The sequence below is a fragment of the Podarcis muralis genome, chromosome 9 (assembly GCF_964188315.1).
Source record: "Podarcis muralis chromosome 9, rPodMur119.hap1.1, whole genome shotgun sequence".
Taxonomy (NCBI): Eukaryota; Metazoa; Chordata; class Lepidosauria; order Squamata; family Lacertidae; genus Podarcis; species Podarcis muralis.
Window position 1 is genome coordinate 76,738,022 of NC_135663.1, and position 137,031 is coordinate 76,875,052.

Sequence of the window (137,031 nt, forward strand, 5' to 3'; positions counted from 1 at the left end):
TTTTTGGGGAGTAAGCACTGAGTTCAATGGGACTTATTCCTAGAGAAGTGCATAACCCACGGGTAGGCAAACTTTTTTTTTTTAATAAGATATTTATTAAGCATTTTTCAAAAAAAGAGGGGGGAAAACATAGATTTGCAAATTAAGAAAGTTGCAAACAAAAAATTACAAAATTAAAAAAAATACATACAGAATGTAGATACATAAAACAAAAAAAAGAAAAAATAGCTAAAAAAGAAAAAAGTTTAAGAACAAATTCAGTTTTCAAAATTATTAAACTCATTTGCTTATTTTCTTGACTTCCTCACACCTCCCCTTTTTGTATTCCCATTTATATAATTGCTTCAGCAAATCCTTGCCTTCTTTCATTTATCTTAACTTCTGGTCTTAACCTATTATAACAATATATTTTCATCCATTGTCAATCCATATTTACATATTCTTATTACTCTTATTGCCAACACCACTTATTTTCAGTCCAACATCATTCTAACATTCATCAATTTTACAGTATTTCTGCAGATAGTCTTTAAATTTCTTCCAATCTTCCTCCACCAACTCTTCTCCCAGGTCTCGGATTCTGCCAGTCATTTCTGCCAATTCCATGTAGTCTATCACCTTGGTCTGCCACTCTTCCAGTGTGGGTAGTTCTTGTGTCTTCCAATACTTTGCAATCAATATCCTTGCTGCTGTTGGCAAACTAAAGCCCAGGGGCCAGATGTGGCCCCATCGCCTTCTAAATCCAGCCCGCAGACGGTCCAGGAATCAGCATGTTTTTACATGAGTACAATGTGTCCTTTTATTGAAAATGCATCTCTGGGTTATTTGTGGGGCCTGCCTGGTGTTTTTACATGAGGAGAATGTGTCCTTTTATTTAAAATGGCATCTCTGAGTTATTTGTGGGGCATAGGAATTCGTTCATATTTTTTCCCCAAAATATAGTCCGTCCGAGGGACGGTGGACCAGCCCATGGCTGAAAAAGGTTGCTGACCCCTGATCTATACTCTGCCTCTTAATTGGCAAAGCTATTTCCAAAGAGCCAGTTTCCAATGTTTGATTTCCATCCACGTTCAACTGTGAAATCTTCTTGTTACATTTATTTACAAATTCCAATGCCTTGCTGCGAACGTTATCAAATGTTCTTGTCTTTTCCTTCAACTTTGTTATAGCTGAATTTACTAAACTCCATGCAGTAAACATATCTAAATGACTTGTCTGCAAATAACTTGATAACGGGCTGTAGTTTCTAATATATACAAGTAAATAAATGCTGTCAATGTTTTTTCAAACTTTGTAAGACCTTGACGTAAAACATTTGCTTCTTGTTCTGTTTGTGCATCAAACTTGTCTGAATCTTGTATCATTAATTATAAGCACGTCAATAGATTTACGAATGTACTAACAGCAGCAGCAGCAAAACATCCAAATAAAGTTATTGCTGCATTGGATTTTCCTGACCTTCTTGTCTCACCAATTAACTTAATCATTTCATTTTTTCTTGTCCTATATGTTTTCCAACAACTTCAATCTGTACAGCCATTCTCTTGTATGGTGTTTTCACAAAAGTTGCTAAATTCTGGAGCAAATTAAAAAAGAAACCGCAGGCGCGAAACATTTTGCTGTTTCAGTTATCACCAAATTCAAGACATGGGCATAGCACCGTATGGGAACATGTTGATCAGCCACATCAATAATCTTACTTTGTCAACCATTATGTGGCACTGTGGGTTAAACCACAGAGCCTAGGATTTGCCGATCCAACGGTTGCTGATTCGAATCCCCGTGACGGGGTGAGCTCCCATTGCTCAGTCCCTGCTCCTGCCAACCTAGCTGTTCGAAAGCACGTCAAAGTGCAAGTAGATAAATAGGTACCACTCCGGCGGGAAGGTAAACAGTGTTTCCATGCGCTGCTCTGGTTCGCCAAAAGCGGCTTAGTCATGCTGGCCACATGACTCGGAAGCTGTACGCCAACTCCCTTGGCCAATAAAGTGAGATGAGCGCCACAACCCCAGGGTCGGCCACGACTGGACCTAATGGTCAGGGGTCCCTTTACCTTTTATACTGGCCATGGTAGCTTGCAGCTCCCTCTGTACTATCAGACAAACATTTTGGGGGATCAATTTTAAGTGTTTCAACAGATCAAAAAGTCCCTGTCCTATACCATCATTACATGGCACAACTGAAAGCAGTTGCTCACAGATAACCCCTTTAAGTACATACCAGATAATAATGTCAAACTGATGGATGGATGAATTATCTTGTCTTGAATCAACTTGAATAGAATAATATTCTGCTTGAGAAACTTCATGACTAATTCTTTCTTGTATCATAATCTTAATAATTTGGATTAACATGTTAATAGTTGTTTCATAGTTGATTGTATTATCTTGGAATTTGTATTTTCAAGCTGCTCAAAGGTTGTTGTTGTTTAGTCGTTTAGTCGTGTCCTGCTCTTCGTGACCCCATGGACCAGAGCACACCAGGCACTCCTGTCTTCCACTGCCTCCCGCAGTTTGGTCAAACTCATGTTAGCAGCTTTGAGAACACTGTCCAACCATCTCGTCCTCTGCCGTCCCCTTCTCCTTGTGCCCTCCATCTTTCCCAACATCAGGGTCTTTTCCAGGGAGTCTTCTCTTCTCATGAGGTGGCCCAAGTATTGGAGCCTCAGCTTCACGATCTGTCCTTCCAGTGAGCACTCAGGGCTGATTTCCTTCAGAATGGATAGGTTTGATCTTTTTGCAGTCAAGAGTATGCCTGTTGTTTTTGTCCATGGAGTTTTCTTGGCAGGGATACTGGAGTGGCTTGCTGGTTCCTACTCCAGGTGGATCACGTTTAGTCCAAACTCTCCACTATGACCTGTCTGTCTTGGGTAGCCCTGCATGGCATAGCTCATAGCTTCTCTGAGTTATTCAAGCCCCTTGGCCACAACAAGGCAGTGATCCATGAAGAAGGCTCAAAGGCAATTAACCTTTTAAACTTATTGTCTAATATTTAAGATGGCCTACTTGCCATTGGGCAAGCTGACACCCTGGCCAGTCCGCCAGTGGCTGGGTTCTCCGCTCCTCCTGGGATGGCCAAAGCCTCTTTTCAGAAGTGCTCTTCGTGACGATGTAAACAAAATCTGCTCCTTTTCCCTTATGGGGTATCCAAGAGTCCTTACGTGGGTTCCCTATCGGTAGGAGAAAATAACAGACGCCAACCAGAGAATATTGAGAAGCAAAGCAGCTAGTAAGCCTTATCTTTATTAAATTGTTGCAAGAGGGTCTCACACACACCCCCAGGCAGGAGGGAGGAGGAACCCAGAACAATGGTGTGCAAGCCCTTATATAGACTTTTGAAATTGCCCATCTTGTAGCTCAAGTTGTTGTTGTTTAGTCGTTTAGTCGTGTCTGACTCTTCGTGACCCCATGGACCATAGCACGCCAGGCACTCTTGTCTTCCACTGCCTCCCACAGTTTGGTCAAACTCATGTTAGTAGCTTTGAGAACACTGTCCAACCATCTCGTCCTCTGTCATCCCCTTCTCCTTGTGCCCTCCATCTTTCCAAACATCAGGGTCTTTTCCAGGGAGTCTTCTCTTCTCATGAGGTGGCCAAAGTATTGGAGCCTCAGCTTCATGATCTGTCCTTCCAGTGAGCACTCAGGGCTGATTTCCTTCAGAATGGAGAGGTTTGATCTTCTTGCAGTCCATGGGACTCTCAAGAGTCTCCTCCAACACCATAATTCAAAAGCATCAATTCTTCGGTGATCAGCCTTCTTTATGGTCCAGCTCTCACTTCCATACATCACTACTGGGAAAACCAGAGCTTTCACTATATGGTAGCTCAAGACCACCTCCAAAAACATCATACATACATCACAGAAGGAGGCGGTCTACAACAGAAATCCTGTCTGCCAGGGTACCTGACAGTGGCCAATGATTGCTTACTTGGGCAGCCTGGCTATTCTTTTGTGATGGTAAATACTTTAATTCCTGAATCCAGGTCACACGCTCACCCTATTCTTACAAAGATGCCCTAAAGACAGGTAAGCAAAAGACAATGGAGAGGTTTTCCCATTTCATTCCTCCTTGCAGAGAAACATTTGAGGTTAATTTGGGAGTCAAAATGGTTTCAGGATTGTTCTCCTGTACCATTTGAGACATGTGGTTTACATACTTATGTATGTGTTTGCCTTGTAAATTCCTGAACATTTAATTTATATATTTGAGACCTTAAATTCTTATAACAGTGATAAAAATAGCTTGTGGCGTTTAAGAATTCCCTTTGCAAGGTGGGGGGGGGCAGCAACTGTGTTATTATTATTGATTCTTGAGCCACTCTAGGGATTTTCTTGCTGAAGGGTAGGATATAAATTATTATTAATTATATTTATTTATGTCCCACCTTTCCACCCGACAGGGACTCAAATAGCAACAGCTAAAACATAGATTAAAACATGCATATAATTACAATAAAAACAGCACCAGCCCTTTTCTTAAAAACAGCCGGTTCATATTGGGAGGATATGGTCCTTCAGATAGCCTGGACCAGGGGTCAGCAAACTTTTTCAGCAGGGGGCCCGTCCACTGTCCCTCAGACCTTGTGGGGGGCCGGACTATATTATTTTGGGGGGATGGACTTAATCCTATGCCCTACAAATAACCCAGGGGTGCATTTTAAATAAAAGGACACATTCTACTCATGTAAAAACACACTGATTCCTGGACCGTCTGCGGGCTGGATTTAGAAGGCGATTGGGCTGCATCCAGCCCCCGGGCCTTAGGTTGCCTACCCATGGCTTGGATCTAAGCCAAGCAACTCTTTCTAGGTCATAACCAGCCCTCTGAATTGTGCCCAGAGGTGCTTTGACAAGAGAGAGACAAGGAGAGAATGCAATTTTCCACAGTTGTCTGGCACATAGCAATATTTTGACAGGTGAGCTTCTACCTACATGTAGGTTTCATCCTCACAAGCCTGTGGAGAAGTGAAGTGCCTTCCACAAAGGAGCCCAGATTTCCCTGAGATAAAATGGTCAGCTCTGCCTCATGGATATACTCAGCTTTGCCAGCAAGGCTCATTGTTTCAGAACCACCTAGGGGAGCACCTTTATATTTTAGATAGCAGCTTGTTCACTACCATCTGAACACCTCTAAATATATCATAACCCAGTGGTTCCCAGTTAGCTAATTACAGAGGACCCCCTATTTTTCAAAAGCCAAGCCACGGACCCTCTACTTCTGAAAATTTTGATAGCTCTATCGTAGTAACCTCTGCAATTTTTTTGAATAAAATGTGGGGTAGCCCCAAATAAGCAAATAATTTTAGCTATACCCTAAAATCCCCAGACCCGTAATTGGGAACCACTATTGTAACCAATTTCTGCATGATGGTTCCTAAATTCGAGGAGCAGGTTTCCTCTCTGTGTTTGGGTACAATCAGGTGCCATTTTGAATCGAGGTGGTGGACTGGGCCTTTCAAAACTGCCCTGATTATAACCACTGATTTCAAAACTGCACCAACATTTAAGGTGTTTTGCGGGTCCCACCTCTTTTGCTACATTTGGAACACTTTTACTTGTTTTCACAAATGTACTGTTTTTATTACTTTTACAGCTAAATTTTATTGTCGTAACCCGCCCTGACAATTTCTGGTGAAGGACAAGGAAGAAATCCTACAAATCAAATCAAATAAATTTACCACTAGATGGCAGACTCCACCCACAGCATGAGAAATCGCCAGCAGTTCATTTAATCCACAGGAGACCAAGTCAGGAATATCTAGCAACTGCCTTGACACAATATAGAACCACAGGTTTCCTTATCATATGTGCTGCATAAATCCATCTGAAATTCAGATCTGTGATGGAGGGCAATGGCGTTGCATCCCCAATCGTATACTGGACTCAAGCTGAGCCCATAACTCCTGCCAGGGCTGTCTTTAGCAGATACGGCGCCGGGGTGCAAATATCCGCCCAGCACCCCCAAATTACCACGGATAGTGGGGGGGGCGCGAAGCTGCGCACTGCCAGCCATAGGGGGAGACTCTCCCCCATGCCGCGGCTGGAAAGCAATCCCCACAGAGGCTTGGGAGGGAAGCTGTGCGCCAACCAGCCATATGGTTGATGGGGCGCAGCTGGCGGGCATGCAAGAAAAGGGGAAGCCGCCGGCAAAGCCATGCAGCTCCCCCACTCCCTTGGGCGCCCCTGAGAGGCCGGCGCCGTGGCGCATCGCACCACTAAGCCCTATGGGAAAGACGGCTCTGACTCCTGCCCCAACCCTAGGCAAAAGATTATTGGCAAGTCTCAGGGGCAAAGGAGAAATTTGCTGAGTTTCCATTTTAGTGCAAACCTTGAGCTCCCGATGCTCAGTCCCTGCTCCTGCCAACCTAGCAGTTCGAAAGCACATCAAAGTGCAAGTAGATAAATAGGTACCGCTCTGGCGGGAAGGTAAACGGCGTTTCCATGTGCTGCTCTGGTTTGCCAGAAGCGGCTTAGTCCTGCTGGCCACATGACCCGGAGCTGTACACCGGCTCTCTCGGCCAATAAAGCGAGATGAGCGCCGCAACCCCAGAGTCGGTCACGACTGGACCTAATGGTCAGGGGTCCCTTTACCTTTACCTAAGGGCTGCATCCAGTGTAAATGCTGAGCAGAGTTGTTGACATCTCTCTATCTCACTAGACGTTGGAGTGCACCTAAGTAAGTGAAGTCAAACTGGTATGTGAGCAGCATCAAAGTGACCTCCCCAGGGAGCAAGCCTGGTCAGTGTGTATAGAGGTCCTAGGCTGCCCAGATGATGGGACCTCCCTCTTGGCCTCACTGATGTGGTCCAAAGGAAGCAGACCAATATGTTTGGCACTGGCTTGGCTGCAGGAGTTGCTGAAAGGAGGTGTACAAGGTGTACAAGGCACCATATTGGGGACTCCACTCCAGATTTGTGTAGGGTTTACTCCTGAGCCTTTTCTTTTCCTGAAGATATTCCACAAGGTAGCAGAATTTAGCACCAGAATTTTCCTTCTCCTAGATCTTCTCCCATCTGCCCCCCACTTCCCTCTACAGCACATGCAGAAACTGCCTTCTTGACCGTTGGACCCACTCTTGGTCTCATCTGCTCTGTCCGCCGGAGTCTTGTCTTCACATGCAGGGCAGGTCCCTAACTCATTGAAGATTTGAGACCCATTGGCGGCCCTCACCTGGTTTAGCTGGCCAGTCGAAGTTGTTCCCCGGTGTGTGACCGCTGTCGCCTGCTGACAACTTCTAGGAGCCACAGGGGAGAGCTGAGTGCAGGGTGGGGACCAAGGTGGACAATTACCTCAGAAGGAGCACAACGTGTCCCCCACCAGAGGTACTACCCCCTCTTTGAAAATAATACACATGCCAAACTAATTTCTTTTTTTGATAGTGTTACAAGTCTGGTGGATCAGGGGAATGCTGTGGACATAGTGTATCTTGATTTCAGTAAGACTTTTGACAAAGTCCCCCATGGTATTTTTGTGGAGAAGCTGATGAAATGTGGCCTGGATGAGGTAACTGTGAGGTACATTTGTAACTGGTTGCCTCACTGACAATTTCATTTTCCCAGAAGTTTGAAGAAGCAACAAAGGGATCATCTGTCTTTGACTTGGTCCTCACCAACAGGGAGGAACTGGTTGATGAAGTAATGGGAAACTTGGGAGGAAGTGATGGCAAGGGAAAGCTAAATGTAGTCAGACATGCACTCTAGACTTTAAGAAGACCAACTTCAAAAAGCTTCAGGAGCTGAGATCCCATGGTCTGAAATACTCAAAGAAAAAGGAGTCCAAGTTGGACTGGAGTTTCTTAAAGGTGAAATATTGGAGGCACAAATGCAGACAGTTTCAACAAGAAAGAAAAGTAGGAGACATCTAAAGAAACCATTGTGGCTGCATAAGGAGCTTACAGATGAGCTGAAATTTAAGAATGGTGTGTATAAGAAATGGAAGAAAGTGGAAATCACAATGGAGGAGTCTACACGAATAGCCAACAGTTTCAGGGTGAATGTCAGGCGGGCTAAAACTAAGAATCAGCTCAGGCTTGCAAGAGAGGTCAACAATAAATTTAAAAAATGTTTATTCGGGTATGTTTGAAAAAAGAGGAAGAACAAGCTAGTTGTAGGTTCTCTGCATGGAGAAGATGGGGAAATGCTATTAGGGAACAGAGAGAAGGCAGAACTGCATTATTATTATTATTATTATTATTATTATTATTATTATTATTATTATGAGATTGTATACCACCCTATACCCACAGGTCTCAGGGCAGTTCACAGAATAAAATCACAATTAAAAAACACAAAATGCGTAACATAAAAACTACCCTTAACACTCCCCAAAAAACGTTTTAAAAGGACGTTGAATGTCAGTGAACCAAAAGCCTGGTTAAAGAGGAATGTTTTTGCCTGGAGCCTAAAGGTGTGCAATGAAGGTGCCAGGTGAACCTCCCTGGGGAGAGCATCCCACACCTGCTTTGTCTCCGTCTTCACCCAAAAGGAAAACAACACCCTACCTGGTGATGACAGAATAAATGATGTTAGGAGGGAACTGCAGCCCAAGATAGGAAAAGAGGTGGTAAGGGAACACCAGGCTACTTTAAATGAATTCATATCTCCAGGGCCTGGTGAGCTGCACCCAAGGGTACTAAAGGAGCTTGTGGATGTAATCTCAGAGCCTCTGATGATAATCTTTGAGAATTCTTGGAGAACAGGTGAGGTCCCTACAGACTGGAAGTGGGCAAATATTGTCCCCATCTTCAAAAAGTGGGGGAAAGAAGACCCAGGTAGCTACCGACCAGCAAGCTTGACACCGATACCAGGGGAAATCCTAGAACAAATAATTCAACAGTTGGTCTGTGAGCACTTAGAAAAGGACGCTGTGATTACCAAGACCCAGCGTGAGCTTCTCAAAAACAAGTAATGCCAGATAAGTCTCATTTCTTTTTTTGATAGAGCTTGGTAGATATGGGAAATGCTGTGGACATAATGTATCTTGATTTTACCAAGGCTTTGACAAAGTCCCCCATGGTATTCTTGCAGAGAAGCTGGTAAAATGTGGCCTCGATGAGGTAACTGTGAGATGGATCAGTAGCTGGTTGACTGACCAAACCCAAAGAGTGTTCACTAATGGATCCTCATCATCCTGGAAACGAGGGACAAGTGGGCGCCACAGGGTTCTGTCAGGGGTTCGTTGTTGTTCTGTGTCTTTATAAATGAAGGTGAAGGAATTGAGGGGATGCTCATCCAATTTGCAGATGACACTAAACTGGGAGGGGTAGCCAATGCCTCTAAAGACAGAATTGGGATTCAAGATGACCTGAACAGATTGGAGAATTGGGCCTTAACTAACAGAATGAAATTCTATAAAGACAAACATAAGATTCTTCACTTAGGCAGGAAGAACCAGATGCACCAATATAAGATGGGAGACACCTACCTTACTAGTAGTACATGTGAAAACGATCTTGGGGTCTTAGTGGAGTCAACAGTGTTATACGACAGCAAAGAGAGAAAGAAAGCGCTAATGGTGCATCAACAGACATATAGTGTCCAAATCAAGGGAAGTCATTGTGCCACTCTATTCTTGGTCAGACCACAGCTGGAGTACAGTGTCCAGTTTTGAACTCCACAATTTAAGAAGAATATTGACTGCTTCTCTGTCAAAGGGAGCACTGCTGCCACCTGGTGGCTTTTCTCATTGAGTTTGTGTATGCCCAGCCCTCACCATTATGTTGTTGTGGGTGCCTAAGCAGCCACGAGGGACGTGGTGCTGTGGGTTAAACCACAGAGCCTAGGACTTGCCAATCAGAAGGTCGGCGGTTCAAATCCCCGTGACAGGGTGAGCTCCCGTTGCTCAGTCCCTGCTCCTGCCAACCTAGCAGTTCAAAAGCATGTCAAAATGCAAGTAGATAAATAGGTACTGCTCCAGTGGGAAGGTAAACGGCGTTTCTGTGCGCTGCTCTGGTTCACCAGAAGTGGCTTAGTCATGCTGGCCACATGACCTGGAAGCTGTACGCCGGCTCCCTTGGCCAATAAAGCGAGATGAGCACCGCAACCCCAGAGTCGGTCACAACTGGACCTAATGGTCAGGGGTCCCTTTACCTTTAAGCAGCCACGGCCTCCTGGAGTTGGCTGCCATGCTGCCAAAAATTCCCAGATTTCCCTAGGAAGGTTGTTTGATTGTTAAACCCCTTTGGGAACTGTAGTTTTGTGAGCTCTCAGCCCCCTTACAAGATACATTTCCCAGGAGTCTTTGGGGGAGTTTATGACTGTTTAAAGTGGTATGATCCTGTTTTTAGTGTGTAGTGCAGATGGAGCCAGAGACAGATGTACAACCTCACATTTTGAACCCACAATAAATTGCAGCCTTATGACAGAATATAGACATTTATCGGTCCTTTTTATATGATTTTGTATTTTGATTTTTGGTACATGAAAGGAGACTATAAATACCATGAATAAAATGAATAGGTAAATAACCTTCCATGTGTTTCCGCTAATGGGAAGTGACCTTCGTCATTCCCAGGAAAAGGAGGAAGCAATTGAAAGAATGTGGCATTGTACCTCCAAGGGCTTTGGGGGTGGGGGTTATTTCTTTAATTATTTTTAGCCCCGTGATCTCAATCAGGAAGGAGACACTCGAGTCTGAATTGGTTTGTCTGGAGGGAAGAAGAAACCAATAAATGAGAAGTGAGGACTTTGCTTCTGTCCGGTGCTTTTCCTTAAAAAAAAAAGAAAAAACATGGTACTCACCATGAAGTTGTTACAGTAAGTATACACAAAATGTATCAGGTGTTATAACAATAATTGAACAACAAACCAACAACACCAGAACTGGCTTATGAATATAAAGAACAATTTTAATGGAATAAATATATACCCTCATAAACCAACTAGACAATGAGTACAGTGGTACCTCGGGTTAAGTACTTAATTCGTTCCGGAGGTCCGTTCTTAACCTGAAACTGTTCTTAACCTGAAGCACCACTTTAGCTAATGGGGCCTCCCGCTGCCGCCACACCACCACCACGGTGTTCTCATCCTGAAGCAAAGTTCTTAACCCGAGGTACTATTTCTGGATTAGCAGAGTCTGTAACCTGAAGCGTTTGTAACCCAAGGTACCACTGTAATCTGAAGCCACTGGCTCAAGTCCTACCCTCCAGAGCAGGAAAAAACAATCTTTCATGTGACAAACTAAAATGCAATGTGCATAACCAAGCCCAGAGATACTCATGAACATAGAATGTACCAGTGTCTCTCTCGTTGCTGTACTGGTTATGTATGCGATAAATATATCACAACAAAGCTGGAACAAATAGTCGTTCACTGGAAGCACAAAGCAATAAACGTAGGAGCGGTTGCCTGAAAGCCTTCTTCAAGTGGTCGTTAGCTGGAAGCACAAAGCCAAATGATCAGTTGAAGCCAAACAGATGAGACCTGTTCTCCGGATATTATCCAGGTTTCGCAGCAAGCTTCATCAGTCCATGATGCTAATCACTCAACACGGTTCGCTCATTGCTGTGCCTGTGCATACCTTTTGTCTTGAGCAAACTGTGTTGAGTGATGAGCATCATGGACTGATGAAGAGGAAAATAGAAGAGTCAAATAGGTTTTGTGGAGAGGTGGACGGATGCCAGAATAGCCTTCTCTTCCAATTTTTCTACAGTGGTACCTCTAGTTACGAACTTCATTCGTTCCGGAGGTCCGTTCTTAACCTGAAACTGTTCTTAACTAGAGGCGTGCTTTCGTTAATGAGGCCTCTTGCTGCCACTGCGCCGCCGGCACACGATTTTCGTTCTCACCCTGGGGCAAAGTTCTCAACTTGAGGTAACTCTTCCAGGTTAGCGGAGTTTGTAACCCAAAGCGTTTGTAACCTGAGGCGTTTGTAACTCAGGGTACCACTGAATTTATGTATGTCATGAAATGTACGCACTGCCTGGTTGAAATAAAGAAGGAAAAGCCTCAAAAGCTAAAACAATAAAACAAGGAAAATACTACAAGACTTTAAAACATACAGAAAGTTAAAATACTAAACAGGTTAAAATTCACAGCAGCTTTCTAAATTTCTGGGTAGGCTTGTCTAAACAAGGATGTTTTTAGAAGCCGGTGGAAAGAATACTGGGAAGGGGCCTACTTGATCTGGAAGGGAGGGTACAGCTGCCACACTAAACGACTGTGGAGCGGAGATTGTGTGGGCCCTGGAAACTGGCCCAAGTGATTGGGTGGGCACCAGTGGGGCAAGGCAATTTCATAGGTAAACTGGTCCCAAGGCTTTACATATGCCAATAGTAACACCTTGAACTCGATGCAAAGCCTCATGCAAATGATGCAAAACATGGCAAAGAAGGGAGGCCAGTTGGATCAAGTCCCCTCCATACTTTGCAAGTTACTCCAATTATTCCAAAGTTGACCCACTGCAACAAGCATCCATCCACACAAAGCTTCCTGCATTTCTGATGCAAGGCCAAGAACAGTCGATTTCCTATGCAGGCAAAGGACCAGACAAGATAACCTTTACGAACTTAATTCGTTCCAGAGGTCCGTTCTTAACCTGAAACTGTTCTTAGCTAGAGGTGTGCTTTCGCTAATGGGGCCTCTTGCTGCCGCTGCACCACTGGCACACAATTTCCGTTCTCATCCTGGGGCAAAGTTCTCAACTCGAGGTAACTCTTCCAGGTCAGCGGAGTTTGTAAGCTGAAGAGTTTGTAACTCGCGGTACCACTGTATTCCATATGCATAACTTTTAGACTTCATGAAGTGTTACTGATACACACAGAACTTTGCAGCAGGGGTGGGGGGTCGTTGGGCCTGGGGGGCCGAATGCTTCTCGATGTGGGCCTCGGGACTGTCCCCAGGCCCCACTGGCTGTGCTTCACACCCTCCTTGAGTTTGAATTCTGATGGGGTTTCTTGCTTACTTGGGTGGAGAACAAAGGTGTGTGTGTGTGTGTGTGTGTGTGAGAGAGAGAGAGAGAGAGAGAGAGAGAGAGAGAGAGAGAGAGAGCGAGAGCAGAAACTAGTCTACTGCATATTCATAACTTTACCCCTTTTTGGTCCCCGCCCACAACTGGTATGTGCCCCCCCCCACAAGACAGCTGCCCAGAAAGGGGTGCATCCCTCCCGCTGAAAATGATTCCCTACTCCTGCTTTAGAGAGTCACAAAATGATGACTCCCCGTCTTTCTGTTGTAGCCCTCAGTAGATACGGTAATCTGAGACGAGAGTAATAAAGGGAGAGTAAGTCTCCATCTGGGATGCGGGTGGCACTGTGGGTTAAACCACAGAGCCTAGGACTTGCCGATCAGAAGGTTGGTGGTTCGAATCCCCGTGACAGGGTGAGCTCCCATTGCTCGGTCCCAGCTCCTGCCAACCTAGCAGTTCGAAAGCACTTCAGAGTGCAAGTAGATAAATAGGTACTGCTCTGGCGGGAAGGTAAACGGCGTTTCTGTGCACTGCTGTGGTTCTCCAGAAGTGGCTTAGAAATGCTGGCCATGACCTGGAAGCTGTACGCCGGCTCCCTCGGCCAATAAAGTGAGATGAGCGCCGCAACCCCAGAATCGGCCATGACTGGACCTAATGGTCAAGGGTCCCTTTACCTTTAAGTCTCCATCTGCACTTTACACTTTAAACAGTCATGGCTTCCCCCAAAGAATCCTGGGAACTGTAGTTTGTTAACGTCACTGAGAGCTGTTAGAAGACTCCTCTTTCCCCCAAAAGAGCTGCAATTCCCACACTTCTATGCAAATAAACTCTTTGGGAATTGACTTTAAGATTGGAAACTTTGAGAAAGGAACAGAAACCAAGACTGATAAACCAATAGACTGATGCTCTTGTTTCTTTGTTATGGGTTACATACTTTTGGACTGGAGTGAAGTTTGTATAGCCAAAATGAAATAAAGGCCATCCTTGCACCTGATGAGGACCTTTGAGGGAGAACAATGGGCAAAATATGAGCATGGACTTAGTCAGACAGTTGGCAAGGCACACGCAGTCATAGATCCTGTAGCCCGAAAGGGAGACTCACCTCTGACTTGGCACAATTACGTACAAGCCCATCCTTCCCTTGTCCCATTTCAGGATGTCCCAGGTAACCTCTGCTTTGCATTCCTGCAGCCTTCCTGTTGACAGAGGGTGAGGCCTGCTTGCCTCAGACCCTGAAATAGAAACTCACTCTACGTGACACAAAAGGGACATTTCCTGAATGTCCAAAAGCTGCCATAGTTTTTCGTGAAACTGAAAGGCAAATGGGGAACGAGTGGGCGAAAAATTATGGCATTTTCTTTCCTGTATGCTGCCAGTCAAGCGGAAGCAGACCACGGTGCCAGAGACATCAGCATTACCTGGCTTGGTCCGAGTCGCCTTTAGCATGCCAGATCATCATCGGATTTCATGTCCCAGTTAAGCAATCGAAACCCTGTGCTCAGGCCTCCTGCCTTTGATTTCTCTTGCCACTAGAGACTTCAGTGTTTGGCGAAGAGAAAAGACAAGCACTTTCATTGGAATAGGTAAGGGGGCAGAGGGGTCAAATGGAGTGCCCCCCCCGAATGTTGCCAGACCCTCAGTGATCAATGGTCACGGATGAGTCTGCTTCATCAGATGCCTTGAAGAAAGACGATCAGGCCATTCAAACTCATTGCTGTTCCGTAAAACAACAAACAGGCGGCTCCCTTTATAGGTGGTACATGACACCAGTCAAGCTTGCAAAAATATACCATTTGCCCAACAATAAATGTTGGAAATGTAATGAGACTGAAGGTACATTTTTCCACCTTTGGTGGACATGCCCAAGGATTAAGACATTCTGGGAGATGATTTATAACGAAATGAAAAAGATATTTAAATATACTTTTTTGAAGAAACCAGAGGCCTTTCTCCTGGGCATGGTAGGCCAATTGGTGTTAAAGAAAGATAGAACTTTTTTTATGTATGCAACAACAGCAGCAAGAATACTTATCGCGAAGTATTGGAAGACACAAGATTTACCCACACAGGAAGAATGGCAGATGAAGTTGATGGACTACATGGAATTGGCGGAAATGACTGGCAGAATCCGAGACCAGGGAGAAGAATCGGTGGAAGAAGATTGGAAAAAGTTTAAAGACTACTTACAGAAATACTGTAAAATTAATGAATGTTAGAAAAATGTTGGAATGAAGTTATATGGCTTTAGTAGAAATGTTATAAGGAATTAGGTATAGATAGATTAATAGGGCATTAAAGGGAAAAATAAGGTTAGAATGTGTTAAGATAATTATAGGATAGAAAATAGAGGAAGATGGAGAGGAATTGCTGAAACAATTAATAGAAGTGGAAGACAAAAAGGGAGGTGTGAGGAGGTCGTGGAAACATGTGAATGAAAGATAAGATATTGAAATTGGATTGTGTTTTGAATGGTTTTTGTTTTGTTTTGTTAATTGTTTGTGTTAGTGTTGTGTAGTGTGTTTTTTTTGTACGGTATTGTATTGTTATATTGTTTTTCTTTGGTTTTTTGTAGTGTTGTGTTTAAATTGTTGAAAATTAATAAATATTATTTTAAAAAACAAACAAACAAACAAACAAACAAACAGGCGGCTCCCAGTTGACAACTCCCTCGGAAGGTGGAGGAGTTCTTAAGCAGAGGTTGGATGAGCATCTGTCAGGGATTATTAAACTGTGATTCCTGCATTGCAGGGGTTAGACTAGATGACCCCAGGATCCTTTCCAACCCTACGGTTCTATAGATCTCTAGTTCCACTGTGATCATTGTAAGTAGAGTTGGAGAGCAATGCTGAGATGAGGCCCAGTACCACCAGCCAAGGGCCTCCAAAACCTGGCACCAGCGCTTCTCAGGGCCCACTGAGGCCTGGAGCCAGCCAGCCCTCAGAGACACACCAGACTCATGAAATAGGTGCACTCTGAAGGTTTGTTGAGTTCCTCGTTCTATTAAAAGGAGGACAGAGGCAGCATGATGTTCTGCTTGATAGCTGGAGAATAGCCTTCAAAGAGCATCCCGTGAAGAACAAGGAGCACTTCTGCATGGATTGCAATTCTCATTGTCTCACACCCACAGAGTTTCAGTTTGTGGGGGCGGCCTGTGGAAGGAGAAGGAAGCCATTGCTTAGGGAAACCAGACCTCTTCGCTGATTCATCCAGACCACTAAGTGAGTCAGGGGCCATCCACACCTCCAGCTTTATAGCTGCACTGCAAGAACAAAGTCCCACAGAACGGTGGGTGAATCAATTTCAATTTCTCTTTTTTGCTTTTCCCTGTCTTACGTTGGGGGCTTCACTGTTCCATATCAGCTTGTGGTTTTTCTTTTTAAAAAAATCACCAGCACTTCAGCGTGGGTTTCTCCTGATACAAACCTTTGCACGCAACACAGCCAAATCTTTTGTGAGCAATTTCTCGAAGAGAATCCATCTTCAAGCTTTCATTCTTGCCTTGATATTCATTTTTTTATGCATAGTGAATGCAGTTTGGGGACATGTTCTTTGAGCGGGTCAAATACCAACAAATATAAATTAACTGTAACAAACCTACATGAACAAATTACATTGACATTAACAGACCTTAACAGACTGGAGAACTGGGCGCAAGCTAGCAAAATGAATTTCAGCAGGGACAAATGTAAAGGTTTTGCACTTAGGCAGGAAGAATGAGATGCACAAATATAAGATGGGCAACACCTGGCTTACTAGCAGCACATGTGAAAAGGATCTAGGGGTTTTGGTGGACCACAAGCTTAACATGAGTCAACAGTGTGATGCAGCAGCAAAAAAAAGCTAATGCTATTCTAGGCTGCATCAACAGAAGTATAGTGTCCAGATCAAGGGAGGTAATGGTCCCACTCTATTCTGCCTTGGTCAGACCACACCTGGAATACTGTGTCCAATTCTGGGCACCACAATTTAAGAAGGATGTTGACAAGCTGGAACACGTACAGAGGAAGGCAACCAAGATGATCCAGGGTCTGGAAACCAAGCCTTATTAGGAGTGGTTGAAGGAGCTGGGTATGTTTAGTCTGGAAAAGACTAGAGGAGACTCAGTGGACCAGTCTCTCTTGGGAGGTTGAGGACTCTCCTTCGTTTGAGGTTTTATTAAAGAGAGAGAGAGAGAGAGAGAGAGAGAGAGAGAGAGAGAGAGAGAGTACATTCCAGTGATATCCTATGCTTTTTTAAAAAACTTTGAAGTACATCCTTTTGATACTGTCTGGATGTAGGGCTGGGAGTGGGGGGGTGGGATAGAAAACCACTGACTTCTGTGTGGCTCAGGTGTAAGTACTGCACACAACTTTTACTCCATCTACTTCGATTTATTTTTATTTATTTCATAAAATTTATACACTGCTTGATTGTGAGAAACGAACCTGAAAGCAGTTTACAGCAATATAAAACTGGGATAGCTCAGTTGATAGAGAACAACTCCTAATCTCTGGGTCACGGGTTGCACAAAAGATTCCTGCATCGCAGGCAGTTGGACTAGATTACTCTTGTGGTCCCTTCCAACTCTAGAGTTCAATGATTCAATAAAATTATAATGTAAAAATGGCAATAGCTGAAAACATACAAAAAGTTAAAATGCTAAAAGGTTCAAATGCACACCAGCTTTCTAAACACTTGGGTTTGCTTGTCTAAACAAGAATGATTTTAGCAGGTGCCAAAAATAATGCAGGGAAGGCACCCGCTTGGTATCAATAGGCAGGGAGTTCCAGAGTGTAGGTGGCACCTGTAGTTGTGCCAGTTCCACCAGCTGAGTGGGCACATGTTGGGTGAGGTGATCTCGTGGGTAAACCGATCCCAAGTTGTTAAGGGATTTACATCAGGGGTCGGCAACCCACAGGGGCCATTTTACCGGCCTACGAGCTGCCCCGAACTGAACCACCCGCTCGGCGAGTCCCCATGCACTGCACTAAACTGGCACATCACGGTGTGGAGACTCGCCAAGCAGCGCTGGAAATTGCGTCTGCTCATGCGCAGATGCCAGAAATCGCGGGCATGCATACTCACACATGCCTTGATCTGGCCCATGGAGGGGGCTCTGTGGCAGTGAACCAGCCCAGGCAAGGTAAGCCTTACCCACCTCTGATTTACATGTTAGTAGTAACACCTTGGGGACATGGGTGGTGCTGTGGGTTAAACCACTGAGCCTAGGACTTGCCAATCAGAAGGTTGGTGGTTCAAATCCCCGGGACGGGGTGAGCTCCTGTTGCTTGGTCCCTGCTTCTGCCAACCTAGCAGTTCGAAAGCACATCAAAGTGCAAGTAGATGAAGAGGTACTGCTCTGGCAGGAAGGTAAACGGCGTTTCCATGCGCTGCTCTGGTTCGCCAGCAGCGGCTTAGTCATGCTGGTCACATGACCCGGAAGCTGTCTGTGGACAAACGCCGGCTCCCTCAGCCAATAAAGTGAGATGAGCGTCGCAACCCCAGAGTCGGTCACGACTGGACCTAATGGTCAGGGGTCCCTTTACCTTTACCTTAGTAACACCTTGGGGATGCGGGTGGCACTGTGGGTTAAACCACAGAGCCTAGGACTTGCCAATCAGAAGGTCAGCGGTTCGAATCCCTGTGATGGGGTGAGCTCCCGTTGCTTGGTCCCTGCTCCTGCCAACCTAGCAGTTCGAAAGCACGTCAAAGTGCAAGTAGATAAATAGGAGCCCTATCTGGCGGCAAGGTAAACGGCGTTTCCGTGCGCTGCTCTGGTTTGCCAGAAGCGGCTTAGTCATGCTGGCCACAATGACCCGGAAGCTGTACGCTGGCTCCCTCGGCCAATAAAGCGAGATGAGCGCCACAACCCAGAGTCGTCCACGACTGGGCCTAATGGTCAGGGGTGCCTTTACCATTACCTTTTAGTAACACCTTGAACTTGACCTGGTTGCAAAGGAGGAGCAGAGGTCTTATGTTCTGACATGGCCTCAGTCCTGTCAGCAATTGTGCTGCAGCAGACAGTTCCATCTACAGCTTCTGGGTCAAGCACAAGAGAAGTCCCACTTTTGCCTCCCACTCCCACCCTGCACACGGCCCCTGAGGAAGGACAGCCCTTGAACCGGAGCACGTTCCTCGCCACGGGTCGGCAGAGACATGTTTTGCTCCTTACTGTGTTTGGGCAAAAAGGAAGCCTTTCCAAACAATGCTGAGGTTATTTTTGCCAGTTCTCATTTTAGTCGCTTATCATAACAGGAACCGCAACACAATATCAACAGATGCCAGTTGTGGAACAATAGTTTGGGGAAGGCTTATTCTTTCCAAGTAAGGAACCCGCTCCCACCTCAAATGGAAATTCTTCCCCAAAAGAAGTTGAAAGCGAAACATCCAAGCTATAGAGCTGCACCCAGTGACTCAGAGCACAAAGGGCATCAGTCATGGGGGGTGCTGAACCCCTCAGAGTTGGAGGGACCTGAAGGGTCATCTGGCCCAGAAGCCCCAGCCCTGGACTGCTGCAACTTCTGAAGAGCATCTTGGTCTGGGATGAGGGATGCAGCATCATAAAAGGGGCCCCAAATCTGGCAGTGGTGGCTTTCCACATTTTGAAGGAAGCGCAAAAGCGTGTTTATGGCCACAAATGGCCTCACTCTGCGGGTCTTGGCTGTAGGTTTCCCACAATCCCCTTATTTGGCTCTGCGAGAAACAGGATGCTAGATGAGGTGGTTCAATCCTGCGGGACTCTTCTTACTCACTTTAGCCTTGAGAAAACCACTGGATGAGCAAAACACTTTGTGGCGCTTGCCTGAGGAGCGGCTTCCCTGCCAAGCCCAGCATGAGGCAGCTCCCATTAGCAGCAGGTGCTTCTGTCAATGAGTCACCGGGGAATCTTGCCGGGTCTCCGTCACTCAGCCACGGGCCTCATTGTCTGATGACTTTTCCTGCCAACTGGTTGGGCGGCTCCAGCGCGGCAGCTCTCTGGCTTTGTGTCATAGCTCACGTTTCCACGCACTTGCTCACCTTGGACACGGCCCAGAGTGAGTCAGAGACATAGCTGTCAACTTTCGGATTTGAAAATAAGGGATCAGCAGCCTTACCTGTCCCGGAGACAGTCTACGGGATATCTAACAATCCAGGATAGCAGCGGGAAACGGCGCTGAAATAAGGGAATTTCCTGCAAAAAAAGGGAAGATTGACAGCTATGGACAGAGAGCTTAAAGCCTTGGGCACATTCCCCCGTGGAACCTGCACGTCTGATGGGGGGGGCTGTGAGCTGAGGGCAGGATGCGGCCTGCATCCCTGGGGAGTTACAGTCAAAGGTCTAGGTCAGTGGTGCTCAGACCTTTGGGGGCAACTTCCCCCTTGGTTTCATAGACTCCTCCCCAGTGCTCCCTCCCTTATAGAAAGCATTATTCAGAAAAGCAGCTTGCACTAAGATAACAATTCAAAACAGCAACACTTAATCACATATTTCTTCAAAATCCATTAAAAAAACTATCTAGTTTAATTAATCCAGCAAAACTGATGGACTTGATCTGATCCAGGGATAGTGGCTTTTCAAAGCCATTTCTACCTCCAGCACCTCCTGCTGCCACCCCTTCCCTCTTAGAGCCCCCCCCCCCCAAAGTATTCCCACAGCTTCCCTCCCCAAGGACCACTAGTGGGCACCACTGGTATAGGGGATACATCTGGGGGTGGGGAACCCCCTCTCTGACTGACCCATGAGACTCTCCCCAGGACACAGCCTCCCTCCAGGAAGGGGGGAGAAATTCAGTTCACATTTAACAGCAAAAGTTATCAAATTTGCACCTTCCAAATAGGTATGATGACTGCAACACAGCAGTTCTTCAAAAGCCACCTTTCTCCCGGCAGTCAACATTTTAAAAAATGCCTATACTGGGGAAACATGTGCATAAAAATGAGTATTTTAGTAGAAATGACATACAAAAGGGCAAGTCACCTGCTGTCATTGTTAGAGGTTCAGCTCTTGCTTAGGGTGCTTAAGGCGCCCTAAAGTCGTTAAAGCAAAGATTATGGGATAATGCACACAGTGACTTGCAATCCTGATCACACGCAGTCTGTAATCTGTTGGCAGTAGGAGTACAAAAAGGGGGTTGTCTTTAAGTTAACATCTTACATTAAAAGCCTGACAGTACCAAATTATCAAAGGTTATTCACCAAAGCCAGACTAAACGTCTTTCCTTCTGCAGTGTTGGATGGCAGTTTGAGAGGAGTTCCCTACCAGGACAGACTTTGCTCGGGTGCTCAAGACATCGATTCCATAAAACATATTTTGCTGCACTGTGCAAAATATGAGCAAGCCAGGTCTGAACTGATGTTACCCTTGCTGGTACCTTTCCTGGGAAAATCAGAGGCTCAGTATGTCAGGCTCCTATTGGAAGACCGGACAAATGCTAGAACATTAGCAGTGGCAAAGTTTTTATCGGTGTTTGCAAGAAACAATGATCCCAATCTTTAAGTCTGAACAAAATGCTTGTTTAACCTGGAGGTAGGCTGTCTGAATTGTGCATTGCTTTGTAACGATTTGTTGGGTCTCTGGACCGTAATAAAGATTGATTGATTGATTGATTGATTATCAAATTTGCACCTTCCAAATAGGTATGATGACTGCAACACAGCAGTTCTTCAAAAGCCACCTTTCTCCAGGCAGTCAACATTTTAAAAAATGCCTATGCTGGGGAAACATGTCCATAAAAATGAGTATTTTAGTGAAAATGACATACAAAAGGGCAAGTCGCCTGCTGTCATTGTTAGGGGTACAACTCTTGCTTAGGGTGCAAGACGGAATGCCAGCCAAGCTGCTGAGAATCCTGGATTTGGGGAGGAGATGGCTGTTGCTCAGGGGCACAGCCCAGACTTCATATGCAGAAGGTCCCCTTGGCTGCTTGCCAGATTAGGAGGCAATCGCAGCCATGCGGCTCAGTGGTCTGACTGAGTTCAAGGCAGCTTGATATATTTGTGTGTTGGAACATGGAGCCCAGGAAAATTAGGACAGGGATCATCCGTCTGGCACATATGAAGTGTGGGGCATTTTCCATCCCAACAGTTTCAGATAATTTCCATGCAGGGAAAGCCCACCACAAAAGCATTTATCAGCATTTAAACTCCACCTTGAAGTAAAATGGGATCGCTGGAGCTCTTTCACCCCCTGATCCTTCTGGGGGAAATCTGCATGGATGTGCTTGGAGCAAAATAGGCTTCGCGGGGGAAATGATGCAAGACAACATTACCCAAGGCCCTTTTTCATGTGCTCCACCCCACAAGGGGACTGGGAGGGGTGGCAACATGAGAACAGGCCTTTTCTGCAGTGGCTCCCCTGCGGAATGTTCTCCCCAGTGAAGCCCACCTGGCTGCTTCCTTACATTTATTCAGGCGCCAAGTTAAAATGTCTCTCTCCAACCAGGCCTTTGGCTAACAATCTATAGCCTCCCTCTGGCAGGGGAGGGTTATTGTTTTGGCTGTTATTATCTTGTGTATTTTTGTGTTTTTATAGTATAAACTGCCCTGTGTTTCTCAGATGAAGTGTGATACAGAAAGAAAGAAAGAAAGAAAGAAAGAAAGAAAGAAAGAAAGAAAGAAAGAAAGAAAGAAAGAAAGAAAGAAAGAAAGAAAGAAAACCTTTCAAACACAGAGAGAGAAAAATTAACCAAAGAGAAATGAGTTGTCCAAGCCCACAGCCAATAATAGACCCCAATCCAAAGCAGCAGCTCCCAAGCTTCTAGTCCCTATGGAATTGGCTTTGAGCTTTTAAAGAAAGGAAGGCAGGAAATCTAAAGGATGGCAGTCTTGAGAAACTGGAGGAGGAGAGAGTAAATCCCTCCATCTCACTCAGATGGAAACTCCCCAAGACTTTACAGAAATGTATTGTTCTCCAACAATACCCATGTTCCGCACTCCCCAGGGATGGGAAGTCCAATGATCTGTGCAACAGAATTCTGCTTCCTCTGTATGTGGAAACCCCCGCAATAGGGCTGGGTGGCGCCTGGTGGAGCTGGCCAGGATTCTTGCAGGGGAGAAGGACCACGGCCGTTAAAGTGGTTTCTGGGTGCTTCAAACGTATGGCATGGATATGACCATTGTGTCAGAGCAAGTGTTTCCCCAGTTTCTGGTGCATTGCTCCCATCGCTTTCTTTTGGGGGAACACAAGAACGTAACAGCCTGCTGGATCAGACCAAAGATGGCCCCAGTGGCGGAGGAAACCTCTCCGGTATCCGGGGAGGGGTGGGGCAAACCACTCAGTGACACACACGCAACATCCATACGAAGTGTGCATGTGCGGCAGCCCACCACGCATGCACACTCCGTACAGGATGCCGCTGGCACAGCAACCATATGGACTGCCGTGCAAGTGGCATCCCATATGGAGTGTGCACACGCAGCATCCCATATGGATCCCTCGGCCGCTCTACAGCTGGGGGGGAGGCAGGGGCCATCTTATCACCACCACCCCAGAGTGGCACCCGGGGCGGCCCACTCCCTCCGCCCCCCACTTCGTACGCCCCTGGGTGGCCCCTCTAGTCCATCATCCTATTTTCACAGTAGCCAACCAGAAGTCCCTTGTGAGAAACCCCCAAGCAGAATTTGAGCCCAAGATTCCTCTCCTCTCCTGTGGTTTCCAGCAGCAGGTAACCAGAAGCATTGCCACCTCGAACTGTTGGGAAAGGGCATAGCCGTGAGGGTAGCAGTCATCGATAGCCCTCTGCTCCATGAAAGTGGGTTTGTTGCGCAAGACCTCCCCATCAGCTACAACGGCGAAACCTTAATTTGTGAAAAGGTGACTTAAAAGCACCCCCAGACAGCTAAGAAGCAACACTTTTTCTCCAGTTGATTTTGACAAAGCTTTATTTATATATAAAAAAATACATTACTTTTGCTACAATGCAGCTGCAATGCAAAATACAAATAGTAATGTTAATATGTTAATAACTCCTACTACTTTAAAGTGCATGGGTGGGGAGAAAATTCATTGCAATTAAGAGGAATGGAGCTTAAAGGCATTTTTTAAAATTGTAGTGCAATGGAGTGTTGTCTCCTTGGCCTGAAAGCAAAGTTACGGAACCATCCCTTGCTAAGCCAAAAAGGAACACTCTTAAATTTCACAGTTTACGCTTGAGGGGACTCATTCTGGTGACTCAACAGTGGCGCAAAGCAAAGGCAAGCAGGCAGAGCACACAGATTAGACCTCATCCAGAAACTGGCCTCCTTGCTCCAGGTGACAAGGGAGTCACCAAAAGCCATTTGCTATGCAGAGGGGGCTTTGGGGTGCTTTTGCATTTCTCAGTTTCATTTTTTCCTGCATTCCTAAATTTTTCAGTCTTAAAGTTCAGTTTGCTACATTTCTACATCACTTTGCAATTTATTTTTTTTAAGTCTGCATGAAAATTTATCAACTTTTTAGCCTGCATTTCATAGAACTTTCACTGGAAGTGACCCAAATGCTCATCTATGGCAGTCCGGAACATTGCAAACATCTACATTCCTCCACAGATTGACATTTTTTGCAAGCTAATTTCCCTAGCATAACAGAGTTTTTGGGTATGCCATCTTCACCACGCTTTCCCCCCAAAGAGACACTGTCTTTGGTTGGAGAACTGCGCTGCAAAATTTGGAGAAGTGCAAACTTCCAAGGACAGCTGTTTGGGGAAGTGTGAACGAGGTAGGTTTGCGTTTAAGGCAAAGCGAATCAAACGTCCTCCGCTAACGCTCCCCCGGCAAAGTTGCTGCTCTCAAAACTACCGTAATCTGGTGGGGAAGGTTTTCCCAACCTGTCAGGATGCTGCTGCCTGCACCTGTGGCAGAGGCGGCCAGCAGCCTCGCTTGGCAGCTGCTGCCCATGCAATAACCTTCCTTGTTTAGCTACAACCCAACTGCAAAACCCTTCAGTCGGTAGCTTTCAAGTCTCATTGGTTATGACATCAAGGAAAGCATACTTGGAATATAGATGAAAGGTGTTAGATACAGATTAAATATTTTGGGTTTTTTGCTGATGTAACTGAAGGCACAAAACAGGAATAAGGAATCTGTGCCCCCCCCCCCCATTTTTTGTTTATTCCTTTTATCATTTACACCCCACCTTTCATTTAAGGGGCCGTACACAGTTCCCCTCCACCCTGTTCTATCCTCACAGCAACCCTGTGAGGCAGGTTAGTGACAGAGATACCGTGACTGTCTCAAGATCACACCAGCGAGAGCTTCATGGCGGAGCAGGGAATTCAAACCCTGGTCTCTCCCAGGTCCTTAGTTTGACAGTATAACCACAACACCACACTGGTTCTGGTTTGGAAGAGAGAGAGAATATATGAAGTAGTTTGTATTTAGATACACACATAAATGTGGATTCCCCCTCCCCAAAACTGGCTAGAACAGAGATAAGGGGGACTCACGTGGGGGTTGAAATGAAATAGACTCATTTGCCAATCTCTTGGAGGTGCTGGTGGCAGCTAACCAGCCAGCCAGCCAGCAGAGAAGACCAAGACAGGAAACAGACGTCTGCCTTACTCTGTAATCAGCCACCAAACCACGTTGCTCAGCATCATCTCAGCCACCGGCTGCAGCTCTCTAAGGTTTCAGAAGGCAGGAGCCTATTTTGTTTTTAATGCCAGCAATTGCAGCTTTTGCATGCAGAGCCTGAGCTCCCCCAGCCATGACGCTGCTTCCTCACAAGGAAGAAGAAAAACAGACCCACATCCAGATTGCTGGTCTACTCAGAAGCACATGTACACAATATAAGAGGTAGAGCTCAGCCTTGTGAACACCCTGGGATCTCCCTCTTTCTTCTCTATATGAACTGACTTCCAGAAATTAAGACACACAAAAAATCACCTTCAAAGGCTTTCCAACATATTTGCCTACAAGTGGCCCTGAGGCTTGTTAATTTTGTTCCCCACAAAAAGAGGATCTGATTTTTTAGAAAAATATAATAAATAAAAATAAATATCCTTCATCCAGTGAAATCATACAAAGGATTTCCAAACATCTGTGAGTTAACCAGCCAGGAAACTTCCCCTGTCTCAGTTCCTGCTCTGATGCAGGATCAGAAGATCAGAAGGGCAGGAAACTGCATCCCACAGTTTGAGGCAGGAAACTGCGTCCCTGACACCCCACAGCCCAGGCAATTGCGCCAACCCATTCTCCACCCTTGCCAGATGGACAAGCAGAGAAGCAGGCAAATCTGGGACTAGGCAGGACAGACCAGGTGGTGGCCTCTTGACAGGCCAGTGGTCAATTGCCAGTTGACCACCTACTGCTAATGGAGAATCTTCCAAATGCTAGACTAGGTGGCTCTTCAATCTGAACCTACAGGATGTTTCTTTGATCTTGGTGCATATTGGGGATGCCTTGATATACATTAATTATGCCTTATAACTGTTCAGAGATCCTGAGCATGTATCGTTGCTTGGAAAATGTCAGAAACATCAAAAGAACATTCAGAACGCCAGTTATTTAAAAAAGATGCAGAAGACCGTCAAGTCTTATAAACCTTGGGGCTGAAAGTTTGCTCTCCAATCTGAGGAAACTTTTACTTAGCACGTGAGCTCTGTGTTGGGTCCTGATGCCTGCCTTTGAAGAAGCCTGACATGGACCTTCACAAGCCCTTCTGGGCCACCTCAGCCATACCCTCTGCCCCATTAGCTGCCCCATGCCTTGTTGTTTGCACTGGTTCTGCTTCTTCACCCAGATGTTCATATCATCATGTTCATTTTGGCAGGACCCATCCTGCTCAAGATTTCAGGATCTTGGTGCTTCTGCAGGCAGAACAGCCACCAACCTCTCCTTCATTCTGCTATCAACTATGCACCACCAGGTTGCCACTTCTCAAAGCAAGTGGAGAATGGATGGCTTCTAAGCCCAAGCGAAGAATTATATCTATTGAGGGAACCACTTCTGAGATGGAACAAGACACACTAGAAAGAGGTACAGTTTGGTCACTTGTGCTGGTAGGCAGTCAGAAGGTCAAGTCCTCAATGGGTGAGCAAGACGACTGCCGCCATATGCAACAGTCCTAGCCAGAGGGACAAAGATGTTTGGGTGGCCCAGTCCTTTGCCATCTTATTCCTAGGCTCCTCAAGCAGCATCTTCACATTGGAGGGCTTTGTCAGGCATTCTGTCACAAGGGTCTGGTTAAACCAATCTTCCTGGGAAATGCAGGAATAAGTGCCATAGAGCTCATCCGTCATATTGTCTATGAAGTGGATGCAGTGCCGATGGCCAGGTCCACAATGCGCAACCGTTTGGTTGTCACGGAGCCAAGTGTAAGTGGCATGGTGGGATTTGATAGAGCAGTTGAGGTAATAGCGGGCGCCTGGTGCCACGGTCACAATCTCACAGTGCTGGTTGTCATCACCTGGACAGGAAGGAAAAGCAGTGAGAGAGTGAATGAGAGAGAGATTGAAAAGATCACCCCTTGCACACCCCGGTGTGGAACAGCAACCGTCAGGAGGCCTTTGTGGTGGCTGTGGTGTCATGATGGGACCAAGTTTGACTGAAAATCCCTAGCTACTGAATCACAGTGCATTATTCCTGCTCAAGAGATCCATCTCCTTGCTCGCCAGCTGTTGGTGAACGTAAGAGCGCTGCTAGATGTTGTGCTGATGGCCTTTGGGTCCCTAAATCAGCCTCCTGCAACCTGATGGACTACAACTCCCACCAGACTCAGCCAGCATGCTCAATGGTCAAGGATCAGGGACCACCGCTAGCCCAACGGGCAGGTTGCTATTGTTTAGGCAAGGCCAACGCTGATCAAAACAGGCATCATCCATGCTTGGACTAGCTGGCCAACTGGTTTCCCTCCAAATCTAAAGCAGGACTGGGAGAAGCTGTGGCCCTCCAAAAGCTGCTGGACTCCAGCTCCCATCTGCCCCAGCCAGAACGGCCAATGGTCGAGGTGATGGGAGCTGAGGTCCAGCAGCATCTGGAGGGCTGCATGGCTCCACGTTCCTGATCTTCAAGAAGGGCAAGAAAATGCTTTATTTGCAAACATTACCTTTAGCGTGGCTTGGAGATGAGCAAATATCCGTAACAGGATTGTGTGTTAGAGCCTGTAGCAATGTGCTAAAAGAGAGAGAGAGAATTAGAATGTAAGGAGAGCCCAAGAACTCACAAGGTGTCAGTGTTGACACTTTATTCAAAGAAACAAAGAGAGCTCAGGTTTAGTGAGCACAGCAACTCTTCCCCGTAGGTTTTGATCCATGCAGGCACTTGCATAAAATGGGGAGGAAGAGGGTCATGGACACCACCTTGAGCTTTTTGGAGGAAAAAGTGGTACATAAATGTATTTAAGTACCAAATACATTTTTAATGCTTCGCCAAGGGTTCCCTGCAAGCAGAAAGCTAGCTCAGCAGCAACAAGGTGGGGCTAGAACGTCTCGTCCTGAGATGATCACTTTCTGCATGCATGCAGGAAGGTGTCATCCAGAAGTGTACTCAAATGCTTTGTCACCTTGCTCTGCCACAAGTCTGTATGCACCAGAGAACATGTAGATATAGAACGTGCAACTGTCAACAGTAGAAGTGAAGGGGGAGGAGGGTCCTACCCATTTCCATGCTGGTCATGGTCATAAACAGAAGTGCATCTCCCGTTGATCCATCCGCAGTCAGGATCCCTCGCCAGGATGCAGCTCTCACAGCTGTCCTTATACGCCCCACACATAGCCATGGGCAGCTGAACCACCTCACTCTCAGAGGCTACAAACAGCTCCTTCTGCAAGATAAAATAAAGCAACAGCTGCACCGAGCTCTTTCCAAACAGCAGGACAAAGAGATGACTCATGCATATTCTTGAAGGGCATCATGGACCAGCCTATCTGTACCCAGTGAATGGGTAACATCAGTCTAACAGGAAAAGCAACAGCCACTGAGTGACGCACAGGAATTGCTCCTACTTTTGCAGAGGAACAGGGGACTGAAGGGGATCCCTTTTGCAGGCCAGTGTATTCAAGGAGCAGAGGGTTGTCAATGGCTCCTAGTCAGGATGGCTCTGCTCTGCCACCACAGCTGGGAGGGGCTCTGGGGCTCAAGTCCCACTTGTCAAGGGCTTCCCATAATGGGCACCTGCTTGGCCACTGCAAGAAGAGGAGTCTGGACTAGGTGGGCCATTGGCCTGATTCAGCAGGACTCCTCTTATGTCACCCCTAGAACAGATTCTCCCCGTGTTCAAAAAAAAAGAGCATGAGACAGTCTCAAGGTTGTGGGTTTGAGCCCCACACTGGGCAAAAAGATTCCTGCATTGCAGAGTGTTGGCCTAGACAATCCCTGTGGTCCCTTCCAACACTAGCATTCAAGAAGAAGAAGAAGAAGAAGAAGAAGAAGAAGAAGAAGAAGAAGAAGAAGAAGAAGAAGAAGAAGAAGAAGAAGAAGAAGTTATTATTTATACCCCGCCCATCTGGCTGGGTTTCCCCAGCCACTCTGGGCAGCTTCCAACCAAATATCGGAAACAATACAGCGTCAGACATTAAAAACGTCCCTAAACAGGGCCGCCTTCACTTGTCTTGTAAAAGTAAAATAGTTGCTTATTGCCTTGACATCTTCTGGGAGCGCGTTCCACAGGGCAGGCGCCACTATCGAGAAGGCCCTCTGCCTGGTTCCCTGTAACCTCGCTTCTTGCAGTGAGGGAACCACCAGAAGGCCCTCGGCGCTGGACCTCAGTGTCCGGGCTGGATGATGGGGGTGGAGACGCTCCTTCAGGTATACAGGACCAAGGTTGTTTAGGGCTTTAAAGGTCAGCACCAACACTTTGAATTGTGCTCGGAAACGTACTGGGAGCCAATGCAGATCTCTCAGGACTGGTGTTACGTGTTTCTGGAGGCCACTCCCAGTCATCAGTCTAGCTGCCGCATTCTGGATTAATTGCAGTTTCTGAGTCACCTTCAAAGGTAGTCCCACATAGAGCGCATTGCTGTAATCTAAGCGGGAGATAACCAGAGCATGCACTACTCTGACAAGACAGTCTGCGGGCAGGTAGGGTCTAAGCCTGCGTACCAGATGGAGCTGGTAAACAGCTGCCCTGGACACAGAATCAACCTGTGCCTCCATGGACAGCTGTGAGTCCAAAATGACTCCCAGGCTGCGCACCTGGTCCTTCAGGGGCACAGTTACCCCATTCATAACCAGGGAGTCCCCCACACCAGCCCGCCCCCTGTCCCCCAAAAACAGTACTTCTGTTTTGTCAGGATTCAACCTCAATCCAATCTATGATATCTGCATGTGCATTCTGAGATGAGGCCCTTCCAGGCCATAGAGAAAAAGCGGGATGGCACTTTTCAGATCCTTTGCACATTTTTTGATCCAGCCACTGCTGTTCTGCCATGGCCTGGTGGGTCAGCATCATTGCAGCAACCCAGTATGGAACAAGTCAGGGAGGCCTGTAGTTTGCAATCAAACGGTCTAGAACTTTGATGAAATAAAGCCTGGAGCAGGCGAAGGGAAAAGATGGGAGGTTCTTCCTTACTCTCTCACTGTCCAGAGTCATCGTCCGAACGCCAGCAGGAGAGAGGAAAGGCTGGATCTCCAGGATGCTGTTGGCCCCCGTGGGCAAGACAGCAACTTTGTGGACGGTTCCTCTGTCTGCGTAAAAGGGCAGAAGAAAAGGTTGGGAAGCTGGAAGGAGGTAACAGGAATGTGGGAAATGATGCTGGTTGGACAGAGCAGGGATGAAGGCTGTAAGGTAAGACCTGTAGTCCTCCGGATGTGGCTGGTGCGGCCCAAGGAGACCCAGGTTCAAATCCTGACCCAGTACTGCTTTGGGCTGGTTGCTCCTCAGCCTGAGCGGAGGGAGACCTGTGGTCCCCAGATGTCACTGGGCCCTAATTCTCATCCGCCGACAGCCAACATGGCCCATACAGCCGGGAGTGATGGGTATTGTAGTCAAGATCTGGAGGGCTGCAGGTTCCCTCCCATGGCTTCAAAGAAAGGGGCAGTAACTTGCCCAGCAATGCCAAAGGGTAGCGATGCCAAGCAAGGGGCAGCTTTGACCATACCTGTGGCCAAGTACAGGATGCTGTAGGCGCCTCCATCAGCTGCTGGAGCTCTGTGGACACCAATCTGCTGGTAGCGGTGCTTGCTGTAAAACAAGATGTCTTCCTGCTTCACCCTGCGTGCCACCTCAGGGTGGCTGTCGGCCACTTTGAAGGTCTCGTGGGGGGTCTGCTGTTCTCCTTCTAGACACTGTTGGGAGGGACAGATAAGGCCACCAGATTAGGGGTGACAAGAAGGAACTGCAGCCTGCTTGCACCAGCCCTGGATCCTACGAGGCAGAGATGGAGAACCAGTGGCCTCCTCTGGACCACCAGCCACGGCCACCACAGGTCCCAGTCAGGGATGGTGGGAACTGGAGCTCCACAGATGGCCCACCCCTGGCTCTAAGGACCTTTCTGGCTTCTGCCCTGGCAACAGGCACTTCTGCAAGCTTCTCTGAGCCTTGAGCACTAGAAACTTGCTTTCCTTTAAAAAAAAGCTTGCACTGTGTGAGATGCCAGTGATATGGAATTTTTGCCCCAGAAAGCTTGCAAGTTTCTCTTCCCAACCTTTGCTACATAGTGCATAACAGGATTGTACAGTTCTTTTCAAAACTCCCCACCTCCAGATTTAAAGGTCGCCACTACCCATTGTCAGTTACGGGCAAAACTGCAGCAAAAACGGTGCAGTCACCAGCTCTCAGCCTCCTTTCAGTTTTGCACGTCTAGTCACCCTTTGACTAGAGCAGGGCTCCCCAAAGTGGCAAGCAGTGATCCCTGCAGGGGAGGCGGGATTCCCTCGCAGGGCGCTAAGAGGCACGGGGGCGGCAGGAGCTGGGGATTCAAGACTCCTGCTAAGTGACTTTAAACCAGACATTGGGAAACCACATTAAGAACAGTGAAGTTGTGACTAAATGTGGTATCGAAGACTCAATGACTCAATGCTCAATGACTATCAGACTTTGAAAAGTTGGTATACCTGGACCAAGGTCATTCATTTCGTTCAATTAATTGTTTTTGTTGGATTCTGAATAAATGTGCAATTAACTGTGACTGTTCTTAACTGGGTTATTATCTTCTTTAGTGGCCCATGCAAACTGCTGTGCTGAATAATGCTTTTTGGAGGGGAGAGGGGGTAATGGGGAGGAGTTCGTGGAATCAAGGGGGCAGTGGCCCCAAAAACTTTGAGAACCACTTAGTTAGAGGATAAATCTAACAGGAGAAGCAAATTTGCATTCCTTACCTGCCCAGGCCTCACCGGGGGGAGTTTCTCGTGGTAGTCTTTGAGAGGCGAAGTTCGGAAGACCTTACTGATGTCACCAACAGAATAGACACAGACTGCGGAATATTCCCTGGGGATAATCATAAGAAGCAAGGGATCAGATTTATTTTTCTATTGCTCTGCTTTTCTGTCAGCACAACTACCAAAGCAGCTTATGGGAAGAAAAATGACCGTGTTAAAAACACACTAGTGAAAACACAAGTGTTTCACCAGTGACTATGATAATCTCTTAATACATCAGATCAAGCTGGTTGAAATGTTCACAAGTTTTCAGAAGCCACTTTTTAAAAGGAGGGACGCAGGTGGCGCTGTGGTCTAAACCACTGAGCTTGCCAATCAGAAGGTAGGCGGTTCGAATCCCTGCGACGGGGTGAGCTCCTGTTCCTCGGTCCCTGCTCCTGCCAACCTAGCAGTTCAAAAGCACGAAGTGCAAGTAGATAAATAGGTACCGCTCTGGCGGGAAGGTAAACGGCGTTTCCGTGCGCTGCTCTGGTTTGCCAGAAGCGGCTTAGTCATGCTGGCCACATGACCCAGAAAAAGCTCACCCCGTCGCAGGGATTCGAACCGCCGACCTTTTGATCGGCAAGCCCTAGGCTCTGTGGTTTAACCCACAGCGCCACCTGCGTCCCCAGGGCTAAGAGAAAGAAACAAACAAAAAACCCTCCACCAAGTGTAAATGTGACCTTAGCGTTCATTTGCCCCTCACCACGGAGCAAGGCACTCACCACTCGTTCCAGAAGAGCCCGTAGATTCTCGTCTCCGACCAGTTGGCAGACTCCAGGATGAAGACGTCCTGCAGCTGGTTAAAGTGCCGGTCGTTGTCTGAGTCGACGCAGAGCAAGGTGGATTTCAGGAAGGTGGTCCACTTGGCAGCCGAGAGGGAGCCGGTGCCTCCTCTGTCTCCCTGTAGAGACAGGAACGGTGGTCAGGGATTGGCAGTTGGCCAAATGCATGGCAGCACAGTTTCACAGAACCATAGAATAGTGGAGTCGGAAGGGACCTCAAGGGTCATCTAGCCCAACCCCCTGCTCTGCAGGAATGTCAACTAAAGCAGCCAGGACAGGTGACTGTCCAACCTCTGCTTAAAATCCTCCTAGGAAGGAGAGCCCACCACCTCCCAAGGGAGACCGTTCTACTGTCAAATGGCCCTTGCTATCAGAAAGTTCTTCCTGATGTTTCGTCGGAATTTCCTTTCCTATACAGTGGTACCTCTGGTTAAGAACTTGATTCGTTCCAGAGGTCCGTTCTTAACCTGAAACTGTTCTTAACCTGAGGTACCACTTTAGCTAATGGGGCCTCCCGCTGCCGCAGTACCGCCACCGCGCCATTTCTGTTCTTATCCTGAGGTAAAGTTCTTAACCCAAGGTACTGCTTCCGGGTTAGCGGAGTCTGTAACCTGAAGCGTTTGTAACCCGAGGTACCACTGCAATTTGAAGCCACTGGTTCAAGTCCTACCCTCCAGAGCAGGAAAAAACAATCTTTGATGTGAAAGCCCTTCAGATATTTGAAGATAGCTCTCAGGTCTTCTGTTCTCCAACCCCCTCATCTGTTCCTCATAGGGCTTGGCTTCCACACCCTCATTTGTGTGTGTAGACACGTACTTGCACATTTTGCCTCATATCTTAGGTTCTACAAATGCTAGAAACTTAACACTTTTTGAAAAAGATGAAAGCTGGTGTAATGAGTATGGGGTTGCTCGTGCATAAGCTGCCGCCTCTCCAGGCCAAATTGCCTTGTTAAACCTTTCTGTCTGGACAGCCCTTCTCTTCGTGGCTGCCTCAGTCGCTAGCAGAATCTGTCAGTGGGCGTTTCTTAAACCTTTTCCAACATAAAAGTTGTTTGACGCCCAGTCTCCTCCTACTCTCCCTGCGCGGAAGTCTTCTGCGCAGGGAGGGCGTGGGTAGCGGAGGACCTGTGCTCTCCCCGCTGGTGTCCAGTGAAGAGTCCTGGAGCCCTCTCGCCGATTCCCCCATCTGCCCCCCTTTATCCCTGGTGTTGCGCTGATTTGCTTCCCCCTCTGCTAAGCTGCCTCTCTCCCTGCTGGGCCCTTCTCCAGCATCATTTGAGAGCCTTCCCTCCGCCTCTAGATCCGATGTCAGTTCCCTGACAGCTGGGAATCTGGGGGTTATGGTTCAAGGGGAAGAAAATATTCCCTTTGCCACCCACCATGGGCAACTGTGTGTGTGTGTGTGTGTGTGTGTGTGTGTGTGTGTGTGTGTTCTCAGCTGGATGTGTGTGAATGGCTGAATATAGCCTACCATGCAAAGGTAAGCATTGCGATCCCCCCTCTGGTTGCTGCTCACCCCCCACCTCCACCTCTGGCACACACAAACACAGGATGTTGCCCATGAGAGGATTGGGCCCTCAGGCTAAAAACGGCCCTAAAGTAACCACAGCTACTTCTTCCCAAACCACTAGTATTTAGTGCGAGACCCAATGACATGACTTAGCCCAAGGGAGTCCTGCTCATTAACACCAATGAGTCTACTCTGAGTAAGTGGCCCCTGGGGCTGATCTTCAGCTGATCCCACAGCTTCTCATGCAGCACCCAGAGACCCCGGCACAGCCTCCCAGACACACCCCCCCCACACACACACCTTGCACAGCTGAGCCACCCTGGAGACGTTCCTTGGGGCGGCTGCGTTCTTCGGCCAGTCTGGGTTTTCTTCTCGGAAGAAGTAGTAGATCTTGTCGTTGTAAGCCTCCTCTTGTTTTATGATGGCAGCCTTCACAAACTTCGGATCTGCAGGCAGACAAGACAGAGAGACCGTGAGGCGGGACTAAGCAGAACGTTCAACTAGGGCAGTCTGGGCAGAGGAGACATCTTAAGAGCATAGGAGTCACCTTCTGGATCAGGCCCATGGCTCATTCAATTTCCGTACATTCTGTACGTTTCCGAGCACAATTCAAAGTGTTGGTGCTGACCTTGAAAGCGCTAACCGGCCTCAGCCCAGTATACCTGAAGGAGCGTCTCCACCTCCATCGTTCTGCCCGGACACTGAGGTCCAGCACTGAGGGCCTTCTGGCGGTTCCCTCACTGCGAGAAGCCAAGTTACAGGGAACCAAGCAGAGGGCCTTCTCGGTAGTGGCACCCGCCCTGTGGAACGCCCTCCCACCAGATGTCAAAGAGAAGAACAATTACCAGACTTTTAGAAGACATCTGAAGGCAGCCCTGTTTAGGGAAGCTTTTAATGTTTAATAGACTACTGTATTTTAATACTTTGTTGGAAGCTGCCCAGAGTGGCTGGGGAAACCCAGCCAGATGGGCGGGGTATAAATAAATTAATAATAATAATAATAATAATAATAATAATAATAATAATAATAATATAGCATCGCTGCCTCCAATTGTGGAAGCAGAGAAGAGCCATTGTGGATGGTAGCCATGGACAGCCTTCTCCTCCGGCTCCATAAAGCTGTCCAGTCCTCTTTCAAAGCCATCCAAGCTGGGGGCCACCACTTCCTCCTGTGTAAGGGAGTTCCATAGTTTAACTCTGTGCTGGGGGAAGAAGCCCTTTCTGAATCTCCCAACATCCGGCTTCACTGGATGCCAGTGAGTTCTAGTGTTACGAAAAGAGGGGTGAAAGCTTTTCTGTGCACACTTTCCCCATGACGGGCATAATGTTACAAACTTCTATCGTGTCGCCTTTTCCTCTCCTTTTCTCCAACCTAAAAAGTCCCAAACGCTGCAACTTTTCTTCATGGGGAGTCGCGCCACCATTTTGGCCGCCCTTTTCTGAATGTTTCGTTTCATGGCTCCCCCCAAAGAGTCCTGGGAACTGTAGTTTGCTAAAGGTGCTGAGAGAGTTGTTCGGAGGCCCCTCACAGAGCTCAGCACCGATGAACACATGCAGTTCTCAGATAAGCAAGGGCACCCACCTTAACAACGAACAGAGGGTGCGGAGAAATGGCAATATCTCACTACAGTGAGACTGAGGCGACTATTTCTCACAAGTTAATGATCAAGGCCAGTGTGGCCTAGTGGATAAGAGTGTCGGACTGGGACCTGGGAGACCAGGGTTCAAATCTCTACTTGGCCATGAAGCTAACGGGGTGTCACCTTCGGCCAGTCACTCACTCTCAGCCTAACCTACCTCACAGGGCTGCTGTGAGGATAAAATGGGAAGGAGGAAAACAGCGTAAGCCACCTGGAGCTCCTTAGAGGAGAGGTGAGATACAAATGTGAGGGAGGAGGATGAGGCGAAGGAGGCGGCATACACGACCCAAAAAGATGGAACCAGTGGAAGCTGCAACAAAATGTTGCTGCGTGGAGTGTCCATGAGGTGCCGTTCCATGCTGCCTCCTACACATGCAGGGCCGTCTTAAGCATATCTGGCGCTGTGGTGCAAAGATCCCTCCTGCGCTCCCTGCCCTGGCAACTACAAAACAAGGGAGGGGGAGGGGGGAAATCTCCTTTGCCTCCCCCACTGCCCCAATCCCTGGCGTGGTGGTGGTGATTAAGCAGGAAAACGTGCTGGTGGACATGCTCTCTGGCGTTGGGGCGCCCGAGAAGGCGGGAGGAGGACAACAACCCCATCTTTAGCAGATGTAGTTGGCGGGGCGCAGGTGGCAGGCGTGCAGGGAAAGGGGAGGCTGCCGGCAAAGCCACGCAGCCCCCCCCCCCCACTCGCTAGGATGCCCCTGAGAGGCCGGCGCCCTGGCACAACGAACCACTAAGACCAATGGAAAAAACGGCTCTGGTCCTACCCAACCTAGCTAGCCAATCAGCACTCTTTTGCCTCTGAGCATTCTCAGTCCTCATCAGGCTCGTTTTGGGGGAGAAGGGTGTTTCCCTCTCCCTCAGAGTTGCCCCCCCCCAAAAGATATGTTGTGCTTCTGCAACTCCCAGAATTCCCCAGGCCTGCAAACTTCTCCCTGTCATGGGTGGATGTGGCTACCTAACAACCCACCTGGGGGAACTGAGATCACTCTTTTTGCTGCCATGACGCAGGTGTCCCCACAGAGGAGAAAGCCTCACCTGTGTTGTGTACTGGAAATGCCCCTGGCAACCCCCTCGCTCCCTACGTGATCTCAGAGGGGAAAGCTCCTCCACAGGGATCCGCTGAGCGGAACGCAAACCTCACCTGAGGCTCACTGTGGCGGATCCTCCTGGCACTGGGGGAACACTGCCTCCGTGATGCTCCTGGCACAAGAGGCACCCACTGTGCTGTTATCACCTGCTCTGAGCCGCTCCCTCTGGGGCAAGGGTTGTGTTGGTTTTAATGCGGCAACTTCCTCCTCTCCCTTGGCCGTGACGCTCAGTTTCCAAGTGGGGATGCCCTGAAAATCTCCAGGTTCTCCTCCCGCCTCCCATGAGCAGGTTTGCTGTGTTAATACCTCGTAAGGCTTGTTCATTACGCCCCACGCAGGTGTAACTTCAAGGTGTCTCTACACGGGTGCAAATGCTTGTGTAAAAGAGCACGCACTGTTGATTTGCACAGCTGACTCTTGCATATGCAGACTTGCTGCAGGGTACCTGCGAATCACCGTACAGCTCAACTATTGGGGTACACAGAAGGGCACAGGAAGTACCCTTGTTGGATCAGTGTAATGTGTGAATGCCCCTGTGGAAAGGGACTCCAGTTCTAGACCTCCTGGCAGCCGGTTCATAGATTCACAGAACTCAGAGTCAGAAGGGATCCCAAGGGTCATCTAGCCCAACCCCCTGTTATGCTAAAATCACAGCTAAGAATTAAAACCAAATCCAGGTTTGAGAAGGATTCTCAATGAAATGTCCTCTGAGGGGACCCTCTCGGAGCTCCTCTGGCCCAAATGGCAGCCAGTGGCAACACTCCGAATGAGTCTGGGCGGCTGGGAGCTGCCAGTTTAATGCCCCTGGGGTGGCGTCACTGGGAAAGGTTTCAGGGGCAGCTACCAGGCACTTTTGGAAAAGTTAAGGGGCTGCAGTTGGCCAAGAATACAGCATGCCAGTGCCGACCCTGACTCGCTCTTTACCAACTGGGCTGAACCCAGAGGGCTGAACTCCCATCATCCCCAATGAATTTGGCCAGTGGTGAAGGGAGGGCGGTGGCAATTGGGGTCCAGCCACACCTGGAAGGCCACAAGACGCACATCCTGAATTTCAACTAGAGAAGGCAGGTTAAATGCTCTGAAGCCTTCACAGCACCATGCTATTGCTGAGTGGCCGTATTAAGTCAACCATCTTGTGGGTGTGGTGCTGGAAGACAAGGGAGAGGCTGAGCAATCTGGGGAGCCCCCTCCGTCGGGGAGACTGGGGACACACACACACCCCATTCCTTCAAGAACTGCCACACTCACTATTCATGACGGTGTCGCTGGTATAGAGCTCCGCAGATCCTCGAATCCGACGGAAGCGAGGTGTCCGCCCATTGTACTGGTGCTTTCTGATGGTAGAGTAGATGTCCTTGCCTGCGAGAAAAGGAAGAGAGACCACTGGTAAAGAGGAATGCCGGTGCTAAGGCACCTCAGAAAGAAATGAGAATGTCAGGCCACGGCTTGAGATGCAGTGAACTGGAGCAGAAAACCTCGAGTCACCGCTTTTCAAATGTGGAAAACTGCGCTTCCCACGATTTATTCAACAAGACTGATAGGGGGGAATAATATATATATATAAATATGAATGTATTTATTTTAAATTAATAAATATATATATATTCAAAAATGACTGATGGGGGGGGGGCAAACAAACAAGAGATGAGGACCCACAGCTGCCAATTGCTTGAAATTCTCCAAGTTTGCTTGTGATCAAGTGTGAAATGGGATGCAATCCAGCAGATCTTGTTTAACCTTTGAAAGGGCTGTGGGAAGTATACCTGTATGTGTATCCACACGCACAAAACACAAATTCATTCTTATGCAGCCTTAAACTGCTTGTAAATCACTTTTTATACATTTTCATTGCTTTTGAGAGTTCCTGAAAAAACCACACATGCCCCCTAATTGGCTGTGGCTGCCCATAATGTAAATTTAATTTGTGGTTTATTTTATTGTTACAGTGGTACCTCGGGTTAAGTACTTAATTCGTTCCGGAGGTCCGTACTTAACCTGAAACTGTTCTTAACCTGAAGCACCACTTTAGCTAATGGGGCCTCCTGCTGTTGCTGCGCTGCCAGAGCACGATTTCTGTTCTCATCCTGAAGCAAGGTTCTTAACCTGAAGCACTATTTCTGGGTTAGCGGAGTCTGTAACCTGAAGCGTATGTAACCTGAGGTACCACTGTATTATTATTGGAGAGGCCTGCCAGGTGGGGAGGGCGCTTCAAGACCCCTTGCCACGCCATCGAGAATGTAGGGCCCAAACTCTGGGTTTGCACAGCACATCAGCTTGGGGGGAGGAGAATGGAACTCGGGTGAGAGGCCTGGCTGCGTGTCCCTGCTGGGCCAGAAATTCATTCAGCATTAATGCAGGAAAGCTTACCATCGATGAGGACAAGAGCGTTTTGATCAGGTGCAAAAGGAGCCAGGCCCTGGGCACTGATCCCTGGCTCCACCTTCCCATCTACCTGCAGGAGGAGGGAAAAGAGAAGTTGAGCAGGTATTTCCCACCTTTCCAGGGTCTCACCAATACAGGGAGAGTGAGAGAGACACGACTTTCAAACTCCCCTTTTCTCACACCCATGACTTTGGTGGCAGTGGTGAAAGTGTCGTCTGCATACCCTGGGTATGGACAAAGGGCGAAAGGGCGGATCCTGGCCCCCACAGGATATGCAATCCAGAAGAACAGCACAAGGGAGCAAACATAGCAAGGGAAGAGAAAAGCAGGAGGAAGAAGATGCAATCATTGCCAACATCGCCCAGCTAGAGCAAAGGAGCCTTCCCACAGACACATTTCCCATCAGCCCCAGCCGAGCCAGTGGTCAAGGATCAGGACATAAGAAGAGGCTTGCTGGATCAGGCCCACAGGGAAGGCTCAGGTAGGCTGACTGGCAGCGATGTCTCAGGATTAAAGAGCAGAGGGGCAAGGAGAAGCTGCGTACCAAAGTCCAGCAGGCAGGGCTGCAGGCGTTTGTGCCACAGATCAGCAACTGGTCCTCATATTTTTCCAGAAGTGTGAGATAGTTCTTGGCATTTTCCTGGAAGAGAAGTGAAGGCGGTTAAGGTGAAGAATCATAGAACTGTACAGTTGGAAGGGACCCCAAAGGCCATTTGGTCCACCCCGACTATGATGAAGAGGACCAGAAAACGACCCCCAACCACCCACTCCCATCCTGGAGATCCCACCAACAAGACAGAGACTGTCTCCCCAAGGCCTGCACAGCAGGACCTCCTAATTTGAAGGTAGGGATGGGGAACCTCTGGCCCGGGGGCCAAATGTGGCTCTTGAAACTCTCCCCCAGGCCGCCCCCTCACAGGGCCTGCGTCACACTCTCCTTGTGTGGTTTTGCCCATCCGGACTCTGTCCTTGAACTCCTCTTTTTTGCCACTCGCTTGTCAGGTTAGAGGTCAGAGAGGGCTGTGTGTACAAACTAGCTTGCTACACAAGGGCAAAATCTGCACTCTGCTCACTTTAGCCTGCCACTGGCACCTGGCATCTGGAACATCATCCAGAAGGGAATGTGGCCCTTGGGCTGAGAAAGACCTCTGTCTTATGGCTGTCAAATCCACATTTAGTCCAAGCATCCGCAGATCTAGCAGAGGGACAGAAACTCTTTGCGAGTTTCTGAGCTGCAAAGTATCAGGCCAAGGAGAAGAGAGGAAGGGGAACCTTCCATGGCGTGGGAATGAAGAACGTCACAGCACCTGGCCCCTTCTGAATGCAAAGCACCTGCTCTGTCACTGAGCTCTGGGCCCAATCCACCTGCTGAATCATTCAGCGCAGAAGGAGAACCCCTTTCTAGAGGTGGTGGGGGATTAGCTGCAGCAATTCCTCCAAACATCTATGTTTTATATTGTTGTAAACCACAGAGCCTAGGACTTGCCGATCAGAAGGCTGGCACTTCAAAACCCTGTGACGGGGTGAGCTCCCGTTGCTCGGTCCCTGCTCCTGCCAACCTAGCAGTTCAAAAGCACGTCAAAGTGCAAGTAAATAAATAGGTACTGCTCCAGCGGGATAGTAAACGGTGTTTCCGTGCGCTGCTCTGGTTCGCCAGAAGCGGCTTCGTCATGCTGGCCACATGACCCGGAAGCTGTATGCTGGCTCCCTTGGCCAATAAAGCGAGATGAGCACCGCAACCCCAGAGTTGGCCACGACTGGACCTAATGGTCAGGGGTCCCTTTAACTTTACCTTTTAAACCTCTTCGATATATTTCTATGATACTCTGGGGAAAAATACTTTTATAAACAAACAAGCAAACTTACCTGTTTCCTGCAGCTGGACAGCGTCCTGTTGGTTTCAACAAGCACCTGAATGAAAGGGGGAGACAAGACGCCCACGTCATTTTTAGGTCAGCTTGTCTAGGTGCCTAAAAGCTCACGGCCTCCGACAACAGAGAAACGGCGGGAGGAAATGCAGAGTGGATTTTAGGCGGCACCTGTAACAGGTGCCACAGTTCCACAGATCAAAGTGACTGAGGGGGCACAAACAAACTTCTTCTAATAATAGTAACACCCAAAACCTGGCCCAGGAACAAATCGGCTACCCGTACAGATCTCTGAGCAGAGGAGCAATATGCTGGCGGGGTCTCACCCGTGTCAGCACCCACGGAACTCACTATAGCTTCCGGATCAAACGTGAGGGAAGTCCCACAAAGACTGCACTGCCATCATCCAGTTTTGAAAGACATGACATTAGGAAGTATTTTCTGAGGGTAAGAGACATTCGACAGCAGAACGAACTTCCTCAGAAGGTGGTGGAGATCTTTAAGCAGAGGTCAGATGGCCATCTGCCAGAGATTCTTCGACAAGATTATTAATGTGTTCCCTTCCAACGCTACAATTCTATGATTGCTGCTGGGACTGGGGTTGGGTTCAAGGTCCAGGCTGTTCCCCTGGATAGGGAACCTGACAGTCTAGGGGAGGAGAACAGAACAGTGTATCCCCAAAGAGGGCCTGGCTGGCAGCCTGAACCCTGCACCGCCACAGTAGTCCCACTTGTCCTGATGTTTACCATGAGAGCTGGGAAATTATGAGTGCTGGAAACTTAACAGCTTCTCCCATCCCCTGAGGCTACACCAAAGCAATTAATTCGTCATTGAGACTTTGACATTTTTCCAGACCAGCTAGCTCCCTGAGGGAACTGATTCTTCCAAGTCTGCAAGAAGAACATTCATTTGACATGAAACTGACAGGAGAGACCCTTTCCCAAATTTAGGCAGATTTCCAAACGGCTGGATTATTCTGAATTAAAATGGAAACGACAACTCCAAGATCTAATCTGTGCTTAGATGGTGAAGGAGTCTTCTCTCAATGAAACGTAGCTGGAAACAGAGCAGGATTTGAAAAGCTGTTGCCATCTGTCTTCTCTGGAGGTGAAGTCAAACCACTGCGTGAGCAACACCAAAGTGACCTCCTCGGGGCACAAGCCTGGTCAGTGTGCAGGGAGGTCCTCGGCTGCCCAGACAAGATCCCCTCTTGGCCTCACTGATAGGGTCCAAAAGAAAGCAGAGCAAGACCTTTGGCACCAGCTTGGCTGCAGGTGTTGCCGGAAGGAGGCATACAAGGTGCCACCCAACTGTTTTAGGGACTCTGGATTTCTTGCCTTCTTGACCGCTTGACCCACAACTGGTCTCATCTGCTCAGTCTGCCGGAGTCCATCTTCACGTGCAGGGCAGCTCCCTAGCTCACTGAAGGTTTGAGACTCACTGGCTGCCCTCACCTGGTTTAGCTGGCCAGTCAAAGCCATTTCCTGGGAATGTGGCCGCTGTCGTCTACTGACAGCTTCGAGGAACCACAGGGGAGAGCTGAGTGCAGGGTGGGGACCAAAGGTGGACAATTACCCTAGAAGCAGCACAATGTGTCCCCCACCAGAAGTACTACCCCTCCCCTAACACTCCATTTGAAAAGTAAGCAACCTTTTTTCTCATCTCTCAACAGCACCCCGGGCTGCATTTCCTGGAAAACCTTTAACCATTTGGGTGGCTGGTATTCGAGGTTTGGCAAATTGCCCTTCTTGAAAAGCTATCTCATAAACTAAAAGGGCAGAGCTCAAATGACTGGTTTTTTTATATATGACGTGATTTTATTCCGTATACAAATATTGAGGCATGTGGTGACTCAGCGCCACCAGTTTACGTGAATATCTGGGAAACCGAAGCCTTTACGGAACCTTTCTTGTCAATGATGATGGAACTCACTGGTGGAAGATGCTTCTGTTTTTATACTTATTATTTGTAAAGTGAATCTTTGTAGGAGTTAATACTTTCCTATCCCTTTGGAGTTGTGCTGCATCTTTGTACTTTGCATATTTCATGGCTTAAATTTCGGATTCTTTCTTTTCCCTTCCTTTTTGTTACATTTGCACTTTTTGTGAATTAAATAAATGAAAAGTTAAAAACAAAAAACAAATTTGTGAAGCGTTGTCCTCCATCTCCCTACCGTAAAGCTGGTGGAGTTCTCAAAGTCGTAGTAATGAAGCGTGCCGACGGTCCCCACAAAGACCGAGGAGGCCCCTTGTTCATGGTAGAGCACAATGTGGCCCTCCCTGGGATCAAACCGGAATCTCTTCTCACCTACAAAAATACAAAAAGGAAACGGGATTCGACACCGCATTGCCAATTCCGGAGAGGCAGGTTCTGCAGACATTCTACAGAGGAATTGTGCAGCAGTGAGGCATACCTAACCGACTGGTTTTTCCCACCCATAAGAATATAGGAAGCTGAGAACAGAGGAAGCTGGCTCGTCCTGAGTCAGACCATTAGCCTAGGGTTACCAGATGTGCCTGGTTCCCGGGGACAATCCCCAGATTTGCAAATCTGTTCCCGGGAAATGTGGCAGCAGCAGCCTCAACTCTGGCTAGCTGCCTTCAGGAGCTGCTCGCTGCCCGCTGACGTGGCACCCGCCATTTTTCCTTGGCAGAACTTCCGGCGAGGAAAAATGGCAGGCGCCACGGCAGCGGGCAGCGAGCAGCTCCTGAAGCCAGCCAGAGCCAACTGCTCGACCAGGTTGCTGGCTGCCGCTGCTGCCGCAACTGCCGAAGGAGAACCAGGGATGTCCAGCGGTACAGGTCTCCTGCCCCATTCCCCCTTTGTTTTGACTGATCAGGGGAGGCTCGGGAGTTGCAGGCAGCTGGCAGTTGCCCAGTTTTTTAAAAACTCTGCGCATTTATGTTTCACAGGGTGTGAAAGAAGGGCTTTGCACCTTTATACAATATGCATGTGTGCTTGGGCCCAGGGTCTTTTGCCTCACCATCCCGCATCCTACTGACTCCCTGTTGCTACTCAGCTTCATTGGAAAAAAATCTGCTAAGCATACATTAGCCACCTAGTTCACAGCTGTCTGCACTGACTGCCAACAATGGCTCTCCCGCGTTTCAGGCAGGGGTCTCCTCCAGCCAGGGAGGACAGACCCGTGGCCCTTCCCGCATGGAACTCCCATCAGCCCCCGTTGACACAGCCAGCAGTCAGGGATGGTGACAGGTTGAATCCTCCAACACTGGAAGATCACAGGTCTTTTACACCTTTGGCTGTAACCACTGGTCCTACACTCCCCCAACCCCCAGCAACTATATTCCTTGGAAATAAAACCGAGGGAGAAGGCATTCCAAGGGAGCTCACTTACTTATTTAACTTGCTCTTATTTATTTTATTTCTTTCTTATTTATTTATTTATTTATTTGTGGGCACACGGGTGGCACTGTGGGTTAAACCACAGAGCCTAGGACTTGCTGATCAGAAGGTCAGTGGCTCGAATCCCCGCGACGGGGTGAGCTCCCGTTGCTCGGTCCCTGCTCCTGCCAACCTAGCAGTTCGAAAGCACGTCAAGTGCAAGTAGATAAATAGGTACCGTTCCTGCAGGAAGGTAAACTGCGTTTCCGTGCGCTGCTCTGGTTCGCCAGAAGCGGCTTAGTCATGCTGGCCACATGACCCGGAAGCTGTACGCCAGCTCCCTCAGCCAGTAAAGCGAGATGAGCGCCGCAACCCCAGAGTCGTCTGCGACTGGACCAAATGGTCAGGGGTCCCTTTACCTTTTATTTATTTGAAGCACGGTAGTAAGAGCTGTTTGACAGTGGAACAGACTCCTCCTCCTCTGAGATTTTGAGAGAGAGGTTGAATGCCCACCTGCAGGGATTCTTGTGCTGCAATTCCTGCTTTGCAGAGGGCTGGACTAGATGAAACTCTGAAGTTCAGTGATTCTAGGACTCAAACACTCCCCACACCTGTTCCACTCCAAAATCACTGCCTCAAAAAAAAAAAAAAAAAAGCGCCAAATGCAGGATGGGATGTGATTTTGAGATGTTATTACATAGAATCATAGAATTGTAGAGTTGGAAGGGAACCCAGGGGTCATCTAGTCCAACCCTCTGCAATGCAAGAATCCTTTTGTTTATTTATTTTGGGGTATGTGTGTGTGTGTGTGTTTGCTTTGGCCTGCGGAGAAATTCAATACGTTCGATTTTATTAGTCTGCAGACAGAGTCAATACATTAGACTTTGCTCTACAGCACCCATTTCTCATGAATCCATTCGGAAGGGCATCCTGTCTTGTGACAGCATCCCGTTTCCAATTTACTGAGGTTGAAAACAGCACAAGCATCTACAATTATTTTGGCATGTGTTTGTTTGTTTTTTTAAAATAAAATCCTAAATATGCAGTTAGATACTTTGAGCCAAGAGCCAAACTGCAAAATTCAGAAAAGTGACCCCACCCAAAAAGATGCCCTGCTCCATCTGATTGTCCAAGAAGAGAGAAACTGGTTGATTCGCTAAAAAAAAAAACAATATGGGATGGGTCAAAAATCTCAACAACCCTATTAGGCTTGCAATCACATTTCCTTGGGTTCTTATGAAGGAGCAGGTTTCCCAACCCTGAAACCTGACTGTGCAGTCAGTTTGAAACAGGCCCCCAAATCCACATTTTTCCTTCTCCAAGGATCCATTAACTAAAATCCAGCTGTATAAACACTTTTCTGCTGAGATGCTCTGATACTATTCTTCATCCTCTAGGCTCTAGAAACCAGCACCTTCTTTGAAGGCAGCTTTCCCAGCAGCACCCAATGCCATTTCCAAAGTTTGGAAGGAATGTTCTGCACTGGGCTGTTTGCAGGCACACACCCAACTGGAACTTGTGATGCATCTAAGTTTCAGGCCACCCACATGCCCAGTCACCTCACAACTAATCATTTAAGGTTTGGCAGGAACTATTTAAAGAAGCATTTAAACTTTTTTTTTAAAAAAAAGGTTGTTTTTAAGCTATTGGTTAGAAGTTTCCATTGCATTCTGGTTTTGACGTATTTGCCACCCGGCAATCCTTCAGGAGGAGGGGTGGAGCTACACACCTAGTATTTGATTACTTAATTCACAATCTGGCAATGTCCTTTGTGAGGCACACAGCCCTGTATGCAGCTTTCAGCAAATCTATACCTACACTGAGGACTTGGCTACAAGGGAAGTCTGTTTGTGTACAGCGATTTTCCTCTTTGAAACACAACCAGTTCCCTCCAGAATGTTCCCGGCGGGCACTCCCAGCCTCCTCTGATCCTGGGAAGTAGGTCAGAACAATTAGCCACGAAAGACAGCAGAGCAGAGGCATAACAGCAGCTTGCCCCGGGGCAAAACAAAACAATGCCAATATCAAAAAGCCCACTTCCCAACTCTTCCTCCTCCTACTTGACCCAGCTCCTAGATGGGTGGGTGGAGAAGTAACACCACCACGCAGTTCTACCCTGGAAGCTGCAAGGGCAGAGCTCACAGGACACTGCCACAATGGCTGCGTTCTAACTCCACTGTACGACCAGTGCAGCCACACTGGGCACTGTGATGGAGGGGGCGGCACAATAATGCTGTATAACAGAGCGGGGAGGGGAACCTGCACAGGACACCACTGAAAGTTGAGCGCCCACAGTCTGTCACTGCCCTGGGAGGCAGTATACCCTCGAGTACCAGCTTTGGGGGGGGGCAGAGTGCCCTTGAGCTCAGGCAGTAGCATAGCATGGGTTGCCGGTGCCCGGGGAGCAGCAAGTATTGCAAATTCATTGAGGGTCCTTCTCCTTGATGCAGTTGTGCCGCCTTTGCATACGGAAGTCTTTGGGATGAGAACAATGACAGAGAATGAGTGAACTTCTGCTACCAGATGAGCTGAAACGGTTTATGCTGTATCTTTATAAGTGTTTTGCATTGCCTGATGGGTTATTAAAGTGTTGTTTCTTATCCAGCGAATATGAAAAAGTATTGTGCCCCCCGGTGGACTAGGCAGTTTGGGTGGAAGCACGTGCAGAGCCCACACAAGAGGGGACAGAGCCCGCCTCCAACAGGCTCCTCAACTGCTGTCTCCATCCGCCTGCCCACTAGACCAGGGGTCAGCAACCTTTTTCAGCAGGGGGCTGGTCCACTGTCCCTCAGACCATGTGGTGGGCCAGACTATATTTTGAAGAGAGAGAAAATGAACGAATTCCTATGCCCCACAAATAACCCAGAGATGCATTTTAAATAAAAGAACACATCCTACTCATGTAAGAACATGCTGATTCCCAGACCATCCACGGGCTGGAATGAGAAGGCAATTGGGCCGCATCCGGTCCCCGGGCCTTAGGTTGCCTACCCCTGCACTAGACAAACCCGCCTGCCACCGAACTTCAGCTGCCAAGGCTCTGTGCCTGTCATCTGATTGCACTCCAGTTCTCAACAGCTCCAGCCAGCATGGCCAGTGGATCAGGGTGACCATAACTGGGAGCCCAGCAACATTTGGTGGGCCCACAAGATCCCCTCTCCTGTGCTAGAAGTGTGACAGCTACCGCTGGAACCAGGCACAATCTTCTGGGAGACGGAGGGAGTTTCCCAAATCGCATCAAGCTGCAGCGGCACTTTCTGGCACTCGTCTGCCACACCACTAGGGCTCGGGGATCCTTGCATATCCAGCAGAGGGGGGGTCGTCACTACTGGAGGTCCCATCCTCGCCCACCAGGGCCTGTTAAATCCTGACCTCTGGGACTGCTGCTCCCCAGCGTGGGCAAAGTTTCACAGAATCATACAACTGTTAGAATTCCTGCTCCATGGTTGCAGTCATGGGATTTTGTCCATCACATGACGGTGTATGTTTTGACTCCACAGAGTGGGAAGTGACAGAGACAGGATATTTGTGCTACTGTGTTCCGTGAAGTGGGACTATTGTCCTTTGTTTTTTCTCTTTGCTGTCTGATGCTAGAGAGAGAGGGAGCCACGTGTTTATATGTAAATAAAGTAGATTAACCAAAATGCTGAGTTGCTGAGGTCTGTCACACAAACTGCGGATCCCTAAGTGTGCCGGTGTCTGTTGGCATCAGTCGCTGTGATGTTTGGGCAGAAGAAAGCTTTTGAAGCTCCCAAACGAATGACCAGGAGAGAGAGAACATACCAGTCGGGCATGTGTCTCTGCCAGGGTCCTACTCGAGTGTAGGACGAGCTCCTGACAAGAACTGCATGGCTGAAAGGGATCCCCAGTGATCATCGAGTCCAACTCCCTGCAATGTGTGAGGACGGCACGGATTGTGCAACTGATCTCTCCGCTCGCCTGATTTTGACCACACTGGGAACAGAAGCAGGTCACATTTCAACTGCTAAGGGAGCTGGGCATGTTTAGCCTGGAGAAGAGGAGGTTAAGGGGTGATATGATAGCCATGTTCAAATATATAAAAGGATGTCATACAGAGGAGGGAGAAAGGTTGTTTTCTGCTGCTCCAGAGAAGCGGACACGGAGCAATGGATCCAAACTAAAAGAAAGAAGATTCCACCTAAACATTAGGAAGAACTTCCTGACAGTAAGAGCTGTTTGACAGTGGAATTTGCTGCCAAGGAGTGTGGTGGAGTCTCCTTCTTTGGAGGTCTTTAAGCAGAGGCTTGACAACCATATGTCAGGAGTGCTCTGATGGTGTTTCCTGCTTGGCAGGGGGTTGGACTCGATGGCCCTTGTGGTCTATTCCAACTCTATGATTCTATGATTCAAGCTCTGCACCATGAAATGCTTCATGGGCCAATTTCCACTATTCACCTTTGTTTTTTAAACAGTACGCCAGGGATCTTCCTTCTCTCCCTCGCCCCCTCCTGCCGGCAAACCTTTTGCTAATGACTTGTCTTCCAAAACAAGGCTCACCCCACCCTGCCCACTGCCTAGGGACTGAGAAAGGCCAAACAGCTCTATGGAAACCAAAGTTTGATTCGAACACACACCCTTCGGAAACAGGGGAGCCTCGCGTCAGGCTCCTGTCTACCCAGGGAATATTACCTCATTCTGGCAAGAGGCAGCAAAGCTTTCTTCTCTAGAGGTCTCTGAGTCACTGCTTATAATTGGAGGGGAAGGAAACCCTCATTATCATAGCAGATCCTCACTATGACAGCCTGCAAGGATGCGCCTTATTGCCAATCCCCTGAGAGGTGGAAGAAATTAGATTCCGTTCCTCATAGAATTACAGAGTTGGAAGGGACTTCAAGGCCATCTGGCCCAACATAAAGAAGACCTTGCATTTTTCAAATGATTATATTATTTGATTTCTACACTGCTTAATATATTTTAAATATCTCTAAGTGGTGTACAAAAAACCTCCAGGTCCAAACAAACTCTCGACTCACCTACAAAAGTCTCACAGTGAGAAGAGCTCCTGGAAAGAGCCTCAAGCTAGACTTGCTTTTTATGGGCAGGTCCAGGGTGGGTGGTATTTGCTCAGCCCATTCAGCTGACCTCTCCACTCACAGCTTTCTTTCTTTCTTTCTTTCTTTCTTTCTTTCTTTCTTTCTTTCTTTCTTTCTTTCTCTCTCTCTCTCTCTCTCTCTCTCTCTCTCTCTCTCTCTCTCTCTCACGTCCTCTCCTCCTCCCAAACACAACCATCCTTAGAAATCCTCTGGAATTTGTAATGTGGTTTCTCCAGCCAAAAATGCATATACTAGGATAAAGAGTGCATATATATTAGTGAAAATAATCTATTACAGTGGTACTTTGGTTCCCAAACAGCTTGCCTCCCGAACAAATCGGCTCCTGAACGCCACAAACCCAGAAGTGTGTGTTTCGGTTTGCGAACATTTTTTGGAAGCCAAATGTCCGTTTTGGCTGTTGGCATTATTTCCGGTGCCAATCGGAAGCCACGCCTTTGTTTGCGAACGTTTTGGAAGTCGAACGGACTTCCAGAAAGGACTGAGTTTGAGAACCAAGGTACCACTATATATTGCTATTTATGGATTTTTATTTTCATTTTTTGCATTCTGATCTCACCTTTTTCTGCAAGGACCTCAAAATGGTGTATGTGGTTCTCTCCCCATCATTACTCCCCATCATGGCAAACCATGGGCAGGAGCACCAGATTGGCTCTGCCAGTGCGTCTGCACTGGGCTGACCATGCCACTGCTTCGCCCCTCTCTCGGGAGGTGAACTAAGCCTCCCCCGCCCCACCAGCTGCTACCCATCTGGAGGGGCCCATTGCCAAGGTTCATGGTCTTTTCTGTTCCACCAGCTATAAGCCTCGAACAAGGCGCTTAGTGGTGCCTCACTAAGTGTGTGTCTGCAAAAATAAAATGATGGCCTTTGTTCTCCTGGCATTTTGGCAATTCAGTCAGGAGTGCCGAACAAGTGACACTGGTGGCGGGAATGTGGCCCCTCACACACAACAGAACACTGAAAAGCCGCCACGTGCCCCTGATGGATGTCGTAGCTGCACAAAGGCTAGGGGCCAGGCAGCACACGACGGCATGGCTCAGAACAGCCTGATTCAGTGGGGGAAAGAGCAGCCAGCCGTCTCCCACAAAGCAGGCAAAGTGCTTGCAATTTTCTCTCTCTGTCATTGCAGAGCGCAGACGTTTTTATTGCTTCCTTCCTTAAAGCTGCCAAGTCCTGCCCAGCCAGCTGAACAACACTTCCCCATACAAACCACCCTGCAGTCATTGCTTCTTAAAATGTCACTGCCAGCCTGGTGGTTGACGTTGCCAGCTGGGATCTGAGAGCCCCTTGTCAGATATTCGTGGCCCTCTGACCTGTGTAAATCTAGTAAAAGCTGCGGGTTGTTGGGTTTTTTCTAAGGAGTGCATTCCCAGAAGCAAACAAGTTAAATGCTTGGCAAGTGAAGAGGGTCTAAATCTACAGGCAGAAAAGTTGCAAAGGCAAATTTTAATCCTAACAGAGGGCCAAAGGCAGCTGCGCCGCATAGACAGCTTGTGGTGACTTCAGAAGGAGACCCCTGTTCCCCCTCACAGAGATACAATTCCCGGGGAAGGTTGACCATCAATCTCCCTCACCAGTGATTTCTGAAAACTCTGCATAAAAACCTCCAGCAAAGGGAGAGCACCACCTTTCAAACGAGTCCTTTCCACTGCCAGCTTTCTGGACATCAGAAAGTTCTTCCTGAAGTTTAGTTGGAATCTACTTTCTTCCCCTTTGAATCTGTTGCTTTAGATCAGGGGTCGGCAACCTAAGGCCCATGGGCCCGCAAACCGGGCTGCCCACTCGGCCAGTCCCTGCGCTCTGTGCTAAACCAGCGCAGCGCGGGGACTCGCTTCCGCGGTGCTAGAAATTGCGTTTGCACAGATACAGACACCGGAAATCGCGTCTGCACAGATGCCAGAAATCGTGAGCACGTGTGCTCACACGCACACACAATCCAGTCCACAGAGGGATCTCCACCGGAGTGAACCGGCCCAGGTGAGGTAAACCTTTCTGACCCCTGCTTTAGATCCTGACCTCCACGCCAGCAGAAAACAAGCTCCGAATCACACCAGGTGGGTGCAGATGGCGAGAGACCCCAGAGGGTAGCTCTGGCCATTTCCACCCTGGGAGTGGGTGTTAAGTTGTTGGTGAACATATCAGATGACACAGAAATTCTTCAGAAAGCTCTTGTTTATTCACAGGCCAGAACAGAACTGAACTGAAGGGTTCAGCCAGCCTGCTTATATAGAGCTCCACTACAACGCAACAGTAACAACTTTCTGTAACTATCCAATCACTGAACGTCACTTTCAATTCCTTATTTGCATATGTGGACCTGAGTGAAAACTATCTACAGTATCCCCCTGCTGGCCCAGGGTGAGAACTTCAGCACATAACAGTGGGAAACCAGCAGCACCTGTGGAACTTCTGCCTGTCCAGTGCGTTTCCTCTGCGCAAAAACTCTGCACGTTTTGTCTGCGCAAGCCTCTGTGGAAAACGTCTGCAAGCAGTAGCAGAGCAGCAGCGGCTGCCTCCGTGTGAGAAGAAGGAAAGGAAAGTCCAGACACTGTTCTTCTCTCTTTAACAGTGTTTATTTAAAAGCCAAACAAAGAAGTCCATCCGAACTTGGACACATGCTGTGCCATGCACTCGCTCTTTCTCGCTCTCCACGAAAAGTGAAACTAACTTCACACAGACACTGCCTCTGTGGATCCTGCCGCCTGAGGCAGTCATCTCACCCGGCCTCTTGGGTGGGCTGGCTGTGATCCATGCTGTAGGGCTCAGAAGGTGAGCACCACAGAGCAGCCTATTTGGATGGCCCTCCCAGGAAGAAGACGACCCAGGAGGTGGGGAGTCAAACGAAGAGGCCTGGCTCCTTCCCCAAAAGCAGAGTCTTGTGATCCCTCTCTCTGCTGCAAGAGCAGAGGAAACAAGAAGCCTGAGCTGGGGCTTCAGAGCCTCTCCGCCTTCCCTGCCCCAGGGGATGTCAGAGGACAGAAGCCTGCAGGATTATGCCCAGGCAGAGCCAGCTGTTTCCTGCCTGAGCAGCCAAGGTCTGTCTGTGGCAGGAACAGAATGAGTAAATATGACTGGATCTCACAGGGTCTTTCCCCTCTGCTTAAAAGCAGCTCAGGAACAGGGCATGGGGTTCAATTTGGCACAGGGCTGTGGCACCGGGGGGAGACAGTGAAAACATCCCATTGTAATGGGAAAACAAGCTTCGTAAAAATGTAGATATTTATGCACTGCTTGATTTTAAACAAAAGCCAAAACCTCAAAGCTCTTTCGAAAAAGAAATAAACAAGAAATAGACACTAATTTAAGACTTTCAAAAAATTAAAATAATAATAATTAAAACTCACACCAGCTTTCTAAATGCATGCATAGGCTTACCTGGGGAAAGATGCCTTTATCTGAAAAGAGTGCAGTGAAGGGGCCTGACTGATGTCAACAGGCAGGGAGTTCCAGAGTGCTCTCTTACAAATGCGGAATGGGTCATATGTGGCACCTATAACAGGGCCAGTTCCGCAGGCTGAAGTGGCCAGGTGGGAGCACGTGGGGTTAGGCAATCTCGCAGGTAAACTGGTCCCATCTTACTGACACTCTATTGTGATTTGGGGGCTGGCTGTCCCCCAACTGTGAGCCTCACATAATAGAGAGACTGGTAAAGTGGGTCAAACCAGATGGGCAAGCTTAGCCTGGCGCACAGTCCCTTTTGCCAGGAGGATGGGCTTGCATGGTCAACCTCGGCCAGAGGTTCCTTCCAGGAAGGGTGCATCTCCTCCCTGCAGGAAATGATCTCGTCCAGTTGCTTAAGCAGGAACCAGTTGATGCCTGCTAAGATGTTATTTATCTACGCAAAGCTACCTAAGAAGAGGGATGCAGGTGGTGCTGTGGGTTAAATCACTGAGCCTAGGACTTGCCAATCAGAAGGTCGGCGGTTTGAATCCCCACGACGGGGTGAGCTCCCGTTGCTCGGTCCCTGCTCCTGCCAACCTAGCAGTTCAAAAGCACATCAAAGTGCAAGTAGATAAGTAGGTACCGCTCTGGCGGGAAGGTAAACGGCGTTTCCGTGCGCTGCTCTGGTTTGCCAGAAGTGGCTTAGTCATGCTGGCCACATGACCCGGAAGGTGTACACCAGCTCCCTCGGCCAATAAAGCGAGATGAGTGCCGCAACCCCAGAGTTGGCCACGACTGGACCTAATGGTCAGGGGTCCCTTTACCTAAGAAGAGCCTGCTGGATCAGACCAGAGGCCCATCTAGTCCCAGCCCCCTCTTCTCACAGGGGCTGATCAGGTGCCCCAACAGGAAACCAGCAAGCAGGATTCAAGCACAAGAGTCCTGCAGCAACTGGTATTCAGAAGCATCCCTGCCCCTGGCTGTGGAGGCAGAGTATGGACACATGGCCATCTCTCTTCCTCCATGAATGTGTCTAATCCTCTTTCAAAACCATCAAGCCTCCAGTGAGAGCGATTTTATTGTGCGTATTTGTTCTTAAAACGGTTAACTTTTGTCCAGTTTTAAAAAATAATTTCATGGGCTGTTGTTTTTCAACTTTGACTTCTAGTTACACCGTGCGCCCCCAGAGCTGGAACTCTCCACACTGGGGGTGTTCATCATCACAACACATCCACACACTGGGGCGCAGAGGCTCTTCTCATCGAAAACAGCAAAGCCACTTGCCCGTCAACCCACTGTCTCTTCCCAGTTGCAATCTCATCAAAAGCCTGGTCTATCATTACAGTGGCTGCATTCAGGGCAAAGCAAATTAAAATCACATGGTCAGCTCAAGGCCGAACCTGCTCACCCTCCCTTGAATCACATGTAATAACAGCTTGGTCTGTGGCTACATTTTAAGTAGAGGCTACCATCTGACACACCCTGAGCCGTTCTATCCGGAACATCAGAAGAGCCTGCAGAAGAACATCGAGTCCAGAGTCCTCTTCTCGCAGTTGCCTGTGGGAAACCTGCAACCGGGATCAAAGCCATCCTGCTCAGAAGCTGCTGCTCGCCCTCGCCTCCTCCATCAATTGGTCTAATAACTGGGGAGTTAATGACACATTGGCAAGCAGAGAACCAAGACGCTTCTAACCCCACATGTCCAGGCAGCCACCTCCTCTTCTCCCCAGTTGATTCCTCAAGTTCAAAACCTCCATGGGAGAGCTGAGCAGGCCAAGCCTGACAGCAGGAAGTCCAGGGTTCAGCCCCATCCCCACCCCGGCAGCGTCTCCAGGCAGCACGGAGAATGTTCCCTGCCTGAAACCCTGGAGAGCTACTTGCAGTCAACATAGATCGATTCATGAACTGGCCAGTATAAGATCAAACTATCCCTGCTTATAAGGAAATCACACATTCGGTGGGAATTTCAAGCGGGCTGACTGCCAAGAAAGTGTGCATAGGATTAAAACGCAAGTCTGTCTGAGTCACAACCTAGAGTGCTCCTGTTTTGAGCCAGCGATGTTGTTGTTGTTTAGTCGTTTAGTCGTGTCCGACTCTTTGTGACCCCATGGACCAGAGCACGCCAGGCACTTCTGTCCTCCACTGCCTCCCGCAGTTTGATCAAACTCATGCTGGTAGCTTCAAGAACACCATCCAACCATCTCATCCTCTGTCATCCCCTTCTCCTTGTGCCCTCCATCTTTCCCAACATCAGGGTCTTTTCCAGGGAGTCTTCTCTTCTCATGAGATGGCCAAAGTATTGGAGCCTCAGCTTCACGATCTGTCTTTCCAGTGAGCACTCAGGGCTGATTTCCTTCAGAATGGAGAGGTTTGATCTTCTTGCAGTCCATGGGACTCTCAAGAGTCTTCTCCAGCACCAGAATTCAAAAGCATCAATTCTTCGGCGATCAGCCTTCTTTATGGTCCAGCTCTCACTTCCATACATCACAACTGAGAAAACCATAGCTTTAACTATACGGACCTTTGTTGGCAAGGTGATGTCTCTGCTTTAGAGCCAGCCATGCCCTTTCCAAAGTTACTCCATTTCGACTCTGGGCAAAACTTAGTCGCACAGCCCCCATCGTTTTATTTTTAGAACACCACTTTGATGTTTCATTATAATCAAGTAGTATTAGAATGCTAGTTATCTCATTTGAACTTGAAGTACCAAACAGGTTAGATATGGACTTTCTATTATTCATTACTAATTTTATGGCTGCATTTACAGCCCGCACCCTTCTTTCATCTGCTCATCAGCAAGCTTGCTGCATCCAGCACCTCCAAGACCAGGTGCTGGGGGCTAACAAGTGTGCAAAAGGCCCCAGCAATTATCTTCAGCAAAATGTTAGAGGACATGCAACTCTTCTCCACAACTGTTAGGCATCTCAAGAAACCAAAGACGTTGCACAAATGCCCTTTTAGCAGATAATGCACCAGTTTCTTTCCAATCAGGCAGGCAGCCAAGGGTTACTGACCGGGGAAGCTTTCAGGGAGCTGGAAGCCTTGTGGTCAATTTGGTATTTAGAGTCATCTTGGGCATTTTTCCTGACTTGGGAGTGAGTGTATGGAAATTGGACTGCTGTGGGACATGGAACCATTTCAAGTGTGAGTTCTCATTTGTAAAAAATGAGAGCTTTGGAAGCTCCCTTATACTGACTCCGACCTTTGGCCCAGCCGGCTCCATAGGGCCTTCAACCTGGGGTCTCTTGGACTACAGCTCTCACCTTCCCTGTCCATTGGTTAAGCTGGCCAAGGATGATAGGAATTGTAGTCCAACCACTTCTGGGGACCCATGGTTGACCGACACAGGTCCACGCTGACTAGCAACAATGCCGCTCCCCCAAAAGGCAAAAATGAAGACCCCCAAAAAGGTGGTATTGATTTAGGACAGTTGGTGCTAGTGGAAGAACCTTCTGATATTACTTATTTATTACTCCTCCTTCACCCTAAGGTTCCAGGGCAGGTTACAGAATTAAAAATAACATTAAATACAAATTAAAACAACTTACAGCCATTAAAAAAATATGGTGATCGGACATTGTGTCAATTCAGCTGTTTAGTTTTTCTCAGAGCTGGGAGGCCTCTGCGCCCACTCCCAGCACCGTAAATAAATATTTATGCCCAAAACCATGTCTAGAAAGTATATTATTCATCCTTCTAGGGTTCACCACATTATTCCTATTTAGATGAAATATGCTGTGGTCTGAGATGTGTCACCACCTCAGGGGAGAACAGCTGAACAGCTCTTGCAGAGGCCTTGGCTGTGCTGAAAAAGAGCTCCTGCTTTACATTAATTGCTAAGTTTTGGATCGGTACTTTGTTTGGAAAGGGGAGGAAATCCATCCCTGAACAATATTTTGGCTTTAAAAATGTATGGAGAATCTCTCTTGCCAAGAAAGGAAGGGGTGCAGCTCAAAAGGCCCCAGGTTTTATTTATTTACTGAATTTATATACCGCCCTATACCCAGGGGGGTCTCAGGGCAGTTCAGGGGTCTCCCCGGTATCTCCAAGTAGAGTTGGGCGAGACTCCTGGTCTGAAATCTTGGAGGACCCTTGCTGCCAGTCCGTGTAGACACTGCTGAGCTAAGAAGACCGCTGGTCTGGCTGGGATGAAGGCAACGTCCTACGCTCCTGGACTATTCCAGACTGGCTTCAAGGACAGAGCTGTCCCAAAGGCAAGGAGATGATCAAGTGGCATTTCCTGCTCTCACCCTTCAGTCTTAGGCCTCCTCTGCCTACTAGGCACTTATGACCCCCATGGCGGAGGAGCAAGGCTGAGCAGCTGAAGGTGACTCGGAAACTGCAACTAATCCAGAATGCGGCAGCTAGACTGGTGACTGGGAGCGGCCGCCGACACCACCTAACACCAGTCCTAAAAGATCTACACTAGCTCCCAGTACGTTTCTGAGCACAATTCAAAGTGTTGGTGCTGACCTTTAAAGCCCTAAACGGCCTCGGTCCAGTATACCTGAAGGAGCGTCTCCACCCCCATCGTTCTGCCCAGACACAGATCCAGCACCGAGGGCCTTCTGGCGGTTCCCTCGCTGCGAGAAGCCAAGTTACAGGGAACCAGGCAGAGGGCCTTCTCAGTAGTGGCACTCGCCCTGTGGAACGCCCTCCCACCAGATGTCAAAGAGAAAAACAACTACCAGACTTTTAGAAGACATCTGAAGGCAGCCCTGTTTAGGGAAGCTTTTAATGTTTAATAGGTTATTGTATTTTAGTGTTCTGTTGGAAGCTACCCAGAGTGGCTGGGGAAACCCAGCCAGATGGGTGGGGTATAAATAATAAAATGATAATAATAAATTATCATCATCATCATCCTCATCATCATCATCTTATTCAGCCCATGACGGAGATAAGTCTTCCCATAACACCAGGTCTTAGAGTACAGTGGTACCTTGGGTTACATACCCTTCAGGTTACATACGCTTCAGGTTACAGACTCCGCTAACCCAGAAATAGTACCTCGGGTTAAGAACTTTGCTTCAGGATGAGAACAGAAATTGTGCTCTGGCGGCGCGGCGGCAGCAGGAGGCCCCATTAGCTAAAGTGGTGCTTCAGGTTAAGAACAGTTTCAGGTTAAGAACGGACCTCCGGAACGAATTAAGTACTTAACCCGAGGTACCACTGTAGCTGACAAATAGAGTGGGAGGCATGGATGGGGAACCTGCAGCCACCCAGATGTTGCTGCCCTACAACAGCCAATGGGCCCCAGCCAGCATGTCCAGCACTCAGGGAACAGAAACTGCAGCCCAGCAACATCTGGAAGGACATCTCTGACTGGTTCCACAGAATCCACACCAGCAGGTCCAACAACGCCATACAGGGTAGGAGTTTATTAGCAGAAACTAGGCACCAGAAAATAGAACCTTTTAAGATTCAACCTTTTTGGAGCCAAGACTTTGAACACTACCTCTAATCCTACCCAAGACTGGCCTCTCCATGACCTGCGTACCCAGGATGGGGGGAGGGAACAAACCTTTAAAATCAAAAGTAAATCCCATGTTTTCCAAAAGGTGTTTCTACACAAGTTTTCAGGTGCCCAAGAAACACTCACTTCAGTTGTCTACAAGTCTTGGAATGTGGTTTTGTTTCAGTATCAGCTGAAGGAGGGCCAACTCCCAAATTCTAGTCTGCAGGAATGTGGAGCCGAGATAAGAGGAAATGAGCAATAGCAGAAAAAAGCAAAGCCTGGGTAAGAGGAAAATGAGCAGAAGGAAAAAATAATGACAGGAGAAAACGCTCTCTCTTATCTGAAAGTCAAACCGCTTTAAGCCAGTTGTAAGATGCGGGTGGCACTGTGGTCTAAACCACAGAGCCTAGGACTTGCCGATCAGAAGGTCGGCGGTTCAAATCCCCGCGACGGGGTGAGCTCCCATTGCTCAGTCCCTGCTCCTGCCAACCTAGCAGTTTGAAAGCACGTCAAAGTGCAAGTAGATAAATAGGTACCGCTCCGGCGGGAAGGTAAACGCCGTTTCCGTGCGCTGCTCTAGTTTGCCAGAAGTGGCTTAGTCATGCTGGCCACATGACCTGGAAGCTATACGCTGGCTCCCTTGGTCTGTAAAGCGAGATGAGCGCCGCAACCCCAGAGTCGTCCGCCACTGGTCAGGGGTCCCTTTGCCTTTAAGAACATAAGAAGAGCCTACTAGATCAGGCCAATGGCCCACCTAGTCGAGCACCCTGTTATCACAGTGGCTGAACAGATGCCTGTGGGAAATCTGCAAGCAGGATACAAACACAACAGCCCCCTCTGCCCTCCTGTGGTTTCCAGCAACTGGCCTTCCAAAGATTTCCGCCTCCAGCTGTGGCGGCAGAGCAGAGCCATCATGACTTGGAGTCCTCGGCAGCTCAGGAATTTATCTAATCTTCTTCTAGAGCCCTCTGAGTTGGTGCCCATCGCTGCCCGCTTAGTTTAGCCGTGTGCTGTGTGAAGCAGGCACTTTTTTCTTCTGTCCTGAATCTTCCAACATTCAGCTTTACTGGATGAGTTCGAGAGGAAGGGAAACCTTTCGCTATCCATTTTCTCCTTGCTGTACATGATGTTACAGATTTCTATCATGTTCCTCTAACTCACCTTTCTCTAAACTAAAAAGTCCCAAACGATGCAACCTTTTTCTTTCTTTCTTTTATATATTCAGTCTTTACTACTTTATAAACAACACACACAAAAAAAAAAACCCACACATAATTCACAAATAAAAAGAAAAATTAGACAAACAGAAAAATTTCAAAACAAAAAAAATTCCTTCCAGTAGCACCTTAAAGACCAACTAAGTTAGTTCTTGGTATGAGCTTTCGTGTGCATGCACACTTCTTCAGATACACTGAAACAGAAGTTGCCAGATCCTTCTATATAGTGAGAAGGTAACTAGAAAAATTTCAGCCACCGACTTCTGCCCTCCTTAGTGTGGGTTCTTTGTTTCCCTATTACTTGCCTCTATTTCTCAATAAACTTAACCTGTACTAAATCTTATGGGTGGTTTGTTTGTTTTTTACCTTATGTCATTCCAAGAGTTGTTAAAAGCGTTCTAAAGTTTTAATATGGGGACAATGTTCTTTTAAATATTGTCTATAAATTTCCCATTCCTTTTTAAACTTTTGGGTCGATCGATCCCTGATCTTCTTCGTCATATTCGCTAATTCCATATATTCAAACAGTTTGACCTGCCACTCTTCTTTTGTTGGAATTTTATCTCCTTTCCATCCCTTGGCTATCAGCATCCTCCCTGCAGTTGTTGTGTACATAAAAACCATCCTTTTCTCTCTGGGAATGTATGATGCCATAATGCCTAAGAGCAGGGGTAGGCAACCTAAGGCCTGGGGGCCGGATCTGGCCCAATCGCCTTCTAAATCCAGCCCGCGGACGGTCCGGGAATCAGCATGTTTTTACATGAGTAGAATGTGCCGTTTTATTTAAAAATCATCTCTGGGTTATTTGTGGGGCCTGCCTGGTGTTTTTACATGAGCAGAATGTGCGCCAGGCGTCCCCAGTTCCCCCTCAGCAGTGGCAGCGGCAGCGGCAGCGGCAGCCTCAGCAGCCCGGAGCCAGCCTGGTAGTGCAGTTGGCGCTGGCTGGCTTCAGGAGCTGCTCACTGCCATGGCACCCGCCATTTTGCCTCACCGGAAGTCCCCGTATGATGTGTCTTGTGCCATTGAACCAATCACGCAACATTCATTCCCTACTAATAAATCAACAACACTTAAAATATAAATCAGGGGACATTAAATGAAATCCGGGGACGGATTTTGTCCGGGAACTGATTTGTAAATCCGGGGACTTGCCCCGGGAAACAGGGACATCTGGTAACCATACCCCAAAGTCTCTGTTCATTGGTTACCTTGGGTCAAACCTATCACTGTCTGCCAAAGGTCTCCATTCATTGGTAAGAACATCAGAATGGCCCATGTGGTCCAGCATCCTCGGTCTTACAGGTGCCAACCAGATGCCCAAAAGGGAAACCTGCAAGCAAAACCCGCACACAGGACCCCTCTCCCCTCCTGGGGTTTCCAGCAACTGGTTTTCAGAGGCATGCAGACAGAGCAGAGCCATTGGCCCCCTTGCCCTCCATCCTTCCGCCCAATCCACGTAGGTGGCCATCATCGCCTCCAGTGGAAGCAAGTTCCCCACATGTATTGCATGAGGAAGCTCACCCTGGATAAAGCCTACCAGGGTCCACTGAGGTTCTGCATACACTGGTCACCTTGGGTCAAACCTATCAGCGAGCCCTGCACCCCCTCTGAACTTTCCCCTGGCCTTTGCACAAAGCCAGCGATAGCCCAGAAGGGCTTGCAGCAGGGGTAAGAATGAACACTTTGTGCTGTGCAAAGGGAGTCATAGGATCCATTTGCTGGGAAACAAAATGCATTCAGAGGGGGAGGGAGGGGGAGGAAGGAAGGAAGGAAGGGCACAGACCGTGAGCAGAAAGAACTGTGTGGACCAAGAGGAAGCAAAGTATTAAGTAGTGGGTTGACAAAGGAACAGCAATCTCTTGCAAAGTCAAAATCAGGCTTGTTGTTACATTGGTTGCGATAATTGGTTCTTCCGGACATTTTTGCTCATTGGGATTTTAAATAAACAATTAGGAAGGACCGACCCATTTCGTCCACACAGAAGCCTCTTAAGACCCATTTGTGCTACTGTAGCTTTTAGTCAAGGATACAGAATGCATATCATCCTACACAGGGTATTCTGCTGATACTTTTCTCCCAGTTATGGCCCTTCCATCGTTGCCGGTCAGGCAGGATGCAAAGCAAAGTCTTTTGGCCACCGAAATAGGTCTGCATTAAAAACAAAGGCATGAATGCAAAGCACTGCTATTTCCATCTGGACACAGATTTTGTGCTTCATGCTTTGGAGACCTCAGAACATCAGAAGAGCTTGCAGGATCAGGCCAAAGGGCGCCCATCTAGTCCAGCATCCTGCTCTCACAGTGGCCAACCTGCAAGCCGGACCAGTACAATTGGCACTGGAAAAAGCAAACAGGCGCTAGGGTCTTGCCACTCTTTAAGAGGGCTTTGAAACTCATATGAACTCCGACATCATTAAGCCCCTCTGTCTCTACCACAGGTGCCTCCGTCCACCACGGAGAGGGTGACTGCTCACACCGCCCACAGCAAAAAGCTGTTTGGCCAGGTAGGCATGCAGACGCATTCTGAAGCAGCTACCAAAGGAGATGCAGCTGCAAAGTAAGACAGGGAGGTGACACAATAACCAACTTCAAATATATGAAGGGCTGGAAGATGAAGCCAGCTTATTGTTGGCTGCATTGTGGTCTAAACCACTCTTGCCGATCAGAAGGTTGGCGGTTCAAATCCCCACGACGGGGTGAGCTCCCGTTACTTGGTCCCTGCTCCTGCCAACCTAACAGTTCGAAAGCACGTCAAAGTGCAAGTAGATAAATAGGTACCACTCCAGCAGGAAGGTAAACGACGTTTCCATGCACTGCTCTGGTTCGCCAGAAGCAGCTTCATCAGGCTGGCCACATGACCCGGAAGCTGTACGCCAGCTCCCTCGGCCAGTAAAGCGAGATGAGCGCCGCAACCCAGAGTCGGCCATGACTGGACCTAATGGTCAGGTCAGGGGTCCCTTTACCTTTACCAGAAGGGAGGGCCCAAACCAAAGGACAAGAAAGGTGACTGCAGCTGAATGTTTAAGGGTCCCTTCCAACTCTACAGTTCTGTGATTCATTGCAGGTATTCAAACAGAAGTTGGATGGCCATTTGCCAGGTATTCTGAAGCTGTGATTTCTGACTTGCAGGGGGCTGGACTACGTGATTCCTGGGGGGTCCCTCCCAATTTGGCAACTTATGATGCTGTGATAAAGCATTGTCTTTTTATAAATACAGTATTCCCTTTGCAAAAAAAAAAAAAAAGCTCCAAAAAAACAAAAGGATCTCTCAGAAAAGGTTCCCTGGCCTGCCGATCTAAATCTGGGGTGGGAAGTCAGATAGCATCATGTCCGGAGCAGGAGCTAACCCTGCGGGGGGAGCAAACGTCCCGAGGTCAGAGGGCCAGAAACAGACTGCAGACAAAGACTGGCACGGCTTCTGTGGGAACATGGGACACGGAGGATGTAGATCAGTTCTTTTGTTTCTCACAGCCGCATGTTCTTAGACCATGGAGAACTGTGTCCAAACAGCTAATTATTCACAGGGCTCGAGTCACCGCCCTCCATTAGCCAAGATCTCCATTGCTCTTCCAGCAGGCAAAAGCAGACAGTAAAATTAAATTAAGGGTGGAAGACTCCAAATGCAGATCTACTGGGGTATTAAAAGGTAAAGGTAAACCCTTGACAGTTAAGTCCAGTCACGAACGACTCTGGGGTTGCGGCATCATCTCGCTTTACTGGCCGAGGGAGCCGGCGTTTGTCCGCAGACAGTTTTTCCAGGTCATGTGGCCAGCATGGCTAAGCCGCTTCTGGCAAAACCAGAGCAGCACACGGAAATGCCGTTTACCTTCCCGCCAGAGTGGTACCTATTTATCTACTTGTACTTTGACATGCTTTCGAACTGCTAGGTGGGCAGGAACTGGGACCAAACAATGGGAGCTCACCCCGTCGCAGGGATTCGAACTGCCGACCTTCCGATCGGCAAGCCCAAGAGGCTTAGTAGTTTAGACCACAGCGGAGTATTACTGGGCAAACTGAGAACCAGCATCCGAGAGAGTCAAATGGACAAAAAAACACCACTCCTTTTCAATCCCCCTGACATGGCTTTATAACATAGGCAATGTTATGTACTGAAGTTCTCACCCTGGGCCAGCAGGGGAATACTGTAGAGTTTTCACTCAGGTCCACATATGCAAATAAGGAATTGAAAGTGACGTTCAGTGATTGGATAGTTACAGAAAGTTGTTACTGTTTGCCTTGTAGGCAACATCAAGAGAACAGAGCTAGATGTCTCCGAGGACATGTGGCAACTTGTGGAGTGATACCTTTGTTTAAAAACTGAAATGGCTTACAAGTTACATGTAATTAAACCGTTAATTAGTACTTCTGTACGGGTTGAGTGGTACTGTTGAACATTGATTGTTGTTTTTGCATGTTTCAGAGAAAACAATTTAGAAATACTTTTAGGAATAAGCCTAGGGTCTTGTAGGCAGGCTGAGGGTTCCTGAGAATGGGCTGCTGTTTCCTCAGCTGGGGACAGCAATTAGGCCACCCTGGTGTGAACCAGCAATCTATTGGGTCTGTGGCCTGCAGGCCACATCCATGACATGGGATTTTGTGTCTAGCAAGGCTGGAATTGAGCTGGCCGGACCTCAGAGCCCTAGGGAGCAAAAGTGGAAAGAAATGGAAGAGAACTTGGGCAAATTCTCCCAGTTCAGATGTACTGGCTTCTAGCCTACTGCTTGGAGCTGCTTGCTTGCCCTTCCCCCTGAATGGACAAGACTATGGCTGCTAGTCCCATCAGAGCTACAAGTGAGTCTCCCCGCTGCTCTGACAACTGTGCACCCATCCCCACCAAAATGGCCCCAATTTCATGGTCTGTGAAGGGGCCTGCAAAACACCTTTGGTATCTATAACTATACATTTAAAGGAGGAGTGTGCAACCAAAAAAATGTCACAATGAGAGGATGCTATGAGCTGAACCTGGAATATTCATCTTGCTGGCTCAGGGGCTGATGGGAGTTGGAGTCCTCTCACCATGGCTGTAGAAGAGCAGGCATGGCCAAACTCCAGATGTTTGGGACTACAACTCCCATCATCCCTAGCTAACAGGACCAGTGGTCAGGGATGCTGGGAATTGTAGTCCCAAACATCTGGAGGGCCAAGTTTGGCCATGCCTGCATAAAGCGATATTAGTGAGGTGCCATGTTTGCAGTTTAGTTAAGGAGCACACAGCTAAGACAATTTCTGAAACACAGGGCTGCAGCTTTAATGGGTAGAAAAGGGACTTTCAGCCTAACAAGTAACACCTGATGAAATTCCACCTCCCATCCAATTGCCAGAGGTGAGGAAGGCCTCTCTGGGTACCCTATTTCAGAAGCTGCCTCAAGGATTAGTGTACAAAGGGCACTTCTAGATGGTTACTAATTCCGATGTGGGTTTTAATCACATCCTGACAAAGCCAGGTTGCACAACTAAAGTTGATCGAGTGCTCTGGAGCAGCAAACCTTTTGCCACTGCCACTGCCCTACCCCAAGTACTTTTTGTGATAAGGTGAGTTGAAAGAGGATCCACTGGAAAGCATGGAGTAATGTGTAATCAGTGGCAATAAATCATTGACCAAGGCTAATCTCCCCAAACACACAAACAAACAAATCAGGGTGAGTGATCAGTAAGCAAGATTTCCCTAGGGGAGGAGTTACAGGGCAGAACTCAGAGGGTCTAGGGTCATCTAGACCAACTCCGTCTAATGCAGGGTGCCAAGAGCTGTGCATGCCTCAATAGATTATATTATGGCAGGGCCACAGCTCAGTACGAGAGCCTCTGGCCTCGTGTAGAAAGTCTCCAGCTCAATCCCTGGTGTCTCCTTGTCAGGCTGGGAGGGACACCCTGCTCCCCACTGCCTGAAACCCTGGAGCCTAAAAACAGTTATAGTCCCCATTACAACAGGGCTTTTAAAACTGTGGCATAATGATAAAAGGACAAAGTCATTATAAAAGTAAGCAGCACGGGACGAAAGAGGAAGTTCAGTCCGTCTGCTGGGAGGCCAAAATAGATAGATCTGCACACACATTTACAGCAGATGAGTCAGTGACTGTCTGTGGGCACATTTATTTTGAACCTCAAAACCATGATGGAAACAACAAGGCTGTAAGCAGATCAGCTCACAGCTTTCCTGAACTTTGGGCTACTGGCCCCAATCCACAGCTAACCAAACATGCTAGCTACCTCCTCACCCCACGGAGGAGAGAGCAGGGAGAAAGAGGGTTGGACTTCCAGAGGCTACTAGTGTGTTTGGCACCTCCAATGTCTGAGGCACTGGTTGCTGGGAATCACAAGTGGGAAGAGCTGCTATTGCACTCAAGTCCTGCTTTTGAGAAGATGATGCTGGGTTGGAGAGACCTTTGCTCTGGTCCAGCAGGGCTCATTTACGAGCTCCATTGCCTAGAGTAGCATGCATAGGAAGCATGGAACCTCAATCAGGAGCATGCTGCAAATCTGGAGTGAGGCTCTCCACCATTTCCCCATCCCAAATCGCCCTCCCCCAGCTGCTATTTGCCCCTGAATTTGCCATTTATTGCAAACAGCAGCTTGGGATTAGGGGTGGGGAGGTGGGGCTGGTTACTTTTTATGGGAAAACATTGCAGTGTCTCAATGCAAACTGATTGCATGCTACCAACTTTGTGTCCCTTCACAACAAAAGTGGTGTGCTACTGAAAAGTGGAGGAGGAGGAGATGACGACCACACTAAACATGGTTTTCCAACTTTGTGTGTATTAAACTCTCCTGGAAAATGCTCTTATCTTAGAACAAATCCTTATTTGACAAAGTTATTAACACAGGGCAAGCTAAAAACCTGAGAGGTGAAGGATCGGAATTTGAAATCAAGCAGATAAGGTATAAACAAACAAACAGGATGAAAGAGCATCCTTTGTAATGAGCTGGTCTCTTAGATGCTGCTTTGGAATTGTATGCAGAGGCTTACTTCAGAGAAGTAACTGGGGCATTAAAATGAAAATCTCAAATGGGTGGCCAATTGCTCAAGGCGGAGCAACAAAGAACGGAACAAGGCCATGTGCTGCATTATGTAAATGTATATAAGACGCTCAGCACTAAGGTCTAGGCTACATACACACCAATGGAGGAAGCCATGGCTAATTTTTAACCGGCTCACTAAATGCAGAAGTTCAGATTATAGTGGGATCTGCCAAGAATAGAATTGCTAAATGTGTGGCAGTTTAAGAAATTGCAGAGGAAGTTATGCTGAAACAGACACTGTTAATCGTCAGGCTGTAGCCATGTGCTTAAAATTTCCTTACTGTCTAATATTTCCGGAAGAAGTTTTGTTATTGCTGCACCGTCTTAATGTTTGGGCAACTCTTTGTCGGAGTTCAAGGAGGTAAAAATCCTTGAGGAAGGTGCAGATCAGGGCTGGTGTGGTGTGTGCCAGAAGAGGAGAGAACCCCAAGCTGTTTTAGGGGGCTCCATTTTGGGCCCCTAGGGACGCGGGTGGTGCTGTGGGTTAAACCACAGGGCCTAGGGCTTGCCAATCAGAAGGTTGGTGGTTCAAATCCCCGCAACAGGGTGAGCTCCCATTGTTCGATCCCAGCTCCTGCCCAACTAGCAGTTTGAAAGCACGTCAAAGTGCGCTGCGCTGGCTCGCCAGAAGCGGCTTAGTCATGCTGGCCACATGACCCGGAAAAACTGTCTGCGGACAAACGCCGGCTCCCTCAGCCAGTAAAGCGAGATGAGCACCGCAACCCCAGAGTCGGTCACGACTGGACCTAATGGTCAGGGGTCCCTTTACCTTTACCTATTGATCAACTACGATTCTATCAATCTTAATGTGGAACAAGCCTTATGCAGAGTCAGACACTTGGGTCCATCTAGCTCAGTATTCCCCACACAGACTGGCAACAGCTCTCCAAAGTTTCAAGCCAGGAGAGGCCTATGTGAGGATGCCATGGAGGACTGACCCTGCTCTAGCACTGTGCTACAGCCCTTCCCCAGTCATCCACAACAACATTGGCTGAAGTGTGGCATTTTTCCAGAAGGGAGAGGAGAGGTCAGCAATGAGGCAACACCCTGCAAGGCAGCAATGAGGTCAGTCAGTCTCCCAGAAGGGAGGGAGGGCTGCGGTCATCCTGCCACGCAGGCACACTCCCCATAGCAGCAGAAGGATATGAAATAATTGGTTGACTTGAGGGTCAGAGCTGTGCAGGACTCCAAAGCCAGCAAGGCTCAGGGAAGGGGCCCTAGTTCAGCACCTGCTTTGCACAGAGAAGGTCCTGGGTTCAGCCGCCAAGATCCTGCCAGCCAGTGTACACAAGTGGTTCCCAAACATTTGGGGACCATTCCTACCTTGGCTCCATGTGCTCGTCCCCACTCGGGAAACTGGTTTGCCCAACCCACCAAGGAAGATAATAACACAAGAAAATTCAAAACTGTAAGAATCAATGGCACATTGACTCAAAATCCAATTAAAGTGATTTGGTTCAGTTAATTCAACGAAATGGATGAGCTTGATCCATCAATACCTTCTCTGCAAAGTTTAATAGTCATTTAAACCTCCAGCAACCCCGGCAGGTAATCCCACTGCCCCCCAAGGGATACTACCACCCACTTTGGGAGCCCCCCGGTGTAGAAAATACTCAGCTAGATGACCCATTAGCCTTACTCAGGAGAAGGCACCTTCCTGCTTCTTTGGTTCAGAAATGTCACCAGGCACTTTCAAACCTGCCTTCACAGCTTTTTTTTTTAATCGTTTTTGGAAATGCACAGGATTCTGCACCCATTGCTTCTTTATAATGTGCAGATTGTGGAGTCTATGATCTTGGCAATTAAACAAGCGCAAGGGGAGCACCCATACACGAAATCAGCCACACCTCCTACCTGGAGACACTGCAGAAACCTGAAGGGCAGTATTGGTCATTAAGTGATAAAGGCCCTGGAGGACCGCCTCTCCCCGTATGGACCAATCCAGACCCTGCAATCATCCTCCGAGGCCCTTTTTCATATCCAGAGGGTGGCAACATGAGAACGGGCCTTTTCTGTGGTGGCTCCCCATTTGCAGAATGCTCTCCCTAGGGAGCCTCACCTGCTGCCTTCATTACATATCTTTTAGGCACCAGACAAAAACATTCCTCTTCTCCCAAGCCTTTTAAATGTGTCTGTGGGAAGGAGCTTATTGGTTTGTTTGTTGTTTAATTATGTATTTTGTGTTCTCATTTTGTAGGTTTATGTTGTGAACCACCCCGTGATCTTCAGATGAATGGCAGTATACAAATTTTAACTACTACTACAACAACAACACCACCTCTCACGTTGAATCTAATTACATCTTAATCCTGACACGCAGGTCCTTCAGAGGCTTCCTAACCCCAATCATGAGTCAGGCTCAGCTTCTCAGGGTTATGCAATTCCTGGCATGCCTTGCAGGCTTATCAGATACTACTTTAACAGCTCTGGCTTTCAAGGCCTGCAGCGCAAAGCATTACAAAACCCATTGTCTTAAGCTTTTCTGGTTTTGCTGTTCAGTATCCTGGCAGATTACAAACCTCATTGACTGCCAAATCCTTTCTTCATTCTGGATCAGTGATGCAAGGGATCACCACCTCACTGTGCAGGTTTTAATAAGGGGGGGACAACCACTCACTGATCACTGAAAGCCTCGCTGCAATAGTTCATGCACTGGTTACTTCAAAACTGGATTACTGTGGAAGTGCTGTGTTCGCCCTCTGCGCCACGCATTCCCGGGCGCAGTGAAAGCCTGCTCTGCCACTGCTCCAGCCTGGTCAATTGTGAATAAGTAATCAGCATGCTTGGAGGGACCTATCTCCAGTGCCCCACTGCTGCCTCCTTGGTAATCCCACTGCAAGAAGATCAAACGCATCCATTCTTAAGGAAATCAGCCCTGAGTGCTCACTGGAAGGACAGATTGTGAAGCTGAGGCTCCAGTACTTTGGCCACCTCATGAGAAGAGAAGACTCCCTGCAGAAGACACTGATGCTGGGAAAGATGGAGGGCACAAGGAGAAGGGGGCGACAGAGGACGAGATGGTTGGATAGTGTTTTCGAGGTTACCAGCATGAGTTTGACCAAACTGCGGGAGGTAGTGGAGGACAGAGGTGCCTGGCGTGCTCTGGTCCATGGAGTCACGAAGAGTCAGACACGACTAAACGACTAAACAACAACAAAACAACAACAACAAATCTCCAGTGCCCCACTGCTGCCTCCTTGGTAATCCCACTGCCCCCCAGGGGGCACCACTGCCTACTCTGGGACCCAATGCGCCACATCCTTGGTCTCAAATAAAAAATTAAAAAGGTAAAGGACCCCTGACAGTTAAGTCCAGTCGCAGACGACTCTGGGGTTGCGGCGCTCATCTCGCTTTACAGGCCGAGGGAGCCAGCGTTTGCCCGCAGACAGTTTTTCCGGGTCATGTGGCCAGCATGACTAAGCCGCTTCTGGCGAAACCAGAGCAGCGCACAGAAACACCATTTACCTTCCCGCTGGAGTGGTACCTATTTATCTACTTGCACTTTTTGGTGTGCTTTCAAACTGCTAGGTTGGCAGGAACAGGGACCGAGCAATGGGAGCTCACCCCGTCACGGGGATTCGAACCGGCCGATCTTCTGATCAGCAAGCCCAAGAGGCTCAGTGGACCACAGCGCCACCTGCGTCCCTTTGGTCTCAGATTTCTCCAATTCCAAAAAGCTCCCTGCTCTTCCCAGACAGAGAGAGAGCGAATTTTAGAGTCAGAAGGGACCATCTAGTCCAATCCCCTACAAAGTCATGGCAGGAGAGCTTTCTGCACACAGAAGTAGTTCTGTTTCAAGAGAAATAGAGAGGAAAAGGTGCTGTTCCAGGTCAGCTCTCTGGTCTTTCACTTCTCTTTTCTCAGAAGCAAGAGCTATGAAGCCAAACGCTTCTCTGGGCCTCTCTGTAAAATGCAAATGCTAACATGCAAATGCCAACCAAAGTGGTATCACTGTAAAATGCAAATGCCAACCAAAGTGGTATCACGGCTGATGGAGGCATCCTTTGAGGTTGGGCCGCAACATATATGGCAACAAGTAGGGGGGGCTACATGTGGGTTGGTGGGGGCTCTGTTCCTGCAGCGCCATCAGGCGGGCCCCAAACACAGCAGGGCCAGCTCTCCACGTTTTGAAAGCAAGTGAAGGAATATGCCTGCGCAGCTGAAGAACCCCTTGGCCCACCTCTTCCCAGAAAGAGCTGCTGTTCAGTGGCAGAGCAGCTGCTTGGCATGCAGAAGGCACACCACCTAGCGTCTGCAGGTAGGGCTGGGAAAGCCCCCCTGCCTGAAACCTGGGGAGTCACGAGGAAGAGAGGGCAAGTCATGGCTGCTCTCCACGACAGCTGGAGGCCGCCGGTGTCTCCAGCGCTGATCACGCGGGGAAGCTTGTGCCCATACGCATGCGCACACGCTATTTCCGGCGCACTTCCAGGTCGGAGGAGCACCAGAAATAGCTTGTGTGCATGTGCACGGGCCTCCTCCGACCTGGATGTGCACCGAAAATAATGCTTGCGCATGAGCAAATAAAGCTTGTGCATGCGCAAATAATGCTTGCGCATGCGTACAAGCGATTTCCAGTGTTCCTCCGATCCGGAAGAGGTCAGCCGCGCAGTACAGCGCCAGTAAGAGCGGGTGGCGGCAGTCGGCGGTGCCACGAGCCGGATAAATGAATCCCTCGGGCCTTATTTGGCCCATGGGCCTTAGTTTGGGGACCCCTGCAACCCATTTTCTATGCTATGGATCCCCACATTATAGGTCCCCAACACCTGTCACCCCCTTAAAACAAGGTGGGACACTTCTTTTAAAAAATGAAACCACAACCCTCATTGATATAGCTCAGAAAGATCAGCTCTCCAAAACCCTGTTAATGTCCTTTGGATATACCAGCCAAAGGGCCAGAGAGTCACCTACTTCTCTATCTCCTCTGATATAGGGCAGGGATCATCATGCCTCCACAGAGCCACCCCCACAATCCAGAGGTTATGTGACATGTATCATTAGCGTGGCAGGAACTCCTCGCCTATTGATATGAAGCAGGTGCCTTCCCTGTATAAATTGTGTAACATAAATAAAACGCTGTATGTCTACGGCAGAATGCTGCTGAAGAAGAGTCTACGTGCAAACACTGCAGGGAAGCCAACATTCTCCCCCACTTCTCATTCCTAAGCAACCCAACAGTGGGGAAAAACAGTCCTCTTCGAACACTCCATCTTCGAAGCTGACTCTGAAACTACAACTAATCCAGATTGCAGCAGCTAGACTGGTAACCTGGAGCGGCCGCCAGGGCGATATACCGGTAACACCGGTCCTAAAGGATCTACGTCAGCTCCCAGTATGTTTCCGAGCACAATTCAAAGTGTTGGTACTGACCTTCAGTATACCTGAAGGAGTGTCTCCACCCCCATCGTTCAGCCCGGACACTGAGGTCCTCCTCCTCCTTCTGCCGGTTCCCTCACTGCAAGAAGCGAAGTTACAAGGGAACCAGGCAGAGGGCCTTCTCGGTAGTGGCGCCCTCCCTTCAGACGTCAAGGAGATGAACAATTCTATGACTTTCCATAGACATCTGAAGGCAGCCCTGTTTGGGGAAGTTTTCAGTGCCTGATGTTTTGCTGTGTTCTGCTAGATTCTGTTGGAAGCCACCCAGAGTGGCTGGGGCACAAGTAATAAATTTACAGGTATTCTTATTCTTAATTTATTAGAGGGGAGGGAGAGAGAGGAGCTAAAACCTTGGAGACACCCAGATTCAAATCCCCACTGATCCATGAAGTCCACTGGGTCTGATCCTGAGCCGCTCTCTGCCTGTCAGCCCACCCTGCCTATCAGAGAATTGTTGTTGAGGATGGGGTCTGCCACCGTGAGCTCAGAAAGAGGCAGTATAGAAATGCAATATACCAGGCATGTCCAACAGGTAGGTCGTGGTCTACCAGTAGATCACTGGACACCTACGGTAGATCACTGGAGATCTGTGGTGGATCACGGTAGATCTCTTCCCCACTACCACCAGAAAAAGCTTTGGCTCCCCTAAAAAAAGCTCACAACTTTTGCCTGTCAATAAATAACCATGGGTAGATCCCAGCCAGTATTTTTATAGAGTGAGTAGATCACAGTCTCTTGGGAGTTGGACGTGCCTGCAATACACTAATGAACAATATCTCGATGGAACCACATTGGTCACCCCCATGGAGTCTCTGAAAGTGTTTGAATCATTTCACAAGCAATAGGCAGAAGGCAAGAACGGCCAGTTGAATCCCTGCTCAGCTATGAAATTCACAGGGTGGCCATGGCTCAGTCCCCGTCTCCTACCTCACAGCGTTGTCGAAAGAATAACGGGAGAGGAGGGAAATTACATGCCAGGCACCCAGAGCTCCTTGGCAGGGAGATGGCATAAATATACCAGAAAGAAAAATCATTCCCCAATCTTTATTTAGGCTAGTATTGTCTCCCCAGAGCAGGTAAGGCAGCCAAGGCTGAACCGCACAAGACCACTAAGTGAGTTCTTGGCACAGAAAAGACTCAGGCTGAACACTTTGTGTCCCGCAGTGCAGACTCTCCCTCTTGTGAGGTGAAAGCAGAGGGTGAATCCTCGGCTGGCCCAGGGCTGTCCAGCGGGTCTCACACACGGGAGAGAGATTTGAACCCAGCTCTCTTGCTCTTAGGCAGAGATTCAGACTACTAGGCCAAACTGTGCCGTTTGCTCAGATCGAAATTGCACTGTGTTCAGTGGGGATTACTCCCGGGTAAGTGTGGGCACATGGGTCCCATATCAATTAGAACTGCATATTAGTGAAAGTAACTTATGCATGCAGATACGGTAATTGCTTTGCAAAGACGTATTAGGCAAAACATACTGTACAAATAAATGTGCATTTTAGGAGAAACACAGACTAAAATGCTGACAAATTTTCAAGAGTACCTCTTCTTGAAAAATATATAAAAATAACACTAATGTGGAGAACTGAAATTAAGATTGCAAAATCAAGACACCAAAATGGACAGATTCAGTCATCCCTACCAGGGAGTAAACCCACTGAAAGCAGTGCAGTTACTTCTGAGTAAATACACAGAGACTTTCTTCCCTAATGTACCCATACAATCATATGCATGCCTGCTCAGAGGCAAGTTCCACTGAATTCAATGAGGCTTACTCCCAGGTAAGCACACAGGGAATTACAGCCTTTGGAGTGGGGAAACTGACTTAAGTTCACAAAGCTCACAAACTTAACTGCAAGAGTGCCAGCGTGCTTGGAGCCCTTTGCACAAGAGTAGGCACCACTGAACGCTGCAGAGGTCATGTCAAAGCAGGCACCCTTAAGAACTAAAAATTGAACCTTCCTTTTCTCTGTACAGTAATTCTGTTGAAGGAAATGCAGTGAAACACGCTAAGCAATGTTTATTGATCGACTGGTTGCACTTCTATCTCACCTTTCCGTCCACGAAGCTCAAGGCAATGTGCCTCATCTAATCCCCACACAACCACAACCACCCTGCGAGGTAGGCGAGGCTGAACGGCCTCCAAGGTCATTGAGCGCGGGGTGCGGCGGGATCTGAACCCCGGCCTCTCCCCGGTCCGCGTCCAGCGCTCTCCCCACTATACCCCACTGCCGCGCGCCCCTTCCCGAAATCCCCTCTCTCCCGCAAAGCGAGCCGCCGGCGCCCAAAGGAGGAGCGGGACCAGCAGGATCCTCTCCGGTGCTCCGCTTACCCAGCGCCGGCGAGACGATCCTGGGCCCGGCCGGCCGCGACGCGACGGCGGAGGGAAGAAGCAGCGGTAGCAGCAGCAGGCGGCTGGCCCACCGGGCGAGGCTGGAGGCAAGGCGGCGGCGCTGCTCGGATCCCATCTGCGCCCCCGTGGAAAGCGCGAGCAGCCTCCGCGCCGAGCATCGCGACCGGCAGAAGTACCTGCGCGGGGCGGGGCTAGCCGAGGGGGCGGGGCTGGGGAAGGAGCGGCAGGCGCGCGCCGCCCGGGATCCCCTCGCTCCCTTCGCCTGCGGAACTCGCGGCTGCTGTGTTTGCATCCCACAACAGCCCTGGGAGGGGGGCGAGGCGGAGATGATGGTGGTGATGATGATGATGATGATGATAATTTTGACCAAACTGCGGGAGGCAGTGGAAGGCGTGCTCTGGTCCATGGGGTCAGGGAGAGTTGGACACGACTAAACGACTAAACAACAACAACAACAATTTATTATTTATACCCCGCCCATCTGGCTGGGCTTCCCCAGCCACTCTGGGCGGCTTCCAAAAAAAAATTAAAATACTGTAATACATCAAACATTAAAAGCTTCCCTAAACAGGGCTGCTTTCAGATGTCTTCTAAAAGTCTGGTAGTTTTTGTTCTCTTTGACATCTGGTGGGAGGGCGTTCCACAGGGAGGGTGCCACTACCGAGAAGGCCCTCTGCCTGGTTCCCTGTAACTTGGCTTCTCGCAGCGATGGAACCGCCAGAAGGCCCTCGGTGCTGGACCTCAGTGTCCGGGCAGAACAAGGGGGGTGGAGACGCTCCTTCAGATAGGTGTGCGCCGCAGCCCACAGAGGATTTGGGCTCAGATGCAGTGTGGTCTATGGGGCTAGAGTGTCGGGCGAGCCCAGACTTCATTAAATTGTCACTATTGGACTCCAAAGAGTTTTCTTGTGAAAAGCAACCTTGGAGCCCCGCGTGGATCGGGCCCAGGATCGTCCCGCCGGTGCTGGCTAATCACAGTTCCTACAAAAACTTTGCTGAGACCTCCCAGTATAGGGCGGTATAGAAATTAAGTAAATAAGTATGTGCCAGTGTGGTGTAGTGGTTAGTGTCAGACTAGGACCTGTGAGACTAGGGTTCGAATCCCCGCTTGTTCACAAAGCACACTGGATGACCCTAACCCAGTCACTACTACTTTCAGCCTAGCCTATCTCACAGGGTTGTTGTCTGGATTTCATGAGAAGGAGAACCACACACTCCACCTTGAGCTCCTTAGAAGAAAGGCACGATAGAAATGCAATAAATAAGGAACATGAGACTCTGCAGGTGATTCTAGTCTAGGAGAAATCATTTTATGGCCAGCAGGTGGCGGTCATGTGTCCTTACAACGCTGTTAAAAGCCAAGAATTATCAAAGGTGCGAAATCCTTTGAGGGGAGGGGAGAGACTCCATCAGGCAAGGCCTCTTTCCACCTGCCTTGCCCCACCCTCTAGTCTCTGCTTCTCAATTTGTATTGTATTATTTTATGTACTGTGGCTTGCCGTTGTTTTATTGATTATAGTTTAGAAATTATTTATTGTAACTGTTGAGTGGATTTCTGTTTAACTTTTATATGTTATTATATTTAATTATTAGTTAATTATTAGTTAATACTATTCTAATGATTGTTGAGGGGACGCGGGTGGCGCTGTGGGTAAAACCTCAGCGCCTAGGACTTGCCGATCGCATGGTCGGCGGTTCGAATCCCTGCGGCGGGGTGCGCTCCCGTCATTCGGTCCCAGCGCCTGCCAACCTAGCAGTTCGAAAGCACCTCTGGGTGCAAGTAGATAAATAGGGACCGCTTAGCAGCAGGAAGGTAAAAGGCTCGCCAGATACAGCTTGTCACGCTGGCCACGTGACCCGGAAGTGTCTGCGGACAGCACTGGCTCCCGGCCTATAGAGTGAGATGAGCGCACAACCCTAGAGTCTGGCAAGACTGGCCCGTACGTGCAGGGGTACCTTTACCTTTTTAATGATTGTTGAATGTTACTTTTTTGATGTAGGTTGCCTATTTTAAAGTTTTATTATCACATTTTTGTATTGCATTAGATCGTTATAAGATGTACATTTTTTGTTTCTTCAGCTTGTAAACCGCCTTGACTATTGTAAGTTAGAAAGATGGTATACAAATTAAAAAATGATGATGAAATGATGAATCCACCTTTGGACAGAAATCCACTGGACAGGCATTTCTTTGGCTGCGGACACACTGTACCTTTAAGACACTTTTGAAACACATTTCCCCCTCAAAGAATTATGGGCACTGCAGTTTGTTCAGGGTTGCTGGGACTTGCAGCTCTGTTGGGGCAGGAGGCGTGGGGGAAACTGCAGTGCACAGAAATCTTTGAGGGACTGAATGTGCTTTCCGTGTATTGTGTGTAGGCAGCTGTGGTGCCTACCTATGATGCAACAGGCACTTCACTGTTTGTTCCTGGTGGGTGTGATAGGAATTTTATGGTCTTAGATATATGGTAATATTCATAACTACACGTACATAGATCAGCACAGGAAGACCAACCTGGAACCATTTTGATTCCTAAACTGACCAAATGTTTTCTCTGCAAGGTCAAACTGGAAAAGTCTCCCCATTGTCTCTTTCCTCACAAATCCTGTCTTAAGGACACGTTTAAGATATGAATAGGGTGTGAGCCTGTGACCTGGCCCAGGAAATAAGTATTTTACCACTACAAAATAATGGCCAGGCTCCCAAGGCAATCCAATCAAGTAACTTGCCAGACAGGAGATAAACTGCGACAGGAGAAAAACAACATGCAAATGTTCTGTTTTAGACAGCTTGTTTTTGTGAAGGTGTGATGTATCTGAGGGGTGGTCTTAGGATACACCCCTTCTGTGATGTATGCATGATGTTTCTGGGGGGTGGTCTTGATCTACAGGATGGGAATTTCAAAAGTCTTTATAAGCCCTTGCACAGCATTTTTGTGGGTCCTCCTCTTTTCCTGCATGTAAGGGGAGCACCCTGTTGCAACAGATCAATAAAGATCAAGATTACTAGCTGCTTTGCTTCTCAATATTCTCTGGTGGCCTCTGTTATTTTCTCCTACCAATAGGGAACCTATGTAAGGACTCTAAATGGGCTCTTGGATACCCCATAAGGGGAAAGGGCATATTTTTATTTACAACATGGGTGCTTTAAAAAGTCCCTTACTTTTTTGGCATGAGCTTTCCCAATACATGGAGGCCAGATTTTAAGTGACCTCTCAAATGTGGACATGTGATTGTGCAGTTTGCTCTGCTACCTTTATCGTAAACCACTTTGAGATTCTGAATAAGAAGCGGCCTATATTTTTAAATGAATGAATGAATAATTGCTGCAGTAGGGGCAAGCCTCTTGGAGACTACACCTGGGGAGGATTGTCCCTCACACACCCCTAGCGGCAATTTCCTGGACCAGTGGTTCCTCAAGTGGGCAGTGGGATTACCTGGGGGAGGGCACTAAGAGGCAAAGCAGGGGGAAGTTGGAGGTGTAAAGGAATCTGAAAACCTGGTATCACTGGATGAAGTTAATCAATTTTGTTGGAATTGAAATATACTCGGAGTCAAGAGTAGATTTCATGCTCTTTATTCAGCTCATAGTGGGAGGAGGAATGAAAGTTCCCCCACAGTATCTGCTTTATATACATTATTTACACAATGGGCTGCACCTGATTGGCTAATTCCAGAATTCTCCTGTAGGCCAATCAGGTTTTGGATTCACTTCCATCTGGAGCTGGATTGGGTGGCTCCTGCAGACCAATCATACTGCTGCATTGTTCTAGGACCAATCAGACTGCTGCATTCTGAATCCTATTGTTCTAGAACCAATCAGACTGCTGCATTTTGGATCCTATTGTTCTACGACCAATCAGACTGCTGCCTTTTGGATCCTATTCAACTCAGTACATAACAGGAATTAAACAGTTTTAATTGGATTTTGAATAAATGTGCAATTAATTGTTACCCTGAGCTTATGCAACCAAGGGAGTGGGGCTCCCAAAAGCTTAGGAACCACTGTCCTAGAAGGTTCACACACACACACACACACACACACACACACACAAAGAGAGAAAGCAGGTACACACACCAGTGGTGGCTGGTTGCCCTGGCCCTCATCAGTTTCTGCCCAAGGCTTTAATGCATCAGTCAAAGCAGTGCTTGGGTTTTACAGAACAGCAGGTGCAAGAGAGGCAGAGATGCCTGGCTAAGTACCAGCTAATACGTTGATCCAACAAACCACGAAGCCCCTGCAGCTTCCTTCTGAAGAGCTGGACCGGGAAAACTCTGAGTGCCTCAAGTGACCAGAATCCCAGGACTGGGCAAACAAACAGGAGGCACTTTGGGCTGCAATTTTACGATCCCTGTGTGCTCCCCACTCTCCGTTTTTTAAAATGTTTTCAGCACTTGGCTGGGAAAGTTCCTCTTGGATACCATTCACAGCCCTGCCAAAAGGAAAAGGCCACAACTATAGGTAGGATTTCAGGGGAGGGGTGTTTTGTTGTGTGTGGTTTAACTTGTTTTTGACATCCCTCTCCACAATATATCCTTTTAGGAAAGAACTCAGAAGGTTGAACAGGAGAGAAAACCTCTCCCAGCAAAATAATATTTCCCATTTCCCATTCTGTCTTCCTGCCTCAAACTGCTGTTGTGTGATACAACAGGGCAACAGTAATTCACAAAAAGATGTTAAACTTTGAGCTCAGAATCGGAGGAAACTCGACCCATGGTGCAGACAAAACAAAGCCCTCCCTTTCACACGTTGGATTGCAACTGGAAAAGAATTAATGGCATCAAGCAATTAAAGGGTTTGAAACTGTGGGAACAGGAAGCCTTGACCTGGGGTCTTTATGAACCCCCCCCCCCCACACACACACACGGTCTTGCAGCCTTACAGAATATTACAGGACTGGAGTGTTCCCAGAAGGTCACTATTTTCAGCTGGGATGTAATCACCTACTGGCAAATTCAAGGCCCTACCAGACTTCTGTTTTATTGCAGGAAGGTCTGTCGATGTTGGGCTCTTTCAGTTTCTCATTTCCACACACCCCCAAACTTAAATTCGTTCATTTTGCAGCAACTTCTTGTTATTTTTAAAATCCATTTGAAAATTCATCAGCATTTTAGCGCAGATTTCTCCTAATCAGTACATTTTTATAGGCCAGTTTGACTAATGTACACATTTTTGCAAGCAATCTTCATAGAATAATGGAATCATAGAATTGTGAAGTTGGAAGGGACCCCAAGGACCATCTAGTCTAACCCCCTCCACTGCAGGAATCTCAACTAAAGCATCCACTGTTGAATGTTCTTCCTGATGTTTAGTCGGAATCTCCTTTCTTATAACTTGAAGCCATTGGTTTGGGTCGTATCCTCCAGAGCAGAAAAAAAATATTCCATGTCACAGCCCTTTAGTTATTTGAAGATGGCTACCATATCTCCTCTAATCCTCTTCTTTTCCAGGCTAAAAAATGTTCAAGTCACTCTCCCCGCAAGTGTTGCCTGCTCGTTTATACTCTTCTTTTGTGATTTCCCCTTCTATTTCTTATTTCCATTTCTTTTATTTCAAGAGAATTCTCTGTGTGTGCGTGTTTTGCTTGCAGTTGCACCTCAACATGCAACATGCAATGCTTCTGCAAAGTTTTTTGCAGATAAAGTCGCTCAGATTTGGAAGGAGGTAGACTCCACCGTGGGAGCAGGGCCAGGGTGGGAGAGTGCCAGAGTCCTATCTAGTCAAGTTGCATGGGATCAATTTCAATCTGTTACCTTTGAGGATGTGGACAGGCTGCTTGGACGAGTGAAACCAACCATCTGTCTTCATGATCCTTGCCCATCCTGGCTAATAAAAGCGAGCTGGGGAGTGCTGGGCTCTGCGGGGTGGTGAATGCTTCCCTCTGTGAGGGAGCCATCCCAGACCCACTGAAAGAGGTGGTCATTAAACCGCTTCTTAAAAAAACATCTTTAGACCCAGCCAATATGGCCAGCTATCGCCCAGTCTCAAAGCGGATTGAGGTTGCATCCTGACAAGACAGAAATACTGTTCTTGGGGGACAGGGGGCAAGCTGGTGTGGAGGACTCCTTGGTCCTGAATGGGGTAACTGTGCCCCTGAAGGACCAGGTGTGCAGCCTGGGAGTCATTCTGGACTCACAGCTGTCCATGGAGCACAGGTCAATTCTGTGTCCAGGGCAGCTGTCTACCAGCTCCATCTGGTACGCAGGATGAGACTCTCCCTGCCCGTGGACTGTCTGGCCAGAGTGGCACATGCTCTGGTTATCTCCCGCTTGGACTACTACAATGCGCTCTATGTGGGGCTACCTTTGAAGGTGACTTTGAAACTGCAATTAATCCAGAATGCGGCAGCTAGACTGTTGACTGGGAGTGGCCGCTGAGACCATATTACACCAGTCCTGATAGATCTTCATTGGCTCCCTGTACATTTCCAAGCACAATTCAAAGAGTCAGTGCTGACCTTTAAAGCCCTAAACGGCCTTGGTCCTGTATACCTGAAGGAGCGTCTCCACCCCCAACATCCAGCCTGGACACTGAGGTGCAGCACCGAGGGCCTTCTGGTGGTTCCCTCGCTGCGAGAAGTGAGGTTACAGGGAACCAGGCAGAGAGCCTTCTGGGTAGTGGCGCCTGCCCTGTGGATCATCCTCCCAGCTGATGTCAAGGCAATAAGCAACTATTTTACTTTTAAAAGACAACTGTTTAGGGAAGTTTTTAATGTTTGATGCTGTATTGTTTTTAATATTTGGTTGGAAGCCGCCCAGAGTGGCCGGGGAAACCCAGCCAGATGGGCGGGGTATAAATAATAAATTATTATTATTATTATAACATGAGTTTTGTTGTTTTTAAGGCTGAATAAATGATTGTTCTTGTGTGACCTGCTTTGCTCATTGAAGATAAAGAGGGTGCAGTGCTCAATGACCAACACATAACACAGACAGATGTTTTCCTCTGGGAGGAGACGGCTTATTTTGAGAGCTGATGCCACAGCTGTCAATCCCTGAGCCTTCAACAGAAAGCATTTATTTCCATTTCCACCCTTCCAGCATAGACTCCTTGACCCTCTGTTGAGTGATGATCACCTGTTGTGGTTAATGGAAGAATGGATCATGCTTAATTTCTAAGAACTCCACAGTGACCCATGGCATTGGGGGTGAATCCAGGAAGGAGGGGGCACAGGTCTCTCTTCAGGGGGCAGGAAGTGACCTCCTGCTACCAGAATCTGTCCTCGTGCTTCCCATACAGTGACAGATCATGGTTCAGGAGGCAGTTTGCCTGATCCTCTTCCTGAATTTCCACCCAAACTTGCTGAAACTGTAACACCCTTCATGGCTAGATCTCGCTAGAAGGACAGCAGGCCAAGGGGGTGATTTTTTCCACTTAGAGCAACTAAACCAGCGCTGGAAATAATAAACGTATACAGCTTGGGCAGGGAGCGGGGGGGCAGGGGTTGGAATCTGCAACCCAGGAATGACATCTTATGTATTTATTTCATAAAATGTATATGAATGTAAGAAACCTCAAAGCGGGTCCAGTCATGGCCGACTCTGGGGTTGCGGCGCTCATCTCGCTTTATTGGCCGAGGGAGCTGGCGTACAGCTTCCAGGTCATGTGGCCAGCATGACTAAGCCGCTTCTGGCGAACCAGAGCAGTGCACGGAAACGCCATTGACGTTCCCGCCAGAGCGGTACCTATTTATCTACTTGCACTTTTTACGTGCTTTCATTTTTTTTTTAGTTATTTTTTATTGCAGTTTTAAAAACAACAAAAATTGAAAAGAACAAAAAACAAAAGAAAAATAAAGAAAAAAAGAATATATATATATATATATCAACACAGTGATCATACATTTTCCATAACATATCAAATCATATCCATTTGGACTTCCTTCAGCGTCGTTGAACATCGTTCGTAGAAATAACTTTTGTACACATTCCTTCTTTCATATTGCCAAAAATTTCACCATGCTTTCATTATTTCTAATAAACAATACTTATTTATTCTTTACAGTGCCTCTTTAAACCCCGCTAACGTTATATTTACACCACAGTTTTTTTCCAGATACCCCACAAATTTTCCCCAATCCTCAATAAATTTTTGATCCTTAATGTATCTAATTTTCCCAGTTAATTTATCTAGCTCTAAGTAGTCTATCAATTTAGCTCTCCACTCTTCTACTGTTGGAATCTCCTCTTGCTTCCACTTCTGGGCTATCACGATTCTGGCTGCCGTTACACTGTATTGGAAAAATTTACGGTCTTTCCTTCTAATCTCATTTCCTACTATGCCTAATAAGAAGGCTTCTGGCTTTTTCACAAAAGTATATTTTAGTATTTTTTTCATCTCGTTATAAATATTTTCCCAGAAGCCTTTAACTTTTTTACACTCCCACCACTGGTGGAAGAATGTCCCTTCTTTATATTTGCATTTCCAGCATTTATTGTCCACCTTATACATCTTAGCCAGTTTTACGGGTGTTATGTACCATCTGTACAGCATCTTCATCAGATTTTCCTTCAATAACGTACATGCCGTAAACTTTATGTTTTCTCTCCACAGCCTTTCCCAATCCCTCAATTGAACACTATATCCAAAATCTTTTCCCCACTGAACCATTACTGATTTTACCTCCTCATCCTTCGTATACCATTCCAACAGTATTTTGTACATTTTTGACAGATTTTTGTTCTCATTATTTATTATTTCTTTTTGAAATCTTGATTCTTTTCCATCATACCCCCTTTCCTTCAAATCTTTTTTGAATCTTTCATTTACCTGAAAATAATGCAGCCAATCATACATATATAATTTTACTTGGTCATATGGTTTCATTTTCCACTTCCCTTCTTCGTAAGTTACCATTTCTCCATAGGTACCCCACTTGTCTCTCATATTGATTTTCTTCACACACATTATTTCTAACGGTGATAACCAATGCGGAACCTTTGTTTCCAGAATGTTTTTGTATCTATCCCAAACCTCTATTAGTGGACCTCTAAATATGTGATTCCCAAAACCTTTGTGGACCCTCTTCTTTTCACACCACAGGTACGCGTGCCACCCGAATCTATTATTAAATCCCTCCAAATCTAACAACTCCTTGTTTTCCAACTTTACCCAATCCCTTAACCAACACAAACATGCTGCCTCATAATACATTCTCATATCTGGTAGGGCGAATCCGCCTCTCTCTTTCGCATCTATTAACAATTTATGTTTAATTCTTGGTTTCTTCCCTTCCCAGATATATCTTGATATCACCCTTTGCCATTCTTTAAAAACTCCTATACCCTTTATAATGGGTATAGTTTGAAATAGAAATAGTAATCTAGGTAGCACCATCATTTTTATCATAGAAATTCTTCCCCATAGTGATAATTTCAATCTTGCCCACACCTCCAAATCTTTCTTTATTCCCTTCCATACTGGTAAATAATTGTATTGGTATAGGTCAATGTTCTTATTTGATAGCCAGATTCCTAAATATTTAACCTTTTTTACCACTTCAATCTCTGTATCTTGCTGTATTTTTACGATCGTATCTTGGTCCATATTTTTTACCATCATTTTGGTCTTACTCTTATTTAATCTGAATCCCGCTACCTTCCCAAATTGCTCCATCTCACCTAGGACCTCTCTTATACTTTCTGTTGGCTCCTCCACGGTCAACACCACATCGTCAGCGAAGGCTTTCACCTTATATTCATTTACACCTAAAGTTACCCCTTTTATTCTCTTATTCTCTCTAATTGCATTTAATAGAACTTCCAGAACGGTTATAAATAACAGCGGTGACAATGGGCATCCCTGCCTTGTTCCTTTTGATATTTTTATGTCTTCCGTGATAACATTGTTTACAATCAATTTTGCCGTCTGTTCTGTGTAGATAGCCCTTATGCCATTAAGGAAATCTCGGCCCACGTCCATTAATTCTAAGTTCTCTAACATAAATTCCCAACTTACATTGTCGAACGCCTTCTCCGCATCCACGAATATTAAGCTTACTTGTTTATCACCCCTATCGGACAGATATTCAATAATATTTATAACATTCCTTATGTTATTTCTTAATTGTCTGCCCGGCAGGAAGCCCCCTTGGTCCTCATGGATGATTCTTACTAATATCTTTTTCAATCTTTTGGCTAGGATTCCTGCATAGATCTTATAATCAGTATTTAATAACGAAATGGGCCTGTAATTTTTCACTTGGGTTAAATCTGAGTCTTGTTTTGGGATTACTGTAATAAAGGCTTCTTTCCATGTTTCTGGAATATCCCTTATTTTTAAGATGTTGTTCATTACTTCAATCAATGGGGCCATTAACCTATCTTTTAATTCTTTATAATAGCTGGCTGTTAGTCCATCCGGGCCCGGTGCCTTCCCTCTTTTCAGTTCGTTAATCACTTCTTCTACTTCTTCTTTGGAAATTGGGGCATTCAACTGCTCTTTTTGGTCAGTCGATATCTTCCTTATCGCTTTCTCTTTTAAATATCTTTCTATCTTTTTCTTATTATTCCTTTCTCTATTTCTGTATAGTTGTTTATAAAAGTCCACAAATCTTTTTCTAATTTCTTTCGGATCCGCTGTTTCTTCTCCATTTATCTCAATTTTGTTAATTGTGTTCTGTTCCTTTCTCTTCTTCACTTGCCACGCGAGCCATTTTCCTGATTTATTTGCAAACTCAAAATTTTTCTGTCTTAATCTTTTGATATTCCATTCAACCTCTTTATTTATTAACATTGAATACTGAGTTTGTAAAATCTTTATTTCCTGCTTTGTCTTTGTGTTGTTAGGTTTTTTAATCAATTTTTGTTCTTTATCCATAATCTGTCTTAGAATTTCTTTCATCTTTTTTTCCTTATTATTTTTTTTCAGTGCATTTTGCTGGATGAAGAGGCCTCTCATTACTGCCTTGCTCGCGTCCCAAACCACACTTGTTTTTGTGCCTTTATCCATATTATCTAGAAAATATTCAGCTAACTTTTTTTGTATTTTCTCCACAAACTTTTGGTCATCTAATAGGTTATCATTCAATCTCCACCTGAAAGTTCTTTCTTCAAAGCCTTTTAGCTCCATTTCCAGTGGGCTATGGTCTGAAATCACTTTGGCCTGTATTTCAATTTGTTGAATTCTCGGCGTTAATTCGTTCGATACCCATATTTGGTCTATTCTTGAAAAGGATTGATTCGGATCTGAGTAAAATGTAAATTGCTTCTCCAGTGGGTGCCTAAGTCTCCAAATGTCCGTTAAATTACAGTTCTTTACCATCGTGAAGAATGTCTTAGGTAGTTTCCCATCTTTATTCTCTCCCTTTCTTAGTCTGTCCATTTCCAATGAAACCACGCCGTTCATATCTCCCATTAATATTATTTTTTTATCCATATATTCAAAAAGTTTGTCCTCCAGTGACCTATAGAACTCTGCTTTGTTTTCATTTGGTGCATAAATACCGACGATTATCAGATTCTCCCCTTGCCAATTGATTTGAGCCGCTATGATTCTCCCCTCCTCATCTTTAAATAGTTGTTGCGATTCAATTTTACTTTTAATATATAGTACAACACCTCTTTTTTTCTCTCTGTCCGAGGAAATGAATTCATTTCCTAACCTTTTGTTGATCAGGACTTTCCTATGCTTTCTTGCCACGTGTGTTTCTTGTAGGCATATGATGTCTAAATTCTTCTTTTTTAAAATGTGTTCAGTTCTGTTTCGTTTTTTTTTATCATTCATCCCATTGATGTTCCAGCTCCAAAGTTTTAATGTCATTCTTTTTTTTTTTTTTTAGTTATTTAAACTTAAACTTTAACCTTATAGTCTGTCTGTTCCTTCTCCCTCTTCTTCCTCCTCTTCTACTTCTTTTCCAATCTGCTCCTCTTCTTCTCCTAGATCCGATTCCTCCCTTGATCCTCCTCCTCCTTCCGCTCCTTTGGGCTCTCCCTCCTCTATCTGCAGTTCTTTATATCTTCTTGTGAATTTTCCTATTTCCTCAGGACTAGTCAGTCTTCTTTTCACCCCTTTGTAGAAAAACGAAACACCTTCCGGGAATTCCCATCTGAAGTCAATCCTGTTTCTCTTGAGTATTTGCACCAGCGGTTTGTACGCTTCTCTTCGTTTTAACAGTCTTATTGGTATGTCTTTAAAGATGATTATGTAACTTCCTTCAATGTAGAGCCTTTTCTCTCTGTTCCTTTGTAAGATCAAATTTCTCATCTCTCTGTCCTTAAATGTGATCAGACAGTCACCCGGAAATTTCTTTGCTTTATTTGTCCTGATTTTCATTCTAAAAGCATTTTGTATTGTTTTTCCTACTTCGTCTTCTGAGAGTTCTAACCACAGCGCTATTTCCTTTACCAATCTTTCTCTTATATTTTCGTTTTGTATCTCCGGAACTTGTCTCAATCTTAAGTTCACTTCTCTCTGTTTCAATTCATTCATTGCAATAGAATCTTTTATTTCTTCCTGCATCTTGTTTAAATCTGCTATCTCATTTTTCATCTTATCTTCTTCCCGCTTCATCTCTTTCATTTCCTGTTTTGTTTTCTTAAATCCCTCATCAACTCTTTTCGATACCGCTTTAATCTGTCCTTTCAGTTCATTAACTGTCTCTTCAATTTTCCTATCCATTTTCCCAATTTTGTTATCGACCTGTTCTAATTTTGTCTCCAGATTTTTCTCACTTTGTTTTATCTCTGCAAACATTCTCAATATTTCTGTTCTAAATTCTGTTTCCTGCTTAGAGGCTCTCCTATCTGTAGGGGTCCCCCCCTCTGCCCCTTTTTTCTGTGTATGTAACATTTTTTGTAAGTAAAAAAAAAGAGAAAAAGGTATGTCAATAAATAAAAGTTATGGATATATATATATATATATGTAGTATATATATATATATATATGTAAAGGTATCAGAATATCAAAATATCAAGGTAACAGAAAATCAATTGCTTATATCACTTGCTTATACAATGCAGAGAAAAAGAAAAACAGAGAAGAAGAAGAGAAAAAAGTAGGTCGTGTAGTCCCTTAAGAAGTCCAGAATCAAAGAAGCTGCAGTTTGTAGCCAATTGGTTCTGCTTATTTTCTTCTTGCCCCCAATTGGGCTAATCCTCGCCCCGTCAAGGGGGTAGTTAAACTGTAGTCAGGTGTTCCAAACCGTCTATTTTGTCAAGATGCTCTACAAATCAGGTATAGTGTTAGTATTAACATAGAGTAGCATAGAGTTTGTGGAAACCAATTTTAAGTAACACCGGTAGAGATTGAATAGTGACGTGAGTAGAGATAAGGTGAATGAATACGCTTCTAGGAGGGTATGCTTAATCAAAAGCAATTAGTTCTCAGTTATCTCTGCTGTCCTAAAGTATCCCAACAGCCGAAGGTCCTGGAATATCCCTCACCGGAAATTTCCAGAATTGGGATGTAATATTAACTCCAGCCACTGGGGGGATACCTCTATCAAAGTTTTATAAAGGGATTCTCCAATATTAAACAGTTTTCAGAGTGTTATTTTCATAACTCGAAGAAGGAACACATAACTCAAAGAAGGATTACATCAGGAAAGAGGATGGCTATGTCCGTTACCGTCCAGAAGGTGTTAAGAATATAAATCCTCTGTCTCTGCCAAAATGTTCCTTAGAGTCCAATAAAATGGCGTCGGAGATTTCTCTTAGCGTCCCAGTTTGCCCCAGATAATTAATGGGTAATGAAGTTAGTCACTCTATTGCCCCCCGCTGAAATTGAGGTCTCTTCTTTAACTTACAGACCTCCTCTGCTCCCCCTTATTGTCTTCTCCTCCTTAAACTGCAACAATTCTCCTCCATTTACTGATACTTTGGGGGAGACGGCAACAGTAACCGCCAGCGGCGACTCACTTTCACTTTAGGCTCTGTAAACGGCTCTGCGTCTTCCAAAGATCCCAAACAGGCGCTGAACTCGAGGCTCTTCTCTTTTTGCTCGGAGACTTCCTTGTTGTTTAATTGAGCAAAATTAGATGTTATGCGTCCGAGTTTCTTTGCATCGAGAGCGGAGCGCTATTCCCCACAGACTCGGGGCTTCGCTATCTGGCCGCAGTAATGGCTGCCCGATCGCCCGCTGCTCGTTCCACCGCACTCTTCGCCTCTTTTTGGGAGGCTACCTGACGGCCGAACTGGCAGCTTGTAGGCACCGCCGGGAGCTTAGACCCCTGGACCCCCTCCAGAGGTTCCGCGGGAGGTTTTCTCGCCCCCAAAACCTCCTTTTTTTTTGGCCAAAAAGCCAGGGCTTTCCCGCTTGGAAAGAACCCTCGTCCGCGTCGGGCTCGCGCTTCACCGAGGGTGTGATAGGAATTTTATGGTCTTAGATATATGGTAATATTCATAACTACACGTACATAGATCAGCACAGGAAGACCAACCTGGAACCATTTTGATTCCTAAACTGACCAAATGTTTTCTCTGCAAGGTCAAACTGGAAAAGTCTCCCCATTGTCTCTTTCCTCACAAATCCTGTCTTAAGGACACGTTTAAGATATGAATAGGGTGTGAGCCTGTGACCTGGCCCAGGAAATAAGTATTTTACCACTACAAAATAATGGCCAGGCTCCCAAGGCAATCCAATCAAGTAACTTGCCAGACAGGAGATAAACTGTGACAGGAGAAAAACAACATGCAAATGTTCTGTTTTAGACAGCTTGTTTTTGTGAAGGTGTGATGTATCTGAGGGGTGGTCTTAGGATACACCCCTTCTGTGATGTATGCATGATGTTTCTGTCTTGATCTACAGGATGGGAATTTCAAAAGTCTTTATAAGCCCTTGCACAGCATTTTTGTCGGTCCTCCTCTTTTCCTGCATGTAAGGGGAGCACCCTGTTGCAACAGATCAATAAAGATCAAGCTTACTAGCTGCTTTGCTTCTCAATATTCTCTGGTTGGCCTCTGTTATTTTCTCCTACCAATAGGGAACCTATGTAAGGACTCTAAATGGGCTCTTGGATACCCCATAAGGGGAAAGGGCATATTTTTATTTACAACATGGGTGCTTTAAAAAGTCCCTTACTTTTTTGGCATGAGCTTTCCCAATACATGGAGGCCAGATTTTAAGTGACCTCTCAAATGTGGACATGTGATTGTGCAGTTTGCTCTGCTACCTTTATCGTAAACCACTTTGAGATTCTGAATAAGAAGCGGCCTATATTTTTAAATGAATGAATGAATAATTGCTGCAGTAGGGGCAAGCCTCTTGGAGACTACACCTGGGGAGGATTGTCCCTCACACACCCCTAGCGGCAATTTCCTGGACCAGTGGTTCCTCAAGTGGGCAGTGGGATTACCTGGGGGAGGGCACTAAGAGGCAAAGCAGGAGGAAGTTGGAGGTGTAAAGGAATCTGAAAACCTGGTATCACTGGATGAAGTTAATCAATTTTGTTGGAATTGAAATATACTCGGAGTCAAGAGTAGATTTCATGCTCTTTATTCAGCTCATAGTGGGAGGAGGAATGAAAGTTCCCCCACAGTATCTGCTTTATATACATTATTTACACAATGGGCTGCACCTGATTGGCTAATTCCAGAATTCTCCTGTAGGCCAATCAGGTTTTGGATTCACTTCCATCTGGAGCTGGATTGGGTGGCTCCTGCAGACCAATCATACTGCTGCATTGTTCTAGGACCAATCAGACTGCTGCATTCTGAATCCTATTGTTCTAGAACCAATCAGACTGCTGCATTTTGGATCCTATTGTTCTACGACCAATCAGACTGCTGCCTTTTGGATCCTATTCAACTCAGTACATAACAGGAATTAAACAGTTTTAATTGGATTTTGAATAAATGTGCAATTAATTGTTACCCTGAGCTTATGCAACCAAGGGAGTGGGGCTCCCAAAAGCTTAGGAACCACTGTCCTAGAAGGTTCACACACACACACACACACACACACACACACACACACACACACACACAAAGAGAGAAAGCAGGTACACACACCAGTGGTGGCTGGTTGCCCTGGCCCTCATCAGTTTCTGCCCAAGGCTTTAATGCATCAGTCAAAGCAGTGCTTGGGTTTTACAGAACAGCAGGTGCAAGAGAGGCAGAGATGCCTGGCTAAGTACCAGCTAATACGTTGATCCAACAAACCACGAAGCCCCTGCAGCTTCCTTCTGAAGAGCTGGACCGGGAAAACTCTGAGTGCCTCAAGCGACCAGAATCCCTGGACTGGGCAAACAAACAGGAGGCACTTTGGGCTGCAATTTTACGATCCCTGTGTGCTCCCCACTCTCCGTTTTTTAAAATGTTTTCAGCACTTGGCTGGGAAAGTTCCTCTTGGATACCATTCACAGCCCTGCCAAAAGGAAAAGGCCACAACTATAGGTAGGATTTCAGGGGAGGGGTGTTTTGTTGTGTGTGGTTTAACTTGTTTTTGACATCCCTCTCCACAATATATCCTTTTAGGAAAGAACTCAGAAGGTTGAACAGGAGAGAAAACCTCTCCCAGCAAAATAATATTTCCCATTTCCCATTCTGTCTTCCTGCCTCAAACTGCTGTTGTGTGATACAACAGGGCAACAGTAATTCACAAAAAGATGTTAAACTTTGAGCTCAGAATCGGAGGAAACTCGACCCATGGTGCAGACAAAACAAAGCCCTCCCTTTCACACGTTGGATTGCAACTGGAAAAGAATTAATGGCATCAAGCAATTAAAGGGTTTGAAACTGTGGGAACAGGAAGCCTTGACCTGGGGTCTTTATGAACCCCCCCCCCCCACACACACACACGGTCTTGCAGCCTTACAGAATATTACAGGACTGGAGTGTTCCCAGAAGGTCACTATTTTCAGCTGGGATGTAATCACCTACTGGCAAATTCAAGGCCCTACCAGACTTCTGTTTTATTGCAGGAAGGTCTGTCGATGTTGGGCTCTTTCAGTTTCTCATTTCCACACACCCCCAAACTTAAATTCGTTCATTTTGCAGCAACTTCTTGTTATTTTTAAAATCCATTTGAAAATTCATCAGCATTTTAGCGCAGATTTCTCCTAATCAGTACATTTTTATAGGCCAGTTTGACTAATGTACACATTTTTGCAAGCAATCTTCATAGAATAATGGAATCATAGAATTGTGAAGTTGGAAGGGACCCCAAGGACCATCTAGTCTAACCCCCTCCACTGCAGGAATCTCAACTAAAGCATCCACTGTTGAATGTTCTTCCTGATGTTTAGTCGGAATCTCCTTTCTTATAACTTGAAGCCATTGGTTTGGGTCGTATCCTCCAGAGCAGAAAAAAAATATTCCATGTCACAGCCCTTTAGTTATTTGAAGATGGCTACCATATCTCCTCTAATCCTCTTCTTTTCCAGGCTAAAAAATGTTCAAGTCACTCTCCCCGCAAGTGTTGCCTGCTCGTTTATACTCTTCTTTTGTGATTTCCCCTTCTATTTCTTATTTCCATTTCTTTTATTTCAAGAGAATTCTCTGTGTGTGCGTGTTTTGCTTGCAGTTGCACCTCAACATGCAACATGCAATGCTTCTGCAAAGTTTTTTGCAGATAAAGTCGCTCAGATTTGGAAGGAGGTAGACTCCACCGTGGGAGCAGGGCCAGGGTGGGAGAGTGCCAGAGTCCTATCTAGTCAAGTTGCATGGGATCAATTTCAATCTGTTACCTTTGAGGATGTGGACAGGCTGCTTGGACGAGTGAAACCAACCATCTGTCTTCATGATCCTTGCCCATCCTGGCTAATAAAAGCGAGCTGGGGAGTGCTGGGCTCTGCGGGGTGGTGAATGCTTCCCTCTGTGAGGGAGCCATCCCAGACCCACTGAAAGAGGTAGTCATTAAACCGCTTCTTAAAAAAACATCTTTAGACCCAGCCAATATGGCCAGCTATCGCCCAGTCTCAAAGCGGATTGAGGTTGCATCCTGACAAGACAGAAATACTGTTCTTGGGGGACAGGGGGCAAGCTGGTGTGGAGGACTCCTTGGTCCTGAATGGGGTAACTGTGCCCCTGAAGGACCAGGTGTGCAGCCTGGGAGTCATTCTGGACTCACAGCTGTCCATGGAGCACAGGTCAATTCTGTGTCCAGGGCAGCTGTCTACCAGCTCCATCTGGTACGCAGGATGAGACTCTCCCTGCCCGTGGACTGTCTGGCCAGAGTGGCACATGCTCTGGTTATCTCCCGCTTGGACTACTACAATGCGCTCTATGTGGGGCTACCTTTGAAGGTGACTTTGAAACTGCAATTAATCCAGAATGCGGCAGCTAGACTGTTGACTGGGAGTGGCCGCTGAGACCATATTACACCAGTCCTGATAGATCTTCATTGGCTCCCTGTACATTTCCAAGCACAATTCAAAGAGTCAGTGCTGACCTTTAAAGCCCTAAACGGCCTTGGTCCTGTATACCTGAAGGAGCGTCTCCACCCCCAACATCCAGCCTGGACACTGAGGTGCAGCACCGAGGGCCTTCTGGTGGTTCCCTCGCTGCGAGAAGTGAGGTTACAGGGAACCAGGCAGAGAGCCTTCTGGGTAGTGGCGCCTGCCCTGTGGATCATCCTCCCAGCTGATGTCAAGGCAATAAGCAACTATTTTACTTTTAAAAGACAACTGTTTAGGGAAGTTTTTAATGTTTGATGCTGTATTGTTTTTAATATTTGGTTGGAAGCCGCCCAGAGTGGCCGGGGAAACCCAGCCAGATGGGCGGGGTATAAATAATAAATTATTATTATTATTATAACATGAGTTTTGTTGTTTTTAAGGCTGAATAAATGATTGTTCTTGTGTGACCTGCTTTGCTCATTGAAGATAAAGAGGGTGCAGTGCTCAATGACCAACACATAACACAGACAGATGTTTTCCTCTGGGAGGAGACGGCTTATTTTGAGAGCTGATGCCACAGCTGTCAATCCCTGAGCCTTCAACAGAAAGCATTTATTTCCATTTCCACCCTTCCAGCATAGACTCCTTGACCCTCTGTTGAGTGATGATCACCTGTTGTGGTTAATGGAAGAATGGATCATGCTTAATTTCTAAGAACTCCACAGTGACCCATGGCATTGGGGGTGAATCCAGGAAGGAGGGGGCACAGGTCTCTCTTCAGGGGGCAGGAAGTGACCTCCTGCTACCAGAATCTGTCCTCGTGCTTCCCATACAGTGACAGATCATGGTTCAGGAGGCAGTTTGCCTGATCCTCTTCCTGAATTTCCACCCAAACTTGCTGAAACTGTAACACCCTTCATGGCTAGATCTCGCTAGAAGGACAGCAGGCCAAGGGGGTGATTTTTTCCACTTAGAGCAACTAAACCAGCGCTGGAAATAATAAACGTATACAGCTTGGGCAGGGAGCGGGGGGGCAGGGGTTGGAATCTGCAACCCAGGAATGACATCTTATGTATTTATTTCATAAAATGTATATGAATGTAAGAAACCTCAAAGCGGGTCCAGTCATGGCCGACTCTGGGGTTGCGGCGCTCATCTCGCTTTATTGGCCGAGGGAGCTGGCGTACAGCTTCCAGGTCATGTGGCCAGCATGACTAAGCCGCTTCTGGCGAACCAGAGCAGTGCACGGAAACGCCATTGACGTTCCCGCCAGAGCGGTACCTATTTATCTACTTGCACTTTTTACGTGCTTTCAAACTGTTAGGTTGGCAGGAGCAGGGACCGAGCAACGGGAGCTCACCCCATCGCGGGGATTCAAACCGCCAACCTTCTGATCAGCAAGCCCTAGGCTCTGTGGTTTAACCCACAGCGCCACCCGTGTCCCTACTCAAAGCAGTCTACAAGAAGCTAAAACTATAAAAGTACGAAAAAATTACAACCATACTTTAAAAGATACAAAAGTTAAAATACTATAAAACAGGTTAATATTACCTCAGCTTCCTAAGCATCTGAACTGACTTGTCTAAAGATGAATGGTTTTAAGCAGGCGCCGAAAAGAGCATAGCAAAGGTTCTTGCTTGAGATCAATAAGCAGGGAGTTCCAAAGTGTAGGCGCTGCCACACTAAACAGTCGGGTTCTTACAAATGCACAACAGGCCTTATGCGGCCCCTGTAGCAGTGCCAGTTCCATGGATTAAAGTGATCAAGAAGGAGCATGTGGCGTAAGGCCGTTTTGCAGGTAAACTGGTCCAAAGTAGTTATGGACTTCATATGCTAATAGTAACACCTTGAGCAGCTGGTAGCAAATTGGCAGCCAGTGCAGATCTCTGAGCGCAAGTGTGATATGCTGAAGAGGCCTCACTGCCATCCGCAAATGTCCTGCAGCCTCTCTAGCTAGTCTCTGAGGATTTCATCAGGCCACACCTTGCCCTACTCCTGCCACCCGCGTCACCCTTTGCACCCTTCTTGAGTGTTTTGCCTGGCTGGGATTCCTCATCCTTGAACTCTGACAAATGGTTTTTTGCTCACCTGGAATGAGGAGGAACAGGTGTGGAAATCAGCCTGCTGTGCAAAGGTAACGTTGGCGTTTGTTGCCCCACCCACTTTGATCTCTGGCCCTGGGCATGTGGCCCCTGGAAGAGAAAGTGGCCCTCGGGCGGGAAAAGCTGCTTTGCACCTTACATAATTAAGACGGTGCAGCAATAACAAAACTTCCGTGCATCTTCTGTAAATATTAGACAATAAGGAATTTTTATGCACATGTCTGTTTCAGCATAACTTCCTCTGCAATTTCTGAAACTGCCACACATTTAGCAATTCTGTTCTTGGGAGATGCCACTATAATCTGAACTTCTGCATTTAGTAAGCCGGTTAAAAATTAGCTATGGCTTCCTCCCTTAGAAATATGGAGAGAGAGAGAGAGAGAGAGAGAGAGAGAGAGAGATCTACTGCGTGCTCAAATCCTTGCTCAGAATTGAGTCCCACAGAGCTGCCTGCATCCCAAGGAAATGAATACAAAATGGCAGAGCCTTTTACTGCCTTAGAACACAGCCAACTTTAGAGCACATGGCTGCCCCCAAAGAATCCTGGAAAGTGTAGTTTAAGGGTGCCTGGAAATGTAACTCTCTGAGGAGCACAGTACAGTTCCTGGGATTTTTTGTAGGGGAAGCAATGTGTTTTAAGGGTATGGTGTGTATGCAACCCAGAACTCGGTGCTTTAGAGCTAAGATCAGGAGAGGAAGGAACCTGCCTGCTCTTGAGGCAACGATCCAAGGGCTCTTTCCACTCAGTTTTCCCGCTGAAGGTTTTCCCCACCACCACCATCCAGCTAATTTTTCCCTGCCAGCAAACAATACGGGTATTAATACCTTTGTGGGAATAAGTTTCAGCAGAAAAGAGTTGTTCAGCAGAAAAGTTTCAGCAGAAAAGTTTTGTTCGGTGGTTGTGTTGCATAGGAATAAGAAATGCTTCAGCACAGGCATTGTAATTTGGTATTGATGTAATAAGGCATATCTTGGATTTTTGTAATTGAAAACTAATTAAAAGTATTTATATAAAAAAGAAGTGCTTCCACATGGGAATTTATCATGAAACTCCTGTATTGGGCAGCTTTTTCCTTCTTTTTGTGGTCCACTAAGACCCCTAGAAGAGGGACGCAGGTGGCGCTGTGGGTTAAACCACTGAGCCTAGGGCTTGCCGATTAGAAGGTCGGCGGTTCGAATCCCAACGACGGGGTGAGCTCCTGTTGCTCGGTCCTTGCTCCTGCCAACCTAGCAGTTCGAAAGCATGTCAAAGTGCAAGTAGATAAATAGGTACCGCTCCGACGGGAAGGTAAACGGCGTTTCCGTGCGCTCCTCTGGTTCCCCAGAAGTGGCTTAGTCATGCTGGCCACATGACCTGGAAGCTGTACGCCAGCTCCAACGGCGTTTCCGTGCGCTCCTCTGGTTCCCCAGAAGTGGCTTAGTCATGCTGGCCACATGACCTGGAAGCTGTACGCCAGCTCCATCGGCCAGTAAAGCGAGATGAGCGCCACAACCCCAGAGTCGGCCACAACTGGACCTAATGGTCAGGGGTCCCTTTACCTTTTAAGACCCCTAGATCCTTTTCACATGTACTTCTGGAAAGCCAGGTGTCCACCATCTTATATTTGTGCATGTTGTTCTTCCAGTGTCACCTGCAAATTAGATGAGCATCTCCTCGATTCCTTCATTTGTAGACGTTGAACAGCAACAGGCCCAGGACAGAACCCTGCATCACCCCACTTGACACTTTTCCCCAGGATAATGAGGAGCCATTGGGATGGCCATCTTTGGGTCAGTCAAACCAGCTACAAATCCACCCAACAATAAGGTTACCAGATATTTTTCAATGAATCCGGGGACACTTTTCAACTGCAATGGATTTTGTCAGGGGACTGATTTGTAAATCCGGGGACTGTCCCTGGGAAATGGGGACATCTGGTTGTTGTTGTTGTTGTTGTTGTTGTTGTTGTTTAGTCGTTTAGTCGGACACGTCGGACAGTCGGACATCTGGTAACCTTACTCAACAAGTGCCTTGTCGGGTCCACATTTTACCAGCTTACTCGGAAGAATATCATGGGGAACTTGGTCAAAAGCTTTACTGAAACTGAGATACACTGTTTCCACATCATTCCCCTGATCCACCAAGCTTGTAACTCAAAAACAAAACAAACCCAAAAAAAGCAATGAGATTTGTCTGTTATGACTTGTTTTTGAGAAACCCCTGCTGGGTCTTAGTAATCACAGCATCCTTTTTTAAGTGCTCACATGATCAAAAAGGATAGAGTGAAAATAAAGGGCTGTTTTGGGTGGGTGTAGCAGCCAGTCTACATACAAAAGGGGATTCCATTCGGATTCTGTTCTTAGACCAAGGTAAAGTTCTCAAACCAAGACACTATTTCCGCTTTTGCGGAATTTGTAAACCAAATCATTCTTAAACCGGACTGTTCTTAAACCGAGGTACCACTGTGTTTCCATTTGTTGCCCTGCCCACCAGGATCATGTGGTTGACAGAAGGAAATGTGGCCCTTGGGCTGGAAGGAGCTCTCTGCCATTCTGTAGATGCTGCTGACCACGGATGGAGGCTCCCAGAGGTCTTGTTGTTGTGGAAATCTCCTCTGCCATTGCTGCTCCACCAGCAATTGCAGGGGGGGGGAGAGAGAGAAATGGGGGAGGGGGGTTTCCACAGGGTCCTAAGTCCCCACATTCACCCAAGGTGCTCGTAAGCTGCACCCATCCTGGAGTTTGTGCCTGTTGGTGTTTATGGAAGCTTTTAATATTTGATGAACCATTGTATTTTAATATTCTGTTGGAAGCCGCCCAGAGTGGCTGGGGAAACCCAGCCAGATGGGTGAGGTATAAATAAAATATTATAATAATAATAATAATAATAACAACAACAACAACAACCAGAGGTGGTGGTGCGGTGATTAAGAGGAAAGAGAAATAATAATAAGAAGAAGAGTTTGGATTTGATATCCCATTTTATCACTACCCTAAGGATTCTCAAAGCGGCTAACATTCTCCTTTCCCTTCCTCCCCCACAACAAACACTCTGTGAGGTGAGTGGGGCTGAGAGACTTCAGAGAAGTGTGACTGGCCCAAGGTCACCCAGCAGCCGCATGTGGAGGAGAGGGGAATCGAACCCGGTTCACCAGACTACGAATCTACCACTCTTAACCACTACACCACACAGAAACCCCGCCAACTCCTGAACTTCCCTCCAGGACAATGAGCCAGTAGGACAATGGATGAGATGGGTGCTCTACTGAGGATTTCCAACACATTCACTGAAGGATTGTGCTGTAAGGAAGCCTACATTTCACCAAAATTATTTTGTAGGCGATGACCGACTTTTGGATTGTCTCCGAAAGCTTTCCCTCTTCCAGCAAAATTGTTTTCAGATAATCCACTTTCAATGTATGATGGTTAGTTACACACACACACATTGGCCAGCAACTGCACTGCACTTCTCTCCTCCAGGTCATTGCACAGGAAATAACCTCCACAGTTTCTTGCGTACAGGAATTGGTGTACAAAAAGTCCACCAACCTCTTGTGATACCACTGAGTTTGTAGCTGGACGCGCCCTTCCATGGCATTTCCCCTGAGAATATTCCAGTTAAAGGGGTACAGGCATGGATGAAAACATGCAAGCGGAGGCGTAACATGGAAAGATGCTGACATCAAATATAGCAGGAATCCGCAAGGCCAAAGTTAGACAGGGTCCACCTGCCTTTCAAGTGGGAAAATAGGTAATTGTGTGTGATGGAAACTGCTAGCTCATAACTTGTTCTCTGAGATTACAAAATGTATTTGTCCTTCCCACTAATTGCATTCAATGAGATAAAAAGAGGCACTTAGAGTGGAATATTTGGAACATTTTGTCTAGGGAAGCAGGAGAAATTTGTTTCAGTCCCCGGCCCAGGTTAAGGCAAATCTATCAAAGCTGCTCTTTTAGAAACAATATGCAAACCAACCCACAGCTCTGATCCAAAATGTTCATTTATCCAAATTTAGCAATGCAGTTCTCCAACCAATGTTTATGAATGTGCATATATTAGGAGAAAGTGAGCTAAAATTGAATATATTACTGCAAATAACGTATAAGTTCACCTTTCTTGTTCCATTTTGAGCTCTAGCTTTCAAAGCAGGTTTACAGAGCTGGCCTGGGTTTCCTCAGGCACAAGTCACTCCCGTTGGCTCTCAACATTGGGGGGGCCACCAGTTCCCCACCTTTCCCTTTAAAAACATTGTAATTATACACACCCACAGCAGTTTCCCATATTTCCCTAAGAATTTTAAGCTGCTTAAAAAATTTATGGATCTGTGGTGAAGTCATTGTAGGCTCCAGAAAGGAAACTGCTAAGGGTTCCTATTAAAGCAAAACATCATGCACCGTATTCTGTTTCCAGTTAACTACATCATAGAAATTATTATCGCCACTTGCGGCTCCACTGGGCGGAGACCGAGAGAATTACTTCATTATGCATTGCCAGTGAGGAGACCCCTTTGCAACACCAGCACAAAATAAACAGCTCCCCCTCTTGCCTCAACACCTAAAACTATGCCTTATAGTGCACGTAACACATTCTCCTGCTTCATGGTTTGTCTTCATGGCCTTACTACACATTTACGAACTTGCTGACTTTCTCCAGAAAAGCTCAGGCCCAAAAATGTGTTGAGCATGTGGCTGCATTTGGCAAACCCTCCTTCTCTTTCTGGAGGGATGCGGGTGGCGCTGTGGGTAAATCCTCAGCACCTAGGGCTTGCCGATCGCATTGGTCGGCGGTTCGAATCCCCAAGGCGGGGTGAGCTCCCGTCTGCGGTCCCAACGCCTGCCAACCTAGCAGTTCGAAAGCACCCCCGGGTGCAAGTAGATAAATAGGGACCGCTTTATAGCTGGAAGGTAAACGGCGTTTCCGTGTGCTGCGCTGGTGCTGGCTCGCCAGAGCAGCTTCGTCACGCTGGCCACGTGACCCGGAAGTGTCTCCGGACAGCGCTGGCTCCCGGCCTCTTAAGCGAGATGAGCACACAACCCTAGAGTCGGTCACGACTGGCCCATATGGGCAGGGGTACCTTTACCTTCACCTTTACTTCTCTTTCTCCTCCTCCTCCTCATCAGGACTGCAGTGTAAGGCTTACCTGGGAGTCAGCTTCATTCAATACAGTGGGACTTATTTCTGAGTAGACAGTGTCAGGCTCCATTTACAATAAAGGAATAAACATTCCTCATGCAACTGTTGCAGGAATTTATGTATAGGTTGGCGGGGGGGGGGGGGGTTGCCCCTCCAGCAGATATCATGCACATGCAGCCCACTACCAAAACCAGCACAGTCACTTTTGTGACTTTGGTGATTTGTTCCCCAGAAAACACTTCATCACAGTTTCTTCCTATCTATTTAAAGGACCTTTGCTGCATGATACCAAATGTAAGAATTCACTGATAAATGTATCTATGTACTGGCTCACTGGGGAAACTTCTGAAATTCATATAGACATGTGAGCTCAGCTACTCAGCAGCCCCTCTGCCTGAGTGATAATCCCTGGCATCTTGATACCTGAGTGCCAGACAGGTAGCTATTCCAGAAATAACAAACCCAGGTGAACACAAAAGGGTGTGATTAACTTCGCTGGGAAACAGGGAAATGTAAATATCTTTTTTGTTATACTTGATGGGTGTTTGGTGGAGGGCAAGGGGGACCATGGGGCAGGGTCCAGGATGCTCGGATTACTGCCACCAGACCTCCCCTTTCATGATGTAACCGTGATGCATGAGTGATGTAGTTTGGGGGGGTGTAACATGGGGATTAGCAGCTAATAAAAGTTTGGGTTCTCTTTTGTTTGGGGCTTCCATCTTGTTCCACCTTGTGGCAGGTGGGAGTCCTATCAGGACAGTCTTCAATAAAGACCAAAAATACTGGCTTCTGTTTTGCTCTGGTATTCCTGGCTGGTGTCCTTGTTTTTTATCCAAGGGAGCCCTCAGATTTCTCCATTAACACTGCCTAAAAAATGGCTGGCTGCAGAAGCATTGCAATTTAATAATTTAAAGCGGATTAACGACCTTTTTCTTCAGAACTATAGGAAGGGCTTCGAAAGCCTGCTTCATTTCCTTCATTTGGTGCAGGTATTTTCAGACCCTCCAAGTGTCCCTATTTTCCAGAGATTTTTCCTGATTTAGAGAAGCCATGTCGGTTTCTTATTTGATCCCGGAATGTCCTGCTTTTCCTTAGGATGTTGCTATTTTCATTTGATAAATGTTGGAGGGCGTGGAGATATCCAACCTGTGAGCCATCTGAAAGAAATCTTGTATAGGAAAGTTTTTTTAAAAGTTTAATGTTTTATTATGTTTTTTATATATGTTGGAAGCTGCCCAGAGTCGCTGGGGCAACCCAGTAAGATGTGCGGGGTATAAATAGTAAAATTATCATTATAGAATGGAATATCCCTATTTTCATCGGAGAAATGTAGGAGGGTATGCATTACTTTTCTTGTAGAAACAGAAGCCCATTTTTTCACCTCTATACACACAATACTTTTCATTGTTCTCTGAGATGTGGAGGGGAGGAAAAAGGAAAAGCGGGACATTCTGAGATCAGATCAGAAACTGGGACAGCTTCTGTAATTCCGTGAGCATCCCTGGAAAATCAGGACTTTTGGAGGGCGTGTTTTCTACCAGCTGTTCAAAGCAGCTTACAGACTATGAAGGTCAAGAAAAACAGCATCAGAAACATGATGGTCGTGCTATTGGGGCAGGATGTTGTGGAGACATCCAGGTCTCCAGAAAGCGCAGGATGGGCCCCCAACTCTGGAGAGATGGTTTGCCGAATCTTAAAGTTAAGGGGAATAACGCTCCTCGTGTAAAGGCAATATAGGTAAAGCCTTAAATGGCCTATAAAGCTTTAAACATGCCCCTGAGATCATCCTCTGAGGCCGTTCTTCGTGTGCCTCCTCCGAGAGGTCCAGAGGGTGGCAACACAAGAACGGGACTTTTCTGTGGTGTTTTCATTATGTGTCTTTAGGTGCCTCTTCACTCAGGCCGTGGGCAGTTAAACAACTTATGGCCTTTTAAATGTGCTGGGGAGCTGGGGGTGATATATAAACATAATGCATAAATAGTAATTGTGGAACCACCAAGTCCAGAGTCTAAAAGTACCTGCTCTATCCTGTAGCTACGGCACCTCCCAAAAGCAGAAGTGCTCACTAAGTCTTGCTTGTTCCACGTAGAGTTCTTTCCACAACTCCAGCCTGCAGATTGTCTCAGATTAAAGTTTCCACCCTGTGCCTTGCGAGTGGTTTGCTTTGCACTCCGTTTCCGAAATCCTGCTTATTGCTTTATCACAGCAATATTCCACAGTGACGAGAAGAATGCTGATAAGTGAGAATTTCCAGAGAAATAAATAACAGGGTGCGGAATGGAGCATCTTGAAAGGGGGCATGGCTGGCTTACACCCTGAACAGGATTCCACACTGCAACACTTTGTTGCAGGTCTTCCTTGTAAGATAGTTCATAGAGAGACTCCAGTGCATATACACCATACATCAAAAGGTTGTTTAAAGCACTCAACTTCGCCCAAATAATCCTGGGAACTGTAATTTATCCTTCAAAGAGCTACAATTCCTGACACCCTTAACGAACTACAGTTCCCAGGAGTCTTTTGAGGGAAGACATGTGCCATATGCAGCCAATTTACTAAAATTCAGCCCCCACTGAGGCTTCTACGAGGGAGAAGAGTGACAATATTTAGGTCCCACCCCTTTCTTCCTTCAAGCTTATGGTTATTTAGGTAACAATGGGTGCCTTTTTCTTCCACCCAAAAATAAGTTTTATTATAATAAAGATACATGTTCATTGCGCTTTTGCTTTTGTAGTGGAACAGAATGCCAAAACGGTGCTTGGGAGTTTCAGATCATCCACTTGATGGCTTCTTCTTCTTCTTATTATTATTATTATTAATAATAATAATAATAATAATAATAATTTTTAAAATTAATTTTCATTTATAACAATCCAACAAAAGGACCTGATGGCTTCTTTGGGTGGTCTTGGTTTTCCCAACCTCTGGAACAAACAAGGGAGTCATAGGGACCTACCCTGAAGCTCTGTCCAACAGCTACCTGGGGCACGTGAAACAAAAGGTCCCTACACCTCAAAGGATTCATGTTTTGAGGACCAAACTACAGCTCTTGTGTTTGGAAAACCCCAACCCCAACGACACAAGGGAAGGAAGGTGAATGTGGAAAAAGTCAGGACAGGCAGCAGAAGGGACTCCTGGAGATGAGGACCTTTTGCAGACAAAGCAGATGATCTTCCTCCCTTTTCCCTTTCCAAAGATACAGGGAAGTCCTGTATCTTTCATTATACAGAGGCAGCCAGGAAAGCCCGCAGAACGTGACTCCCTTTCAAAACAGGTTACCGGGTTTAATGACACAGCTCCCTACGCATTCCTGTTTCCTCAGATGATGTCAACGCTGGATCCCCAGGTGGCAGGGCTGCAGGATGGGGGGAGACCACCCCTCTCTTGGAGACCTGCCCACAGATTTCTATTCAGCCCTTCTCTAAATGCTCTTCCTTCCCAGCTCATCCTGGTAGCCAGCTGGGACTCCCCTGGAGCTCTGCACACCCTCCGTTCGAAGAGCACCACCTGCTGCCTCTGAACTTCATGACAGCCAAGGATGGGGAAACTGTGGGCTTCTAGAGGTTCACAGAATCGTAGAGTTGCAATTGCAGGAATTACAGCTAAACGGTTTTTTGGATTACAGCAATATGGCCAGTTGTCTGGAATGACGAGAGTTGGGGGGGGGGGCAGCAACATCTGGAGGGCATGTTGACTAAGAGGTTAAGAAAAAAGTTGAGAGTATTCTTGAAGATTCAGTGCTTTCAAGGTTGACGTAATATGCAGCCACACTATTTACTGTTGATCAACGCATTGGCAAATTAGAACTGAAACCCTTCGTGCATTTTCAGAATTTACAGATAATGATGTTGCTGGTGTGTGCATTTTGATGAACTGAGCATCATACCATTGGGTCTAATTAAATAAATGTTGATAATTTTATTAAATATTCAGGGTAATGCATATTTAAAGGTAAAGGGACCCCTGACCATTGGGTCCAGTCGTGACAGACTCTGAGGTTGTGGTGCTCATCTCGCTTTATTGGCTGAGGGAGCCGGAGTACAGCTTCCGGGTCATGTGGCCAGCATGACTAAGCTGCTTCTGGCGAACCAGAGCAGTGCACGGAAACGGCGTTTACCTTCCCACCGGAGCAGTACCTATTTATCTACTTGCACTTTGACGTGCTTTCAAACTGCTAGGTGGGCAGGAACAGGGACCGAGCAACGGGAGCTCACCCTGTCACAGGGATTCAAACCGCCGGCCTTCTGATCAGCAAGTCCTAGGCTCTGTGGTTTAGACCACAGTGCCACCTGCATCCCCAATGCATATTTAGCACAGGTAATTATATATTTTCTTAATGGGTCAATTAATGTATTGAATTTATTTTTTAACAGAGGATAGTCTGTTACTCCATGCACTACCAGAAGATGTCCACTGGAATCACCTGCATATTTAAACCTACATCTCAGGCAGAGATCTTTCCCATTCACCTGCTACCTGATCTTTTCAAAAAATCCATGAGCTGGAGATGCCATAATTGAACCTCGGTCCTTTTGCATGCACGAAGCAGGCGCTCTGCACTCAGATACAGTTCCTGCCTTAATCCTGATCTGCCTTCTGTCCTCCCATAAGAACACCAGAAGGTCCTGCTGGATGAGGCCAATGACCCATCTGGCCCAACCTCCTGTTCTCACAGTGGACAACCAGGTGCCTGCGGGAAGCTTGCAAGCAGGATTCAAGCACAAGAGCAACCCTCTCCCCTCCTGTGGTTTCCAGCAACTGGCATTCAGAAGCATTGCTGCCTCTGACCGTGGAGGCACAGCATAGCCATGGGGGCTAGAAGCCATCGATCCCCCTCTCCTCCATGAATTTGTCCAGTCCTCTTCTAAAGCTGTCAGGTGGCCAGCCCTGCCTCTTGGGAGAGCCAGTTCCAGGTCTTAACTGTCCACTCCACAAAAAAGTCCCATTTTTAAGCTGCCCTAAATCTTCCAACATTCAGCTTTGCTGGATGCCCACCCCTGCTTCATGAGAGAACTAGGTGGCTGTCAGCTGGGCAGCAGAGGCTCAAAACCTTAATGGACAACAGAAGCACAGGCTGTTGGGAGAAGGGCAGCTTTAATTAAGGTGCCTGAGAGTCATACAGACTAGACAAGAGTCATGAACACAGGAGGAAAAAGCATGCAAGTTATTCAGAACGATGGAGGATCCCTTCAGAGAGGGCAGTGCCCGATCTTCTTCCCACAGGGGAACATGGGCACCCAGCTGTCTGGGGTGCAGAGTCTTTTCACCCAGCCCTGGAAGCAGCTGCTGGTTCATCACAATCCATCCCAAAGTCAGAGCTTCTGCCTTGTTGCTGCCCATTAGCCCCTCTGCCTTAAAAAGGCTTTTCTTCAGACAAGGAAAAGTGGAGGGTGGGGGAGATTCTGGGATGGCCCAGTGCAGCGTGGATGGAGTACAGGGCAAGGGTGGGTGCCGGGTGCCTGAGGACGGGCTCAGTGGGTGCAGGGATCAAGCGCAATAGAATAACCTCCCAGGGTCCAAGGCCTCTCCGTCAGAGGCACGCAGGTAAGCATGCAGAGACATTAGGGGGCTCCTCCAGCAAATATGAGCTCCAGAGCGGCCTGGATATCCCCCCCAGTGGCCTGGAGGGCTCGGAGGCTCAGCTCGTCGTCGTGGATGCCCATGTCCCGCAACTGCTGCAGCTGCAGCTGCCACTGGCTCTGTAGGCGGAAGAGAGGGAAGGAGCAGAGTTAGCCCAAGTCCCAACACAGTCAAGTGGGATGGCTGGATTTGGAGGGGCAGTGGGAGAGAACCAGAGCCAGGGCTGCAGAAGTTGGCACGGTGCTCTTCAGCAAGTCGGTGGTTGCCAGTTCATTCCCAGGCCCAATTCAAGGTGAATGTTTGAAAGCCCTAAATGACCCAGGCCCCAAATACCTGAGGCCACCTCCTTCCATTACAGGCACTTTTGGGTGGGTGCTGAAATCAGCAGAGGAGGCCCTCTTGGCAGTTCCTCTGCCTGCAGGGATGGGGGACAAGGGGAGAGGGCCTTCTCCGTGATGGCCCAAGCTGTGGAACGACTTTCTCCAAACCTGTGCCTGGCACCTTTATTGCACAGCTTCCGGTGGATTCTGAAGACACAGCTGTATCCCTGGCTTTGAATACTCAAGGTGTATGTTTTTAGGACCCACCTTAATTTTATGGTTGCAAGTTGTTTTAAATGTTGTGTTTAATGCTATAACCTGCCCTGGGACCTTAATCAATCAATCAATCAAGATAATCGTCTACCTGATCCACTTCATAAAGCTGCTCAGGGAGAAGGAGGGGGCACATGGAGGCTGCAGAACACTAGGCTTAACTCACAGGAAATCCCCAGGGCAAATCCAGGTCTTCCTGCAATCACCTCAGGCAGCCTCGGGCTTGGCTTCCCTGGCTCTGCTGGGTTGTCATGAAACTAAATGCTCACTTGAATTAGCTTCAAGCAGGGGAGACAGAGTAGGGGAGAGATAAAGAAATTGGGCAAGTTGCTAGCCCTGAGCCTAACCCATCTTGCGTAGGGTGGTTAAAGAGGATGTAATGTCACCAGGTTGATTGATTTATTAATTACATTTCCACCCCACTCTTTCCCCCAAAGGAGCCCTCGTTGTAAAAGTGGCTTGTGGGCGCAGTGCGCTGCCCAGGCCACAAAAGCAAGGAATGCATCGGCCAAGCCGAATGAGCCACTGGGGTGGGCAGGTGCGCCTGAAGGTTACGGACCTGAAGGTTTGGCTGCCCGGAAGCCTGCAAGGCGTGCTGCAAGGCCTGGCTGAAGAGGTCATTGGTGATGGGCGTTCCTGACTGGACGCTGGAGGACATCGGAGACGTGCCTGAAGAATGCCCCTAGGAAAGGAAGAGGAGGAAGAAGAAGAAGGAGAAGAAGATGCTTTTGGTACATAGAAGGGAATGGAGGATTTCCCACTATAGGTCACTTTACCACAGGGGTGAAGAAACTTGTGGCGATATTGGACTCCCAGCCCAGCAACCAGGGCCATCAAAGTCAATGGTCAGGGTGAATGGGAGCTGGAGGCCACCAATAACCCCTGGAGGGCCACAGCTGCCTCATCCCTGTCGCAGGGGGAGCAGAATATTCCCCTCCGAAGCTCCTGTACTGCTAAGGCAGTGCTTTGTGTCCCAGAGGGCACTGTAAGGAGGTGGCCCACAGGGCCCAAGCCCCAGGGCTTCTTCTGCCAAGCCCCTCCCACCCCTGGCCTCCAGCACGTTGTCGATGAGGGGAATGTGGCCCTCAGCTGGAGAATAAACCCCTCACCCTTGGCACAGAAGCACATGTGTGTATACAGCATGGGCACAAAAAGGGGCCTGCACCCCAGGTCTTTTTAATACCATAGAATCCTAGTTGGAAGGCCCTCCCAAGGTCATCTAGTCCAACCCCCAGGAATGCCTCTGGAAGGTGCCCAGCAGCATCCAGCCGCACCCCATGCTTCCCTTTTACCTGCGTCCCGGGGGTCGGAGTGTGGGAGCTGCTCTCAGGGGTGCTGGCCAGAGCCAGGGCCGTCGCCAGTTCGCTCTGGGTGATGGGCCGGGGGCCGGCTGCCCCAGTGTAGCCAAGGGACGCCGGGCGGGACCCGGAGGTGCTGCTGGAAGGTGTGGTCCTTGTGCTCTGCAAGAGCAAAGAGGAAAGGCTGCTGCTTACTGCTTGCACAAAAAGGTTTCTTTCAACTGCACAGCTGACTCCCCAACCCAAGCGAGCAGAGACCAGGAGCGGGGCCTCCGGGTTCCGTTTTTGAAAGAGTGATTCCATTTCTGAACCAGTTGGGAACATTCAGAATCCCCACTAGAGGAGTCTCTGCCTGACACAGAGACACCTGCTTCCTCTCTAGAAAGGAAATACCGCAGAGTTCCGGGAGATCTGTGGATGACTTCATAGACTGGCTGCATTCGCACATCAGGATGAGCTAGCAAGCACTCAGCGCACTTAAGAGAAATTCATGGCAGAGAGGGCTATCAGTGGCTCCGAGTCACTCTGCCTCCACTGTTGGGAGCCGTAAATGGTTCTGAATACCAGTTGCTGGAAGGGGAGAGGCTCTTGTGCCCGGATCCTGCTTGTGAGCTTCCCGCAGAGACATCGGGTGGGCCACAGTGAGGACAGCATGCTTGACTGGGTGGGCCATTGGCCTGATTCTGCAGGGCTATTCTAACGTTCATTCTGCTCCTACTTCACTTCTCTCACGATGCAAACAACAGGAGGAATCAGCTTCTAGACTCTTGCTATTTTTGAGTGCAATTCAGTTGCATCCTGGCAAATCCAGTCGATACAGAGCTCCTGCCAACTGCCCAGCATAAGAAAGGCCCTTCTGGATCAGACCTGAAGCCCCTGGGAAGCCCACCAAGAAGGCTGTTTTTACCCCAAGCACCTGGTATTCGGTGGTATAGGCTGTGTTTTGAACAAGGCAGCTCAAGAACTTGAGAGTCGGGGGCGTATGTTTTCGCTCTGAGAGATTCCCATTCAGTGCTGAAAAATCTAAGTAGCACTTAATATTCAAAAGGCGCTCCAAAATATAAAAAACAGACAGCTCCCTCCCAAAGCTTACAAGTCATATTAAATTCAATCCCAACATATTTTTCAAGGCAATGTGTGGTCTTGCTGCATATTCATTAATAGATGACATATTTCAACTTTTTGAACTATAAGGTAAGGAGAGGGGACATGATCAAGGCATAATATTAGGCATGGTGCAGAAAGCTTTTCTCCCTCTCTCACAATCCTATAACTCAGGACCATCCAATGAAACCCAATTGTGAGCAATTCAAAACGAAATGAAACACTAGGAAGCCCTCCAAGCAGAGTGAAACTACTGAATTTGCTGTAAGAGGTAAGCATTGCTGCTAACGTGAGCAGCTTTTTGAACAATTTTGACACATAAGGCTACCAATGGCTATTTGCCAGGGCAACTGTGTGCTGAACTCTGGTAACAGAGGCCGTATGCTTCCAAATGTCAGTTGATGGCCAGCACAATTGGGTTGAGTACAGTCGCCCTCCTGTCCTGCGGGTGGGCTTGTCAGAAGAGGCATCTTGTTGGCCCTGTAGTTTCCCACATGTCAGCCTACACTAGAGTAGGACGCTGGCAGAGACACATGCCCTACTGGCATGTTCCCTCTCTCCTGGTCGATCGTTCAGGAGCTTCAAAAGCTTTCTTCAGCCCGAACATCACAGCGACCGATGTCAACAGACACTGGCACACTTAGGGATCCGCAGAGTCTTCACAGTTGTGTAACAGACCTCAGCAACTCAGCATTTTGGCTAATCTACTTTATTTACATATAAACACACACACAGAGCACTGCAACATGGCTCCCTCTCTTTCTAGCATCAGGCAGTAAAAAAAGAACAAAGGACAATAGTCCCACTTCACGGAACACAGTAGCACAAACATCCTGTCTCCATCACTTGCCACTCTGTGGAGTCAAACATGCACCGTCATGTGATAGACATAAATCCCAGGACTGCAATCATGGAGCAGGAATTCTAACAGAAGAGGAGGCAGGACTGGATGGTCCTTTGGCCTTGTGTCCTTCACAGGGACACCCAACGCAACTCTCGGGTCTTTTCAACATTACCTGATGGAAATCGTCTTCATCATCAGAGAGACCTTCAAACAGGAAGCCACCTGCCCAAGAAAAGAGACCAGAGGGAAGCAAAGGGTTCTCCTCAAACTCAGGTACCATTCAATACCGACGGCACAAATTCTGATGTGCGAACTCCCCATTTTAGAATTACAAAACATCAGAAATGCACTACATTTGATACTACCATAATGGGTCTAATTACAGGTGAAGACGAATCAGCGTACAGGGGGAAGGTTCAAAAAGTATCTACATGGTGCCTAGAGAATAACTTGCACCTAAATATTAGCAAGACAAAGGAGATGGTGTTGGACTTTTGGAGGAAGTGAGGGGAACTAGCCCCGTTGTATATCAGGGGGGTTGTGTGGAGAGAGTCTCTTCCTTTAAATTCCTGGGAGTTTACCTTAGTGAAGACCTCTCTTGGAAAAACAATATAACTCAGGTGGTTAGGAAGGCCCAACAGAGACTCCATTTCCACAGGGTCTTGTGAAAGAACAATTTTAAACAACAATTGATGACCTCCTTCTACCGGTCCACAATAGAAAGTGTCCTCTCATATTGTATCACAGTGTGGTACATTGGCTTGATAGCCACGGACAGAAAGTCTTTACAGAGGGTGGTGAACACAACACATGATATCATGGGCTGTCCCCTGAGCCCGTAAGGGATCGATGCCTTAGGAGAGCGAGAAAAATTCTCAGGGACGATTCACACCCCGACCAGAACCTCTTTAATCTTCTACCCTCAGGCAGGGGATACAGAAGTATAGTTAGTTGTACCAACAGGCTAAAAAATAGTTTCTATCCGTGGGCTGTTAGGTTGCTGAACAGAAAATAATATAGTGCAACTGACTTTCAGGCTTGGTGTGTTGTGCGACAAGCACACAGAGTGCAATGAGATTGAGTGTTTGTGGGGTGGAGGGTGAGGCTCGGTTAATTTCATTGTACACAGGTTGTTCATTGACAATAAAGGTATTATTATTGTTATTATTACATTTGCTTCTCAGCCCCTCAGAGATCTGTGCCCCAAGCGGGAGTGCCTCGCTCACCTGGCATGTCCCGGTAGGAGCTGGAAGGCATGCTGCGCGAGGAGGTCTCTCCCGTAGGCAAGGGGGTGCTGCTGGCCACGGAGTGGAGAACCAAGATAATGGCATTCACCAAGGCAGGGTGGGATGGGATGAGCCTAGAAAGAGTGGCAAGAACAGGTAAGCTGGGGGAGGCCCAACAGCCACAGGACCCTCCAAGGACATCTACCCTGGCCCCACCCATGGCAGAAACTAGCTCCTACAACAGCCCTGATAGGTAGGCCATCCAGACTTAACAAAAAATTCTAACCAAATAAAGTTGCCTCCTTCCGTAGCAGCCTTTTCTGCTGCCCAACAGCTTGTGATATTAAAAAAATTCTAACGTTCTTCCTAAAACTTTGCAAGGTTTGTCTTCAGTTCCAGTCCAAGTTCATCAATTTGAACTCACCAATTCAGAAACAAAATGGTTCAGTAACTCAGAACTGGTTGAGATGCCTTCACATAGGGAAATAGGTGCCAACTACAAAAAAATCAGCACCACAAAAACCTTTACCCTTTTTTTCAGGGGCAGGGGCAAAAGATTTGAAGTTTGACAGGAAATCTGTTTTGTCTGTGAAAATCTCTCTCCGGAGTGACTCAGGAGGACACCAGGACTCAGGTCTATGATGCTTAAACAAAAACTTACGTGTCCAACATATTCGGGTCAGCAAAGACAGAGAAAAGATCCTTATCCTGCAAGACACCTGTCAGACAACAAAATTATTGTAATCAACAAGAAAAATCTGCAACATCCTATCCACCAAGAAATATTATTATTATTGAATTTACATACTGCAGAATTTATATACTTCAGAAGAAAACTTACCGGTATATACTTCAGAAGATCTCAGGGTGGTGCACAGGAATATGTGAGCAGTGTTAGAAACTGATACAGTGGAACCTCAGGTTGCGAACGTGATCCGTGCGGGAGGCATGTTCGCAACCCACAGCATTCGCAACCCACAGTGCCGCATCTGTGCATGCACAGGTTGCACTTCTGCGCATGTGTCAAAACCCGGAAGTAACCCGTTCCGGTACTTCCGGGTTTGGCGCGGTGCGCAACCCAAAAACACATGACCTGAAGCGTCTGTAAACCAAGGTACCACTGTATATGAAAGCTAGGAGCTAAATGGCACCATGAACCTAGGTTATGGGTGCAACAATGGAATGTCTAGGCACACTTTTTTATAACAAGAATTCAAAGCCGAAAATGAATGAACTGCAGCTAAAATATTATGTTCATTTTTCACGTGGTCTAGTCCTCCCCCTGCCCACCCCTCTAATATTCTTAAGAGAGTCTCTTCTCCAGACTTCAGTGAGTAACTGAAAGTGGGGAGGCAGAAGGTCCTCCTTTCCTTCCACTCTGCAGTTTTAACCTGCAATGCCATGGTCACAGCTCAGAAACTACTAACACTAATGAAATTCTCTGTTGCAAAATACGCCTAGAACAATGGGAGTTTCGAACACCATCTGTGAGCCCTGTCTGAAACTGCAGAGGAAAACCCTGCCTTAAAAAGTGCAAACCTGAAGGCTGTAAGCAAAACAGACCTAAACTGACTTGGCATGAAGCAATCAATCCTATCAGTCAGGAAGCCAAATATGATTGGAAATCTCATTAATTTAGTGTTTTCCTAGGGGTAGGGGTAGTGCAACAACATTTTGCTGCAGCCCCAAGCACATTTACTTGGAAAGAAGATCCACTGAAACCACAAGGACTTCCTTACAGCTGAAAGTACTGAGGATTAGAGCACTGAATGATAGAACTGCAGAGTCATCTAGTACAACTCCCTGCAATGCAGGAATCACAGCTAAAGAATCCGCAGCAGATGGCCGTCTAACCTCTGAGGATACAGCAGAAACACTCCTGGATCAAATCAAAAGTCCTCCTTTTCCAAAATCCTACTTCCCAAATGGGTCCATTGGTGTACCCCCACTGGTCCCGGCCCCCCTCCCTGAACTTGTATTCAAGGGCTCCATCTAATCATCACCCCCTCTATTTCCAGTCTACAGAGGGAGAGCCCTGTCACTTACTTTGCCATCACCCACCAAATTGGCACCACTCTTGAACAAGGGGGAAGTCCAAGAAGACTCAGAGGAACCCCAGGGTATGCATAAGTCCATTTTGGCGGGGAGAACCCCATAAAAAGCCAGCCCAATGTGGACTGAGCATGCTCAGTGGGCATGCTGACTGACCACCTGGTTTGGGGAGGTGGTCAGAAAACTGGATGATAAGGGGAATTGAAGGCAGTATCCAGAAAGACGGAAGGCAGGTCTGATTGCAATGCTTCTGGTACCTGCAGTGGGTGGTAGGAGGGGTTTGAAGAAGACAAGACGGGTTGACCTCACACAGTTAAATCCTAAGTGTCAAACTTTTGCCAGCTCAGGTATGACAGCCTGAGATAAACGCAGAATGGCAGTGTCTTTGCCTACACACCAAGCCTACCTACCCAAAGCGACTGGGTCGCTGCTGAGGCCAGGGGTAGCAACAATGATCTGATCGAGCGACTCCTTGTTCCCCAGCATCTTGAAGACCTGCGTGGGGGACACAGAGAAATCAGCAAGGCTGACAGAGAAAGCCACAAGCTGCCTTTGAGAACAGAAGCTGCAATGTATCGACGCTTCCCACTTCCCTGCGAAAGGGGCGCAGTGGGCCCAGGAGGGGCAGCATCAGATATGCTCACCGAATCCCTGAAGACAGGGCTGCTGTGCAGAGCGGTGTGCAGGACCCGGAACTCCCGGACTGCGGCAGCTTTGTCCACTGGCTCTGGGGGGAAGAGGGGGAGAGCAAGAGATCAGACGCTTGGTGGAATCAGTTATCAAAAGGCGACAGCAGCAGCAGCAGGCATCTATGAGACAAGGGTCTAGCATATTCTGCAATTCCACTGTCTGAGGTGCCAGAAGGGGACACAGAGCAGGGACTTGATGATGCAGGGACATCTTGGCCTTCATGCACCGGACCAGTGGTTCCCAAAGTGGTTGGTCCCATCCTGGCTTACCTGGCTTCTGTTCTGGCTCTGGCCAGGACTTTCGGAGGACGTGGACTGTGGAGCCGGACTGGATGCCATAGAATTCAAGTGTCTGGTCATCCCGCAGCTTCCGCCCACAGTAGATCAGATCTGAAAGGCAGGCAGGCAGTGCAGCATGGCACACGTGAAAAAGCTGGGCTTGTGGGCCGGGGAGGTACCAGCACCATTTTCTGAACCAGAGCTGGACAACATGGTGCCCCCCTCCAGATGTCTGACTGTTTGTTTCATAAAAATTAATACACTGGTTGACTGTAAAAAGAAAAACCCCCGAAAGCGCTTTGCAAAAAGGTAAAACCTAAGATCAAGATCAATTTACAATTTACAAGAACATTTTAGCAGACACCAAAAGGAATACAGTGAAGGTGCCTGCTTGAGATCAATAGGCAGGGAGTTCCAGAGTTTAGGTGCTGCCACACTAAAGGATCGAGTTCTTACAAATGTGGAGTGGGTCTTATGTGGCGCCTGTAATAGGGTGAATTCCACCAATCAAAGCTGTTGAATGGGCACATGCAGGGCAAGGAGATGGGCACACTGGTCCCAAGTTGCTAAGTGCTTTATAGTAACACCTTGGATTTGGCCTCGTTGTTGGAGTCCAATGCCCATCAGCAACAGCAACCATGACCAGTGGTCAGGGATGGTGGGAGCTGGCGTTCAACAATGGCTACACCTGCACGAAACAGAGTGGTTAGCCTTGTCTCTGAGAGACCTGGATTCTTCTTCCCTGGAACTCCAGGAACTGTAGCTCTGTGAAAGGAATGGGGTGCAGATTTCTGATCAACTTTCAGCACCCTGAAGAAACTACATTTCCCAGCATTCTCTGGGGGAAGCCATGACACAGCTTTAAATGTGCGGTGCAGGTGTGGCCAGGGCATTTCATGACCTTGAGTTCTGATGATGGTGATGATGATAATATGGCAGGCAGTTAAGAACAGCAGCTCACCAATGAGTTCTGGGTCGGGGACAGACTCCTGCAGCTTCCCTGTGATGAGCTGCTTCAGGTAGGAGATGCTGCAGCCCCCCAAGGGCCACTCGCCCAGCTCCGTTTCTGGCAGGCGCAAAATGGACTTGGGAGCCAGCGGCTGATCTGCCAGCTTGACTGCGATGTAGCACTCAGAGAGAGCCATGGCGTCTGATTCCCTGGGAGGACTTGGTCCGGTGAGGCCCCAATCTGAGCTCCAAGTGGAATCTGTAAAAGGAACACAGGGAGCTGCCTTTTACTGAGTCAGACCATGGGCTCATTGAGTTCAGTACTGCCTACACTGCCTGGCAGCAGCTCCCCAGGGTTTCAGGCAGGGGTTTGCCTATCTGGAGATGCCAGGGGTTGACCGTGGGACTTTCTGCATGCAAAGCAGGTCCTCTGCCACTACGCTACAGCCCTTCCACGTAAGGGATGTCTCCTCCGAGGGGCACCACTAACCGTGGTGTAACCTCCCTCCCAACTGCCCTTAGCACTGGTTGGGTGCAAACTGTATCACCTGAGCAGCAAAACTGATTCCATGCCCTCACCTTGGACATCAATTCTAGGCCAGAGGAGCAAGGACAGCAGTTGCAGACCTCACAGCACACCCAGCTGCTGGGAGGTCAGACAGGGGTTCAGAATAAGCTCAGGCTTGCAAGAGAGGTTAAAAATAATTTTAAAAGGTTTCTCTGGCTACTTTCAAAGCAAGAGGAAGAAAAAGCAAGATGCAGGCCCTCTCTGTGAAGATGACCGAGAAATGCTATTGGGGGACGGAGAGAAGGCAGAACTGCTCAACAACTACTTTGCCTCTGTCTTCACCCAAAAGGAAAGTAGTGCCCAACTTGGTCTATGAGACTTAGAAAAGGATGCTGTGATTACTAAGACCTAGCATGGGTTTCTCAAAAACAAGTCATGCCAGAAAAATCTCTCTGCTTTTTTTGGATAGTTACAAGATTGGTGGATCATGGGAATACTGTGGACGTTGTGTATCTTGATTTCTGTAAATCTTTTAGCAAAGTCGCCCATATTTTTGCGAATAATCTGGTAAACTGTGGGCTGGATGAAGTTACTTTTAGGTGGATTTGTAGCTGGTTGATTGACGGAACCCAAAGAGTGCTCACAAAGGGTTCCTGGAAAAAAGGGACAAATGGGTTATTGCAGAGTTTTGCCTTGGGCCCGTTGTTGTTCAACATCTTTATAAACAGTGTGGATGAAGGAATTGAGGGATGCTTACTGTATTTTTCGCCCTATAGGACGCACTTTCCCCCCTCCAAAAATGAAGGGGAAATGTGTGTGCGTCCTATGGGGCGAATGCAGGCTTTCGCTGAAGCCTGGAGAGCGAGAGGGGTTGGTGCGCACCGACCCCTCTCACTCTCCAGGCTTCCGGAAGCTCTCCGCAAGCCTTGGGAGCCCGGCGCGACTTCCCGCCGGGCTCCCAAGGCTTGCGGACAGCAGCCTGCAGCCCGAAACCTGGGGAGTGCAGTGGAGCACAGCAGAGCGCGCCCCGGGCTTTGGACAGATATCCGCAAGCCAGGGGGGGGGGAGCCGGGGGAGATTTTTTTTTCTTTATTTCCCCTCCCCCAAAACTAGGTGTGCCCTATGGGCCGGTGCGCCCTATAGGGCGAAAAATATGGTAACTGATTTGCAGGTGACACCAAACTGGGAGGGGTAGCTAATGCCACAGAAAACAGAATGACCTTAATAGTTTGGAGAACTGGGCCCAAACTAACAAAATGAATTTAAGTAGGGACAAATGTCAGGTTCAGCACTTAGGCAGCAAGAACCAACTGCACAAGTATAAGGTGGGGGAACTTGGCTTGCCAGTAATACATGTCAAGTGGATCGAGGGGTCTTAGGAGACCACAAGCTTCACATGAGTCAACTGGAATGGGTGTAAAGGAAGGTAACCAAGATGGTCAAGTATCTGGAAACCAAGCCTTCTGGGGAGCAGTTGAGGGAGTTGGGGCTGTCACATGGAAGAGGGAGCATGCTTATTCTCTCCTGCTCTGTAGGGTAGGACTCAAACCCTACAGCGTTACAAGAAAGGAGATTCCAACTAATCATCAAGAAGAACTTTCTAACAATAAGGAAGTTCAGGAAGAACTTTCTGAGGGTAAGAGCTGTTTGACTGTGAAATGGACCATCTCAGAAGGTGGTTGGCTTTCCTTCCTTGGAGGTTTCTAAGCAGAGGTTAGATGTTCAGGTATGCTTTAATTGAGATTCCTGCATTGCAGGGGGTTCGACTAGATGACCCTCAGGGTTCCTATCAATCTAAAGTTCTATTATTCTATGCCTCACTACTAGCTACAGTTAGGGGTGTTCAGAAATTAGTGTTTCAGGCACGGGTCTCTCTCAGCCCTATTGAAGTTGCTAGGGATTAAATCTGTGACCATCGGCTTACAAAGCATGTGCTCTAGCAATGGGCTACGGCTCTTCCCAAAGGAACCACATAACTGCAGTGCTTTAGTTGCCTAGGGTTGCCACTTGTCTTGTATAATACAGGACTGTCTCCTATTTCAATTTCATTTTAATGCTATGTCCTGTATGGATACAGTTTCGTCCTGTACTTCAGGTCTTCTCTCTCTCTCTGCCAAGTTAGGGATCCTTTCCAAATACATGAGTTTGAAAGGGTGTGTGAAATGCCATGTATTTCAGCTCCGGATAGCCAAGCACAGATAGATTTACAAATTCATGTGTATGTGTGTGTGTATTTGCGTGTGGCAAATTCCAGAGGGGCCATACTGTTAGGCTGCAATAGAATTTATGGAATTTACAGCATACTATGGTTTAAGAGAAAACTACATGAAAATGTTATATAGATGGTATCAAACACTGAGTAGCGCGGGTGGCGCTGTACTGGGACGCGGGTGGCGCTGTGGGTAAAACCTCAGTGCCTAGGACTTGCCGATCGTATGGTCAGCGGTTCGAATCCCCGCGGTGGGGTGAGCTCCCATCTTTCGGTCCCAGCTCCTGCCCACCTAGCAGTTCAAAAGCACCCCTAAGTGCAAGTAGATAAATAGGTACCGCTTTATAGCGGGAAGGTAAACGGCGTTTCCATGTGCTGCGCTGGTGCTGGCTCGCCAGAGCAGCTTCGTCACGCTGGCCACGTGACCCAGAAGTGTCTCTGGACAGCGCTGGCTCCCAGCTTCTTAAGTGAGATGAACGGACAACCCTAGAGTCGGACACGACTGGCCCATACGGGCAGGGGTACCTTTTTAACACTGAGTAAATAGTCAATAATGTATAAATCAAAATCAAATAAGTGTTGGAAATGCAAAGAGAAAAAGCATATTTATCTTGTAGTAAGGTTAAAGCTTACTGGGAAATGATCTACATTTCTATTGAAAAAGATGTTTAAAATAACCAGAAGCTTTCCTTTTGAGAATTATAGGGGTAGAACTACCTAAACAGTATAGAAATTTATTCATGTATGTGACTTCAGTGGCAAGAATGTTACTTGCCCCAAAATGGAAAGAAGTCCCGACAAAAGAAAAATGGATACAAAAACTTTTGGAATATGCAGAAATGGTGAAACTTACCAGAAAAATAAGAAATCAAGATAACAAACTTTTTATAAAAGAATAGAAATGGTTTGTTGAATATTTACAAACTGTAAACAGATATGGTCATTGGCAGGATTCGTTATACATCTTTAGGTGCCAGGCAAAAACGTTCCTTTTTAACCAGGCCTTTGGTTGACCTGATTGACAGCCTATACTCTTTTAAAATGTGGCTCTTTTTTGGAGGGGTGTTATTGAGTTATTGTTTTGATTTTGATTTTGATTTTACATATTGTGATCTTTTCTGTGAACCGCCCTAAGACCTCTGGGTACAGGGCAGTAAATAAATTCAGTCAATCAATCAATAGTAATAATCTGCAGTTTTATAAGAGCATATATCTAAAGTAGATGAATAAAAGAATAAGTTAATTTAGAATATGCAGGAAATGTAAAAAAAATAAATTTAAGGACCCACAGAAAGAGGAGGAAGGAAGTCGAGTTTTGAGATGTTAGAATGATTGTAAAGCTACTGAAATGTATATAACTGAAAATCATTATATATATATGCCGTAAAGAACAGCAGCAACAACAGACGCCCATTTTCCTACAAAATCCCCCCTCCTTGCTCTGCCTACCGGGATGTTTACAGCCGACGGTCTCCTCCAGCCGGAAGCGCTTCCCTGACCCCGCGCGAGGCATGCTGGGGAGTGGAGTCCGCGCGGAGGAAGCGGCCTCGCGTCTCTCGCCTGGGCGGCCGGAGAGGGAAGAGGAGGAGCGACGGTAAGCCCCGCCCCCTCGTCAGTCGATCCGCAGGGCATCCTGGGAGCGGCGGTCCCAGCTCGGATGGTTGGGGGGGAGACACTTGAAGCCCGTGGATCGGGGTAGAGCAGCGTCGTGACGTTTAAGCGCCCGAGCCAATCAGAAGAGAGGAGGGTGCCAGGAGAGGCCAATAGGCCGGCGGGAATTCGGAGCTGCCGTGAGTTTTGAAAGAATCTGGGCGCGCGATGTTTCTAAGGCGCTTCTCTTCCTCAGTTACGGTAGTTGGAGGTCTAGCGCCTTTCGTCCTTGAATTGAGTTTTGCTTTTATTTTTAATGCCATTAGTGATTGCTTAAAGGAGTTGGAAGAGTGCAAGCTTTCCTTTTATATATATATTTTTTATTAATTTTATTCTGTTTTGCAATTTAGAATACTCATTTAAACATCCTTAAAATATCAGTGAAATTCTTCTCTTTCCATGGTTCATTTTGCATATCATAAATTCCTGCATATTTTACATAAACTAAACTATTTAATATTCAGTTATTACATCCATCAAAACTTATTTAAATTGTTGAATTTATCTTAATGCTGCCAACAAGTGTACACATTTTCCCCCCATATATTCAATAAAAATTTTCCAATCTTCTTTAACTGTATGTTCTTGTTCTCTTATTCTATATCTTAAGTGCGCAAACTTTCCTGAGTTGCAGGCGAGTGGGTTTCCCTTCCAACTCTGAGATTATACCATATAACAGAAAGAAAGAACCATGAATCACCACAGCCTAGAAGGACAAAGGCACAAACATATTATATCTGGTGACCAGTTCCCATTATTTGCATGATTTCCTGTTCTTAATAAAAATCGCATTATTAAAAGAAGTACAGTCATACCTCATGTTACGTTTGCTTCAGGTTGAGCGTTTTCAGGTTGCATCCTGCAGCGACCCGGAGGTACCGGAAAGGGTTACTTCCGGGTTTTGCCGCTCGCGCATGCGCAGATGCGCAAAATGACGTCACACGCATGCACAGAAGCGGTGAATCGCAACCTGTGCACACACAGACGCGGGGAGCATTCCTTTCAGGTTGTGAACTGGCCTCCGGAACAGATCCCATTCGTCACCAGAGGTACCCCTGTACAAAGATACAGCGCAGCTCCAAAACGGACGAAGTCTTGACTCATACAAGGATTGTCTTTACAAATCAATGACTGGCATAAAATGCATCTTGTTTTGCAAATGCGGCAGCCTTTGTGCCATTCGCAGGGGCAGCTCACTGCCCTCCAGCACCCGGCCTTGCAGATGCCCGGTTCGCAGAGTGAGTGGGCAAGGCTGGGGGCAAACACCCTCCCTGGCCCACTTCCCTCAGCCTAGGCTGGAGCCTCTTTTCCTGCCCTCTCCCGGAAAGGTGGGTGGCAGCCCCTCCTCTCTTTCATCACATGTTTGCATGTTCCGACAAGAGCGGGCTGGCCAGGGAGCACGGGGGACGGGGCGGGGGTGCAGCTGGACTTTGAAGAAAGCTCCGCGGGGGACAGCAACAAAATGGTTGCTGCTGGGCTGTGGAGTAACAAAATGCTGACAGAGTTGGGGGCACAATGGGTGGCGCATCATAAAGAGCGGAAGAAGAGGAGCGCCAGATGCCCCTGTCCCGAGAGGAAAGGCACATCAACTGCTGTCACAGAGATGCTACTTGCACCTCGAAAAAAAGGGGTGGGTGAAGGGTCCAATCCTGACACACAATTAAGTGCAGAGCTCTTTTAAGTCCCTTACCTTTCCCGCCCTGATCTGGCCACAGTGATCCATGCGACGGTCACCTCCAGGCTTGACTACTGTAATTCAAGGCTGCCCTTGAAACTGTCCCAGAAACTCCAGCGGGTGCAGAATGCGAGGCTCCTCACAGGGTCCCTGTCATGGGAGCATATTCACTCCCAGTGGAGTATCAGGTCAGGTTTAAGGTGCTGATCTTGACCTTTAAAGCCCTTTGTGGCTTAGGGCCCTCGTATCTATGGGACCGCCTCTCCTGGTCTGCCCCACAGAGGACCTTAAGGTCCATGAATAACCATAGTTTAGAGGTCCTGGGCCCTAAGGAAGTTAGATTGTCCTCCATCACGGCCAGGGCCTTCTCAGTGATGGCTCCGACCTGGTGAATGCTTTGTCCCATGAAACCAGGGCCCTGCAGGATTTAATTTCCTTCCGCAGGGCCTGTAAGACAGAGCTATTCCGCCTGGCTTTCAATTTGAACTTAGCCTGATCTTTTCTTCCCCTTCCTTCCCTCCCCCTCCCCTTTTTATGAAGATTACCCGCTCTGGGGTCCCACAGCTAATTCTCCCCTGGTCTCCTCGCTGGCCCAAATAGGACCAATTTAGCCAGCTAGCCCTGGTGATCACCTAATGTTTATTGGATGGATTTCCCCCCTAAATTGATTTTTGAATTCTGAATTTATTGTCATTCATGTTTTATACTGTATTTCATGCTGTTTTTTGTTGCATCAATTAAGTGTTTTAAATTTGTTGTTAGCCGCCCTGAGCCCGGTTTTCTGAACTGGGAAGGGCGGGGTATAAATAAAAAGTATTATTATTATTATTATTATTATTATTTATTAACTTATTATGAACAGCCAGTTGCTCACCCTCAGACTAACCCAAGGGTAAAAAGGAGGCAACACGTGGTGAGGATAAAATGGGAAGAACATGCATGCAAGCTTAAGCCCCTTGGAGGAAAGGTAGGATGTACAGTGGTACCTCGGGATGCGAACAGGATCTGTTCTAGAGCCCCATTCGCATCCTGAACGCAATGTAAGCCGTGACGACACATCTTGCTGCTTCCGCGCATGCGCGTAACGTCATTTTGAGCATCTGCGCTTGCGTGAGCGGTGAAACCTGGAAGTAACACGTTCTGTTACTTCCAGGTTGCTGCGGAGCGCAACTCGAACGCACATTCATCCCTGACCCCGTGGATCATCTAGTCCAATTCCCTGTAATGCAAGAATCCCAACACTGTAGAATAAATGCAGACTCTCCGAGTGTCAGGCTCCATTTACAAGAAAGGAATAAACATTCCCCATGATTCCTAAAAAATGGCTGGCTGAAGAAGCATTGCAGTTTAGTAATTTGAAGTGGATTGGTGACCTTTTTTTTCAAAACTATAGGAAGGGCTTCGTAGGCCAGCTTCTTTTCCTTCATTTGGTGCAGGTATTTTCAGACCCTCCAAGTGTCCCTATTTTCCAGGGACAGTTCCAGATTTACAGAAGTCGGGCCGGTTTCTGATTTGATCCTGGAATGTCCTGCTTTTCCTTAGGACATTCCTGTTTTCATCGGAGAAATGATGGAGGGTATGTAAATGACATAAATGAATATGCCTCGTGGCTATAAGAGACAGGACCTTGTCTGCTGCAGCACCCAAACTCTGCACCTATTCTTGTCCTCCCATGTGTGGTATTTAGGACCATTTACCATATTGACCCAAATATAAGCCACACTTTTTTTTCTCCAAATGTTTATCAAGAGAGTCGTTTACTACAAGAAGCACACCAATTTTTACTTCATTTAGTATGACTTTATTGGCTTGTTTTGTTTGACAGAGAAAATGGATAGTAATAAAGTACTGAACTCCACATCAATCAGAAAAAAGAAAAGGCGAAGGTGGTACACAATCAGAGTGGCTGGGGAAACCCAGCCAGATGGGCGGGGTATAAATAATTTATTATTATTATTATTATTATTATTATTATTATGAGTGCAGCTGTGGACAAGCCTTGACAAAGCGGTGGACAAAGGTTGTCCCATGCAGGAGCCAAATCAAGAACTGGATAAATACTAAATATCCTGCAAGAGGACAGAATTCAACAGTTAAAAGCAAGGCCCCAATATATATTGACTTGGCCAGAAGAGGTTGGCTGCTTGGATTGTTAGAAGCATTTGCGGTGGACGATGGATGGGCCAGACTCATCGTACTCCTGCTTGCTGATCCACATCTGCTGGAAGGTGGAGAGAGAGGCCAGGATGGAGCCCCCGATCCACACCGAATATTTGTGCTCTGGCGGGGCGATGATCTTGATCTTCATCGTGCTGGGGGCAAGGGATGTGATCTCCTTCTGCATCCGGTCAGCAATGCCGGGATACATGGTGCTGCCACCAGAGAGCACCGTGTTGGCAGACAAGACATTGCGCATGTCCTTATCGCATTTCATGATGCAGTTGTAGGTTTCCTCATGGATAGCAGCCCACTCCAAGCCCAGGAAGGCGGGCTGGAAGAGGGCCTCGGGGCACCGGAAGCGCTCGTTGCCAATGGTGATCACCTGCCCGTCCGGCAGCTCATAACTCTTCTCCAGGGAGGAGGAGGAGGCAGCCGTGGCCATCTCCTGATCAAAGTCCAGGGCCACGTAGCAGAGCTTCTCCTTGATGTCCTGCACTATCTCCCTCTCAGCTGCGGTGACGAAGTTGTAGCCCCTGTCAGACAGGATCTTCATGAGGTAGTCAGTCAGGTCATGGCCCGCAATGGGAAGGGGCCTTTGAGTGAGGGGCAGGGCATAGCCCTCATAGATGGGCACCGTTTGGGTCATGCTGTCCCCAGAGTCGATGACAATCCCGGTGATGCGGCCAGAAGCATAGAGCGACAGCACGGCCTGGATGGCCACGTACATGGCTGGCGTGTTAAAAGTCTCAAACATGATCTGCGTCATCTTCTCACGGTGGTTCTTCAGGTTATTGGGGGTTTCTGTGAGCAAGACTGGGTGCTCCTCGGGGGCCACCCGCAACTCGTTGTAGAAGGTGTGGTGCCAGATCTTCTCCATGTCATCCCAGTTGCTGACGATGCCATATTGGATGGGGTACTTCAGGGTGAGAATGCCCCTCTTGCTCTGTGCCTCAGCCCCCACGTAGCTGTCCTGCCCTAAGCCTGCAATGGCATCTTGGTCTCTGGGCCTCCCCACAACCATGGGGAAGACCACCCGGGGGGCGTCCTCTCCTGAAAAACCTGCTTTGCATGTCGTAGAGCCATTGTCAATGACCAGAGCGGCAGCCCCATTCTCAGCCATTTGGAGCAAGTCTGCAGGAAATAAACAAAGAGTTGTTTACCCCCCAGATAATATTCATGTTTTGGTTTATGAATATTCCAGAACTCACTGCAAGGGAGGAAATGTATGCATATAAACAATTATCAAGTATCTAAGACTGCTTTACCCCATGTTCAACTCTCCATTTCCATCCCTTTCCCCTGCCAATCTTTGGAGAACAGGAAGGACACATGGAGGAGCTGTATCAGTGACCCAAACCAACTGCCACTAGAACTGCCTAATTCAAGGTCTCCTTCCATAGCCACTCCATTTCGTGGCTTTGTTGGTAATGGGTTTTTTTATAATAGATATCTATGTACTGTTGTACCATACATATATATCACAGCAGCTTACAACAATCTGAAACTATAAAACGACAGAATCCTAAAAAGTTAAAAGTAAGTTAAACTAATTTACAACAAACATCAGTAGACTTCTGTGGGGAATGCACCCTTAACTGCCTACATAGGCCTGGCAGAATAGGAGTGCTTTGAGCAGGTCTTCAAAAGTTGGCATGGAAGACACCTGCTGGATGTCTAGTGGCAGAGAGTTCCACAGGAGTGGGCTGGTGGCACTAAGGGTTTGAGTTCTTGCTGTTATCAAGTGAGCCTCAGCCAGTGGTGCTCCTGAAGCTGATCTCCGTGATCAAGCTGGGAAATAAGGATTCAGGCACCTTGAGGATCACTGACCCAAGTGGTTCAAGGTTTTGTAAATTAGCACAAGGAGCCTGAACTCTGTTCAGCAGTAGCTGGGCAGCCGGTGCAGCTGTTTTAACAAGAGTGCCTCATGTTACCAGGGCATGGCCTACAGGGGTTAGGCTACCCCTCTCTGGGAACAGCCATAGCTGGTGAACCAGACAAAGCTGGTAAAAGGCCTTCTCAGCCACAGGACACCTGGGCCTCTAGTGACCAAGATGTATCCAGAAGTACCCACAAACTGCGCACCTGCCTCTTCAGATAGCATGCAACCCCTCCAGAACGGGTAACTTGCCCGTTTCCTGAACATGGTAGCTACCTACCCAAAGAGCCCCCATCTCTCCAGGAGTCAAGCACAGTTTATGGGCCCTCACCCAGTCCACCACTGCATCCAGACGCCAGTCCATGTCTTTCACAGCCTCTCCTGATCCAGATGTTATGTTGGCCCAGGACCAGGAAGATCTGGGTTCAAATCACTGGGTGACTTGGAGGCAGTCGCTGTCTCTCAGTGTTACTTACCTTGCAAGGTTGTTGTGATTACAGTGGTACCTCGGGTTAAGTACTTAATTCGTTCCAGAGGTCCGTACTTAACCTGAAACTGTTCTTAACCTGAAGCACCACTTTAGCTAATGGGGCCTCCTGCTGCCGGAGCCCGATTTCTGTTCTTATCCTGAAGCAAAGTTCTTAACCTGAAGCACTATTTCTGGGTTAGCGGAGTGTGTAACCTGAAGCGTATGTAACCTGAAGCGTATGTAACCCGAGGTACCACTGTATTAAAGCAAAGTAGGGGTGCGTGTGGCAGGCTGAGCTGCTTGAAGGGGCTTTGCATGAAATAAATAATCATGACGGGTTAGCCAATTTGGTGTTTTGCGTACGTTGCATTGCAGAGTAGATGACCTTTGTGGGTCCCTTCCAACTCTACAGTGATTCTACAGAGAAGAGAGGAGACAAACAGAACAGGTAAGGATCAGGCAGAGAAACCGTGGGTGCTGAGCCCCATTTCATACTTACCTGAGAGAGATGCAGTTGCCTTTGCTGTTAATCTCACAATGCTCCCAGTAATCACAAAATCTTTTCCTTCCTCATCACACTTACCTGTTCCTGGCCAATCTGCCCTTGATCTTATATCTCTGCTTCTCTATTGACACACGTTTTATTGGAAACCATGTGTGCAATTAAAAAGTATCATAAATACACCTGCTGTGGCTTTTCAGGGCAAAGAGCAAAAGGGCAAAGAGCATCTTTTTGCAATATGGCCAAATATGGTCAGATTGAAGCATCTCTGGCCATATTCTAGTAATTCATGGGTGTGGCTTAAGAAAAAAAGTCTTGCTGATTCAACATCTCCTTTCCGTTGCCAGATTTTACGAGCTCTCTCTGGAAAGTTGATGCAGCCTCCCACATATCTTTGGAGATGGATTATTGGTTTTGCTCAGAAACGTGTCCCAGATTGTGCCTCTGTAAAGGCCAAGTAAACGGTGGGCTTAGGATGCATCGCTGTTAACACCTGTTTAGAAGTAGGGATGGAGGAAAAATTCATTTGCATTTAATGGTGAGCCCAGCTAGTGGAAATAAAAGGTAGAGCCTATAAATTAGGGCTCTTTGCAGACGACCTAATGGTCACAACACCAGACCCCATAAACACAGCAACCTCCCTAATCAGAGAGCTCAACACATTTGCAATGGTGTCGAGTCTTCAGGTAAATTTTGCCAAGTCTGAGGCTAAGTGCTTCAACAACCCCCTCATTCACCAACATCACCAAGATAAAACTTTGCCGCACCAAGTTCAGATACCATGGGGTACAAATAACCAGATAGCTCAACAAATTATACCTCCACAACTACAACCCCTTGTGGTGACAAATCAACAAAGACCTGAAGGGATGGAACACCAACTTCACTCTCTCAGACAAAACAGCCATGATCAAAATGATCAGCCTCCCAAAATTAACCTCCTGATCCCAATCTGGATTTCCCCAGCCCAACTTCGCAAATGGCAGAAAAAATTACACTCATTTATCTTCTCACACAAAAAAAACAAGAATAAGCCCCAAATACCTGCACCTCCCCTCCTCAGAAGGAGGATGGGGAATCCCCAACACAGAAGCCTATAACATCACCAACCAAGTATGCCACATAATCCCATATATATTAGAAGATGAGACAAAACAATGGGTACACCTGGAGAGGGACACAATTGAAAATACCCGCACCACAGCATACTGATTCCTCCCAAACTAAGGAAAATCCCCACAACACTAAACAGGTTCACACAGACCATGCTTAAATCAGGAAAAGAAGAAGTAGGTAAACTGTTCCGAACCCCATCCCCACTAATTCTCCCACTATTCCACCACGCAGCACAAAACCTCCAGTTTAAAACCTGGCCAACCAAAGGCTTATACAGCCTAGCAGACTTCTACAGAAATAACAAAGCCACACCAACACAAGAAATACAAGACAAACTAGGGGACACTCAAATGCCCTGGGCTAACACACCACCAATTACATGCCCTCTTAAACAATCCAGAAGTGAAATCAGCAGCAACTAGGTCCTTGACAACCTTCGGAAAAAAACCTCCTAACAACAAAGGGACACAGTAATGGGATGGTATCCACAATATACAAAATACTACTCCAAAATCCCACAAGCCCCCTAGACGTAATCTAAAAACAATGGGAGGGCGACATAGGCTATGAGATCAACCCCACCCAATGGACCAGAATGTGGTCTAAACCTCCCTTTAAATCCGTATCAGTGAAAAGAAAAGAACTCACTCTGAAACTCACTAACAGGTGGTAACTAACTCCACAGAAACTAGCACTAATATGCCCAGGAACCTCACCAAAATGCTGGAGAGGGTGCACCTCCACAGGCACATACCTCCACATGTGGTGGGAATGTCCTAAAATCCAACTCTTCTGGACATCAATCATGCAAGAAATAATGCAAAATAACTAAGCAAGTATTAGAAGTCACCCCAGAACTGGACCTACTAAACATCTTTTAAGATAATAACGCCCACTCACATCACAAAGAGCTCAGAAGCATCATAGCCAGGTACTGGAGAGAGCTGTTAGGAGTAAGCGTAGACCAATGGTATCAAATAGTATGGGAAACAGCCTTATTAGAAAAACTAATGTAACACTACTGTCTCACAACAAATGAAACTGACCTGCAGAAAACATAACTTGAAACTGACCTGCAGAAAACATAACTTGAAAAAAGAGACATTGTACATACTTTTGTAAACCAAGAAATCTTTAACAAAAATAAATAAATGGTGAGCTCAGCTAATTTGCGCTTTCCAAAACAAGAGGTGAACTGAAGCACAGCCGTCAAAGTTGACATTTCTACAAATTTTGCAATACAGTTTTCCAGTTAAGTACAAAAATGCTCTCTTGGGAGAAATGCTTCTCTTGGGAGACGGGCAATGACAGGCCTAGACAGCATCTTGAGAAGTAGAGACGTCACCTTGCCAACAAAGGTCCGTATAGTTAAAGCCATGGTTTTCCCAGTAGTGATGTATGGAAGTGAGAGCTGGACCATAAAGAAGGCTGATCGCCGAAGAATTGATGCTTTTGAATTATGGTGCTGGAGAAGACTCTTGAGAGTCCCATGGACTGCAAGAAGATCAAACGCATCCATTCTTAAGGAAATCAGCCCTGAGTGCTCACTGGAAGGACAGATTGTGAAGCTGAGGCTCCAGTACTTTGGCCACCTCATGAGAAGAGAAGACTCCCTGCAGAAGACACTGATGCTGGGAAAGATGGAGGGCACAAGGAGAAGGGGGCGACAGAGGACGAGATGGTTGGATAGTGTTTTCGAGGTTACCAGCATGAGTTTGACCAAACTGCGGGAGGTAGTGGAGGACAGAGGTGCCTGGCGTGCTCTGGTCCATGGGGTCACGAAGAGTCGGACACGACTAAACGACTAAACAACAACAACACAGAAATGCATATACCCGGGCAATGTGTGCGTGTAAATGCATATGTGAAAATACATATAGGAAAAGATACCTAAATGAATATATTTAAATGCATTCTATCAGGGGAAATTTCTTTGCAAAAATATGACTATTCAGCTAATTAGAACAAAGAAGGTGTAAATTAGGAGATAATCAGCCTGATGAAGACAATTATCTTGGGGCAGGAAGTCACCAACACTCCATGCATCAGCACTGGGGAGGGGCAAGACTATTTTGTCTCCCTGGGTTCCACCATAACTAGCAATCTCTGCATTGACGCCGAACTGCACAAGCGTAGTGGTAAGGCAGCTATGGCAATCGCCTTTCCAAAAGGGTATGGGAAAACGTGATGCCAACAGAAGAAGAAGAAGAAGAGTTTGTATTTGATATCCCGCTTTATCACTTCCCTAAGGAGTCTCAAAGCAGCTAACATTCTCCTTTCCCTTCCTCCCCCACACAACACTCTGTGAGGTGAGTGGGGCTGAGAGACTTCAGAGAAGTGTGACTGGCCCAAGGTCACCCAGCAGCTGCATGTGGAGCAGCGGAGACGCGAACCCGGTTCCCCAGATTACGAGTCTACCGCTCTTAACCACTACACTACACTGGCTCTGGATGTTTAAGAGAAGACTGGTTGGTTGTGATCCGTTGGTGTGTCTTCTGTGTTCAGGCTAACATGTGTTTGAGCATTAATGGTTTGTTGTTTTAGTAAACAAAAAACAAAAAAACCTAAGAATGTAAGAAGAGCTTTGTGGATCAGGCTGATAACCCATTTAGTCCAGCCAATACCAAGATGAAGGTCTACTAGGCTTGGGTGTTGAGGACGCTGCTTTATGGAAGTGAGTCATGGGCAACTTACAACCATCAGAAGTGACTCCTCAATGGTGCCCACATGTGCTGCATCAGGAATATTTTGAGCATCACATGGCAGGACAGAGTCTCAAACAAAGATGTGCTCATTCCCAGTATGTTCCCAGCATGTTCACACTCCTGTCTCAGCGATGTCTATGCTGGCTTGGTCATGTCAACAGAACAGAAGATGGCAGGATCCCGAAGGATGTGCTCTACGGGGAGCTGGCTTCATGCACCAGGCCCGTTGGCAGACCAACTCTGTGTCAGAGATGTTTGCAAATATGACATGAAGGCTGGCAACATCAACCCCGCCGGGTGGGAATCCCTTGCAGGCAACCACTGTGCCTGGAGAATTCCACTCCTCCCGCGCTGCAGATGTGTGGGATTGTTACATGTCACATGTCTGTTTGCATTCCAGCACAGATTGTTGGAGTCTCGTGAGCGGAACATCCGCTCTGTATTGCATTTGTGTTCTCTCTGCGAGAACAGCAAAGAGAGAAGCCATGGTTTCTTTGTCCTGATATATGTACAATAAACGTAGCCTAGTATCCACGCCTCAAGCCAGATCTGTTGTGTGTTTACTCTGCTGAGTAACGTATGCTCATGCACGTCGGAGAAGGGTGACTGATGGATCTCCGCAGCAGCAAGGCTGAGAAGGGAGACGCTCCAGGCAGGGTCTGTCCAGCTGGCTTTCCATCCCATGGTTCTGACAGCCAACAACAGGCTGCGAAAAAGTTTTTCAGTGCGATTTTAAAACAAACCAAGGCTGACAGTGAAGCAATGCCCAAGTGAATGGCTCAGTTGCCAAACCTTCACAGCACCCATCAAAACCAACCCTACATGTGCCCACATCTCCCCACTTGAACCACTATGAACGGTGGAATTGGCACTCTGCAGGTGCCACGTAAGACCCCGTTCCACATTTGTAAGAATGAGATTGCTGAGTGTGGCATCACCTACATTTCAGAACTCCTTGCCTATTGGTATCAGCAGGCCCCTTTGCGGAGCTCTTTTCGGCACCTGCTAAAAACATTATGTCCAGATACTTGGGAGGTTGGTGTGAATTTTAACCTGTTTCAGTATTTTAACTTTTTGTGTGTTTTAAAGTACTGTAGATTTTTCATGCTTTTATTGTTTTGTGATTTTGTAAGCCACCAAATTTCTCCCCTGCCCCTACTTCTAAACAGGTGTGGACAGGGTTGCATCCTAAACCCATCTTTTACTTGGCACCTCAGAGGCACAGTCTGGAGCACGTTTTTGCAAGGGGAACCAATAATCAATCTCCAAAGAGCAGGCTGGATCAGTCACCTCTTTAAATGGATTTCCAGAGGAAGCTAGTGAAATCTGGCAACAAGAAGGAGATGTTGAGTCAGCAGAAGGACATTTTTTTAAAGACACACCAATGAATTGCTAGAATATGACCAGAGATGCTTCAATCTGACCATATTTGGCCATACTGCAGAATGCAGCCTTTTTGCTCTTTGCCCTGAGAGGCTACGGGAGGTGTATTTATGATATTTCTTTACTGCACACGTGGTTTCCAATAAAACCATTTTCAACAGATAAGCTGAGGTATAAGACCAGGGGGCAGACTGGATAGGAACAGGTAAGTGGAACGAGGAAGGAAAAGATTTTGCGTTTACTGGGATCCCCGTGAGATTAACAGCAAAGGCGACTGCATCTCCCTCAGGTAAGTATGAAACAGGACTCAGCACCCACGGTTTCTCTGCCTGATCCTTCCTATTCTGTTTGTCTCCTTTCTACTCTGTAGAATCACAGAACTGTAGAGTTGGAAGCTACCACCAAGGGTCATCTAGTAGTCCAACCCCTGCAATGCAGGAATCACAACTACAGAATCCCTGACTGTTGGCCATCCCACCTCTCTTTAAAAAACCTCTAGCTTATGATCAGAAGCAAGGTGAGCTGTGCTGGAGGCTGGGTGAGGGAGGAAAGGAAAGGCTGTAGCTCAACGGGAAAGGACCTGCCTTGCACTCAGGTCCTGGGTTCAATCCCAGATAGGACTGGGAGAGGCCCCTGCTTAAAATCCTGGAGAGCTGCTGCTGCCCACCAGTGTGGACCACCCTGAGCCAGATGGACCAAAGGTCTGATCTCATACAAGGCACCTTCTTGAGCTCCTAGGCTAAATTCAAAACGGCAGCCTGGGCAGTTGGAGGGGCCTTGGTGCAGCAGCAGAGTGCAGAGGTTGTTCCTGGCATCCCCAGGTGGAAAGCAGCAGTTGTCCGGAGGCCCAACAGCTGCTGCTGGTGAGGGTAAGCAATGCAGTGGGCTAAATGGACTGACGACCAGACTTGGTCTATGGGCAGAGTTTTGCTAGAGAGTAGCTGTAGCTCAGGGACGGAGCCTGTGGTCTGAAGCGGAACACAGGAATCATTTCCAAGAAGCTGTAGGACTGAGCAGCTGCGCAGGAGCAACTGGAGAAATGGTCACCATCGTTCCTAGACCCAGAGGCACTTCCCACCTTACATTCCAGGGAAATGGGGTACCCACCAGATGCTGCTGAACTACAATTCCCAGCGGCTCCAGCTAGCACAACTAGTAGTCCGGGATGAGGGCAGCTATAGTCCAGAAACATCTGCTGAGTCCCATATAGGCTACCCCGTCATGATTATTTATTTCACGGATATACCACCTTTCCTTTAAGCAGCTCAGGGTGCCATAAGTGCCCGCTGCCCTGCTTTAATCTTCACAACAACCTTGCAAGGTAAATTACCCTGAGAGACAGTGACTGCCTCCCGGTCATCCGGTGATTTGAACTCAGACATTCCTGGTCCTAGTCCAACATAGCATCTGGACCAGGAGAAAGCTTTGGACCGGTGTCTGGATGCAGTGGTGGACTGGGCGAGGGCCCATCATCTGTGCTTGACTCCTGGGAAGATGGGGGCTCTATGCGAAGGTAGCTCCCATGTTCAGGAAATTGGCAAGTTACCTGTTCTGGATGGAGTTGCACACCCTCTGAAGAGGCAGGAGGGACGACATGGAGAAGATCTGGCACCATGTCTTCTAAAACAAGATGCAGGTGGCCCCCTAGGAACATCTGGTCTTGCTTAGCAAACATGCAACAGTGAAACTGTGCAGTCTAGTTACCCCTGCTTCCAATTTGTTTTTATTTATTCATATACCGCCACCCTCATCACATAAATCCTTTGTCTTCTCTTCTGAATCTTCTGACGTTCAGCTTCATTAGATGTCCACAGATTCTCATGTCACAAGAGAGGAAACAAAACGTTTCTCGTCCAATTCCTCCATGCTATGCACAATTCGTTAGAAGTCTAGCGTGTTGCCTCTTTCTTTCTTTAAACCAAAAAAGGCCCTAATACTATTTTCTCATAGGACAAAAATATCAAATACTTCAGCAATAGAAAAAGATTTTAAAAATAGTAATAAATTAAGCAGTTCAGAACTATCATTAAAATGACTGGCTACAGGTAAAGGGACCCCTGACCGTTAGGTCCAGTCGTGGATGACTCTGGGGTTGCAGCACTCATCTCGCTTTATTGGCCGAGGGAGCCGGCATACAGCATGACTAAGCCACTTCTGGCAAAACCAGAGCAGCACATGGAAACACCATTTATCTTCCCACCGGAGCAGTACCTATTTATCTACTTGCACTTTGATGTGCTTTCAAACTGTTAGGCTGGCAGGAGCAGGGACCGAGCAACGGGAGCTCACCCCGTCGCGGGGATTCGAACTGCGACCTTCTGACTGGCAAGCCCTAGGCTCTGTGGTTTAGACCACAGCGCCACCCGCATCCCAAAGAAAATGACTGGCTACTCAGGAAAAATTTTAATGACTGCATAAAAATGTAACAGATGGGGCAAGTGCGGCTTTATATGATACAATACGATATCTTTATTGTCATTGTCCCTTGCTGAACAATGAATTTGAAAACTACATAAAACTACATAAAACTACATAATCTTTTATAGAATCATAGAATTGTACAGTTGGAAGGGACCGTAAGTGCCATCTTAATACATATTGACACCAGAAGGCACCTTTGCTGTATTGTTCTCGGGGCCTGCTGGCACTTTTCTCCGTCAGGCAAGCCTCTCTAAATGTGTGTAGTTGACATGTATTCCAAGGAGTAAAAATTTTGTTGTATGTGTATGTGTATGCCAGCTTGGTTAGCATCTGGCAGATTTCTTAGCTTGATTTGTTTCTTACTTCTGACTCATATGGATATTTCTAAAGTGCATTTTTAGAGAGTTGCACTCTCAAGGTGGATGAAAATGAATGAAGTTACCTGGGATGGGGCTTCTTGGTTTCCCTGAAGCTGGAGAATACACTAGTGTTGCATAGCTTGTCTCTAATCTCAGTTGTCTAAAGTGTCCCCACCCTTGTGCTAAAGCAGCTGCCTGAAGTCTGTCCCATCTTGCATTCCCTACAGATCCATTCAAAATGGCGGAGGATGAGGTTGCCGCTCTGGTCGTGGACAACGGCTCCGGAATGTGCAAAGCGGGATTTGCGGGAGACGACGCTCCACGGGCCGTGTTCCCCTCCATCGTGGGGCGGCCCAGGCACCAGGGGGTCATGGTAGGGATGGGCCAGAAGGACAGCTATGTGGGGGATGAGGCACAGAGCAAGAGGGGTATCCTCACCCTGAAGTACCCCATCGAACATGGCATCGTCGGCAACTGGGATGACATGGAGAAGATCTGGCACCACACCTTCTACAACGAGTTGCGGGTGGCCCCCGAGGAGCACCCAGTCTTGCTCACGGAAGCCCCCCAGAATCCAAAGACGAACCGCGAGAAGATGACGCAGATCATGTTTGAGACTTTCAACACGCCAGCCATGTACGTGGCGATCCAGGCCGTACTGTCGCTCTATGCTTCTGGCCGCACCACCGGGATTGTCATGGACTCCGGGGACGGGGTGACCCACACGGTGCCCATCTATGAGGGTTATGCCCTGCCCCACGCCATCAAGCGCCTGGACTTGGCTGGCCGTGACCTGACTGACTACCTCATGAAGATCCTGACTGAGAGGGGCTACAGCTTCGTCACCACGGCTGAGAGGGAGATAGTGCGGGACATCAAGGAGAAGCTCTGCTACGTGGCCCTGGACTTTGATCAGGAGATGGCCACAGCCAGCTCGTCTTCCTCTCTGGAGAAGAGCTACGAGCTGCCGGACGGGCAGGTGATCACCATTGGCAACGAGCGCTTCCGGTGCCCCGAGGCCCTCTTCCAGCCCTCCTTCCTGGGCTTGGAGTTGGCTGGCATCCACGAGGAAACCTACAACTCCATCATGAAATGTGATGTGGACATCCGCAAGGACCTGTATGCCAACACGGTGCTCTCTGGTGGTAGCACCATGTACCCTGGCATTGCTGACCGGATGCAGAAGGAGATCACATCCCTGGCCCCCAGCACGATGAAGATCAAGATCATCGCCCCGCCAGAGCGTAAATATTCGGTGTGGATCGGGGGCTCTATCCTGGCCTCTCTCTCCACCTTCCAGCAGATGTGGATCAGCAAGCAAGAGTACGATGAGTCTGGCCCATCCATCGTCCACCGCAAATGCTTCTAACAATCCAAGCAGCCAACCTCTTCTGGCCAAGTCAATATATATTGGGGCCTTGCTTTTATCTCTTGAATTCTGTTCTCTTGCAGGATATTTAGTATTTATCCAGTTCTTGATTTGGCTCCTGCATGGGACAACCTTTGTCCACTGCTTTGCCAAGGCTTGTCCACAGCTGCACTCTTAATAATAATAATAATAATAATAATAATAATAATATATTATTTATACCCGTCACTCTGATTGTGTACCACCTTCGCCTTTTCTTTTTTCTGATTCATGTGGAGTTCAGTACTTTGTTACTATCCATTTTCTCTGTCAGACAAAACAAGCCAATAAAGTCATGCTAAATGAAGTAAAAATTGGTGTGCTTCTTGTAGTAAACGACTCTCTTGATAAACACAATTTTTTGGAGCTAACACGTAACATGAAGCCACTCTACTGCTCAGCGTTGCAGCGAGACAGATTGGGGGTACAGGGAGCCACACTTGTGGTTTCTGCTTCACTTGTCCCCATGTCCTGCTGCCACAGCGTCCAGAGCTGAGCGGTAGTTTGGCTGAGCGTCCCCTCTGGACACGGGTCTTATGGTTGGTCTCGCTCCAAACAGACCATGAGCTGTAACCAAGGGTCGCTTGTTTACACTGACCCAGGGCTTACTCTGAGGAAGTTCCCAGGGTTGCAACGGCTACAAATGCAATGCAGTTTGCTCCCTAAAGGGATCACGCCTCACATTCCCCAGCTTTAATCTGAGACATGACTGCTCTAAAAATTGGAGAATGTGATAAAAATGAATGGTAAAATGTGAATTTAGCAAAGGGGAGGCCTAACTTATGAATATGAGCATCATCCCAGATCCCAGATCCCATCATCCCTGATCACTGGGCAAGGTGGCAGCAGCTGGAGGAAGTACCAACCTCTGGGGGGTAACCCTGAATATACAGCTCCATGCGAGTCAACAGTCAGCATCATTAAGCAGTTTATTTATTATAGATTGCATTTATGTATCTCCTTATATGTCATAATCAGGGAAACCTCCATCCAACTCAAACCCACCTCACAATATCTGTTTGTTTTATTAGCTGGATTGAATCTGCTTTTTAACAAGTGCCCCCAAAGTACCTGAACAGACAAACTCTTATAAACTACCATACATTCTGTGCCTTATTAGAACTCCGTTTTCTAAAGAAGGATGAAGTCGGCTTTGAAAATCGGTGAAATGGATGAAAATAAATACCTGGGAGACTAGGTGCAGGGAGAGAGCCCCAGAATTTGGGTTCCACGGCAGAATGGCCCTGTCTCTGATAGCCATGGGACGCATTTTATTTATTTCATTTATTCTATGGTATTGTGATTCCTTCCTGCCAACCCAGCAGTTCCAAAGTACGTCAAAGTGCAAGTAGATCAATAGGTACTGCTCTGGCGGGAAGGTAAACGGTGTTTCCGTGCACTGCTCTGGTTTGCCAGAAGCGGCTTAGTCATGCTGGCCACATGACCCAGAAGCTGTACACCGGCTCCCTCGGCCAATAAAGCGAGATGAGCGCCGCAACCCCAGAGTCAGCCGTGACTGGACCTAATGGTCAGGGGTCCCTTTACCTATTGTGATTCCTGCATTTCAGGGGGTTGGAATACTAGATGATCAACGGGAGTCCTACAGTCAGAGACCTGCAAGGTCTAGAGTCCAACCCCGTGCAATGCAGGAATCAGCTGGACAACACGCTGGCTGCAAACACCGAACCGGCTGATCCTGGCTGCCCTCCAATGCCCTGCCTTTTAGCATGGCGCGCATATATATATATATATCCGGGATCGAACCCGCAGCCTTCCGTGTGCGAGTTTCAGGCGCTCTGCCTGCAGGTCACTTCCCCCCACTGAAGGGGGCGCCAAAATCTGAACGAAGAGCTACTGGCGCGCGTGCG

General features: G+C 47.4%; 4 protein-coding genes across 5 annotated transcripts; 1 reads left to right on the forward strand and 3 right to left on the reverse strand.

Annotated features, from left to right (window-relative positions):
- Positions 1-23,726: 23,726 nt before the first annotated feature.
- Positions 23,727-74,971, reverse strand: SEMA7A (semaphorin 7A (JohnMiltonHagen blood group)). The gene is made up of 14 exons (XM_028744317.2): positions 74,600-74,971; positions 43,590-43,723; positions 41,415-41,459; positions 40,093-40,188; positions 39,534-39,618; positions 38,415-38,525; positions 34,733-34,878; positions 32,861-33,039; positions 32,097-32,205; positions 30,878-31,064; positions 30,349-30,464; positions 28,436-28,602; positions 27,886-27,953; positions 23,727-27,246 (listed from the first exon to the last, which is right to left on the reverse strand). Exons 1-14 carry the CDS (start codon positions 74,910-74,912, stop codon positions 26,864-26,866), a joined length of 2,139 nt encoding a protein of 712 aa, XP_028600150.2. The 5' UTR covers positions 74,913-74,971; the 3' UTR covers positions 23,727-26,863.
- A 30,215-nt stretch (positions 74,972-105,186) lies between these two features.
- On the reverse strand, positions 105,187-119,028 carry UBL7 (ubiquitin like 7). The gene is made up of 11 exons (XM_028744295.2): positions 118,889-119,028; positions 114,736-114,981; positions 113,766-113,885; positions 113,451-113,533; positions 113,217-113,301; positions 111,416-111,473; positions 110,755-110,888; positions 109,701-109,750; positions 107,575-107,742; positions 106,842-106,964; positions 105,187-105,808 (listed from the first exon to the last, which is right to left on the reverse strand). Exons 1-11 carry the CDS (start codon positions 118,950-118,952, stop codon positions 105,671-105,673), a joined length of 1,269 nt encoding a protein of 422 aa, XP_028600128.2. The 5' UTR covers positions 118,953-119,028; the 3' UTR covers positions 105,187-105,670.
- A 3,514-nt stretch (positions 119,029-122,542) lies between these two features.
- LOC114604489 (actin-3-like) lies at positions 122,543-125,881 on the reverse strand. Of its 2 annotated transcripts, none has more exons than XM_028744618.2 (2): positions 125,769-125,881; positions 122,543-124,055 (listed from the first exon to the last, which is right to left on the reverse strand). In XM_028744618.2, the coding sequence occupies exon 2, from the start codon at positions 124,042-124,044 to the stop codon at positions 122,917-122,919; it is 1,128 nt and encodes a 375-aa protein (XP_028600451.2). In that variant the 5' UTR covers positions 124,045-124,055; positions 125,769-125,881; the 3' UTR covers positions 122,543-122,916. The 2 variants fall into 2 exon arrangements, with proteins under 2 accessions (XP_028600451.2, XP_077790583.1); XM_077934457.1 differs by lacking the exon at positions 125,769-125,881 and adding an exon at positions 125,633-125,654.
- A 5,227-nt stretch (positions 125,882-131,108) lies between these two features.
- On the forward strand, positions 131,109-135,477 carry LOC114604348 (actin, cytoplasmic 3). Its single transcript, XM_028744400.2, has 2 exons — positions 131,109-131,264; positions 133,983-135,477. Exon 2 carries the CDS (start codon positions 133,994-133,996, stop codon positions 135,122-135,124), a length of 1,131 nt encoding a protein of 376 aa, XP_028600233.1. The 5' UTR covers positions 131,109-131,264; positions 133,983-133,993; the 3' UTR covers positions 135,125-135,477.
- The last annotated feature ends 1,554 nt before the right edge of the window (positions 135,478-137,031 follow it).

What these genes read in the sequence shown, in the direction of transcription:
- SEMA7A (XM_028744317.2), bottom strand. Translation starts at nt 74,912, where the DNA reads ATGCAAACACAGCAGCCGCGAGTTCCGCAGGCGAAGGGAGCGAGGGGA. An exon ending in GCCCTGCCTGCTGGACTTTG is followed by an intron (nt 39,619 to 40,092) that starts GTACGCAGCTTC and finishes CTCCTCCTGCAG; the next exon opens with GTAGATGGGAAGGTGGAGCC. An exon ending in CAGCGACACCGTCATGAATA is followed by an intron (nt 34,879 to 38,414) that starts GTGAGTGTGGCA and finishes GTCTGCCTGCAG; the next exon opens with ATCCGAAGTTTGTGAAGGCT.
- UBL7 (XM_028744295.2), bottom strand. Translation starts at nt 118,952, where the DNA reads ATGCCTCGCGCGGGGTCAGGGAAGCGCTTCCGGCTGGAGGAGACCGTC. An exon ending in CGTCGGCTGTAAACATCCCG is followed by an intron (nt 114,982 to 118,888) that starts GTAGGCAGAGCA and finishes TTCCTTTTACAG; the next exon opens with ATTCCACTTGGAGCTCAGAT. An exon ending in AGAGCCAGAACAGAAGCCAG is followed by an intron (nt 113,534 to 113,765) that starts GTAAGCCAGGAT and finishes TCTTCCCCCCAG; the next exon opens with AGCCAGTGGACAAAGCTGCC.
- LOC114604348 (XM_028744400.2), top strand. Translation starts at nt 133,994, where the DNA reads ATGGCGGAGGATGAGGTTGCCGCTCTGGTCGTGGACAACGGCTCCGGA.